Genomic DNA, 138,111 nt, shown 5'->3' with positions numbered 1-138,111 from the left:
AGGTCCCTCCCTCCCTGCCTTTCCATTCTCCCCAAATCATTTTCCATGTATTTTAGAAGCCTGCGCGTGATACGTCACCAAGGAGAGCTCCTAATCTGGCATCGCACGGCACGACTTGGGTGCAAATGAAAATAAAACAGGGCAAAAGCAAAAGAACCAAAGAGTCTCTTACCACATCGGTACTGAGCCACTCCTCAATGTCCTCCATGACAGAGGACTGTGGGACAGGAATCTAGGCAGGGCAGCGAGAGAGACAGAGAAGGAGGCAAAGACCAAAACACACCCAGAAGCATGGGCCCAGAATGAGGCAGAAAAGGAAGAAATAAAAGAAAGGGGGAGAGGGGGAAAACAAAGCAAAAACAAAACAAATATATGCCATGTAAGATGCATTGCGGTTGTAAAAGAAGTGCATTGTCGTTGTCATACAGGAATCGCAACGCACACAAATAAAGCCGTGGGAAACAAGGCAAAGGGGCTAGGAAAACCCAACATACAAAAGGTTATAATGAGTGAAATGGGGGTCTGGCGGCGTCCTACAAGCGAGGAGCAAAAGGGCTGTCTTCCGCTTCCTAACTGATACAGAAGGTGGGAACGCAGGGGGCCTCCTGAGAGACGAAGCTGATGCCCCGCAAGGGGCCAGAAATGCCGCGGAAGGCTTGGGACTCGTGCCAACGTGTGCGCTGGGTGAGGGAAACAGGCTGGGGGAGGCCCGGTCCACAAACCTCGGAGCTGCTACACGTGCACCCCCAAATCCCTCGGGACTTATTGCGATGGCTATGGACGCCTAGATTCCTTTCCCCTTCCACGCACACGAAGAACTGACTGCTGGCCGAATCTGGTCCGCGCAGGGCTAAGGCGCTTCCGAGTCACCCCCGCCGCCACTCATTCTGCCCGGTCTCCCAAGGCTCTGAACTGCAGATGGTGGCGGATATCAGGCCGCTAAGAGATGGTCTAAATCAGTATTGCCGCTGATTTAATCTGAATTCCATTTGTCAAGCTGGGTTCCTCTTGCCCAACTGACGCGCAACCGAAAGAGTAATTCAAACAGTGATTCTGTCATACGTCTCACTCTTCCAGCAGACTGCATAATATATAGGTCTAAAAGCATTGCATTCGTTCATTCACTGCTTGGTAAAGATGGTCAGCTAAAACATGTAAGTCTGCTCCAGGCGTAGGGAGATGTGGTGGGGGGCGGGAGGAGACATGGCTGACATTAACCAATCTGGGCTATGCAGAGCTGGCTTCTGCTTCAACCACATGTAACTAGATTTCCCTGAACTCAGGCCTGTACAGAACCTGCTTAAACAAAACACTTTAAAAGGCTATCAAATTATGCCCAAGCTTGAGACCCAAAACTGTATCTTGCAACTCCAGATATACAAGCAAACAACTGTTTGCTTTTCATTTCCCATTTGCCAAGCATCCTCCTTTCTCCAGCACCCAGCTCTCTGGAGCAGCAGCGGCAGCAGCAGCAGCAGCAGCCGCCAGAACCACAGCAGCCAGTTCAGGTATCACGCCAGGTCACAGCTGGCACAACCATGGCTGGGGCTGGTTTTTGTGCACTGGTCGGCTGCCCAAATGCAAGGAAGCTTCTCAAAGGTCACTTGGCTCAGTCCAAGCTACAAGGCACAAAACTGGGTGCCTGAACGGAACGGGCTAGCGATCAAAAACGAGACACATAAAAATATTGTCCGGAAAAGGGGATGAGCTTCAGGGTCTCTCTGACCCACTCCTCAAGTTGCTCCTTTAAACTCCCAGCCCTTTGCAAGGGACTCTTGGTGTGTCCTTGCGCTCCCTCTCGCTTGGCTGCTTGCACACTGGGGAAGGTCAATTCTATTATGTGCCTCGTGAACGGACATGGTTAAGAGCGCCACTACTGAGACAGAAACATGGTTATGGATTAGTCGGACAGAGGAGGCCAAACGTGTCCATGTTAAAAACAAACAAGGACAAGCAGCTTGTGGAGGACAGGCTGGGGAACAGCAGCCTGTCCAGTCCGGTATGGTTGTTATTCAGGGTTCCACAAAGGGAGCAGTATCCTTTTTCCAAGCCGAACAAACACAAGCGCGTAGGGCCAGAATATCGGAGGAGGAGCAGGATTTTCAGATCACAGCAGAGAATGGGGAGAGTCCCCCCGAGACACTGGAACAGTGGGAGGATTTGCTCCAGGGAAGAGTTTATCCCGGGGGATTTGAGAGGAAAAGGATGTCAGGAGTTGCATCATCAGTGAGAGAATGTCGACTGGCCTTCTCTGCCGCTGCCCCCTCCCTATGGATTACTCTCCCCCCAGAGGTGAGGCGGGCCCCTTCCCTCCCAATTTTTCAGAGGGAAGTGAAGACTTGGCTCTGCCAACTTGCCTGGGCCAAGGAAAGATACAATTGACCCTGGGGACGGCTGGCACCTTGACAATGTGCCCTGATTTTATTAACACCTAATCAACATCTGCTTCTTGGAAATATTACAAAGGAAGTGTGTTCTTAACAGATTTTAATTAATTAATATTTATTTATTTTAATCAATATTTATTCTGTTTTTACTGTAAACCGCCCAGAGTCACCCCACAGTGCAATGGGCGGTGACAAATTTGAAATATAAATAAATCAATAAAAAATCCTCTCCCTCACCACTCCAGCCCGGGCTAGCAGGAAAGGCAGGGGGGCCCCAGCGGTAGCCGCGTATTATTCACAAGCAGGACAGAAGGGGAGCCGCACCGCTGGCCCCAGCCCTGATGCCGCGCTCCTCCTCAGCTGTTCTGCCTCCCAACCTGAGCTCAGCTCAGAGATCCAAATGGAGAGAGTCACCTGGAAGTTGCTGGGCGTACGCGTCCTCGCGCTTGGTTGCAGCCAAGCTATCCGCAGGGCATGGTCAAAAAAGTCAGGACAGCAGCCATGATGGGGTGATCAAAGCTCCACCCACTTCTTATGGGTGTTGTGTGTGTGACCCTCTTAAAAAAACAGGTGGAGCAGTGACTGCAACATCTTGACTTTTTCAACCACTCCCTGCAGATCCCCTGGTTGCAGGGTTCCAGAACCACGGGCCGTTCCAGACTCATTGCACTTCAACTGCAATGTGCCACAGCCACTATGGCCACCACGCCCATAAGTGGGGATGCACCCACGGTCTGCGTTTGTGCAGATGCACGATCTTCTATTTCAATGGTTTTGGCTACAATGCCACATTTTCCAAAAAGCTAAAAATATCTCGCGCATCTTAGAAGTGGTCCAACCCCCCTGAAAATAAGTCACTCTGATGAAGATGGATGCCCCCTAAACAACTTGCACCCACTTTCATCAACCAAATTCCCCTCATCTTCACTGTTTTTCGAACAGGTTGTCTCCTGCAAGAATTCCGGGAGCTGCAGCTTGGGGGTGGCTGCTACTGAAATTCCTCTTTGAGGGTGCAATTTAACTGACTCTTGCACTTTCACACCCATATTTAGGATATCTCCTTCCTCTTGCTTGCTTTGCAGAAAACTGTTTGAAAGCAGCTGAGTCTTCAGGGCAAAGTTTACATCTAGAGCTCTGCGCAGTCCTGCAAGCTTATCGCACTGCTAGCTGTGTGTGTGTAGAGTAAGGCTATAAAACGCAGAGCGTGGAAGGAGAGAACTGTCTGCTGTTCTCACAGTTCTCTGCTCTTGTAGGACATGCCACTGTTCCTCTCCCCCTCCCCAGAACATTAGCAGAGAGAAAAAGGGTTGTCCAGATGAGCCTAGGGTGGCCCAGGTGTGCTGACCTTCAATTCTCTAGGCTGATTAGAGGAGGATGGGAGTTGGAGTCCAAAACATCTGAAGGCACCAGAGTGGAGGAGGCTGATCCAAGCAACTTTTATCTGAGTTTGGGTTGCTATTTTGTGCTATGAGTCCGGCTGGTTAAACGTTTTGCGAACCCCAAACATCCTTCCCATTCACTAAATACTTGTGTTTACCTTGGAGGGGAAAAAGTGGATACTGCAGGTATTAAAAAAAGGAAAAAGACAGTACAAGGAACTGGAGAGATCCATCCAAGGTTTGAAAACAAACCCAGCACCGCCGTAACAGCACGCCTCTTTCTCCCACTCTCTCCAGCTGGGAAAAGAAGTTTCCAGCTGATCGAGCCCCCACCAGCCCACCCTTCCATCTCCATGGATGGGTCTCCTCTCCTTTGACTGCCAAGTTTGTACTGTTTCAACAGGTTGAGTGACAGGTGAACAGAGGGTGGTGATGCTACTGAAAGGACACCGGGAGGAGTGGGGACAACATGACAGGAGGAGGGGGTGTCACTTGATGGCGAAATTCTCCTCACCATTCCTTGGGAGATGAGCCACTTGTCTATGGGCTCCATGGGTGAACTCCCACTTTTCCCTCTCCTCTGCGTGTTGAGAACAGAAAGCCTCATTACCATATATAAATCAAGTACCACATTCCCCGAAGGCAGACAACATGACTTCCGGCTGCAGACACCTGGAAGAGCTTTCGGCCTCCCACTCTCCCACCTGCAGAGCTCTTCACCTATGGTGACTAAAAATTGCTGGCAGGTGGCCGTGCCAAGAACTGAGGGCACGCTGGTAAACATCTCCCAGTGCAGGCTTTCTGAGACAAGAGAGTATTTAAGTGGGCAGAAAGTTTCTACGTCTTCATTTGCAAGGATCCCAACAAGCAACTCTTTGGATTCTGGCCAGCCAAGACTACTGTAAAGGGGCAGCGCTGAAGGGGGTCAATTTACGGGGGGGGGGCAGTTGGGAAGCAGCTTTCTCTGCACTCCTACCTGATCCAAAGAAGGCCCTCCTTTCTTGCAGAGACCATTCTTTTTGAGCACAGAAATTAGCTTTTGCATGAGGAAGAGGAAAGTCATGAAATCACATGTACAGAAAGATATTTCCCATATCTAAACTTATATCACCCCTGAAAAACAGCAACTCACTCTGTGTGTGTGTGTGTGTGTGTAGAGGGCTGTGCAGCAAACTGGATTTGGAAGGGAAAAGATGTCTTGAAGCCCAAGTGGGGGCTCATGTCACACCTCACAACAGCGCTTTCAAGAAGCAGCAGCTTTTCCTGGGATCAGACGTTTGCTTTTCTGAGGGGTGTGCACCACCTCCCCCTTTGTGCCACCTGGGATCATGCCGCTGATATTTAAAGGTGTTCAGAGTAATGCTGGGCACAAAATAATGAAAATAATTTTTAGGAATGCTCTTGGGGGATTCTGATTCCCCGCAAAGGAAAGCCAGAAGGCTCCGTTCTTCTCAGGAAGCATGTTTTCTCTGTTTCTGTTCCTAACGCGGCATATTCCAATCAACACAGCACACCGGCTGAGAATCGAAAGGATGGTGATTGCTACCAGATGCAAGGGACTGCCAATGCCTTTCAAGTCAGCTGGAGAGCAAAATACTTTGAGGACGACTTCACCTGTGGGCAAAGTCTCCGGGGTGGGGGCAGACACACCTTCAAATACTTTGACCCTACTCCAGGAGGCCCTTTGAACTGACAACACTCTAAGCCACCTGTCCCAAACCTGGCGCCCTCCAGACCTGTGGAACAGCAACTCCATTCTCCCCATCCAAACTCAGAGGTCTGATGCAGGCCTTAAATGGGACCAAAGGTTCCCCCTACCACAGAATGTCACTGGAGTGATCTGGATTCAAATCTTGGCCATAAAGCTAATTGGGCAAAGCCAAACCTCACATTCTAACTCATCTCACAGGATTGCTGTAAGGATAAAAATGGGGAGCGGGGAAGAGAACAGAACCACTTACGCTGCCTTGAACTCCTTGGAGGGAACAGGGATAACCCATTTGTTTTGATGAAATAAAAGTAATTAGAGGTGGACGGGGTCCTATCCTACCCACTGTGACCTCCTGGATCCTTCAAAGACCAAAATAAGGAAGGGGGGATCAGCTGGAGAAAGTATAAAACTTCAGAAGGGGGGGAAGCCCCCTCATGTAGGGAATGAGGTCAGCAAAATCAAGCCTCCATGCTTACAATTCAATCTGGACTGCAGGAAAAAAAGGAAACTTGAAAAGTGTCCCTCAGCCCCAAAGGAGCACCCTGTATTTCTCCAGACTGAGTCAAGGGCCCTTTTGGGCACAACTCAACATTCAGACGGATGAGATAGAAGCTGGATCTTTGGGCCGCCCTCAGGAGTTTCCCATTGACCCTTTGCCATTTAAATATCTGATCCCCAAACACGTCTAGACAAGACTGCTGAGCCCACCCAAACGACTGAGCAATGAGGTGACTCCAGCTTGCTCTGCCAGTTCCAGTCAGGTGCCCAAAAGCAGACAATCATACCCAAGATAATGCATTTGCCTTCAGTGTCCCCAGCTTGAGATGGGATACAGACACGGACACACACGCACACCCCTTTTGTAACACAGCAGAACAGAGCAACGACTTACCCCTCCGGAATTTGGTTTCCGGGTATCAGAGGCAGGTGCTGGTCCTTTAGTTGCCTGTGGCTCCTCCCTTGTCATGCTGGAAAAAAGGAAAGGAGAAAATTGTTGGAATGACCAGGAACTAATGACAGCAAAGGAAAATACATGATAGAGAGATGAAACCATGGCAATTTTACTTGTAAAAAGGAAGCAAAATAATGAGCACAGCCAGATGCAAGCACATTAACTGTTCCACCCAGAGGGGCAGGTTTTGCTACGGGAGCTGAATACATACACATAAAAAGTCGTACTTCACTACCTCCTCAATCTAGGAATTTCACATCTGCAAGAAGCCCCACAAGGCCAACACAATTAAGGCAGAGGGAGTTGACTGCATAAAAATCCCCCCTAAATCAGCCACAGGGTGGAGCCAATGAAACAAAGACAAGAACGCATCATTCATGCTTAAAGACCAAGGAGTCTCTGGGAGGTCTCTGGAGGCTGTAAATTCATCCAGCAAATCTCCAGAGAGCCAGGATGACTCCATTTTTAACAGCCCTGAAAGTGGGGACAATATTACCACCATGCCTTCCAAAGTAATGGATTGGTAAGGGCAAGGTGTTCCTGAGGTCCACAAAAACGTCTCATGCTGCATTTCTGACAGGCTATGGCTTCTCAATAAATTCGGATTGGCTCCGAGTAGCCTAGAATAGTCTGAAATACGATCTAACTGGGAATACTGAGCCATCAATATTTCCTCTCTCCAAGCCCTCGGGACAAGATTGGCTCTAATGGCGTATCTGAAAAAAGAGGAATGCATTTGCTGTAGCGCAGTGGCCATGAAATGAAGCCACTGGATAATTCACTGGCTCAGGATTTGGACCTGTGACCGAGAGGATGACCGCTGGCCTGGGGAGCTCCTTGGTCATTTGCAGAGGGACAGCGGAGTCCACGCCACTGCCACCTACGTCTTACGCGGATCTGGCAAGGAACTGCCTCTCGTTTGTGCAAACATGTCAAAGTCCTCACGGGGATTGCTGTGGGGGAGCGAGCTGAGGGTCCCACTCACGTTGTTGGTGCCCAAATCTGTGGAGAGACACAGAGAAAGAGAAGCTAGAAGCCTTGCCGTGGGTCAAGCAAACAGAGGGAGATGGGCACGTTTTGCTTTGAACAAAGAATCAGTACTCTGTCTTTTGATAAAGGTGAGTCCTAGTGCATATGCACGTTCCCTATCACCAGGCCTGAAGCCAGCCACATTTCCCTTCCTTCTTCCCTTCACATGGACAAAAGGGCCAAGGCTGCACCTTTCTGTCCTCATCTCCCTTTAGAGTCCATCACCAGGGCCGGAAAGATTAGCCTAGAGCTAAAACTCATCTTAGGGGAGATGGGGGGAAGAGGAAGGCAAGATTCAAGAGAAGAACAGACTGGAAAGGGAAAGGCGCAACATTCAGTTCTCCTCGCCTCGTTGCAGCACAAAACACTCTGTGCCAGAGAAGGGACCGCATAAATGAATTAAATGATACGCAGCTTGAATGTAATACGGGATGTAAATATGACTCTGAGAGCCCTACTGGGACAAACACAGATTTGCACACAGCATGGTTAAAGATTGTGCACCAGGTGATTAAAGGACGTGTCTCATCTCAGAGACTTACGGTGCACAAACTGTTATAAATGGAAAAAGGGGCCCTGCCTTTAAATGCAGAACTTTGGCTCCTAGGCGTTTGCCCCTACAGAGCCGCCACCATCGAACGCTGGCAGCTGCAGAAGCATAATGGGGGAGATTTCAAGGTTCAAAGGCTCTCACTGTGGACTCGCTTCTTGAGACGTCCTCCCCTAGAAACAATACTCACCAAGCCCAGCAAGCTGAGAAGAAAGGGTAGAGGCGGGGGCTGTGTTTCCAACCATGGGGCTGACCACTGCCGGGGAACCAGGGCCCAGGTCTATTAAGTTGTCCTCAGTCACCTCACTGAGAACCTGCAGGGACACACAGGGTAGCAGCAGAGGTCACGCAAGGGGACCGGCGTCCCTGCCGGATCACACGAGTCAGAGACAGCACTGGGTTGCTCTGTTGAACCCCAGGACGTTACAACCGGGCATGTGTGTGTATAGAGAAGCAAACACCCGCTTCCACCTCTCTTCAGATGTTTTTCCTTTCCCTGGTTACGGCATCTCAACTAAAACTGACAGAATTCTGCCAGTGCTGAGCCCTCTCTCCCAACACACAAGCAGATGAATCAGGACCAGTGACACCCATAAAAAACAGGCAGAGCTTTGACTGCACGACTGTGGCCACCATCTTGACTTTTTAAAATACGCTCTGATTAGGACTGTGGTGTTTGAAGTAGAGCTGGAGACAGTAGCAGGGGCTCCAGGAAGCAGAGGGTTGAATTTCCAACCTGGGGATTCTAAGATTTTCCCCTCCTGGTCAGCTTGAAACGGCCGGAAGCAGCATTAATGGCCTGGTCCTTCCAATCTGCAAGCAGATCCTCAGGTGTTGATCTGCCACTAAGGACACAACTAGTGAAGCTCGATATTCAGGATGAATATTAGGGATTCCTCTGGGAAGAGTACACTCTGGTGGCAAGGACAAGGGCAGAGCGTGGCTGTTAGGCTGGCCGGAAAGGCTGGCTGGCGGACTTACCCCATTACTTGCGTTCCGTGCAGATCGACCCAACCTGTAGCGTTCGAACCTGGAGGCAGACGAGAACCGAGAGAGATTAAAAGTGAGGACAGGGGGCAGTTTTGAACAAGTTGGGTCCTAACACAAAAGCAGGAACGGTGAGAAGGAATTATTGTGGAGCAAAAGGGTGGGGGGCTGATTCCAAGCAAGACATCCAGGAGGGGACCACAAGGCCCATCTGCCACATTCTTTTCCCATCTCCCGTTACCAGGGAGGGCAACACAAACAGCCCACAGGAAGTGGTGGTTTGCAAGGAAAGTATTTTTGGCCCTTGCCTGGAGATGGATTGTGCAGTAGCCCTTAACCAGAACTGGGCTTGATGTGTTTCTAGACAAACAAACACATCTCTTTTTGTGGTGTGTTCTGCAAGGCAAGGCCCGTATCTGGAATGCAAACATCCAGATAGCCACTAGAAGCATGAAACCAGAGAGTGTCTTTGGACGCCTGGCTAGCCTGCAGTATTATTCAGATGCCTTTGAGTCAGATGCTGTTTCCAGGATATTCTTTCTGGACATCTAGTGTCCAGCTTTACACATAACACCTAACACAGCCAGGCATCAATGTAGGCACATGGGTGTCAATGATCCACAGCTGAAAAGCAGACAAAGAACCAAAATGGCTTAACATAACTCTGACGTTTACACCTGTTATCTCCCCTGGCTTCTTGGGAAGGGGAGAGGATGAACTGAGAACTCTAGGAAATAGAGAAACGGCTGTGATTCAGGTTTCCGTGTAAAAGGAGAGAAGCAGAATACTTAAAGAGCCTGTGTCAGCCATGCCGAACAGCCAGCCTGAATCCACTCAGCAGAAAACAGGCAGCTGACTTTCAAATGCAGAATGAGAGCCGGTGAGTAGACCGGCTCTTCGTAATTCCTCTCCAGACAAGGAGAGGACTTGAGATCGTCCACAAGAGCTCTGCACAGCTGCTCCTTGCGAGGAGACTGCAAGACAGCAGTTGCTGGATGGCTGTAGAGCTCTAGGTGACGAGGGAATAGCCATCTTGCTCAAACTGCAGTTGGCGCCTTTAAAAGGACACTGGGTTCACGTACTTTCTTTTCTAATCACTTTCAGAAATTTATGGTTAACTGCTTTTCAGCTATTAGGAATCTTTGGATCTACAAGTCTGAAAACACTGGGTGAGTTTCCTTCAATCCTTAGCAAAAGAAATTTTAAATATAAGTTTAAGAACTTAAAAAATTTGGGGGGGGGGGAATAAACAGCAAAAGGGTGATTAGAACTTTGATTTTGGAAAGTTAGAAATGGACTAATGGTTCAGATGGATTTGAAATGAAATTTTGGAATTATAATAATTCTTACTGTGGGAAAATGCTGTTGTTTTGAATTCTTAAAAAAAAAGAGATAGAATGGGACTTTGAAGGTTGGACACTAGAGGGAACTAAAGATTACAATTAAAGGAGAAGGACACTTATATTTGATTTACTAATACAGAATGAAGCAAAATATTTTAACATGGGACATACTGAAGGATATTTTTGAACAATATGGACCCAGAAGTTAATTTTAAGAGTGTATCACATTATAGACAGACTGTGTTTAAAATATGTTATGAAAGAGGAACAAGTTTTGACTGATTTGAAAGTGAATTTAAAAATGACAGGCTACAAGAATGGTATGGGAAGAAATGCTACACTGGACATACAAAAGAAATGAACTGATGTCCTAATAATTAAAAGGGATATACAAATAACAAACCAAGAGAGTGACCTGGATAATTTTCCTATATTGGATTTACAAAAGAGGCTTGTTAAAGCTTTGAAGAATTTTCTGAAAAGGGACAAAGAAAAAATGGAACAAAATCAAGTCCTAGGAGATTATTTGAAGGGACTAAAGATCAAGATGGTTAAAAGTAAAAGGAAGGAATATAAAGTTGGTTTATTTGATCGAGGTTAAAATAGATATGTTGTATTTCTGGTAACCCTTAATGGACTTTTGCTGGACTCAATGATGAGTCTTTAAGGATTTGTTATAGATAAGAGATGGGATATGGGAAGACAAGATCATTTGTTGTATTTTAAGAGAAGGTGATTAGTTACGAAAATTGCTTATACTTGTTGTGATGAAAGGGGAAGTCATTTCTTTATAGATTTTTCTTTACTATATTCTTACTGTTTATTTCTTTTCTATATTTTTTCTTTTCTGCACCTTCTATTTTCTCTTTTTATTCTTTTATTTTTTTAGTATTAATTTTTATAATTGCAAATGTAATTTTTAATAACATTACTATTTTAAAAAAAGACTCTTGAATGCCCCCTGTTCTGGGGACACCCCATGATGATAGTGGCTGCCACTAGAGAGGGACAGCCTTCTGTTGCCGTGCCATTGTGCCAGAAGAACTAATTTCTCAAAGAAAAAAGAGAGGCTACCTCTCATATCTAAGGAAGACGTTATTCAAGTCATCGTTAGCATGAAGCAGCTCCTCCGTGACCTCTTCATTGGAGACCCTGGAGATCAGCTCCACAATCCGTTGCTGCATAGCTCGGCAAGTGCGGTTCAGCTCCTAGGAGAGGAGACAAGGAGATGTCTGAGGGCAAGGAACAGTCTCCATGGCTGGCACCACAAGCAGGGGCCAGAATGTTCACAGCTGGAAGGAGGTCCTGTGGCCTTTTGAGTGCATTTTTGCTTCCAGATCTGGGCAGAGATGTCACTAAGGGAGGCTGCGGCACACATCTGGCCTCTTTCATTTGCTTTGCTTGGCTCCTTCTGCAAAAGGGGCCCAGCCTATCCAGGTGACCCACCTCTGCCCACTGGACATCACTGTTCCGCCAAACAAGAGAAGCCCTTCACCAGCTTCCCCCCCTGTACTTTTCATGAGGGGTGACCTTTAAACAAAGGCTACCCTGAACCTGGATGCCTCCCCTGCCGGAGTGGAAAATCAGGAGAGCAGTGACAGCACACAACCTTTGAGAAGAATAAAGACCCGCACGGGCTTCCTCTGCCGAGACTGACATTCGGAGCATGGCATAAATCTCCACTCAAGGCTCTCCAGCTGCTGCAACAAGTTGAGGACCAGGTTTGCCAATGTCAGTTTTAATCTTGTCAGTTCAGAGCCAGACTGTGACATTTCAGAAGTCTGGACTCAGGTAGTGAAGACGGGCTGACAGAACCAGCTTGCACTGCATCAGGAAATGTCCTCTTACTTAACTGCTTAGTGGCTCTTTTGTTTTGTCTAAGAGGCAAGAGCCAGCCACACGTTTATCTCGCTTTCTTAAATCCAAGTAGCTAAGGGGACGTCCACAGAAGAAGGCAATGACTTGTTCTCGCTCAGGCAGGGCAGAAAATAATGGACTTAAGTTCCAGGAAGACAGATTCTGACTGAATTAGGACAAATTTCCTAACAGTAAGAGACACGTTAGGAGGAGAGCTGCGTTAATCCACAGTGGCCAAAAATCAGAAGGAATGGCTAAAGCTAAAATTTGCACCTGATGAAGTGAGCCATAGTTCACAAAACCTTCTGCCTTTCACTAACATTTGTCAGTTGGAAAAGGTGATTTCTGGCTAACCATAAGGGGAGTTGGGAATGGAAGAGAAGGGGTGGGGTGTCCTTTCATAGATGCGTATAAACAGAGGTTGGAAAACCATTTGTTGTGAATGCTGGAACCTGGATTCTTCACTGAGCAGGACATCGGTCTTCAATAACCGAATGACCCCTTCCAACTCTGTGGCTCCAGATTAAACGGCTTAAAGAGTTTCCCCAAACCGGGAAAGATAAGAGAAAAAAATACAGAAGACCTAAGAAAGTTGCCCTCTCATAGACTCACCTGCAGTAACTCAAGGTCTGATGAATCTTCTTGCCCAGGGATCATTTCTGTGAGCATCTCTGACATCACCTTTGTGTTGCCACGAACAACGTCCAATTCGCTGCGTAATCGTGCAATCTGGGAGGGGGGAGGATGAAAGGGCTTTTGATTTTAAAAGACAGCAAACTTCTCCTGAAGGAATGCGTGTGCCACAGCTGCCCCCCACGCTCGCACCCGCTCCTCCAGAGCTCTGCTCGCGCAATACCTGTTCTGTATTTGCTTTGATGGGGCCGGCCACATTCAGAGCGGGGGCCTGAGAACCCGGGAAAGTTGTAGGGGAGGTAGAGGAATAGGAGCTGGAGCTCATCTTTTGCTGAGACTGGGACTTGTGCATGTTGGCAGCCGGGTCAATTTCAGGAACACTCTAGCAAAGGAAATGGCAGTTGTTCAGAGAGGGACCCAGCCCACATTTAAATAAGCAGAGGGGAATCAGGGGAGATTCTGCCTGCAACAGTTACCTAAATGGTCTGGAGGCCCAAAGAGGGTAGAGTGCTATTGTTCAGCTTCCCATCCAAACAGCTAGTCCCTTGCCCTGGGAGATGGGATGCTAAAAGATCCTGCAAGGTTGTTCTGCTGCTCTTAAAGACAGATGCCTTTTCCAGCTCAATGAATAGTCTGTGGTTCATGATCATTTAACCCCCTCTCTTCCAGAAAGCTCCAGGGAATTCTTGTGGAGTTCCCATTCTGCTACGACATGGCCTTCTCCACTGCATGAAACATCAACCCAACAGGATCAGACCAAAGGCCAGTGGATCAACAGATACCGATGGGGTGACTGCAGCCTCCTCCTTTTCGCTGTCTGCCCACAACTGATGTTCTGTGGCACATGACCTCTGACTATGGCAAATCCCTGAGCTACTGTGGACTACCACAGTTCAGAGCAAGCTGCTCCCCAGCATCTTCTAAATCAGGGTTTCCCAAACTTGGCTACTTCCAGGTGGGTGGATTTCAGTTCCCAGAATTCCTCAGCCAGCATGACCATCGCTAAGAAATCTGGGCATATGCACCTCAGGAAATTGTCCAGGTTAGGAAGCACATCCTTTTCAAAAATATCTCAACCGGTGGTCATAGAGAAAATCTGAACTACCAATACCGCAATATAGCTTCACTTTCTCTTTTTTGCCTATTGTTGACTTAAAGATTAATAATTTAATTGTACAACATGACATGAATATATATGTAAAATTAGTTCTATAAGATGACTGTTGTATGTTTTTATGCGGGTTTTGATCTTGTTTCCTCTTTTTCCTTCCCAAAATAAAACAAAAATAGAATGGAATGGAGTGAATAAAATAACATACGACTAAAAAGAATACAGCTTTTAAAAGCTTTCTCTCTTATAATATGTAGTTCAGAGTCTACACAGTCTCGGGTAGGACCTTTTACTTTCAGTTCTGGTATACTTACTCTCTGTGGAGTGTGTATTGGCGACAGAGCATCCAGATCAGCCATGGGGAACTCTACCCCTTTCCTCTTCAGCTCTTCATAAATGTGCACAACCCCTGTAAGGTCAGGACTACTTCGAAAAGCATCAGCCCAAGCCTGGGGGGGGGAAAAACCCAGGGAGGATTGTTATGCTGTTTCTACACAACTCATGTTTCTTTCATTGGGGTATCTGGACTCTTGATTGGCTTTTCTTGGGTTCATTACAACTGTGCCAACCTGAGGGATCATGAAGCCCCTGCAACCTGAGGAGCGGGCCTCACCAGAGACCCTCCTGAAATTACTAATCAATAATAATATTTAGTGTGATGGAAAGAAAAGCTATGAAACAGACTAGGAACAGTCATTCATCCTGACCCTGTTACTTTTTGGCCTGTAGACCCTTATGTGCCATTCAAGAGCCAAAGGTGGACTTCAGACCCTCAAACATTGCGCAAGGGAACCAGGATGCTGCCCAAGAATCTTGAGAGTAGCAGTTCCAGAGATCTTTTGGCTATGCAGGAAGGCCAGCTACCAATTCTGTAACCAGGGTGATTGGCCAATCTGAAGTCCTCCAGGTGGGTTGAATGTCAACTCCCATAATCCCTAGCCAGTTCAGCCATTCACTGGAAATCATGAGAAGGCCGGGATATTCTGCCTAAGCTGTTCTGTTTGGTTCTTTACATCCTCTTTATTCCCGTGGGACTGAAAAAAAGTGAGTGACCTTATACACACAAAGAGAAAATATTATTCATAGAAAATGTATGTTTTGACAATCCAGTGGTAACTTTGATACAGAACTGCAGGGTTTGTGGCATTATATGCTCAGAGAGAGAGAAAGTATAATTAATTAAAGGCATCTTGACATACCTGAATCAGTGCAAGCACTTTATCTTGAACGATCGTGGGAGGATTATTCTTGGGTGAAATGATTTTAACCAGGACACCATCGATGAAATCTCTGTTTGCTACAAGGATATGGAAGCGGTGGCCGCAGTTCTTTACACACGTTTCCAGTACCTTTGTGTGAAAAACACATTTCAGGTGCAGAAGAGAGTCAATGCTCAGCATCCTAAAAAAGAGAGCTGCTTTTTCCAAGGGTCTACTTTGAGAAAGGACAGCGAGCTAAGGGCCGTGTGGTTTAACCAGGGGGACCCGTACATCTCCTTACAACGACCCCCATTCTCCCACTTCTAGTAAGCTGCCCTTCAAACCTTGGAGCGGGACACAGAGGGTCAAATCTCCTCTGGGACATTTCACCCTCTGTGTCTCACTCTGTGTCCTTCTTTTGGGTGCTACGTCCACTTCAAAAATGCAGCGCAAGCATGTCTTGCAATTATACTCAAGCACGACTTAAATGAAATGAGGGAACCCAGATTTACATCCTATGTGAACTTTATTAATAGCAGTTGAAATAAAGGTTGCAAAACGCTGGTACACAATATGGTATAGGGAGCTAGAGGAATGAGCCTGGCTTATCAAGTGAACTGAATTCATTAGCAACCCAAGAAATCCCTGATAAGGAAATGTTTATACAAAACTGGTCAGCATTTAAAAACGTTTGGAATAATACATTTTCGGACCACCTCATGTGATTGATGTATTTGTTACAGTTATGAGTGTGCTTTGATGACTCTATTTTTTCATTTACTCTCCATACTTAATGTACTACTGTACTGTTTTAAAAGAAAACTGACAAAAGAAGGGTGGTCCCAAAAACACGCTCTATCCCGCATCTCCTGCTTGGACCTAGAGGGGCAAGTGAAGCTCCTGTAATCTTCTGAGTACTTAAGTTAAGCATAGCAAGGGGAGGACTCCACAGCCTTTCTCAGCTTAGCTTGCAAAGACAGGCCAGACCTTGCTTGGACCCTGCTCTCCTACACAGCTTCATGTGCCTGAGAGCTTAAAAGGTGCAGGAATGACTTGTGCCTGGCTTTAGATGTAGAACTCAGGGAGGGAAAAGGACATTATAGACTGTCTCTTGTATCACACTGCATCCTGGATGGGTAGCAGGAAGATACCAGCTTTGAAGGAGGAGCAGAATGCTGATAAACCACAACCTTTTTCTTGGCCACAAAGCACGTCAAAAACACAGCCCCCGGGAACTGACCCTTTATCTTTTAACTGGGCCGCCAGTAAATTCTGGTGTTGCAAACACCTGCTTGGTACACCTTATTCACTGCTAGGATGGGTTCCAGGGTGACTGACCTGGCCCCCAAGTCTCCAACTCCTTATCAGCTGTACTTACCGTGAGAGCCAGCATTACTTCTCTGTAGTTTTTGTTTCCATTCAGTCTCTTCTTGAGAGCTCTAACAGCATCCTTTGGGCTGATGAGGGAAGGATGAGATGGCAATGAAGGCCTTAGGTGCTTCTCAAAGTACAGAAACACAGCAACCCCAGTTTTAAGCTGTTTATGCACACTTGTTTTGAACCTGGGTGCCAGGAGGCTTCAGTATTTGCTCAATTACAGCAGAGTATCTCAAAGGAGAATGTATTTCCCCAAGGGAACACACAAATAGTTTCAGCAGATAATGCAAAAAAAAAAAAAAAAAAAGCCAAGCCAGGAGCCAAGTAGATGCTGAAAAGAAGCCAGCAAAAAGATTTTGGTTCTGTGATGCTGGTGCCAAGGCAAGCCTTACCAGTGGGCAGAACAAGGTTGCAGAAGATTGGTCTACAATGCTGCCACGGCATTTAAACACACAGAGCAGCTTTGGACTAAAGTATTATTGAATGCGGCTTCTTCAGGCTTAGAATCAAACGCTGGGAGCTGAGGCCACATAGGAATTTGGCTCCTATAACTTCAAGCCACTGGTCCATTTAGCATCATCTTCCCTGCTTGGCTAGGTTTAAGGCAAGAAAGCACTATCTGCATTTATCAGGTGCTGAACATCAAAACTGCTGGCAGAGCCGATCTTGACAACAAGCAATTACCCTTCCCAGAAAGAGAGGCCCCAAAAATGCATGAAAAGCAATTTTGCCTTCAGCTAGCATGGCGCACACACACATACCCTTCTTCTGTCTCATTGATGATGTCACATATCTCCATGTTCAGCGTCCAGTCTTCGCTCTGTAGGGAGCCATCAGTGGCCTTTTCTGTAAGACAACCGAAAATGCTGCTCGTTTTCTCCAGGGTTTACAGCCAGTCCATTAGGCCAAACTGGTAAGCCTCACCTCCAGCTGGTAAGAATCACTTCATGACGTACAGAACAAGATATTCCACCAAGATTTTCCTCCTCCCAGGCAAATGAGGCACCACAAACTTGTTCAGATTTAAATGAAATATAGTGCCAACAGTGTCACAGTTTGCAAAAAGGGAACAACCCAAAGGGCTTTCAGTTTAGAAAATGACCCATAGAAGATACCAGGAAAAGGAAAAGAATTCAGAAGTAGGAAAGAAAATACTCTGAGACCAAGTTTGGAGTCTGCCGGCCTTCTGCCATATTATGCAGAATTTTATAGAGCTACCTCCTCCAGCCAACAGCACTAATCACCTGTGCTGTCCTTTCATCTTTTTCCTTTTTTGCACAAAAGCCTCTTTAAGGAGAAAAGCCTTTTGACGGGTGCCACTAAGAAACGCCCGGAAAAAATGAGAATCAGACTGCAGCTTAGGATGATGTACAAAAGAAACCTGGAATATAATTTTGCAATGTGGTATGCTCCTTTCTAAGCTTCCAGCCCCAGAACCATCCGCTCTTCTGGGAGATTCCACTCCATTCCCATTTTCCCTCCCTCCTTAGATCACAAATCCTTCTTCCTCAGGATTTTGTGATAGAGCATTTGGTGCCTACCCGAGCAGGCTCAAACCTCAGTTACTGGGGAGGCACTGACGTTTCGTCTCTGCTAAAATTTTTATTATTTTTAAACATGTACTTCATAAATGCTTAGTTGCTTGCCTATTTCCTCATATATTAAGCACCCACACAGCCAAGGCAGCATTCGCTACCAATGGGCAATGAACTGCACCCAGCCCGCCACTCTCTCTAGGCATTACACCTGTCAATTACTGTGTTAGGCTTAAGAACAGTCCTTATTTTTGCAGCTAGTTGTACTATGTATTAATCTTAGTCCTGAGAGATCCAGGAAAGTTCTGGGTTTATCAGCTAAAACTGATCAGGTACCCCTGTGCTATCTTGCAAAATAAAACAGACAAGAACGATCCATAACCCCTTGCTGGGTGGGTGGAGGCACAGTTATAGGCAAAGTCTAGGTCACGTTGTTTAACTTCTTTCAAGCCAAGAACTGAATTTTGAATGACATGCCAAAAAGGAGGAGATTATGCCTTGGACAAAAGCAAAAGATGATTTCATTTCAATTACACTTCATTAAAATATAATTAATATGGTAATGCACTAGTTACGTATTTTCTCTTGTTACATGAAAAATTACTGTTCAGCAACAACTTTTCAAAATCTCTGACTTTTGTAGAGAGATCTCAGGCTGCATATCTCCGATCTAGCTGAAAACTGACAAATTATAACTGGGTGCAATGTACGTTAGTATGTGTGTGTGTGTGTGTGTGTGTGTGTGTATAAAATAACCATTCACTTAAGTATTTCATATTAATAAGAGATAAAGGACCCAATACTCAATACTAAGTCAGCCAATCTATTACTTGTTATGTGTTTCTTTTGAAGATTTAATTTTCAGTTCCTGAGGATTTCCTTTTTGCAACATAATCCATTATCATGAAGGGAAGCTGATCTGAAATACGCTTATAGCAGTCTCAAAGCACTTTACAATATGGATGTGTTCTAGCGTGTGCTACGTTATTTGTCTGCAGGAATATTAGACCACCAAACTTCAAACATCAATCACATCCTGGTCTGAGGCCACTCCAGCACATTGTCAAGTTATTCACAGAAGCTAATTTTCATCAAGTAATACAGAGAGCCCTATTTCTATCATATATTACTGGTGAGCTTTTGAGTTTTGTGGTCTGAAGTGGAAAAATAATCACCCCGTCTTCTGTTTCAAGAAAATGGTTACTTGCCATTTAGAGTTACTGCAGTGGAATATGATCTCTGGCTTTTAAAGCCCGCGCACCTCTGGGTACTTTTGCCAACCTCATTTACTCCATCCTCTTAAGTCACTGTCTGGATGCTGTGATGGGTCAGTTGCGGACCAGTAAGTTAAGGTCCGATTCTAGCAAGACAGATTGATTGAACTAAACAATGGTTTATTGAATAAGCCCTAAGTGAAAGGATTGCTGGATGATGTTAAGTCAGAAGCCATGGTTCATGAACCACAATAACTACGTTCACATGATACTCACAGCTGAAACCCAAATAAATTCCATTTGGGCTTAGCTTGATGCGTGAACCAAGCCATTCTCTTGGTCAGCAGACAATCTAATTGGAAACAGTTGTGCACTGTGAGAACTGGAAGAGAATTGGTCTATTTTTTTTTTATGCTTTAAAGTGCTCACTTTACAGAATTATCGTTTTTATTCTTGTGCTACTGAGCAACGTTTGTGCCAAGCCATATTTTGTTTCTGTTAACAATACTGTTATGTCGCATTGATCCAGACCTGCTTGATTTTAAAAAAAATATTTGGAATCCTACACAGAACATAAACATTCTCATTCTTTTTTAAAAATTTGTGGTTCTTTTACTCTTTGCATTTTTGTGTTCAGGAATGTTTTTGCATTAGCATTTGCCTATTAACCATCAGATATGCCAGAAGCTAACATATAATTTCTCACTGTTCTTTGAACACCGGAGCAGGGAGGGGTTAGAGGATCCCAAGGAGGATTCTACGCTTAGATGAAAGGAACTGAAGCATATAATCAACAACAGTCACAACCCTGAAACTCACTGGATGACCTGTTGACAGTCGCCATCTTCTAACCTTTCAACTTTCAGGTAAGGTCTAAGAATAAAGAGGGAGAGGAGGGAGAGAATCTCTCTGAATTGCTTGGAGGAAGTGGACAATATCTAAACAATGTACCATCCATCTTCTGCAAAATGTTTCAAACCACAGTTTTAAACTGGGAAGCCATTATTATCACAGGTCTGGTTGCTGATGTCCAACAGTTTTTATGTTCAAATATTTCTCCTAATGTCTACCTGAAAGCCATGTCCAAATCACTAGTAGTCACTGGTTCTAGTCCTGCCCTCCAGAACAATGAAGACATGCCCCCTCTACTTTCTTTAGGGCAATCCTTTAGCTATTGGAAGACTGCTAGCGTATCTCCCCTTACATTTTTCTCTTCTTTGGGCCAAACACATTCAGTCTTTCAAGGATTCTTCGTAAGGTTTGGTTTCCAGATCTCTACCCAAGCCTATCATCCTATCGGTCAATTTCCTCCTTAAAATATGGCACCTAGGTATGGCCTACATGAAGACTAATCAGAATAGAGCTGCTACTTCACACAACCCAGGCCCTCTGCTTTTGTTACAGTGTCTATAACTATATTACCAGTGAGTAGCTACCTGAATTTAAAGTCCAAAAGAATCCCCAAGTTGAGAAAACGAAGAGAAGTCCCTTCTCCAGTATGAATCATTTTATATACTGTAGTGTGAGATTCTGTGGGTGCCTTCATCAGCTAACTCTCAGTCTCAGGGAACAAGTATTATGGTCTTCTCAGTGTTCAACACATCTCTGGGGGCCTACTTGGCCAACACTGTGCTTTTACAGAAATCCTCTCTAATCTTTCCTGGTGAAAAATTCTGCCAGAAGAACCTTCAACTATCACAAATACAACAAACATGTAGAGGGAAGTGCATCAGCAATGAATTAATAAAGATATTGCTCGTTAACCTTTTGAAAGTGTTATGTCTTACTGCTTAAACCTGTTTCTCAGCAGAGTTATTTACATTTTATAAACTGAGAAAGATAAGCCTCTGCTCTTCTCAAACGTTTCTTTGAGAGTGTTTGCTCATGTTTACCTAATGTCCTAGTGTGCTCACAATTAAATTTTCATGGGAATCAATGGCATTTCCTGGCAGAGAAAGTACAATGCTGATGCATTTCTAGCCCTAGATATTTTAGGAGGCCACCAGCTTTAACTGCAGAGGCCAAAGCTGTGATCAATCCAATATGCTTTAATGGGACTATTCTCCATCTTCCATAACATCAAAAGAGCCACCAATGAATGCAAAATGGCCAAATAATTGCATCTCATACATGAGCCAGGAAGAACCACAGAAACACTCAGCAAGCAAAACCCAGTGAATTTAGAACAACTTCAGCCAAGGTTATATAGTGGAGGGCAACTTTTTCCATCAAAGAGCTGCCTGCTTGTCCATCCCCATTCAAAGTAAAATGAAATCCTAACATACTTCTCTTGTTTTTAAGGCAACTCGCCCTATGCCACCAAAGGAGAACTTCTAATGCTGTACATGATTTGCAGATCTCTGAAATTCCATAATAAGATGGTAATAATGAAGAGACCACCTCTGGCTGTTTCCATTTTTTTCTTGATCACTTCAAGGAAAGGGTCAATGAATTAACATACCAACTATAAAGCCTTAGCAACAGCAGGCCCCAATTAATCTCTAACATTTTGTCTCATCCTAACCCATTAAAACTGTGCCAGTGTCTTGGCAAAACTCAGCATAGCCCCTCTCTCAGGGTTAGCGTTAGCATGAAATATTTCCTAGCACCATCAAAGGAAATAGAGGCACTACTTTTTCTTTTTCTTTTAATTTTTCCCAAATGGCAAGGCAACTCCTGGTTGAGCAAAGTTAAGTTCACTTAAATGCAAGATACTATTCTGGCTGTGGGAATTATGTTTTCTGATTTTGAACGTTTATGTCATTAAAGCTAATAGTGATTGGAAGAGCCCTTATGCAGACAAAAATCTCTGTTAATTGGGGCTTAGTGGTATGCTGTCTCTGAACAGGAAGGTTCAATGCAGTCATTATGGCAAAGGAGTATTTGATGACTTTTTTGCCTACACACAGGCCTTCTCGTATTAGCAGGCCTGCATTGGCTTTGCAAACAGACATAAGGGTATAAGTTGAATAATTTGAGTCCTCATGTTCCAGGGCAGCTGATGCAAAGCACTGAATACAGTACTGAGTTTCTCAGCCTTGGCAACTTTAAGATGAGTGGACTTCAACTCTCAGAATTCTGGCAGTTGAAGTCCACTCATCTTAAAGTTGCTAAGGCTGAGAAACACAGCTGTAACTCAAAGACATGACAACTTCAAGGTAGCAATACTCTGAGGAATGTATTCAGAATTTCAGGAGTCTCTTCAGAATCAGGACCACATAGAAACTGTTCCCTAACAAAACAAATTTTTTTAAAAAGAGAGAAACAATGTCCTGTTCTTATCTGTTTCTGAGATTTTTATGTTCTTCCCTCACAACTGGTGGAAAGCCTCAGGCCTTTCAACTTCATAGCATACCAATAAATTGCAACAATACATGTACTGTAAAGAAAATTCTTAGAATTGCAGTAATGTCTCCATTTAAATAAAGGGATGTTCCGAGTCACTTATTCAAGGTCTTGGTAAAGGTCAACGGAGTCAGGATGTAAATGACATCTCTTGGACTTTGGACAACACGTTCATTATGCAACGCTTCCTTGTCTGTGCTGGGAATCCATTTTCCATTGAATAAAATGTCACAGTTTGTTAGAAAAGGGCCAAAATCTATTTTTGATTCATCAAGGGCAAAATGAGAGGCACCCTATTAGACTGTTGCCCTTTCAAACAGGATCTATTATTTCATTCTCAGCAATTAGCATCTGCCACAAAGAAAAGTGGGCTCAAAGTAAACAGACTTTACCTGCTTTGTACCAAGCATCTCTGTGGCATTCACAAGACTATGCAAGAGTAAAGTGTGTGCAACAGCGTTTACTCTAATGATGCAGAAGCAATAATCTAACGAAGAGGCAACTTCTAGAATTTTATGAACTTTATAAATTTATCAAGATCCTTATCCATAAGAAAAGCTTACAGCCCACTTCCTAATTTTGACTAAAAGTCCTATTCAACTAGGTAGAAACCAACATAAATCTTTTATTTCACAATTCTTCCTTCCAATTGCCTGTACTAGATGTCTCAACACATGCACATCTTCTCCCCTGTATTTCTCAACCTTGCTCCCCAGCTTTGTCCTCTCCTTGTCCCATCTCCACAATGAGTTCAAGAAAATGATTCAATAGCCTCTGATCAGAAAGTCCACTAGCCAAAAAAATAAAATAAAAATGTTGAATTCTTTGGTTTTTTAAAAGCATTTTACATCTAGTGGCTCCCAACCTATCATATAGCAATTTCCTGACTTAAAACATGCATGCATTATGAAAAGCCTTGCTTCTTTAAAAAAAAATCCGGTACACATTGCAAGGCAGCAGCATCAAGGTCCCTGCATTCTGACACATGGCTTTTGTACAGCAATCAACCTTCCTATCCCTGCTTAGTCATTGTTTTTTAAGCCAAGAAAACCACAGCTTCTTGAGCCTTAGTGAAAAAGTTGCTGTAAATACCCACAAACAATTTAATCATCCTTTCCTGGATGCCACTGAGGAGATCTTTTTCAAGATTACAGGGCCTCTAAATCTGCACCTTGGCATGCTTCCAAGGTTCCTCCAAGTCAGTTTTCCCTCTCAGACATCCTGTTTCATTCCCTGCCAGCATTCCTGGCTCCAAGCTCATCCACAACATTCTAGGCTTCCCTAAACCCTCTCTCCTTCTCATGGTCCCTTCATTCACCCTCAGGCTGTGTCTTCCCAAAACATCTGCCTTCTATAGCCCGGACCTCCTGGCTTCCCAGCCTCTATGCCACAGATTCTCAGAAGGCCTTGTACCATTCCTATTCTCACACCAACTTTCGCATTTCAGGGCCTCCCACTATCGATTACAGATTGCTTAAAGGCTGAGTTGGCCAGACAACTGTCTTTTACTGTTGTTGTTCCCTCCAAAAACATCTGTCCCCTGCAAATATTATTTTAAAAATTGCTTGTTTTTTTAACTGAACGAAGCGTTCACAAATCGTAAGTCATCCTGCGGGCTGATCAAGCTTCGGGAGCTGCTGGGCTTGTCGCAGCTGGCTCGGCACTCCGTCCAGGGAAACAGACGGCCTTTGCAAGGACCCCCGCAAGAGGAATCCCCCCACCCCTGTGTATTCAGGGGGACTTCAGAGACCTCTGTACAGAGGGAGGAGGAGGAGGAGGAGGAGGAAGAAAGAAGAAGCAGGTGGTGAGCTGAAAAGGCGGGCGATGCTCACCCAGCACGGCGCCAACACTCACCTGAGAAGCAGCCCCCACCGGTTGTGGGGCGCATTCCAGCATCGCCACGCATCGAAAGACACCCCAAGCGCCACCCACGGGAACCCCAATTGGGCTGTCACGGCCCGGGGGGGCAGAGGGGAAAACACCGCCCGGGAAAGATGCTCCGCGGGGACCGAGGCGGGAGAAGCTGCCCCCCACGCTTTCTCAGCCAAGGGGGGGAGTAGCGCCTGCCAGGCGGGCCTGTTCCCAAAGCCCCAGGGGGCTCAGGGCGCCCCTTCGGGGAGGGGTCAGCCGGGGGGGCGCAGTGGTTCGTGGGGGGCCTGGGTCCCCCGCAGGCCCAGCCGCTCTGGCAGACGCGGGAGGTGGGCCCCTTCAGCCCCTGCCCACCGCCCAACGGGGCCCGGAGCAGGCCTAGGGGCGGGGGAGCCCCCCGCGGCCCAGCCTCCCACTTGGCCTGAGGCGCCTCGGCGGAGCTCCGGCCGGCCAGCGTTCTCCCCGACGGCGCTGCTCCGGCGGCCCCCGCGCCGGCTCCCGCTTACCAAGGCTCTGCCCCACCGGGGTGGCGAAGGGGTTCCCCAGCAGAAACTCCATCTTGAGATGACAACAAACGCGACCGGCCTCCCGGCCCGCTCCGCCTCGCGTCCCCTCTCCGCGCCTTCGCCCCGCCTCCCCGGCCTGAGCGACAGCGGTGGCAGCCAAGCGCGGCGGCGCTCGCGGCCGAGGAGGGCCCTGGCTCGCTTTCGACTGGGCGGCGTTCCCAGAGGGCGCTTTTCATTGGAGAAAGCGGACGCCCATCACTGTCAGGCCAGGCGACCAGACTTGAAAGCGGACGGCGTCTGAGAGACGACGACGAGGCGGGGACAGAGAGGATTCCGCGTTCCCCGCCTCACGATTGGAGAAGGCTAGATTAGAAGCCCGCAGACTATTGGGTAGCATTCGCAGATGATTCGCAGGCCGTGTGGCTCCTACAGCCAATCCCGAAAGGGAACGGCTGTTTATGCGGCTTCCCATTGAGCCACCAGCTCTGACGGACGTCCCCCAAAGCGAACGCGAATCGAGCTCGCTTGCCCACAACTCCGACGCGAGAAGAAAGCCGGGCGGGCTCGAGCGGCGGTCACGTGGCCTACCCTAGCAACAGACGCGGCTCCTGCAGCAACGCGGTCTTCCTCCGGCAGGTGTGAGGTCGGCGGGTCCCCGAGGTTGGATGCCCGGGCCCGGAGCCGCGAGGTGCGGATTCTGGCTCGGGATAAGCCGAGGGAGGCTTCCCTCTGCATCGGGGGAGGCCGCTGGGGGCCTTTGCTCGCCGGGTGTCGGGCGCCATTCAGCTCGCCTAAGCGACCAGTAGTTTGGACTTTTCCTCCCATCAGCCCTAGCCAGCTTGGCCAGCGGCAAGGAATTATGGGAGGCGTAGTCTTAACGGGAGGACCCCGAGTTGCGCGCCCCGGCCCAGCCCCAGTGGCTCGTTTCCAACGGGGGCCAGCCAAGAGCTGTCGGGAACGGGCGTCCAGCGGGTAAAAGAGCCGCTGCTGGGCAGGAAGCGAGGCTTGGACTACAACTCCCATCATTCCCAAATAGAAAGGCGGGGGGCAGGCTGGTGCCCCAACTCCTGAAGCTGAGAGGCGGCATCTTCCTTCTGGCTGGTCTCCGCAAGGGAAGAAGTTGCGGAAGATCCCAGCCCTGATAGGAGGGATCTCTGTGGATTTACCCCCCCAAAAGCGATCCCTGGGATCTATTTATTTATTTATTACATTTATATGCCGCCCGACTTCCAGAACCTCTGGGTGGTCTACCAGCAGTTAAAAACATTAAAAGAAGAAAACAGCCCAAAACGAAAAAGAACAAAGAGGGCAGAGATGACAAACCCAGATGAAAAAGGAAAGAAAGAGAAGAAAAGGGGGCTTCAAGCCCCTTTGCCAAGGGCCTGGGCGAAGAGCCAGGTCTTCAGGGCTCTTCGAAACACCAGTAGGGTGGGAGCCGTTTGAATTTTGGGGGGAACCTCATTCCAGAGGGCAGGCTTGGGACAGAGAAGGCACGCTTCCAGGTCCCGATCAATGGCATTGTTTAATTGAAGGAACCCAGAGTGTGCCAACCCTGCCAGATCAGATTGGCTGGGCAGATACTAGAGGTGACAGGTGGTCCCTCAAGTAACCAGGCCCCGTGCCATATTGGGCTTTATAGGTAGCAACTAGCACCTTGAATCGTACCTGGAAGAAGACTGGCAGGCAGTGCAGCTGGAGAACAGAAACGTTACATGGGCATACCGAGGCATCCCTGAGACGTGGCAAGATCCAGTGGTCGGTGGGTGCCAGAAACTCTTCGCCTCTGGGGCAGATCACAACGTTGGGTACCATATGTCCTTGCATTTCAGGGCCAGCAACGGAATCTGGTTGGTTTGTCTAACTTTGGCCTGGCTTTCCCTACCAAACATGAGCCGTTTCTACGACAGCATCGAGCCCAACGTGATTAATGAGGAGATGCTGCAGAAAGCAGTGGAGGAGCAGGGGCCTCAAGAAGATGCAGGCCACCTGGCCAAGAAGGAAGGCATCAATTTCAAAGACGTCAAAGCCCTGCAACTTGATTTTAGAAGTAAGGACCGGAGCGTGAAATAGAGCGGTTTCCAGAAGGGCCTGCCGGCTTTTCATTGCAAAGCCTTGCTGGTCTGAAAGTTGCCACATGAACAGCTAGTGGTTCCACTTGCTTTTTTAAGGGGGTTTTTGAAAAGGGCTGAGAGAAGCTGTTGTATGGAAGTGTTCTACTGTTTGGGCATAATCTGGAGTTATTTTGCTAACTCCATCTTAAGCTACGTCAGAGTGTTTAGAATGCTGTTTGGTTGGTATTGGAAGGCCTGAAAGACCAGGTTGGGGACAGATCCTCCTGGAGAAATTCCATCCATGTGATTGCTAAGAGTTGACACTGGCTTGATGGCACATAATCAGTCTGTGAGTGAGATCTTTTCCCCTTATCTTTTTATTCCACCCTTCTCTAATCTGTTGGCCTCCAGATGTGTTGAGATGCCCTCCAAGGTTGGTTGGCTAGGAGTTCTGGAAGTTGCAGTCGAAGAACATCTGGAGAGTGTCAGACTGGGGAAGTTTCCTCAAAACCCTCAAGCACATCCACGCACGGTCTTTGCATCTCTAGCTCCACCATTTGCAGCTATCCACCAATTCACTGTCCTTGCACACTTCCCTTTCTCACTTCCTGCCTCATATGCTTCCCTTAACACCTATGTGATGCTGCCACTCCTTCTTCCTTCAGATCCTCTCTTCCCTTGAAGCTTGTAGCACAGAAGCCTTTGAGGACCCATCTGTAGCAAAGCCCAAGTATGCAAGATAAATGTATCTTCTTCCCCATCTACCTTTGTCTCCTTGCTCCATTCTTCATTGCTTTCCATGTGTCAGATCATAAATTATTCCTTGGGCTAGAATCTGCCCTGTTGTTCTTTGTGAATGTTGTGCATGCTGACGCTGCTGTAATAATAAAAATGTGGCAAGATCTTTTAGGCGAGTGATCAGATACTATTGAAATGTGAGCGTTTGGCATTCAGGGCTGTGATTTGTCTTAAACTAGGTTAGTATCTACGCTGATATCACTAGTAGAACGGCTATGTTTTTTCCATCTTGAACTAAGTGGTTCTTATCCTTCTCCTGTGGTTTCAGATATCCTGAAGATCGACAATCTTTGGGAGTTTGTGAACCTCACAAAATTGCAGCTAGACAACAATATTATTGAAAAGATTGAGGCACTGGACTCTCTGGTTAATCTGGTTTGGTTAGGTAAGATCCTTGCAATGAGAGCCACAAATTTCTGGAAGTGCCACACTGCATGCAGCTTTCACAGCTAATGTTTCTACATGTAAATAAGAATTCCATCTAGCAATTGCACGTCATCTGAAATTGCGTCAAATGCTTTAGCAAACATAATCTTTGCTATTTTTTGGCTGCTTGCCCTGCCCTGCCCTGCCCTGCCCTGCCCTGCCCTGCCCTGCCCTGCCCTGCCCTGCCCATCTTGACAAGAACAGATAATATGTTTTATTTCTCTCTCCTGACCAGGATTTTGGTTTTCCCTGTTATGTAGAATTGGAATTAGTGCTATACTCCCATAACATAAAAGTTTTACCTTTCTGATCAGATGATGACCAGACTGAGGGGGACATCTGATGGGAGAAAGAGTTGATGATCAGGATAAAAGCGCTATTAATAATTTTATTTGCTTGTTTATTGCATTTATACCCTGCCCTATTCAATAGAATCTCAGGAGCTTATAGTGAATAAAACAAAGACAATTTAAACAAGTATGTAGGATACCAGCATAACTGACAATAAATAAAAGAGGTGCAAGAAATTAAGTTAGCAAGAGCGTGACAAGGCTGTCTAGAATAATCTGGCCATTCCAAACCAACAACCCTGCTGCAGAGAAACAATGCCATCTGGTCTTGGCTCTCCTCACCTCCCAGAAGTGCGGAATCACCAGCAGCTGTTCCCTACAAAATCTGGTAGGTTGGGCCAATATAGTTGGGAGTAGACAGTCCTGTAGATACTCGGGAGCCAAGCCATGAAGATCTTTACAGGTTAAAACCAGCACCTTAAAGTGTACTTGGAAACTTAACAGTAACCAAGCCAGGGCCCCTGGAATTGGTGTCATATGTTCCCAAAGCTGGGAGCTGGCAAGTACGCAGGCTGTTGCATTGTGGACCAGCTGTAGTTTCTGAATATTCTTCAAAGGCAGCCCCACGTAAAGCATGTTGCAACAACCCAGTCCCGTGGTCACAAGAGCATGAATGACTGTTGTTTTGTCCTCTTGCGCCAGGGAGGGCTGCAATTGGTGCACCAGCCAAAGCTAAGCAAAGCCCTAGCCACGGCCTCACCCGCTGTTCTCTCATGAGCTGTGAATCCTCTTCACCCCAGTACCTACAAATGGCTGTGTGAGTCTGCAGGTGTTGTCTGGGAGGAGTTTAATGGCTTCCTTTTGGGATGCATACATTCCAAACTTGTTCTGTTCCCACAGATTTGTCCTTCAATAATATTGAACTCATTGAAGGCTTAGACGCTTTGGTTAAATTGCAGGACCTTAGTCTGTACAATAACAGGATTTCCAAGATTGAGAATCTGGATACACTACAAGAACTCCAAGTCTTCTCTATAGGAAACAATAATATCCAGACTCTGGAAAATGTAAGATTTTGATTACAAAGCATTTAAGAATCTTCGGCACTAATTTTCTCTAGCATTTAGTCATTCTGAACTCAGAAGATATATTTTAGTTCATGCTGCTCCTCTTCTTTTTCTCCTTTATGTTAAGATGATAGATGGAGACAATGACACATCCATGGCTATACAATGAAACACTGGCTAAAGATGCTACTGTAGATGACCTTAATAATTAGGATTTATTTATTGCTAAATAAAGTTTGTATAGCACTTTATATAATCTATGTGATCTTTACAACATGTCTATGGGTTGACCCACTTGAGAAAGTGAAATCGCAATATATTGTGAATCTCAATATGTAAGAACATATCATTTTGTTGAACTTGTATTGGAAAAATTAAAAAATCTCAGAATAAAATACCAAGCGTGATACTAACTTTTCTAAACAGAAACTTACTGAACCAAAGGCCCAAACTTTTCTCCTTTTTTGTCTTTTGTAAATATTCCAAGCATTTCTATTAATCAATTATATAATCTATGTGATCTTTACAACATGTCTATGGGTTGTAGACTCCCCCAGCTTCTTGACTCCCTGGGTCTCTTGTGTCCCTCTGCCGCAGATGATATACCTCAGGAAGTTCAAAAACCTGCGCACTCTGAACCTCACTGGGAATCCAGTGTGTGACAATGAATTGTACTCCATGTACATCGCTGCTTACCTACCAGATCTTGTGTACCTGGATTTCAGACTGGTGGAGAGTAACATGGTAAGAATGTAAAGACATGTTCCTCTTATAAACCGATGCTATATCAAGATCCCGTCGCCACTCCCTGTCCCTCGGGAAGACTATGCTTGCATGACTTCAAAACCACTAATCTCAGCTGAGTGTCCTTCCTGTGTGTCCTTCCTGCCAGCGAGAGATGGCCTTGATAAAATACCAGTATGCCATAGAGGAGATGAAGCACGGGGAAACACTGGCCTTGACGAAGCAGAAGGAGAAAGAGGCCCGGGAAAAGGAGGTGGAATCCCATAAGGTATGTTAACGCTCACTGGCTGTGGGTCACGAGGCTGTGGGGAGAAGCTGCTGGATGCCTTCTGGCTCCCAAAGATTTAATGGGACCTTAAAAATCATTGAGTTAAAACCGAGTCAGAAACAGGCATCTATCTCGCTATTTGAAAGGAAAACACATCTACATGCCATTTGATTAGCCCTGGAATGTAATTCTTTGTGCTGAAATATAAAACCTGAAAAGTTTCAAGGGGAATGGCAACAGCTGGATTCACATGCCAAGCTGGCTGAACAAGCCATGAGATCCTGGATGGTTTGTAATGCTAAGCCCCAAATCCTAATTTACAAACCCTAATGCTAAATGTGCTAAAATCAGATCTCTGACACCACACCTTAGCATAACGTGAGTTTGCATTGAAGCATAAACTTTCCATGCAATTTGTATGTGGTCATTTATGTGCAGTCTGCTTTTTTTCATAGTTTTGCCCCTGAGGACTCCTAAAGCAGACACAGCCTTCCAGCCTTGAACAACTGGGACTCTCTGAGCTGCTTGTCCACCAGAATTATCCAGGGTTCAGGAAGGCAGGAAATGTGACAAGGGATATCTGATAGGGACATAATCATTGTGTGTGATATTTTTCACTTAGTGTGCTCATATAAGGGAGAGCAATCCAGAAAACTCTGTAGAGTTTTCTGAGGACTAATATTTAGAATTAAGGCATAAAGGTCCCTCTTTCACTAACTTTGTTCTTCTTTCCCCATGTTATTTCTCTCCCAAGTCTGCCTACGTAGAGTATCTGGATGGATCTTTTCTCTTTGATAGCATGTATGCCGAAGATCCTGAAGCGTCCAAGTTGATTTATCTTCCTGGAGTACCAGCGCTGTTAGAGACATATCCTTTCTGGTTTGGCATAGAATGAGGGACACATCTTGAAAATACGATTTGAGGGAATCCTCTGTTGTCATGAGGACTAGTGTTGCCCTTTAAACAAACAAAAAGCAAAACGAGCTATCTTGACCCGTAAGGGGGAAAAGATCCAAAATTTCTGTTGAAGTAGCATCTTTTCTGGGCAACTAAGCTGGTTCACTGCCTCCTGTTCCATGCCCCAGCTAGGTCTTCCTCAGCTGGGACCTTGAGGAAAGTGAATAACGTTGGAAGGGTTCCAGGCTGACTTAATACTTTATATGTATTTCAAACCCAAGAGGGTCCCCCGAAAGTCTACCTTGCATTGTTCTCTTCATTGTTCATCTATGCCCACCCGCCCGCCTTTTCCCAGGGAATTCCAGAAACTTAACATGGGAAATTGCTCCTGTGTCCATTATCATCCTTGGTGTCTCCTGCAATAGAGAACCATTTTAGACTTATCCCCTCAAGGCATGAGCTCCTCTTCCCTTTTCAACCAGAATTTCCCCAGGCAGGAAATCAGCATGTATGAAGCAGCCTTAATTTTTCTTTTTTTTTACTTCTTTGACTTCAACCACACATACAAGAATAAATTTGTAGACATTTGCAAAACTCTGTTTGAATATGGCCTGCAGCAGCACGAAAAGCGAGAGGCTGAGATTGGCATTTTCTTTGAGTGCCTTAATGAAGCCCTACAAGATAATCAAGAGGAGGGCACCAGAATTATTCAGGAGTTTGAGAAGAACAACCTCGGGGTAGGTAGATTTTTCACCAAGTGAATTTTGGTGAAAGTTAGCACCTTCCCACTCCAGCGCCCTCCCACGCCACCAATGTTGTTATTGATAACAGTCATGAGCATAATAAATCCTGGTTTGTGAAACAGGATAGTGGGATAAACCATTTTATCAAACCAGGGTTTAACCAGGAAGTCTCCTTTCAAACCAGGCATGAAAGAGAAGGGAAACACAAACATGTTATTCTGTTACCAGCAAGGATCTTGTGCAAGGCTCTTTTGAGAGTCTTTTTACTTGCTATTAAGTACATTTAGGATTGTAGCCATATTGAGGAACCTGCATATTCCAAAGATCCACAATTTGAAACCTCCCGTGGAAACAGTTCCAGTATTCAAATTTGATTGTGCCAGAAGCTTTTTTCTCCCTGTTGACAGAGGAAAGGGGTAAAGGAAAAATATTTTCTCTCTCATATTTTACAAGTAGATAGTCGATGCAATTCAGAGCCTCAGTGACACCCAGGTTGCTGAGTTAAGGCTGACAGAGTACAACGAAGAAATCACAAAGCTCTATGAAACGTTGATGACTCTGGAGATGCAGCTGGTTGACCAGTTAGAGGTAAGGCAGTGGACATTTTTGGGGAGCCCTCCCTTGAAGACACTGTTGGGATCTGCTAAACACTGGTTGGTAGACTGGGATCTACAGTACTGAAAACTGGTCTGTTTCTGCTAGACCATTCAATGCGGGCTGCGAATGTAAGACTGACAAGCATTTCTTATATTCTTAAACACAACAGCAAATGTCCAACATCCCCAGACACTCTGCCTTATGCTATAACCATCATTCCCCAATCTTTTCCCATCTAGGTATGTCAGCAAACCAGGAGAAATGTAGTTTGTAAGCCAATTGGAATGTGAAAAGTTGTGGAGTTGTTTTACTCAAACTCACTTCCTTTCATCTGTTTTTTTCTTTTTTCCCCAAGGAAGTTATAAAAGATTTTGAAAGGAACATCGCTGATCTTGTGTCAAACTTTATAGAGAACGAGCAAGGATTATATCCTTTTGAGTGCCTACTGTTAAGTGTGAAGGTGTCATAACTGAAGTAAACAAATGTTTCAAGCTGTGAGCAAGTTGGTTCATGTACACCATCCAGAGTGGCATAGGCCTGCACTGATTTGTTTTGGAAGTACTTCTCATGTCCATAAAACAAAGCTTTCCTCTGCTCTTTGTGCCAAATTTCACTCTGAAGATCAGCAAAGGCAGGACACGTAGATATCCCTCTTTCACTCTCTTGGGTCAGTAGTTAAGTTTTCCAAGAAGCCCACTTGGACTGAGTTTGTAACAGTTTGCTAAGCTACTGTAGAGGGTTAATTATCATACATCTGTCCTGGGTTTCAAACTCTGGGATTTGCAACCCCCCCATTGCCGTCCAGGGCAGGTGATTTAAAAAGAAATAGCAGCAAGGCAGCATCATGCAAGCTTGTTAACTATTCACCACAGCTTAGCATGTCATGGGGGTGTAGCCTTGGAGAAGAGAAAGGGGTATGGTGGAGCAGGGCTTCTACTCCTAGAATGAAATGAGCATGTGTGTTGCCCTCTACCCTTGTCATGGCTCACACGAGGGAAGAGTGAGTTACAGAGCCCTTTTGTAAAACAAGCGGCTGATCTCAGTGATCAAGAAAGGGCTGCTCCAAGGCCCTTTTCGAAGGAGGAAGAGCCCTTTACCCATGTCTTGATGGAGGATGTAGTGAATATTAGATAGTGCCAGTCTTCCTTTCAGCCGTTATCTCCATTCAAAATACGATCATCCCTTTAATTTAGTTACCGTCCAACAGCCTAGAACATGTGAACGAGGCTGCCCTGTTCTCTGTTTCTGAACATTCTGCTGCACAATGGCTCAGTGCCGGGATCTTGAAAACCATCATCACGAGAAGCTCTTGGAAATAGCCATCAACACGCTGGAGAAGATAGTGAAGAGCGAGTACGATGAGGAGATGCCAGATGATGTCCGCATGGTAAGCTCCTCCTACCACTCTCCCACCCACCCCTGCGACCAGAAGAGGTGGAATATTCTTGTTCTGAACCAGGCATAAGACACCACTCCCACCATCAGAGGCTTCTTAGAAATTTTTCTCAATGGCTTTTCTTCCCAGCTCTTTGTGGACAAAGACACCATTGTCAACGCAGTCAATGCCTCCCATGATATTCACCTCCTAAAGATTGACAACCGAGAAGATGAAATCATCACCAAAGCCAATAATAGGATTTACGGTCTGATTGAAAAGGTAAGCATATATCCTTTGCATTAGGTTTTTGTCAGGTCATTACTGAGAAAGGGAGAACTTCTAGTATATCATACTTAACGGCGCTCAGTAGAGCTGGCCATGAAGGAAGATACTAGGAAACATGTTCTCCTAGCTAGACTTTGGGAATTTAAAAAAGAGACATCATGAGGAAGAGTTGAAGCCCCTTCAGGGTTTCCATGTTCATTTTTCAATCCCTGAAGGTTCACAAGGATGAAATCCACCGAAACCGAAGCCGTGTGCTAGAAATCAATCAGTATATCGATCATATCCGCAGCGAACTGGACAACTTGGACATTCTGGAGCAGTAGCTGCTTTCAGTACTAAACTCTGCAAACTCCATTTTTGGGTTTAGATTCTGCAACTAGCAGTGAATCTGCGTGGCGGTCTCCTTCTGGTTGAATCTAATCCATTAAATACAAAGAATGCATCCCACTGCAGAGAATCCATTATCCCCAAAATGTTTAATGATCAACATTAGAATAAAACAGATACAGATATTTTCTTTTAAAAAGAGCAAAATGTATCAGCTTATTTTTGTCTGTCTTCAAGGCATACTTCCAAACAATGCACTCAGTTGTAATTACCGCCCATTTTTTATTTTCTAAGAAAACTTACGGGGCTAAGTTGGCACCTAAAGATGTTCTTCAAAATAAAGATGGCAGTGGATCCTGCCATTTTGATCTGCATTATGATCCCTCTTAAATTTAATGGGAAGGGGAGTAGAATCTTTGTGGTCATCAAAGGAGATGTTGGTGGCATGTTGGAGCCCTTGGCTCCTATGCTGGGGACTGTAGCTAGAGTGTCTTCAGTCTTAGTAGAGATGCTCAATTGCCGTGATATATTCCCACCTCTAACTGCCTCTAGTTACATGTCCTCCAGGACAGAGCATACGGCCCTCCACCCATTTTGGGAGGCTCACTGAGTATTCCAGCGCTCTGCTCCTGAAATCTGGCAGCCTGCCAGGCAAAATGCAGAACTTGTGATGCAGGGAAATCTCATCAGAGGTGACAAGCCCAGGTGGGCCAGACAGGAAGCAACTCCTAATAACCTCCTGGGAGGATCGACCTCCAAGGATATGGAAGAGAAGCGCTCCCCCTCATGCTTCAGCCTCCTAGTATCCGAGAAGCTGAGGATGCAGCCCAGCCATGCCAACAGCACCTCTCCACCATCCATTCAGCCTGAATCTTCTTCAGGTTCATTCACACTACCCACTCCCCCTTCTTCTGTATCCCAGTTCCTCAGTGCTGAAGCAGCTTGTGCTTGATGGTGGAATGTTCTAAGCAAAGGTGAACAAAAAGGGTGGCAGCAGCTGTGCGGGCCCTCAAGTCATACCTGTCGTAGTCATGGGCCCACTCCACATTCCCCCAGCGCTGAATCTAGAGCAAAAGAGAATAAAATTGCAACCCTTGCCTTCCACTGCAGTGCTCAGAGCTGACCATACGGGTCGTGCCTTGCCTCCCCACAACCAACCGGGTAGGCTCCAGAAGTTTGACTTTTCCATCCCTAGAAGAGGAACTGTTTACTTACAGCCTAGGGGACATTCCTTAACTAAAGCCTCCTTCAGCTTGGATGGATCACATTTGTTCCTGGCCTCCATTTTGGTCAAATAATGGCTCTGTTTACCAGGCACAGCAAGCCACAATTTCCTCAACCATGATTCCTTGAATAACCCTAACCCGATTTGCACAGGAGACAAAGTCATAAACCACAGCTTAGAAAACAAAACAAGGCAGGTTTCCATTACAGCTGAGCCAAAACCAAACAAACCACAATACTGCTGAGCACAGTGCCTGAACCCAGCCTACAGGAACGTACAGAACCTGTCATATTGTAAGGTTTACCTGATATTCTTCCTCCAGCCGAGATAGAAGGACAGCTTGCTCAACTGTTAGATGTTTGTCAACCAGGCTCATTGAAAGAATCAGAGACTTCAGCTGTGTTATCATGTACTCTATGCCTGTAATAATTATGTTAATAACTAATTAGGTTGATGTGTTAATAAAAGAAGGGGAACAATCATCACTTTCTCTTATAAAGTGCATTCTCCTACGCTCCAAGGTGAGGATAGTTGGCTAAAAAAATTCAGATCAAGGAATACAGAAATATCCTAATTACTCTCCCCCAGTGAGTTTAGGTTTTTAAATAACAGAACTCAAAGCTGAATATGAAATGCTGATTTCTGTGCCACTTGATTTTCCTCCTCTGTAATGAGAGATTAATTTGGTAGCAAAACCAACTGGGAAGGAGAATGTAACATTTTTAATATTCGGCACCCTCTGAAGGGCAAACATTTCCTCCTTTCTCATTGTGAAAGAATTTAGGCAATGGGGTTAGAACAGACAAAATTAAGTTACGCAACTTGCTACCGGGGATGTGATGAAGGTCCCCTGCATCAGATGTCTTTGAAAGGAGATTATAAAGGATAAGACCTTTAAAGGAGAGTTGGAGAGTTAAATAGAATCTCCACTTCCATTATGCCAGTTGCTGGGAACAAGCTGTCACCTTGATGCTTTGCTTGTGACTTCCTAGAGCATCTAGTACCTGCCTTCTTGAGGAACCAGATGTTGAGCTACATCCTCACAATTTAAAATTGGAAAGATCCCTTAATCTCCCCATCTCCTTCCCCAATCAGCACCACCATGTAGAAAGGAGTGAAGAATTTTTTAATCCAATGCAGTTTAAAATCCACCAGATCCCAGGATGTTGTGTGACGTACCTTGAAGGGCCCAGCTGTTGTATGAGGCGAGGTGGCTAGCGAAGGTGTCTTTTGTGCTTTGTGGGAGGCTATGGCCCATGATGCTCGTTGAGGAGCCAATCACAACGTTGTACCTGGAAAGGGAATAGAGTTTTGATACATCACTGTCTGAGCCCTTTCTGACTACTGCCTGTAACAACTCCCACCTACACACTTTCTATTTATAAGCAGGAATCCCCCGATTTCAAGTCACAAGACAAACTATCAATATGCCCCCTTTAAAATGTTCAATTAGATTATTTAAATATTTCCCACTTCATCTTTCCATTATTCAGATTCTCACTTTGATTCGCAGAGTGAAGGTGTCTGCAGTTCAACTCCTAAAAAGACAATCAGCCACCTCTCTTTACATATATAGAAGTTTACCTCCTGATAGGGTGGCCAGAACAGTTATTCAGGAAGGAAATGGGATCACTTCTGGGAGGCCGTATCATTTTGCTCTCTTACATACTTTAGAAAGACAACTGTGGAGTCTTTATGACAAGGTATGCCTCCAACTTTAAATGAGGGCACACAGAATTAAGTGAGTCACCGAATGCTTTGAAAGCACAAGTCTTCAGTGTGCCTTTGGAGGAAGTTGTTAGCAATCGCACTGGGACGCTGTAAGCTTTCTTCTTCCCCCAGCCCCTGGAACAAGACTTTTAAATGGCCAATTTCATTCCAATACATCATCATCTGCTTTGCTACTCTCTGTCAGCAAAGATTTAGTTTCATGTCCTACACCACGAGGGCTGGCAGAAAGGAGATGTGCATGTTTTCATCAGTACCACCTCTCCAGAATTGACTCGCTGCTTATACTTACCTTTTCTCAGCCCACTCAATTACTGGATCCCACTCGTTCTTCTGCAGTTCTACCAAGGCAGGTGGCTCCTCTACCCGGTAGCTAAGAATCCAGAAGTTTAAAAAAAAAACACACACTCACTTCTGCATCTAGTGCCAGCCTTCGATCTTCCCTTATTCTAAAGAAAAACATAGTTCTGCCACATAGAAAGGATATCTGGTTGGCTACGTTGTCCAAATTGTAGAAGTGCTTCCTTTACTTTATTGCCTAGTTCGAAAAATTTATTTTTTATTTGGTAAGATACATAGATCACTTTTCCTCCAGATATTCAAGGCAGTTTACATGGAAATCTTCCTTTGTTGTCTCCCACAAACAACATCCCTGTGAGGTGACTGGCCCAATTACCCATAGTTCCATGGCTAAGGGTGACCTAACCCTTCCACCACAAGGAAGCATTTAGACTTCCTACCTAGAATAGGCTGCAGAAGCCAAAATAGACTCCTACCAGATAGTATCTGTCTCCAAGAACTTCACAGCTGCCTGGATGAGCTGATCTTTGCTTCGCTGGGATGGGTTGTCCAAAGCTGTGTTGCACAATGTGGTCTAAAGAGCATAAAGTAGTTTTAGTGATCCAGACCTCATAGCTTAAAGTCTACATGACTGAAAAGCAAAGCAGTGAATTTCTTTTGCAAATGTTCCCTCTGCCATGATCAATGCAAATTTGCATCCTACTAGATGACTTTAGTACTTTAGAGATTCAGAATTTTAATTAAATTTTTGACTATAGACCTTTCATAATTTACATATTTGTCTTTACCAAAACAAATAGCCTCCTTGTAAATAGAAAAATTGCACAAAGTTGGGCAAAAGGGTTGGGGTTGCTTTCTTTCTTTCTGGTCTAATGTGCCAAGTTCTTTGTTTTTACTGGGTTTTTTTAACATGGTGAATGGGAGAGAGTAGTTCATTATTACCAAAAAATATATACCAAATCCTTCTTCAGCCTTTATAAATATGTCCCGCATTCTCCTAATGTAACTATAGTTTCAGTAACCTTGGCTTTATTTTACTTAGAGACCCAACTGACTGCAGTTCCAAATCTCCATTTGCTCAGCTGGCCCATTCCTTTCACACACCAGGTGCATCGTATAAAACTTGATAGTGTCCCGCTGAGAATCCCACTCAGTTGCCACAGCCAAAGCCAGGGTTTCACTGGGCACCGTGAAGAGCTTAGCTTGGGGAGTTTTCAGCTTCCGGTAGTCCAAGTTGATTTCAAAGCCACCTGAAGAGAAAGAAAAGACCATGACACTAAATACTGCCCTGATATAGCTTGCTTTTATATTGCTGTACCTCAGCTTCAAGAGGTGAACATTTGTCCTATTCCCGCCCCTCTCAGTAAAGGGGCAAGGATGAGTTTTGCAAGCCTTGCCATAAATTCAGTGAAACACAAGACTGCCTTTAATTATATAAGAAAACCTTCCCATACCGTAGTGGCCAGTCACATTCCTCTGAGAAGCTCACATCAGATATAAATCCCACCTTACTAAGCAACAGTGACATAATCTTAACAGGCCTCTAACTGTCCCTCGTGTTTCTCATAAATAGACATAAAGAGTCTTGAAATTTAACTAGCAGGGATCCTATTAAGCTTTCTCTTCAATTGTTGAGATTCTGCCACATATTACCAGCGCACAGTCTATTTCAGGACTAAGGTGCTGATGGTCTCCAATTCTAATTAGTTCCTCCTCCCAAAAGCGAGGGCGATTTATTTGATTGACATGAAAACCAAATTTTGCACAACGCTGAGTGTCAGAATCCTCACAATCAATCCATCGCCCTGCTAGCTTGCTTGGTTTCTGCCATTACAGTGATGGGGAGATAGGGAGGGAAGGTTGGGAGGTTAACATTTAGGTGCAGATGGACTGTTATTTGGCTCTCAGGAACGCCCAAGGTCATACCAGCATGAGACCCAGAGAGAGTCTTGGACATGTGCAAGAGGGACCCAAAGACGGAAGGGAGGCGTGAAATGGGAAAGGGGTAAAACTAAGTTTTGCCGCACACAGGACTCAGTTCCAGCAATGCTCTAGGGCTGTGCGCTGCTTTCCAATAAATGAACTTTTCTTCGAACCTGCATTGGTTTCAATGGGAGTTGCTTTCATTGGGAACTGAGTACCGCGGTTCTTACATATTGCTGAAACTCCATTTTTTGGATCCACATTCCACATTAAAGTAGATGTATGGGGTGACTGATGATGGAATTCATGTAGATTAAGAATATCTTACCATTAAAAACCAACAAAGAATGCTTTGACAATGACCGTGAGATATTACAAAAGTTTTCATAACTATGAAATTCTCTGGATAAGAATGGACAAAGCTGTGGTGTTTTTGTTTGTTTCTAACAGTGCAGCATCCTGCACTGCACATGGATTCCCAGCTCACCACAAAGATACCAGTGGGATTCTGGAAAAGTCTGACTTTGGATGAGCAAGGTGTAGATCCAGTTTCCCGTTCTGCTCCAAAACTCCCTTTTTTCCCTTAGCGCATCTCGAAGTAGAACAAAGGGGTCCAGATAAACAAATATAATAACAAGCATAAACTATAATGTAAAAAGTGCTTACTTTCTCCTTGGGAGATGCTAACCTTTTGGTAAAATCTTTTCCTTTCTGCAAGACAAAAATACACATGCATATATATATAATAATAAATAATCTATGTATCTAATGGACATCGTCCAAATAAACTGAAGCATAATTAGGCTCAGTGACATCAACAAACCTTACCTCCTGTTTTGGATCACACTCCTTTCCTTCTTCCCCAGTTCCTGAGTCTACAGTAACTTTATCTCTTCATGGATACTCAGCCTAAATCCAGCCACCAGCTACCTCAAGCAATCTTTATATAATCTTTCTCCCGTTCCTTTGGAACTGAAGTGCTAGCAGCCTCGCTTTCCTTGGTGTGAGCTGAAGTATCACAGATAACAGGAAAGGGAATTACTGTGCAGAAATCGCAAGAGCGACCAAACGGTCCTGCACTAGTGCAAGTGTTCATATCTTCCTTACGGCACAGACTCCAGAGCAGGAGGCAGTCCAGAGCAACTGAAGAACGGTTCCCTTTTTCCCCACTCCAAATTTTTCTGCTCCCCAACTAGATAGTGTCAGATCAAAGGCTTTGCCCAGCCCACATTCTCAGAGAGTTACTTATCCCATAGTTATGGTGACCGTATTTTCTCGGGAAAAAAATAAAGGGCAAATCTGAAAAAGGGGTGACTCTGAAAGAGATTCCTACGGCTAAAATTTTTTAATTGCTTACGTTTGTAACTTTGCCTTTCAAAGGAAAATTCAAGAGCAAAACCAAGAAAAGCTTTACAAAAACCCGCATCCTAATAAAAACATCTAAAATCAAACAGTATGCATATACTGATTTTAAGAAAGGCCTTTCGATTTCCATATTTTTCACATGAACGTGGAAAGGCTGTGCGTGAAATGGCACCATTTGTACGGGAAAATATAAGCGGCCCAAAGAAAGGACGAAAGCGAGTTTTTGAAAAATGAGTGAATCTAAAGGACAGCTTTCTGAAACAAAGGGCGTGTGGTCACAGTACCCACAGAGCTCACAATTCCCGCCTCACCTGCCTGGGCCGCGTAAGGCCGCCTGAAGGCCGTGGGGGAAGACTGAGGGCCGGGAGCGGGGCGAGCCGGCGCGAGGGGCCGCTTGGGAAGCAGCCGCCCGAGGCTCCCTCGCCACATCCCGGGGAGCAGCGAGGCTTTCCGCCGGTCGCCCAGGGGCCCCGAGCCCCTCCTGAGAAGGAAGTGGGCCCGGCCGAGGCTCCTCTCAGTCGGCTGTCCTCCTCTGAGGGAATCGACCCGCCCGTCTGGACGCCGCCATCTTGCCGAGGTCGGAGGTGGCCGCGCGGCCAATCGGCGTCACAAACGCGGTTTGTCCCCGCCGCCGTACGGTCGCCCCAGCGGAAGCGGCGTCCCCTCCCGCCGAGCACGTGACCCGGGCCGGCCAATGAGGGTCCCGCGTCGCCCCGCGGGCAGCCAATCGGGGGCGGAGAGGGGGGCGGGCAGGGGCCGAGGCGGACCGAGCCGCGTCCGGGCAGGCGGGCAGGCGGGCAGGCCGGCCGGGTGACGGAGGACAAGCGAGGCCCGCCCGCCCGCGTCGCGCTGGCGCCGGGCGACCCGGCCGAGATGCCGGTGCGGAGCTCCTGCCGCTGCCCGCCGGAGCCGGCCCCGGGAGCCGCCGCCGCCGCCCGCCTGGAGCCGCCGCCGCCCATCAACACGGCGCAGCCCGGCGTCAGCACCAGCCGCCTCTACAGCGGCGCCAAGTTCCGCGGGCAGCAGCGCTCCAAGGGCAACGCCTACGAGGTGGAAGTGGTCGTGCAGGTGAGCGGCCCCGGCCGGCGGGAACGCGGATCCCGTCCTCCCCGGCGGCGCTTCCCTGGCCTGGGCCGAGGAGCATGTGCTCTGGAGTCCCGGGAGGAAAGGGAGAGCGACGGACGGGTCTGAAGGAGCGGGAAGGGAGCCCCGCAGCTCCCCCCGTGGTATTAAGCGAAGGCTGCGGGGGGTCCTTTTCCCTTTCGGGGAGAAGGAGGGGGTTCGGGGGGCCCCAGGGAGGGATGGGGTTCCCCCAAAGCCCCAGAGAGATGCTGCCCGGCCCGCTTCCCCCCCGCACCTTCGTCCTTTTGCCCCCCCCCGCCCCTTTTGCTGTGATGTCTCCTCGCAGGAACGCGGGCTGTAACCCGCTCCGGAGTTGGGGGCTGCAAAGCGTCGAGGCCGTCGGGAAGCCGCGGGCCCTGGGACGTGGCTCCCTGGGGAGCTGCTGTGGGAAGGCAGATGTACCCTGCAGGTCCTGCTGTCAGTTTGCAGGTGCAGAAGAGGGGAGATGGAGGAGGGTGGGAGCCTATCCTACGAGCTTCAATGGGGCAGGCCCCTCCGGGCCCCCTCCCTCCCTTACATCTTGCCACCTGATGGGGCCTCGGAGGCGCCTCTTCTCGGTGGCCCCCCAGTCCTTTAGAACAACCTCTCTCCTGGGATCCGAGGCATCCCACCCTTTTAGGCTTCCGGCGGGCCGTGAAGACCTGGCTCTTCCCCGAGCATTGGGCTGGCATGGGGGCTGAGCTGCCAGGATGATTGGTTTGGCGCAGGGTGGAGAGGAGGGTACTTTTATTTCTACCTTCATCTTTATGGATTGTCGTGAGCCACCTAGAATCGTTATATGAGCAAGGGGGCCATATAGGTCCTGTACGTGAAATAAAATAAATAAATAAACATTGCATGGCGTCCCACCGAGAGAAAAGGAACAGAGCTCTGGAAAGCTTAACTTTCGGTAGATGAGTGGTTCCGTTCTTACTTAACTCTGAAATGAGCGTTTTGGGCACGGCAGCTGAGCATACCCTTTGGGGAAGAAAGGCAGCGAGCTTCTGACTGCGTCCAGAGCTTTAGATCTTTCAAATTCCTTCCATTTGGTCCGTTGCTGGCTTTCGGGGGGTCATTATAGCCTTCAGAGTGCCTTTGTGTCAGCAGTCAAACAGTAATAATTTCAGAGGTCTTTTTGGATGTGATTCCTGCAGTTGAGATCTTGGGGAGGACGTGGCCTAAACCTATTTCCACAAGTTTTATGTAACCAGGGTCTTGGTTCCAGCTGTCAGACCTCAAAGGAGCAAACCATTGTCTCCTGGCTTGTCTGTCTTGGAAATAAAATGCTAGCCTGCAGAGAACTCTAGTTAGCCCAGCAGAGTCCCTTCTATTCTTAGATCATCCATGGGCTGTATTTCCAAACAGCACAAAGGACTCACATGTTCTTGGACAGCCTTCTGTCCAACATCCAGGCAGTTTTTAGATCCAGACCTGCATTGTTTCCACCCTAGAACTGCTGTAACCTGACTTGCCCTATCAAAGCACAGACAAAGCCATGCCAGAGTCATAAAGGTCAGGAGCCACGAATAGCGTCCGCTGGTCGTTATTCTGCCTTTGCTTCCTGGGCTCTCTTTGACAACCTGGCAAGTGTGCTGGTGAGGATGTGTTTCCAGGCGGCTGGAGAAGTGTTGAAAAAGGAGATTCCCTCACCTGCAGTACTACACTGGAGCCCTTTGTTGAATTTCAGAGAAATGGCCTGAAGCTGTCTCCTCATCTCTAGCTACTTATATTGTCTCCTGAAATTCCTTCCAGGTGATCGGATGAAGAGACCTTTGAAATGAAAGAGAGAGGGTTGAGGTGCTTTTTCATTTCCAAGCTTTCTCAATGAGTTGTTTCTAAGCAGAGAAGCAGGCTAGTAAATCTGGAGGCTTTGTTTTCAAGACTACTTTGATAGATGGAAATGTTGAGGACTGGGGTTGTGTAATTGCTGGGCTAAGGAGGCTAGGAAAGGCAAAGAGGAAGCTGATGGTGCTTTGTGACTTGGACACAAGTTGCTGGGACCTGGGAGGATGAGGAGGCCCAAGGCAAGGAGAGTTGCAGGCTGGGTGGGAGAGGGCAGAATGCATAAATGGGTGCTGGCTCTTTTGTCCCCCTGTACTGTCTTAATGAGTGGTACTTGGTGGTCAGAATGTGGCTCAGGAGTTGGGAGAACAAGGCAGTTTTCAATGCTGCTATAGCTCCTTTGAAAGTTTGACTTTTCCTTTCATAAGAATGAAAGATCTAAGGACCTTCACAGAATGTAGCAAAGGAGGGGAGGGCGTGTTAACATTGTCTTAGGCGCCTTCTTATTTTAATTGAAGCTCAGAGCACCTTATTTGTTTCATAGCAGGAGGTGAGGATTCTCTTGGTTGTTTGATCTGTTTGTTCTAGCCTTAGGCCCTCAACTTTGGATGGTTTTCATTTTGTCTTCCAGCATGTTGACATGGATAACTCCTATCTCTGTGGATACTTGAAGATTAAAGGCCTTACTGAGGTAGGTGTCTGGAACAGGTTGTTGCTTTCTGGAGGGATTCTTAAATGTCCACTCGCAACTGCTTTATGAAAATAGGAGGAATAACCCTGGATTTCTTCTGTATGTTCATTGTGTTCCCACTTGATTCACTCGCAGGAGTATCCAACGCTTACTACTTTCTTTGAAGGAGAAATAATCAGTAAAAAGCATCCATTTTTAACCCGGAAGTGGGACGCAGATGAAGATGTGGATCGTAAACATTGGGTGAGTACCTTGCCCTTGGTTGCACCAAGATGGCAAGCCTGTCTGGGTTGTCCTCCCCGTGGGTATGGACCGAGAGGTCAAAGAGCCTTTTTACGTGGGAGGTGTTATGGGAGAATGATTCTAGTTGAGCCTTGCTAGCTTTCCATTGCAAGATCACATTTGGGGGATGAAGGAACATTTCTTGGGCATTTGTGGCATGGTGTCCCAACTCAGTGAGAACCTGTGAGCCTGGGATGATGTTTGTTCCGGGGGGGGGGTGCTCTTAAAATGGGCTGGGAATTGCAAGGGCACCAGTGATAAATCTCCCCTTTCCTTCTAGGGGAAGTTCCCGGCATTTTACCAGTTTGCAAAGACATTTAACTCTGATGATTTTGATTATGAGGATCTGAAGAATGATGACTTTGTCTTCATGAGGTGGAAGGTAAGACGTCTGGACACCTTTCTACAGGGTGCCTTGTGAAGGGCTTGGGTGGCAAGGGGTTAAACTGGGACTTAGGTATCAACAAAGATCCTGCACTCTCCCCTCCTCTTTATCTAGGAAAAGTAAAATTACTTCTATTTGCTCCTCCCAGCAACCTGTAGAGGATCGCTTTCCTACTAGACTGGAGCTGCTAGAGCAGCGTTTCTCAGCCTTGGCAACTTGAAGATGTGTGGACTTCAATTCCCAGAATTCCCCATGCTGGCTGGGGAGTTCTGGGAGTTGAAGTCCACGCATCTTAAAATTGCCAAGGTTGAGAAGCACTGCTCTAAACTGAGATTTGGTTCAGCATGTTTGTTTTATTTGTGTTTAATAAATAATATATCAAAGAATTTTAATTCCCCTAAAAGATTATCTTGTAAGTAAAAAAGATCACACTGAAATACTTGATTAGAAATTGAAGCACCTTTAGTGTGTCATAATCAAAGCTTTACTTAAAAGTTTTTAAAATTGGAACAGTTAACAATATTTTAGGGATTGTTCAGTACCATTATGTCTTTTATGTTCTTTAAAAAATAGAATACTGGAGATTCTTTAGCATACCTACTTCACAAAAGCTGTATTTTGTGTGTCTCTGTACACACTTTCTTCCTCTACCTTGCAGCCTGAAAGAAAACTCAGCCATGACTCTGCAACTAATGAAATGGTTGTTTTACCCATGCTGACATCTTGTGGAATAACACAATCTTACAGTGATAAAGTTTGCAAAGGAAAAGGTTGCTGCACAAAAGCCTCAGCAGGATGGCTGCTGTTAAAAGGAGACTCTGAATCAAAGTTCTCTACTAGCTTTCTCTGTCTCTGTGTGTTCATTTTTGTGCAGGAGCAGTTCCTAGTCCCAGATCACACCATTAAAGACATCAGTGGGGCATCCTTTGCTGGGTTTTATTACATATGCTTCCAGAAATCTGCAGCATCTATAGAGGGCTATTACTATCACAGGAGTTCAGAATGGTAAGACAAGGGCTGGCAGGAAATTGGCCCCTTCCTCACTGACTAGCCGAGCCAAGGTTGTAGAGACAGCATCCTGAATGTTTGGCTGTGCTTGGGTGACTGACGAGTTGAGATACGAATTACGTTATTTTGTCCCCCTACCCTTGCTGGTCCAGATCACTTCTGGGCTGAGTCCAACAGTCCACTGCCAAGAGCCAGCCGGGCCCTAACCTGGCCGCTCTGAGGCTACAGTTCCCAGATGTGGCAGCCTTTAAAAACTGCTGCTGTGCTGCGGAATCAGGGACGGTCATTCTGTTCAACCTGTTTTCCTTGCTCCCCCAGGTATCAATCTCTGAATTTGACTCACGTCCCTGAGTACAGCGCACCCATTTATGAATTCCGGTGACAGGGATGCCAAGAGCTTCACCAAGAGATGGCCAGTGAGGCCGGGGGGTGGGGAGAGAGAAAGCGAGTGCAAGGGCGCGTGTTCTATTCAGACAACGGGGATGTCTCAGGACAGAAGACACCAGGTTCCCCTCTTGTTGGGCAACTGGACTGGTCTGAAAGCATGAGCGGGAATCCACGGGACTGCCGGAACCTGATTCTTCTTCCAGCTGTGTGGCCAACTTGACCCTGTAGCCTGGTTTCAAAGCTGCCGTTCAGTGCCCTTTTCTTGCAGAGCTTGTCTCTCGTGATCACTGACAATCCTCTCCCTCCGCTCCTTTTGGGTGGAGGAAATGCTTGCGTCTCCCCGGATCTCCTTGGTATAGAAGAAAACATAAGCTGCTCCCTGCTTAGGTTGCTTCCTACTTGGCTCCGCGTAGGGGTTCATCCAGAGGGGGTCCTGTCTGGTCTGAGCACTACTTGAGGCTTGTGTCTGGCCCACAACTGCAGCGTTTGCTAAGGAAGCAGTTGACCGAAGGAAGGAGGGCTGGGGAAAAACTAAATCTGCTCCTGTGGGCTTGCAAGGCTGCCTTTCTCAGGAATGTTGGTCAGTCCCAGCAGCATGAGTTTAAAGCAACCTGCAGTGGTGGGAAATCTAATTATGCTGATGCAGAATTCACAACATGAAATGGAAAATGTTTAAGGACTTCTTTAAAGAGAGCTATTTTTATGGCCCACTTCCTCACCGCTGTCTCAAAGACTGTGTGGTATGTGCACAAATTATTCTTCATTATGTTTTACAATGGCTGCTTATTTTCTTTTTCTCCTCCTGGTGAAAATACGTGCAAGCTCACATTGGTTGATGATGGTGAGCTCTCTCTGTAATTACCTAGCAGTGTTGCCGCCCACTCATCACGGAGGAGGCGCTTAGCGGTGGTGTGAAAATTGAGCTTCTGACGTGCGCTCCGGGTTTACGCTGCAGAAAACAATTGATGTTTGCTAGGACTTTGTCAGACCAAAAAAACTCCCCCCAAATAAACTGGTCTCCCAAGACTTTAAAATGTTCAGTGACTTAAGGCTTCTGTGCCAAACTTTGTGCATGTGTGGTAATATAAAAGTTGCTGTCCTGTTTAACGTGGCCTTGAGAGGCTTCTGCAACCTGCTTGTCTGCATCATTGATGGAGGGGGGGGACCGTTCTGCCACTTGGGTTTGCAGGGCAAGAACATGATGCTCCCCTGCTTTCTTGCAGCAAAATGCCTAGCGCCCCCCCCCCCAAGATCTTTCTGTCTGCTTCCGCAGGTGCCTTGGACTTTGCAGTGTTTGGCAATGGAGGGGGGCAGAATGTCCCCAGTGGCCAAAGATTAGGTGGTGGGCGGGTTCTGTTTGGAGCTCAGCCTTCTGAGTGGCAGGATCAGAAGCATTTATAGTGGCTTGATTTTTGAAAACTGGCAGGTAATTGGGGCTGAGGAAGCATTTTTCTCTGTCTACAGCCCTGTGCGTGCCACAGTCTTGGGGGGGGGGAATAAAAAGTACAGGTTGTGCTATTGAGGTATGGAATTTGGTTCCCACTTTTAGCTTCCTTTGATGGTGGGGTTGAAAAGTGTTGTCACTTAAAAAGAAGAGAGGTCACTGAAAAAAGGACTGAAGTGGTTGAAAATCGTAGGTTGGGGCAGTGTTCTTCTCTGCAGCTCTTTGTTCTTCCTGATAGTGAGCAAAGCTGGAATAAATTATGCAAAAGATGATAAAATTGTGTACAGGCTGGCTCATTTGACATGTGGATTGCAGAATCCTGCCTTTCTTGATTCAGAATTTGGTCTGTTAAGACAGGGAATATTTAAAAGAATACCCACAGACCTACCCTAGATCCTTTAGCCCAAGGTAGCTGAGCATTTTAACGAGGGCCCTTGCCTTCCCTTTTCCACAGTGTAAACCAAGTTGCTAATTAACGAGTGCTGGGGTTTGGAGTTTGAGCTCCAACTTGTCCATTGCGGAGGACTAATGGTTTACTCGACAGGTGTGTGTGAATCTCAGCAAGAGCGTGCGTACTTCAGGCTGAGCGTTCCCATTAGTCATCTGAGAAACCCATTTAGCCTGCATGCAATATATTCACACCCAGTTAAAAAAGGTCAAGAGCACCCCGAGGAATCCCCAAAGTCCTTTCCTCTGTTGAATCACGGCTCCCTCCCTCACTCTATTTCTGGGCAAATAGGTGTCTTGCAGAGAAGTAGCTGTGCCTGTAATTGGATTGGCATTATACCTACCTTTCTCAGGTGTGTGAGTTACAACTTGCCTATAACCCAGTATTTCTCAACCGTAGCCACTTGAAGATGTGTGGACTTCAACTCCCAGAATTCCTTGCTGGCTGGGGAATTATGGGAGTTGAAGTCCACACATGTTCAAGTGGCCAAGGTTGAGAAACACTGCTATAACCTTTTGAGCACGGGAAAAAAAATGGTTGAAGGGTCACAGCTTGCCAGGGAAAGATGGCGCTTTCTTCAGCTTGAGTTAAAGGATTTTCTGGAGCCACTTCAGCCAGCGATGCTTAACAGCAAAGCTTAAAGAATTAAACTTATATGGCAGAGGCGGCTTCTGAAAGCGCTAACCAGGGAGAATTAATTTACAGGGAGGGCAGTAAGTTGCCTCTGTGCTTCAGCACTTCCCCTGTAATGTGCAGGAAGAAGCTGAACGTGAAAGTGAAGCTACTCCTGCCCATGCTGCACCAAACTGAGAAGCATTAGAGGGCAAACTTGGTCACGCTGCCTGCTTGGGCATCCTTTTTTTCCCAGTTCACTTTATTGCAATCTCAAAAGCCACCAGAAGTCATCAGGGTGATTCTGCCAGAAGTGGAATGTCTAGTTTCACATAACCTGGAGAGCTTTGGGGTGGTGTCAGGCACAGTTTTTTATGGTTTACAGTATGTGAAAACGGTTTTTCAGCTAAGAGGGAGTAAAATCCAACTTTGTACTAATGGAATTGGTAGAGGGGAATGAGTTCTCAGAGTCCCACCGGAGGGAAACATACAGGTCTTCAGCTGGACTTGAAGTTAGTTTGAGTCAAGGATTGTATAACATTCTCTCTAACTTCAGGTTGGGGTATATTTTGAAATCTAATCTCTCTCAAATCTTAGAAATATGTATTTCTAGGTTTACCCACTGAAAAAACAAGGGCCTTTGCACTAATGCCCAAGCTGCTTCATGAGGTTCTTTATTTTGCAAATGGGACATTTCGTAGCAGGAATTTATCAGATTTCTATCCTCCACTTGGGGGATTTGAAATACTTGGAGCAAACAAGCCAGAATCAGATTGGAGGCAACAGAATTTCCAGTCTTACTGCCATTGATGTGACATTCAGAAAGGACTCTGATCATTTTTGGCATATTGCCCTGATTTGGTGCATGCCTCTATATACTTGCTAACAGATGCTTGCACTTGAGATAAAATAGGTGGGAATTAAGTGGGTGTGTGGGGAGCAACTTTTCTTTAGAATATAGCGTCTCCCCTTCAAGGCTTGTCTTTAATTCTCTCCCTCTCCATTAAACTGAAGGGCTGTTGCCTCTGGGGTTGTTGAGAAAACCGGGCGAAGCTTGTCAAAGAGTGGCGTCAAAGGTGGGATCTTCCAAAATGTATGGAAAGGATTTTATAAAGCTAATCAGAGTATTAAAGAGTATTTATAGATGAATTGCAGAAAAGAGACTGTGGTTTTTTTTCCAGAGTTATCAGTGTCCCAAATAAAAGAAATGTGTATTTAAAGAGTCTGTGTGCGCTCTTTTCCTTCCTTTATCCCTGCACCACAGGTTGCCGAAATGCACGAAGCTCAAAACTCATCAGCAGGCTGGTGGTTTCAAAAAGGCTCGGAACCTGCACCTGTTTTGCCAGTCATTCTTGCCTAACTTGTTACTGAACAGGACTGCAAGACCTCGCAGGTGACTGTGACGCGCATGGTGCATCATGGAGTCCATCTCACCAGCTATTAGCACAGGGGCCTACAGGAGGAGAAAGCGCAGAGGAAACCCCTCTCCCCTTAGAGGTGGTTGGGGAAAAGCAAGTCCTTTCGGCACGGGCCTACGAATGCCCGGAGTTGGGCCTGGACTTTAGATGTGCGTGTCTTGGAAGATGGTATCGTGGGGTGATGGCTGCTCTGGATATTGGATATTTATCTGTTTATTAAATTTATGTGCCACCCCTCTCCCCCAGAGGGTGACTCTGGGCGGCTCACAGTTAAAATCAAACATCAAAAACAGTAAAATATATAAATATCCACATTAAGTTAACTAAAAAAACATACTGTATAAACATAAAACTATACTGGGCCTTTATTTTTAATGACAATTGTCTTTAAGGCCTTGTGAGCCGCCCAGGGCCGCCCTGGTGAGCAGGCGCCACGTCAATTGATTCAATGAGCGAAGGGGGCCGCGGGGGGGCTCCCTTTTTTGCGCGGCCCCCCGCCTTTCCCGGCCCTCCCCAGCAGGGGCAGAAAGAAACATCGCCGGTCCCGGTTGCTGGGCGGAAGTCTCGGCGCGACGGACCTGCTCGGAAAGTACTTCCGGGGCAGCTCGCCCCGCATCCTGGCTCGCCCGGTCCGCCACGATGGGGATCCTGGAGAAGATCGCGGAGATCGAGAAGGAGATCGCCCGGACCCAGAAGAACAAAGGTGAGGCGGGTGGCCCGGCAGGCGGGAGTTCCGCAGGGGAAGCGCCGGAGGGGAGGCTCCCCCTGTTGGGGGGCTGCGGGCGGCGCAGGAGATGCCTCGCTCCGCGTCTTTAGGCGCAGTTCGGGAAAACGCAGCCGGCTGCTTATTGGCCTGTCCTTGCGCCGGGGGGGCACCTCGTACAAAGCAGGACTGAATAATTTTCTAAAACCCTGACCCTGACCCAGAGGCGTGGCTCGCTGCCCAGAGTTAGGCCCTCCTGTGCATTTTCTAAATAAAGGGCTGCCCGAGCGAACGGGCGAGGGGGAGATGCGGCCCCCAACGCTTCGCCCGAGAAGCTCGCGGCACGCGAGGCGGGGCGGGGCGGTCCCGAAGCTTCCCCTGCCCCCCCGCCCCATCCTCCTCCTCCTCCTCCTCCTGCCGGCCTCCGGAAGCGGCGGACTGTCACTCCCGTCGCCCGCTCCCATCGTCCCCGCCCCGCCCGGCCACAGGGGTGCCAAGGGTGGGAGCAGGGGGCCGCACAGCGTGCGCGTGGCGCCTGTCAAATACGACCACACCTGAACCCCAGGCCTGGGAGCAAAGCCAGGTTTTAAGGGCTGTGGGGAGCCCCAGGAGAGAGGGGGCCACCCGTAACTCTGGGGGTGCTGGTCGAGAGGGTGGGGGCCACGACAGAGAAGACACGCTTCCCTGGTCCCACAAGATGGCAGCGCGGAATGGAGGGGACCTGGAGCACCCCGTTCTGCCAGAATGTACCGGCACGTCATGCGTCGCCCTGTGCAAATCAAGCGAAACAGATAATCAGTCTGGCGCCTTCGTCATCTGCGTGTTCTGCCTCCATTTGTACCCCAGCTACGGAGTACCACCTGGGCCTGCTGAAGGCCAAGCTTGCCAAGTACAGAGCTCAGCTTCTGGAGCCTTCCAAATCAGCTGCGGCCAAAGGGGAAGGCTTCGATGTGATGAAGTCGGGGGATGCCCGGGTGGCGCTGATCGGTTTTCCTTCTGTGGGTAAGGTCAGTGCTGAGCGGAGACAAGGACGCTTTGGGGGATCGCTTTGGTCCTCCTCAAGGAGAGCCTTCGACGAGCTTTATCCCGAGGTCTTAACTGGGCGGGGAGGAGGGATAAGATGGAGGGGAAGGGTCCGTGAGAGCCAAAATGAGGGCCAAAGTAGCCTTTTAAACCCAACATTGGAAAGGCCTGGATGAGGGGGCGGAAACAGAATTAACTGTGTTTGTAACTGCTGCAAAGAAGATCAGAAGTCACTTCTCTAAATTTTTTTCTTTTTTTCTTTCTCTTTTCTCAATCTATAGCTTTTAACTTTGTAAAAAAAAATTTCTTCAATGTATGTATGTGTAAATACATAGATAGATAAATAGATAGCCTAGTTGAAGGCTAGGAAATACACAATTCTATTTTTAAAAATTTATTTGGTATTTCAGTTTTGAGGCCGCACACTCCTTGGCGACTCTGGACAACTTACAGATAAAAATTAGAAGAAAACAAAATGCACTGAAAGGAAAAGAGAAGACAGCTCACTGGAACCAAAAGTCAACAAACCAAACAGCCAGTAATTAACTAAAGAGGCTGTTGTCCATTTTAGCCCAGGGCCTGGGAGTTTTTGGTTTTCTATGAGATGGTTTATCCATTTATCTAAGGATAGGTTAATTGCTCTGTCTGTCAGAATGGTATACACAATCCACCTTCCCTTAAGCTCTCAGAGCAAGAGGTATGGACGTTATGCTACTTCATGACCCCATGTATAAAGTTTTACAGGACTTCCTCTTGTCATCTTAGAGGTGGGAGAGAAATGTATCTGTTTTTACCCAGTGTATGTCCTGTGTGGTGCTTTTAACTGTTTTAATGTTAAGTGTTTTTAACTATTCTATGTATTTTTACGCAGTTTATAGGCAAATTTTTTTCTTCAGTAAAGTTTTTTTTTACATTTTTTTAAAGTCCCTAGTTCACCCTCTTTGCATATGTGTAGCATTTCCCTCCCTTGAAAATAAGTCCTGCTGCTTGCTAAATCTTTGTCTTCTCTTTCAGTCCACATTTCTAAGTTTAATGACTTCCACGGCTAGTGAAGCAGCTTCTTATGAATTCACCACATTGACCTGCATTCCTGGAGTCATAGAGGTAAATGCAATTCCAATGGGTCGCCCTTTGCTGGATAGCAATTAACCCAAAGTAGATACTGTTGTTTCTATGAACCTAAGGCTCACAGACTGCTGTGCTGTTAATTAGGATTGGCACTCAAATTCATGTGAGATGGTTTAGTAGTGGATTGCTCTGACCCCTTCCTGCCTCTTCTGATTTTTCTTAATTTCTATGCAGTACAAAGGAGCCAATATCCAGCTTCTAGATCTTCCAGGGATCATTGAAGGAGCTGCTCAAGGTTGGGATTTCCTTCTGCTTTTTAACAGTTAATACAGGTAGTCCTTGCTTAACAACGCTAACTGGGACTGGAAATTCCATTATTAAGTGGCACAGTCGAAAAACCACATGGCCACACCACTTAGTGATGGCAGTTCTGGTTGCTGTTGTTAAGTGAGGACTGCGCAGGTCTTTAAGCAAGGACTTCACGTGACCATGACTTACAACTTCCTGCTGGCTTCCCCATGGACTTTGCTTGTCGGAAGCCAGCAGGGAAGGTCACAAATCATGATCATGTGACCTTAGAGAGACTGCAGTGGCTGTAAGCACAAGAACCAGTTGTAACTACCACTCATTCAGCACTGTCGCAAGTTTGAATGGTTGCTGAACAAGTGGTCATTAAGTGAGGACCACCTGTTTTTATGTTGGTAGTTTTAGAATGCAGTGAGTTCCAGATTCAATAAATGTGTGCTTCATAGTGGTCTTTCACCCCAGGTCTGTTTTATTCTAAACATGCATTCAAGTAACACTGAGGGAGCACGAGAGGGAAGGACCTAGTATCTATTCATCCTGGAGAAAGTGAGGAAATGTCTGTATATTGAAGAAAGAAAGGCCTGTGGTACTCCAGGGACAGGAGAGGCCTAGAAGCACATAGACAACCTGTGAAACCCCTGTCTGAGTTTGTTCACAGCTTGTTTGAGAGACACATGCTCTCCCTCTCCACCTTAGATGGTGAAACAACTTCTAACCCTGGAGAGTTGCTCCAGGGATGAGGCAAAAGCAGCCGGGGAAGGTGCTCCAGGACAGTCAGTGGACTGGTGTGTGTGTGTGTTGAAAGTAACCACAAGCTGCAAAGAAGCTGTTGAGGGTGGGGGTGGGGGGAAGAAAGGTATCCTTGAACTATGTTAGGAGAAAGCAGTGTTTATGTCAACTTTCAGAGAGGAGGTTATGTTTAGATCAAGGGACAGGAAAAAATGAACAAGATCCCACCCTCTTGTAAATGTGCTGTGGTTCTTTGTAGCTTCTCTGTGAGAGTAATTTCTTCTGGGTTTTTAGGGAAGGGCCGAGGACGCCAAGTGATTGCTGTGGCCCGGACCGCAGATGTTGTCATCATGATGCTGGACGCCACCAAGGGCGAAGTGCAGAGGTCAGCAGACAGAAAGATGGGGCCTCTGAGGGGCAGAATAGTGTGGGAAGAGCTCTGTCACTTGGGGGTTCTCCTTTGTCAGCCACCTTAGAAGGTGGCATCAATATGTTTTCAATGCATGTGCAAAATGTAAGCATTGCTGTTTATAGCCAGGCTGCGGGGCATGCTCCTGATTTGGGCAAAAGCTTGACCGCGCGTTGTGATTCCTGTCGCCTCCTGCAGAGCTCTCTTGGAAAGGGAACTAGAAACGGTGGGCATTAGGCTGAATAAAAAGAAACCCAACATCTACTTCAAGGTGAGAAACAGGAAAATCCTGATGCTGACTTGCCCTATGGGAGGGAGCTAGGCTGGTCTCCTGGCACCTCCAGCTGAAGGAGGAATGGGGAGGCTTGGGCTCTCCAGATGGTTGGACTCCAATTCCCATCAGCCCAGCACTATGCATCATCAAAAATGGTCCATGTTGTCATCCCAGACAATTGCAGAGGGTCAGTTTGGGGAAAAGTGGGATCAGGCGTCGCTCCAGGCTTTTATTTGCATTCCCACAAGCTTAGACCCATCTGTTTTTAAAAAGCAAGCTGGATTAGGCCCTTCTTTCGTCTTGAATTGATTCAGGCCAGGGAAATATCAGACCAGTCTGATGACGGACCCAAGAGTTGTTTGCCTGTGGTGGGTCCTACAGTGAGGGATGCTCCAGCACCCTCCTAACAGCCCCTCTGTCCTCCCCTCCAGCCCAAGAAGGGAGGTGGTATCTCTTTCAACTCCACCGTGACGTTGACCCAGTGCTCGGAGAAGCTGGTGCAACTCATCCTCCATGAATACAGTATCCTTTCTCAGGGTCCTCCTGGCGGCTGCACTGTTGGAGCCAGCTGCTCGGGGGGTGGCTGCAGCCATAGCTTTGTGACGCTCAGGATACAGGGCTGGGACTGTATGTACTTTTCAGGCAGAAGGTTTGGGGTTGGGCTTTCTTCAGTTGAGAGAATCTTGGGATTAAAGTGGAATCCCCATTTAATTGGCCAGCAGACAGAAACTTCTTTCAAAGCTGCAGGTAGTCCTCGCTATCTGACCACCATAAGGACAGGAATTTCAAACACTAAGCTATTTGGTTGGTTGGAGCTGATTTTATGACCTTTTTACAACAGTTGTTAAGCAAATCATGTCATTAAGCGAATCCAGCTTCCCAATGGACAGTTTTGCCAGAATTCGCTTAACGATCACGTGATTTGCTTAATGGGTGTAGTGATTCGCTTAACAATTGTTGTAAAAAAGATTGCAAATCACAATCACATGACAGCAGAGGTCGTAAAGCACTTTTCCCAAGGCCGTTGTAATTCTGGACCATCGTTAAATGAACAGTCGTTAAGCGAGGACTACCTGTATTTGGATGTAAACAACTGATGCTGGAAAAAAGAACATAGCTTTCTGGCATTGTTGTTTTTCTCTCCTTTTAGAAGTACTACTCTATGAACTAAATTTCCTCAAACGCATAAATCATTTCATGTAAGATTTTTTGTTTAATGGGACGTAGCCCTGTGAAGTCTGAGAGAATGGAACAGGACTGCAGAAGCTACCCTAACAAGGAATCAGTGAGATGACGGGGCCCAGCCACGCTTGAGGCTGTTGGCATCTATTTGGCCTTTCTCCAAAATGAAAGGATGATGGGAGTTAACATCCAGGTTTCAGGAAATCTGAGGCCACTTAAAAGATAAATGGTAGCCTGGGGCCGGAAAGGAAAAGGAACAAATTAAATTACGTGCTATTCACCTTTTCTTCAAGGCCTTTGGGCATCGCCTATTATTCTCCCCAAGGGCCCCACCCCAGTATTTTAAGGGAGGCTCAATAAAGAGGCTGACAAGCTCATACTCACCCAGCGAGTTGGGATTTGAATCTTGGCTGCGCTCTGCTAATGTGGCCGTAAGCGCCACGAGACACGAGTTCCTAAGAAAGGTGATGTGCCTTACCTCTGCCATCCTAAGAAATCTTCAATGCCGAGGTTCTGTTCAGGGAAGACTGTACTGCGGATGAATTCATCGACGTCATTGTTGGCAATCGAGTGTACATGCCCTGCCTTTACGTGAGTACCGCGTGAGAAGTTTTCTTCTGTAACAAAATGGGATGGAGTAATTGTTGCACGATTCTAATGAAGCAGAAACTTCCCTTTGGTCCTTCCACTTCCAGTTTGCCATGCATCCAGATGGCTACGTTTGGGGACGAGAATATCGTTTTGGTCTGAAGCAATAAAGTTCCCAGCACTTACATTGATGAAAAATGGTGCACCTGATTGTTTTTCTTCCAAAATAAAATGAGTTGTCCCGGGGCATTTCTCTGCCTAGAATGGGGGCTTATAATTCTATTTTAAAAAGTTGGTGTGAGGGACGTGAGTGGAATCGACACTGTCGTGCAATGTGAATCTTTCTCTCCCTTCTGTGCATCTTAATTTAGGTTTATAACAAAATTGATCAGATCTCCATGGAAGAGGTTGACCGCCTGGCTCGGAGGTCCCATAGCGTAGTGATTAGGTAAGGGAACCCCCACTTCCTGCACAAAACACCAGGTATCGCTGCGTTCGTTGACAGTTGTGTCTTCCTAGCTGTGGAATGAAGCTGAATTTGGACTACCTGCTGGAGATGCTGTGGGAATACCTGGCTCTCACCTGCATCTACACAAAGAAAAGAGGCCGTAAGTAACAAGCTGCAAATGGCCGAGAAAACTAGATCTTGAACGAGGATTGGGGGGAGGTAAGAAGGGTCAGTGTTGGTAGTGTGCTGGGAACCGAGTATTTCCTTCTTTCTCTCCTTCCTTCTCTCCAACTATCCTCACCCAAAAATCCTCGTTCCGTGCAGAGAGACCAGATTTTTCAGATGCCATCATTCTGCGAAAAGGGGCCTCAGTACAGCACGTGGTAAGCCCTTCAAGTTCATCTAATCCTCGGGCTGGAGCAGTCGCTGTTGGGAATCTCATTCAGTCTTAGGCTCACTTCCCACATTCGACTATGTCTCCCCAGATCCAGACCTCCTCCAGGGAGATGGATCTCAACTCCCAGCAACCTCAGCAAGGACCGCATTGGCTGGATATTCTGGGAGTTGAAATCCACCCATCTGAAGGGTGCCCCAAGTGGAGGCAGCTGGGCTAAGCCATTGGGTGGTGTGGGAACTCAGCTGTTGGGATGCATGAATCTCACGCTACGGCTTTGTTGCTGTGGGATGCTTTGAATCGAGAATTCACGAGGCCCCCATCTCGCCCACCTGGCCTTTTCCTCTTTGCAGTGCCATCGAATTCACCGGACATTAGCTGATCAATTCAAGTACGCCCTTGTGTGGGTAAGTGTGTGCTGAAGAAGTGGGGAGTCTTGCCTTTCCCTTGTGGCAGTCCCACTGCGAGGTCTTTGGATTCAAGCCTGGCCCTGGAGCAGAACCACCTGGGACACAGTGATGCTTCCGTGCTCCCTGCAGGTGGAAATCCAGCACAGCAAGGACAAGCTTTCCGTCCCGTCTCGCTCCTGAGGCTCCCCCGTTTTGATTGGCTGTGAACTGCTTGGCCCAGGAGGACATTCAGAAACGGTGTCCTCATCCCCTCTGTATTCTGCCTGGTGTTTCAGAGATAAAGTTCCAGAGAACGACTGGAGAAATGAGGCTGGGTTACAGCACGGCACGTGCTTTTCTGCCCATGTTCAGCTAGACCAGGCCGCCAGACCAGCTGTTGTCCTTTTGCTGATGGTCTGGGAGAGCCTTCTGCCTGACTGGCGAGCCTGGTTGGACCCTGGGATTGGGTCCAGCAGGGTTTTCCTCACAGGCACGTACAGATCAAATAAATAAAGGCAGCAAGAGCAGACCTTTAGCGACCCCTGGCAAAAGGGCCTTGAAATATGCAAACAGGGATCCACCACCAGGAGAGTAAGCCGAGGCTGTTACGACCTGGCCAAGCTTAATGTAGCTCATCGATGGCTGCTTCAGTCCCTGCAGCATCTCGTATAAGGACCCCAGCCTTCAAAATCTGCCACCACTACGTGCCCTTTGGCTGGGTCAGGACTGTAACCCCACCCATGCAGAGCTAGCCTTTATGGTCTGTTTGATAGAAATGTGTTTTCTGCATCCTTTGGCCTGGGTCTCCTAAAATTCTCTCTTTGCCTTTCCAGGGAACCAGCACCAAGTACAGCCCTCAGCGAGTGGGGCTCAGCCACTTGGTGGAGCACGAAGACGTCATCCAGGTGGTCAAGAAGTAATTGCCAGGACCTTGCTCCGCCCCGCAGAGTTTCCATGCAGCTTAACTGTAAAGTGTGTGAAAACTGAACTCCCTGCTGCCCCACCCTGGTCAAAGGAGACGGCGGGGGACATTTTTCTCCAGTTCCAGGAAGGAGAGAGGACACAGATGAATAATGAAAAAGCTTTCCCATTCAGGACACAGAAGGAGAAGGATTTTCTCCCAAGTGGGAGGCTCGTTTTGATGGCAGCCTTTATAAAACCTGTTGCTGAGTGCCTTTCGAGCATTTGACAGGAGTTGATTTGGGACCGAATGATTGCGACATCCTTGCTACCTGAACAGCCACCTCTGATTTGTGAACTGGCGGCCTCAAAGTGGGGTGTTGGATCCGGAACGAAGAACCTGCCATTCCCTATTCAAAACTCAGCCTGGCCACCTCTTCTCTGCAGACAGGAGGCTCCTGGGTGGACCCACAAAGGAGGGATCTGCCTGTGGGTGGGAGCCTGGGTTAGCAAGGCCTCTCCCCTCCTCCCTCCCCGTTTCAGAGGACAGCTGAGAAGCAGGACATCTCCTGGTTCCACAGCCCACCCCCGACTTCTCCTTCGTCTCCAGATGGTTCACCCCCTTCTCCCTTGACCTTCCGCTGAAATAAAGAATGGTCCTCACTTCTCTTTGGAACTTCTAAATGTCGACGTAGCACTTCAGTAGATTGCTCTAAACACCTCCTGTACCCTCGGGTGCCCTTCTGAAGTCTTGAGCCACGGGGCTCTTAGTCGTTGGCTGCTCTGGCTGGGGATGATGGGTATTCCAGTACACTAAAAGCATCAGGTTGGGGGTTCCCTGTGATTGTTTGGGTCTCTTGTTCCTTAAGCGGTCCTTCACTCTTATCATCGCACCAGAGCGAGTTTTGCTAAGCTCGGGAGCTTGTTTTGACTACTTTGGTTTCCTGTTTCTGCTTTCCTTAACTGAAATGTTGGTGCTACAACTTGGGTCAGGAATGGGAAGCTGCTGGCTCTCCAGATGTTGACAAACTGGCATGCCTGAATCGTAATTCAGCCCATTGGCGAGTTCCTCTGAGCAGTGTGTTGTTCCTTTCCCTGTTGGTCTCACGCCAGCTGGAACTCGGTTGCCGTTCACAATGGGAGAGCAAGAATTTGGTTTTGGAGCTGAGGGGGCGGAGAGAGGGGAGTGGGGTGCTTGTTCCCCCAACCAAAATTAGTCTCTGGATTCTCCTGTGGGTGAGAACATCCAAACGTCTCTGTCTTTTAGTAGGTGTGGAACGTGAACAGATGAAGCAAGCGATTCCCCTGCTTCATCTCTTCTCTCTCTGCCTGGAAAAACTTTATTTGCTGTCCAAGGAACAGGAACCGGGGCCGGTCGAAAGAGTTGAGGCTCTTCCACTCCTCTGAGGCGTCGCGTGGCAGGGTTAGTTGGGGCTTAGCACGTGAGGCAAACGCAGCCTGTTTGGGGGGCATCTGCTTTCCCCCAGCCTGTCTTGCCTTTCTCCAGGCAAGGGGGTTCTTATTGTAGCCCCCGGTGTGGCCTCAGGGCGAAGACCCCCAAATCGTTCTTTCACTTCCGCTTCCATTTTTCCAGCTGGGAGGAGCTGAACGCGTGAGCTCCAACCTTCCTCTGTTTCTCTGCTTGTCGTTTATCGGCTGCTTTGTGGGTGTTTAAAGTGACATCGATTAATTTCTCTCCCCTCTTTCAGCCCCCCCCAAAGGGCTTCCTGGTTAAGCTTGTGTAAATTAATGTTTTTAATGTTGTGTAAATTATGCGTTTTAATGGTGAAAAACACTGTTAAAACACATAAAAGGAAGTAAGTGGGCGGCAGTTACAACTCACCTTGACAGCAGCACCCTGCGTTTTCCTCTCACGATGGCCTTGTAAGGTCGGTCCAACCGAGACAGTGGCCAGCCCCAAACTCCCCCCAGAGTGTTGTGGTTTGCAGGTGCAGAAAGTGAAGTGGGCCCCCATTCCTGGGTATTGAGGTGCATCCATGCGTCCCCCCACCTTGTCCTGCCCCTTTGCAAATGCTTCCTCCCCAGAGGGAGGGACACCCCCCCAACTCTTTCTGTCCAGTGACTGCCGGGAAGAATAGCTGCCATCAAATATGCATGGAGCAGGCAGATGTCTGGCAGCCAGGCGCCGCACAGTGCAGGCGGTCGCTTGGGTGAAGACGCTGCCCGGCCCAGGCCCGGCCCCTTCGTCTGAAAGGCAAGGCAATGGAGTCACCTGCGCCCCCGAGGGCTTAGCCCACTGCCAGCCCAAAGGGGAGGAAGGGGGGAGCGGGCAGCCCCAGCCCAGGTAAGTGGGGCGCGTTCCTCGTTGCAACCTCCAATCTCTTAGGAGCATCCAAAGAAGTTTTGGTTCTCGCTGCCATTTAATCCAGAGTGCAAAATGGGCATCAGCTGCTTGATACATATTTATTAGGTTTTGAGTTAGCGGATAGAGCGAGGCTTTGCTCCTGTAAGAGTGAGGGGTGGGTTGAGTTTTATCCCCTCCTCTGAAATCCTCACCACAACCTTGGGAGGTAGGTTAGCTCGAAGGAGGTATCATCTGCTGGGGGAACGAAGGCTCGGTTTTCTTATCGGAGGCTTTGCAGAGCTGGGGTTGGACCGCAAGGATGGGCTGCAATGACATATTTTGCTTCTTCCTATGAGTAGTAGTCCCTGTATTCCAGCCTAGCCCACCTCATTAGGTTGTTGTGAATGTCATAAACATAGGTCCTAGCATCCCATTTGCAAGGGTAAAGCCGGGGAAGCCGAATTCTCTGATTCTCACTCTGAAGAAACCTGCTTTGAAATTGAAGACAGATTTCAGAAACCTTCAAAGCTCAAAAGATGGAAGAGTGAAGCATGGATTTAAACTTGAAGACTCACAGGATTTCAGGACACTGCTAAAACTGAGTTTCCTCATTCTCTGCAATAAATCTCATCTCTAGCCCTTTGTCTGCTTTAAAAGTAGAGTGGGGAAAGAATTTAATCTTGCACACCTTGTACAAAATTATAACACCACCGTAAGAACTTCTATCCATAAGTTTGTATGGTGGTAAGATTGCTTACAGTTGCAAACTCTCCTTAATTTAAAGGAGACAGTAAAGAATATTGTCGGATACAAAAATATCCTTTCCTTTAAATAATTACAGGCGTCCGGGAGTATGTCTGGGTGGGGTGGGGGTAACTTGTTTTGAGGGCTTTGTCCCCTGCTTTCTGATGCCACCTTTAACCTACCTAAAAAGTTACTTCTCCTCCATAAGATATGAATGTAAAATTACAGCAGTCTATCATGTCTCATTTTCAAGAGGCAGGCAGGTTTCTTGCAGGGGTTGGTACACATGAAGAAAGGCAGCTCCTTACAATTTGCTATAAGGAATTGCAGAAAGAGAGCCGTGTTAGTCCGTGGTAGCCAAAAACCAGGAGGAGTCTGGTAACTCAGACCAACGCATTGCATTAAAAGGCAGAAGTTTTCGTGAACTGCAGTTCCCTTCATCAGATTTCTAGGGTAGGAAGTATCACCGGTGTGTGAAATAGGAGGATGATAGAATTGGCATCTGCGCATTTGGGGGCACGCATTTATGCAAGATGCGAGTAACGAGGGGGTTGATATTTGTTGGGGGGCACAAGAAGGCAGTAGGGCGAGCAATGACAGAAATATGATCTGGTTCGTATTTTCTAAGTCTGTTTTAAGATTTACAGTCCCGTTTTTGTTTCCCATCTCCTGCGAGGGTTCAGTGGTGCCATCCAAATGGAACGGCGTGGCTGCCAAAAAGTGGGGGCAATGCCGGTTTGCCAATCCCATTTCCTTGCACTGAAGATGCACCGGTGGGCGCCCTGCCCCATAACCTAATTGGTAGCAGACTTTGGAGGGCGCTGAACCCCCACCTAGGGGCCCAACCAGCATCCCACTCTAAGCCAGTGGGATTTTTCTTTAAAAAGAGGCAAAACCCCCAAGTCCACACGCCTGTCTTCCTCCTGACTGCGGGCAGATTGAGAGGAGAAGGAACGTGAGCTTCTCCCCGCCGGCTGCCAAGCACGGGGGCCGGTGCCCTTCTGTTGTCACTCTGATTTACTGCTCTGGGCCCTGACGTCAGAGGCCTGCCCGGGTGGGAGCGCAACTCCCCTGTGGGGGAAGCAACAGTTGTCAAGGCTCTTGGTTGGTGATGGCAACCTCCTGCCAGTGGGGGGTGGCAGAAGATTGTGGCAGTGGGATGCTGATGGCACCGGACATCTTGAGGTCGCTTTGTGTGGGTCTTCCGATCTTTCGGACACCCTTGCCTCGGCCGAGCCTTGCCATCTCATGTCAGACCCAGGGCGCCCAAGGGCTCGGGACTGACCCCTGCTTTGGGTAACGTCCAGGTGGCAGCCCCTGATGGTGCACGTTCTGAAAGGTAAGCCCTGTGGCCGGCTATTTGGGTTCCGTGGGTCTCTCGCCTCTCGCCTCTCCTCCTCCCGTCTGGTTCTGACCTGCGAAGCCAGGTAGATTGCAGAGAGCCAGAGGTACAAAGCTGCACGTTCAGATTTCGGCAGGACACCACTGAGATCAACACCTCTCTTCTCAGTCTCCCAGCTTCCCCGTCCTTGCCAGTTTCTCATCCTTCATGAATATGAATATGAATGAATATTAAGTTAATATTCACTTACCTGTAAAAGTGTTTACCAGGGAACAGAACCGGTCAAGCTTTCTGCCCTTGAGTCCTGCTTGTCACTTCCAGCAAATGGCAATTCAAATATAGTCCTCCCTGCTAGTGTCCATTTTTAGCAACAACTCAACAAAAAGGGGAGCAAATTCATTTGGGGTCTTAGTGTTCCTGGGGCGACCTTTCAAGCTTGCATCGTCTATGTGATTGGTTCCTAGCAAGGAATAATATTTAGGAATGAAGGTGAAGAATTGCTTGGAAATTCACCCGCAAGGCTTAAAGTTTCGCTGTTCTTCATCTTTGCGTCATGCCTTTCCCCCCGCTTGTGTCCAGGTCAGTCACACTGAGGGGCGAAAGAATGACTCCTCCCCGTTCTGTAAGGAAGGTGTCCCCAGGATGTGCTCCAAAAGAGTCAAAGATGGTGGGCCATGACGGTGGGTTCGAAGCTCCACCAATTTTGTGTGTGCGACACTTCGATCACACCATTGTGAATGCCATCTTGACCTTTTTGACCATACTCTGCAAACACCCCTGTTCCCCCCCCCCCTTTGATCGCTTGCCATTCATCACTCCGAGCCACAATCTGACGTTGCTTTGCGCAGCTGTTTTTCTCAATCTCCCAAGACCTGTTGCAAGGACAAGCTTCACTAAGAAAGCGTCCCCGTGTGCGCACCCCCCCTCCTGCTGCTCGCCTGCCAGGTGTGTAATTGCACCCCCTTTCCTTCAGCTTATCTTGCAGCTTGGCAGTCTCTTTCCCAGACATCTCGGTATTCTAATATCTCCTGAAGCGCAACGAGGAGATAAGGTGTCTCCTGGCAGAATCCATTTTTCCCCCTGAAGCAATTGCATTTAAACGGTGGCTGCAGACATAACCTCCCTCCATCCCCCCGCCTCCCCCCGCTCACAAAGAACCCAGAAGGGCCATTCTTGCAATGTCTTCATCAAGCACAGCTGCATTTTTCAGAAGGAGGTGGGAGCTCCTTTCACCGCCACCCCCCACCCCCATAAAAATAAAAAGGAAGACAGAGAAGTGATTTTTTTTCCTTGGGATCCAGCCGAGCAGTCCGGATGATTATTCCACGTTCTGATTTTTAGTCCTGCAGGTTCTGTATGTTAAGACAGCATTTAAGCCAAGGTGGCGAAAAAGAGCTGGGTTGGCAAAAGGGGGCTCATCCTTTCCTTCCTTCCTTCCTTCCTTCCTTCCTTCCTTCTGTCCTCCTCACTTCTCCTTTGGAGGACTCTCCGTCTGGAGGTGGAATGGTCCGTTTACATTATTCATACGGATGAGAGCCCAAGGGATACGGTTACATTGTAAGCTCACCGTCGAGGGCTATACCTTCACTTTACTCCCAGCATCTTGTAGGAAACGCACTGGGGGAGAGTGGGGGAAGAGCTTCCAGCCAGCCCTGAAGGGAGGACCATTGCGTGCAAGATCACCCTTCAACGCAATCTCTGCTGGGCCCGGACAGAGTCTCCCAAGTTCTTAAGCTTTTGAGGAAGACTACTGAGGTCTACCATACAGTAGCTGAAGCCAAGGAGAGATGTCTGAAGACCCACAAGAGCTTTATCCAGCTTACTCAAAAGGTAAATAAAACAGAGTCTTCTCTCTACATAACTCTGAAATGAGTAATTGCCAACAACCGGACAAGTGAAGGGGAAAAAGAGGCTTTTTTGCTCCAGAGATACAGAGGCTGGTTTTCAGTTTCAAGAGATACCATGTAAGCGTTGCCCTGAAATCTTGTTGCTTCTTCATCCTGTTTTCTTCCTCCTCCTCTTCTCTGTTCCCGCATGGAACAAGTTTTATTGAGCTCTCCCCAGAGGGGACGCGACCAAGGAGAGCATGAATATCCTTGACCTCCAGGGAAATGGCTAAGAAAGGAAAAGAGGGCAAAGCAGGCAAAGGGAAGGATGTCAGAAAGGGGAAAAAGGAACTTGTCACTCAGTTGGACGATGGGTCAGATGCTGACTTGGCAAAGAGCAACACCGAAGACAGCGAGATGGGCAGCGAGCTGGTTGAGGAAGAGGAGGATGAGAATGAAGATGACCCTAAGAAGAAGGGGAAGGACAAGAAAGGAGTGGTCAAAGGGGCCAAGAAGGGAGGCCCAGGGAGGAGAGGGCAGCTGGAAGAAAAGGAGGATAAGGAAGTTCCTGCCAAGACAAAGAGGCAGCTGAAAGGTGCCTCCAAGCTGGTCATGGGCCTGGCAGCAGATGATGCCAAGAAGAAGCAAGTGGCCAAGAAGGAACATGCCAAAGCCCAGCTGAAGGGAGCCACGAAGGCAATGGTCATGGCCAAAAAAGAGCCAGCAGTCCTGCCCAAGAAGAGGCGGAGCTTGAAAAGCACATCCAAACTCTTCATGGGTGTAAAAGGGATGAGGCAGCAGAAGGACACCAAGAAGAGCCATTTCAAGAACACCTCACGCTTCTTCTGGGGACTGAAGAAGTACAGCACAAAGAAGAAGAAGAAGAAGAACAAGGGGGTGCTGAAGTCCACCTCCAACCTGATGATGCACTTCAAATCCCTTGGGAGGAAGAAAAAGAAGAAAGAGACAGCAGCTGGCAAGGAGACAAAGAAGCCATCGTTCATACTGATCCGGCTGGGAGGTGGGAAATCCGAAGATCACCGAAGTAAAGGAGGGGGGTTTTTTGGCAGCCTGTTCCGGCGGAAGAAGGCAAATCCGAATTTCAAGCCCCAGGCCCAGATGGTCAGCAAAGTGGCCGCTATCACCAACTGGCTGACCCGGAAATTCTTGAGTAAACGTGGTGGATATAGATATGACAAAGGAGTGACTGACGAATCTTGGCTAGCCAAGATTGGAGCCAAGAAACTCCCTTTCCCTTCAGAAGATGAAGTTTTGAGACACCGAGCAAATATGAGAAGAGTTCCTGGAGTCAATACATGTTATGGCCAATACCAGGACAAATTTGGCTACTGGGACAACCAGGATTCCGCCACACCACAAGATTACTTTGACAACTATGAAGAAGAACATGGTTGTTATGATGTATGCTCTCCTTTTAAGTATGGCTTTTCTAATTATAACCAGGAGTGTTATGGGAGGCATCCAGTGGGAGAAGAATATGAGCCTTATGATGAAGCAGTGGACTACAGTGAGCAAGACCCTTATGACTACCACAGTGACAATCAAAAATGCGGACCCTCTTTCAATTACCCACCTTATGAATCTTATGATGACTTCAGCAGTGATTATGAAGTAGAAGGTGGTCCATATTGGTTCCCTTATGGAAGGACAGGAGAACTGGAACACCCCGATGAGGAGGAGGATGGTTACTATCAGCAGGAAGTTAATGACAGTGAGCAAGATTGGATCGCCCAGGCACAGTCTTCATACAACCCATATGCCTGTCTGTGGGAGGACGTTGCTGGGATGGAAGAAGCAGACAGAGTTGAGGCTGAGCCAGAAGATGATCCCATCGCTTTATCCCATTCTTCTGTTTTTGAACAAGGAACAGGAGAAAAGATGGCTGCAAGGTCGCCTTTGAACAGAAAGTTCCGACTTTTCCCAAGGCCCCAAGTGAAATTGTTTGGCAAGGAGAAGCTTGATGTCCCACTTCCTCCTTCCCCACAGATTTCTCTGGCTTATTTGGATCCTGAGGAAGAAGGCACCAATGATGAGGAAGAACAGGAGCCTCTAATTTCTCCTTTTGCCCAGTCTGATGGTCAATATCTAGACCCTCCCGGGTCTCAGGGCATTTTTTCAAAGTTGTTCCCAGGCTGTTTTGTGAGCAAGCTTCAGAGGCCCCTCAATAGCAACTTAACTAGAAGGAACTGGATTTGGGATCCAGGTCACACTAAGCCTCATCTTTCTCCAAGAGACTGTGGGAGCCCTCTGGGGCAGTTCCTGCAACAATCCATCTGTCAGCCAAGGCCTATTCTAAAGCACCATGGGGACTGGGGAAGGACCCAACCATGCACGCCCAAGCCAAACAGAAGAACTCTGTCTCCACGGTTTGGGAAGAATAGTCCACTGAGGCCATCTTCTCCTCAGCTCCCAAGGAGGACTTTTGAAAACCCAAGTTCCACCTTCCCCCCAAGCTCTATCAGGAAGCTTAGGGATCCAGGGAAACACAACCCTATTCTCTCACCTTCTCACACCGCAGTAGTACTACGAGGTGCTCTTCATGAAGAGTTGCAAAGCACTCTTCCGTTTATCCGGTCGGCTTCCAATAAAAAGTCACACCGAGACCTCAGCTTCACTAGGAGGGAATCCCGTCAAGCAGTTGCTAATGACGCCGAGTCCCAAAAGCACAGCTCCCCTCGGCTTTCTGACAGATATCCCTCACCCTCTTCTCTAAAACAAACCATGAGATCATTTGACTCAAACCAGCCCCGCATGGACATTCACATTCCTGAAATAATGAATCCCTTTCATCAATCATCTGATGACCTGAGGTTTTCACAGAGGAACACCTCATGGTCCACAACTGGGCATAAAAGTCCTTGCGTCAAGGGGAGGAGTCCACATGCTTCCATGGCCTCTCCTTTTCAGCGAACAGCTGCCGCACCAGCCAAAGAAAACCCAGTTTCATCATGGGGACGCAGGACAGCCACTGTGGAAAACTCATCAAAAGACTCCACCTTCCAGCCACCTCCTTCACCTTGCCTGTCAGCACAGAAGCATTTGGGGAGTCAACGCAACCTCTCGTCTTCTAGTTTAGCATCAGTTAAGAGCCTGATAGACATCCCTTTCAGTCGATCATTGTTTCACATCTCCAGCAGTCCAGAGTTTCAAGATTTTGCCAGAAACAGGACCTCTGGAAGATTTGTCCCAAGAGAATTCCGCAATCCCACCAACAGGAGTTTGAAAGCTCCTCCATCACCTCAACCATCCCTTAGGCATTTTGGATCCCCTCCTGTACCAGGTCACCTGCGGCCAACGAGGACAGTTAATCAGGTATCTATGGATGCCTCAGGGAACTTGCCTCAGGCTTGGAACAGGCAGGCTGAACCCCCAACCAAAGCAGTGAAACCATTAATGAGAAACCAGCATATGAGGCAGTTTGGCCATCGGTCCCCAGTTTTATCTGCTAGGAGTTCTCCTCACATGCTGACTCGTCAAGGAAGCCACAGAACCAGCATCAGAGAGTCACCGCGAGGGTCATCTCCTTATGCCCAGCCTCCCTTTGAAACTGGTAGACCAAAGGAAGCTCCGTCGCAGCCCCAGCCAAGGTGGCATTGCACCTCAGAAGAGGGAATAGCCACACCTTGGAATTCCTCACCCAACATGGAAGCTACTAGAAGTTTGAGAAATGTTTTTGATTTGCCCCAACCACCACATCAGGGTCCAAGCTCCCGGAAGAACTTCATTCAGCGCATAGGTCACCCCCTAGCTGGAATGGCTCAGGCCGCTTCTTCCGTTCAATTCCTTCCTGCAGAAACAACAGGACATTTGGAGGATGGGAATCCATATCTTGCGGAGTTGGGTCAATCTCCAGAAGAGTCACAAGCTTTCTCAAGGCAGCAATTTTCCCAATATTCTCCAGCTGCTGTTGCATCAATGAAGCAGAAGGCAGAGGCCATTCCTCCTAGGTCTTCTACTCCAAAAGTGGGACATAAGCTCTTGGGTGGGCATTTGTCTTGCACCATCCCTGGTGATAATCCTGGCAGTTTGAGGAGGCCCAATCTCAGCCCCTCATCCCAAAGAATGGTTTCGTTCAAAAGCCCCCACTCTGTGGAAAAAGACGGTTCCTCTTTGGCCAGACCGCCATCTTTTTACATCCAGTATCACAAGCTGAGAAGACCGAATTCTGCCCACAGGCCTACTGAGCTGCTAGAACATGAAATGGAAGGCAGCATAGGGAGATACGCAGTGGTGATGCCCCAAGTCCAACGGATGGGTTCTTCTCCTTGGAGAAGGTCCCAGAGGCAAAACCAACCCCGGTCTGAGTACCACACAGTGAACGTGCATGAGATGCCAAATGAATGGACTTCAGAGAAGCTCTTCCAACACCCTCCAGCAGAGAGTTTTAAGGCACAGGCAGCTTACCATGGAGGAGGGAGGGGGACAGGGAGGGGGAGAGGCAGTAGTGTGTTCTGGTACCTGACACGGGGAACATCTGTGTCCAACAATGAATATGGAGAGACCAACAGGGACCATCAATGCAAGGTAATTGAAAACGTCTCAACCTGCTGGGAGCTGAAGAGGGGCAGGGGGAACCAGAGACCATAGCAGTAGAAGGCAGAACTGGTAGGAGGGGTGAGAACTGGAGGAGGCGCCACTGAGTTGAATTTCTCTTGAGCATCTGAGTCATCCACTGGGCTGTACACGCATTAAGGGATATCAACCTAGCCAAGCTAATCAGTGGGCTTGTCCAGTACGGCTGAGGGGCTGGTATGGACACAGAGCAAGACCAAATGTCTCCTGGGTGAGAGGCTCTGACCAGACACCATGCCCTGCTCCCCCACCTCTGCACTTCCAGAGTGGCCCCCAAACCCATTCCAGCACTTAACCTCCAACTGTGTTGTTTAATGAGATAGAAAGGAGGGACAATGATGACGTTCATAGAAAATAATTGACTTTCATTGAATTTCATTGAGTTCAGATTAAATCAGATGGAGCTTTTAGCCTTGTCTGTGCACTACTTAGGGGAGTAGAGCGATTGGCAAGTCCCTCAGATTTCCAGCAGTTTCTCCAGGACAAGATTACCCATTAGTGGTGACAGAAGCACCGTGGTGCAAAACGTTCCCTCCTGAGGTCTCCTCTTGGTCTGATGGAAGCCAGGGAGGCCGCAGACTGTGGGAAGGCAGGCATGTTTTTCTCCATCTGTCTCTCCCACAGATAGTCATGCGTTCTCTTCTCCAACCTTCTCTTCTCTCTTGAAAGAATCTCAAAGGCCAACTCGCTTTTGTCAGATGAAAGGTGAGCTGGCAGGGGAAACATGCGAGGGAGTCTCTCTGCTCTGCCTCGGTGATCCATGCAACGCCTTAGATCAAAGAAACACAATATGGCCGGGGTGCATAATATCCCATTGTAACCAAAGAACGGTATGCAAATGGGAGGACGCTGAGCGGAGTTGGAACTGGAGGATAGAATTAATTAGAGAAGCGAGCTACCCGATTCCTCGTCTCCTCCGTAATGGAGTGAGTCACTGTTTAATATCCAGCCCACCATGAAATCCAATTGATGTGTGTTTGCTTACTGTCAAGACGTGGCCTTTAGAGATGCAGACTGATAGCCAGGCACCACTTGCAAACCCATAATCTTTTCCTAGGTGGAAGGAATAGAAAGGTGGACAGGAAAAACAGACTGGTAGGAAGGGCTGGTTTCAGCCTAAGTCAGATCCCTGTGGTGCCCCAAAATGCATTTCATGACACTGAGCTACCGCCAGCTCTCAGCTGAATCTACCTTTCAGGGTTGTGGGGAGGTTAAAAGGGGTCAGGGACACTTTGGAGGCCTACCCTGACCTTTTCTTGGTCTTTCTACCAACTTCCAGATGCATTCCGTTCACAACTTGCAATCTGCAGCCAACCCAGGAGGGCCAAGCAATGACAATGTGGATGACTTGACCCAACTGGAGTAAGTATTGCAGGATGGTTTCTAATCTGAGATCAAGTGGTGCAGTCCACACCTGAAAGATGTAGAGCAGTGTTTTTCAACCTTGCCAACTTGAAGAGGGGTCGACTTCAAGGAGTTGAAGTCCACCCGTCTTCAAGTTGCCAAGGTTGAGAAAAACTGATGTAGGGGATCCCAGAGAAATGCAAATCCAGAACCTCAGAAATTACTCTGGTTCAAACTTCCCCAGCCAGCTGTCCTCCAGATGTGTTGTGTTTCATCTCCCAGAATCCCTAGCTAACTCCAGCTGAGGATTCTGGGAATTGCAATGGGAACAGCACCGTGTGGTAGAAAGCAGCCGTGGCCAGTATTGGTAGCGCCTTCATATGATGGGTGATATTTCCTTGTGTATGATGGTAAATTGGAGAAATGCCCGGTGAACAAATATGGTTTTGGCAAACTCATGGAATTCCCTTCCTCTCCTATAGTGAACATCAGAAGTTATGGAGGCTTCTAGGTTTTCTCTCCTGCCTTGGTCTTGGGATTTTGTGCAGAGAGGGGTGGCTTCCATTGGACCCCTCCTTTTTTCATCTCCATCACTTCTTCAATTTTTCTCTTTCTGTGGACATTTGGTTAAAAATGGAAGCTGACACAGTTGCAGGACTTTTGTTCATAAACTTGGCCTCCTGCTTTTCATTCCAATCGTTATAACCTTCCACAGGGGATAGCTGAAGCTAGGGCCAGCCTATGTGCATCGTAACGGATGTTCTTTTTACAGCTCAGCTCTTCTTGTAGTATTTTGGGGTGGGGCAAAATTGAATAAAGAGTTTATGAATGGGAAGGAAAACCACTTATGAGAACATCTTCCACATTGGGGCAATTTAGTCCTTCTTACTAACCTTTCTCTGTTCAGGTGTAGAGTCCAGCCTTTTCCTCACCTGAACCATGGGAGCTTGGAGCCCTGCTACCTACAGGCTTCAGGGAGCAAAGTTTCCTTGTTCTTGTGCCTTTTTGCTCCATTCATTTATCAGGTTTGCCCCCTGGAATTGCTCATGGCAAGATTTATTATCCCTTCTTAAAGTTGCCCCATGCTCAGCAACGTTTGTTCTTTATGCCACAGAGAACTTCAAGAAAGTGTGGTCCTTCAAAACATCAAAAGGAGGTTTGAACGGGGACTGATCTATGTAAGTTGGTTTTCATTTTTGTTTCCTGGGCTTCGAAACCATTGGGAAAAACACCCAGAGTGGTGGGGAGGTCTAGCTTCAAACCCCAGCTAAGCCACAAAGTGTACAAGGAGGACCTGGCTTAGTCTTCCTCACACCTTTATAGTGATGATACAGCTGGAATGGAGGGTAGAAAATTCTGCACATTACTGGAGACCTTTTTCTGCAAGAAGAGGAGACTCAAAATTTATTCTCTTGTTATGCAGGAAGTAAGGAAGATGACCTTGACAGAGATATGCAAAGATCAGTTCGCCCTGGCATATTTACGACAAGGTCCTCTTCCTTACTCCCTACTTGTTACTAACAAATGCAAGCTTAAACAAAATATGGGTGCTAAACAGAAAGGTTCTGGAAGGTTTTGAAATGTTTGCTCAGTCTTGGTAAGTTCTCACCTTATTCTTGGCAATGCCTGTTCATAAAGCATAGGAATTGCCTATGTCAGAGTAAACCAGGGGAAGCTAAGGGGTTTATTCTTATGTGTTTAACATGAAGTCATCGTGTTTGGATTCACACAGAGCACTAGGTCCTGCAGGCATCCATGTCTTTTTTCTTTCCCTAACATGTGCTCTCGCTCACACACACACAATGCGCTCCTCTTTCTCTCTGCCAGACGTACATAGGTAGCATCTTGGTGTCCGTGAACCCTTACAAAACATTCAACATCTACGGAACTGACCACGTCCTGAAGTATGAAGGCAAAGCACTGGGAGAGAACCCACCGTAAGTCTGCTGCTGGCTGTTGGTTTGATCTGGAGGGATGAGGGATGTGTTTCACTCAGTCCTGCAGAAATGGGTAAAGTTTTATTATCCTGGGCTGTTTTGAAAAAGCAGAGTCTTAGCCCTAGTGGCCATAAGCATGTTCTTGAAACTCTGCGCATGTGGAAAGGGTGACAGTGAAATCTCTGGTTGAATAACATCCCGACTGCCACTGGGCCTTCTCACCCAACCAACTAGAGTCTTCCAGATGATTTGCAACTACAATTCCCATCATTCTGGTTCTCTGCTTTTATTGGTTAGGGCTGGGAGTCCAAAACAGCTGGAAAGCATCAACAGGCAGGTGGTCTTCCCCCATATATTTTTACTTTAATTGGCAGTGATTCTCTAGGATTGAAACTAGATAGAACTCCTTCTCAGTTGAGGTAAGGGAATCAGGGAGAGGAGGACAGAATAGAAACTATTCTGTTGGTGTTTCTAGAACTGGTTCCTTCCATGTGCTTCTAAATATTGTCACAGGCTTGTGGGAATGCTAGCTAGGACACCGTTCTTGACTTGAGAGCAACCTATCCCACATTTTTAAGACAGCTTGAAACTTACGATCCTTCCTTCCTTCCTTCCTTCCTTTCTTTGGCAGACACCTTTTTGCAATCACTAACGTTGCCTACAGCAAGTTGAGAGATGCCAAACTCAACCAATGTATCATTATCAGGTGAGCTTGGGGTGTTCCCTTGGACAGTAAGCCCTCAAACAAGCTACGGTTCCCTGGAAAGAGACCCTTGTCTTCTTTCAGGTTCAGTCACTTAACCTGTTGACATATTTCAGTGGAGTCAGGTGTTCTTGCTCCCCTTACACGCCACCCCTCTGGTTGCTTTTAGTGGAGAAAGCGGCTCCGGGAAGACAGAGGCCACCAAACTGATTCTTCGTTATCTGGCAGCTATAAACCAGAAACACACTGCGACTCAGCAGGTAGGACAGGACGAGCAAAGGCAGCGAGGCTCAGCCAGAGCCTTGGTGCTCACCTGTAGCACAGTTGAGGTCAACGGACGGGTGGCTGAATGGGGAACTGCCCTGAGCCTTTGAAGACCCTGACATTGCTTCCTCCCTTCCACTGCCATGCTGCTCATGATGCTTCCCTAGATAAAGGTATGGAGCAGCTGTGTGCTGTGCCAGTGTTTCAGCATCAGTTAATGCCATGGTACAAGCGTGGACTCAACTGCGTATGGATTAGTTCATCTCTGTCTCCTTTTCCCACTTGTCTTGGAGCATCAGGGCTTCCCTCTGAGCAGTTAGTCCATCTCCATTCCTTTAGGGACTGACTTAATGACCTGAATTGCAGGTTCATCCACATTTGAGTAATTAAACATCAGCCCTGGCCTTTCCTACAGGATTCAGACCCAGGTGACTGATACACCTGGCTACCTTTCCTACGGCTGAATGCAGTATGCAGAACGCCTTGATACAAGAATCTAGTTGTTGCTCAGAGGTCAAGCTACCACAAATAAATGTTCTGGCTTGTTGACTTTCACACTTTCACACCAGCCTTTTTCTCCGCCCTCCCCCTCTTAGCTTCCCCCCCCCCTTCTTATGGGGCATTCAGGGAACATTTTTGTCCATCCCCCGCACTGCAGTGTTTTCTGCATTGCTCTCTGGTGCTTTGGCAGGCTGGATGTTGGAAATTAAATAAAAACCAGACTAATGTAATAGCCTGGACATTTTGAGGTTTAGAGACCTTTCCTTGTCTTGATTTGATGGAATCCTATTCTTAGATCCTTTCTATTTTATTGTTTCCAACGGGGATTTGTGACAAATTGCCCCTTAATTGCCCCTTGCAGTCAGTTTTGGTTTCTATGGGAGAAAAGAACTGAGTAATTTATTTCTCCCCATTATGGATTTCCTCTTCCTTTTTTCAAACACCACAATCAGGCTCTTTTGTGATGAAAAAAATGAAGGATCAAAAGCGACAGGAAGAAACTAATCATTTAACTTCCTCCAGCACAGGAACCGAAAGGACAAAGAGAGCTAACCCAAGGAGAGGTCTGATCTTGCATCCATCATCTGTGGTGCCCGTGGGTGTGAAGGTTTTAATATATATTCACGCCTTCATTAGTGCTTTGATTTCTTTATACATATATTGCTTTTGTATTTTATCCACTTGAATCAGATTCTCGAGGCGACTCCTCTGCTGGAATCTTTTGGAAATGCCAAGACTGTGCGGAATGACAACTCCAGCAGGTTTGGGAAATTTGTGGAAATCTTTCTGGAGGAGTAAGTAAACATATGCCTGCACCTTCCTATAATTTTCTCCCTAACTTACAGCCTCTCTGCTTATTCCCATACAATCCTGTCTTCAGAGGCCCTGCTTAATAGTAGAATGGGTGCTTTGCACTCAGAAAGTTGCATGTTCAAGCTCCTGGTTTCTCTTGGTAGCCTGGAAAGAGCCTCACCTGAGCTCTTGGAGATAGACTCCATCACATGGACCACTCTGCTCTATGTGGGCCACTGGCGTGACTCTCTACAAAGCAACCAGGAGCCATTTCCCAGGACTAGACTTAGGGGCAGGTGAAGCAACTTTCTACCTGGGATGCTGGGCTTGGGCCATCTTTTCTGGGAGCTCCTGCCTCCAGAGCGAGGTCAGAAGTCACCAAGGAAAGACTCTTTCCAGTTATGGCATCAAAAGCTCTCCTGATATGGCTCACCTAATACCATGCCTCTTGTTTCTCCAGGACCGTCCTATATTTCCCCCATCTTTTATTATATACACTACAAAGTTGTTGCTTGTTTCATTCTGAGATGCTGGTTCCACCATGTTCTACATTGTTTTATTTATTGAGTGCATGAACTCTATTTTGCCCTTTAGCATCATTGAATCATCTCTGTTGGGGTGCAAAGAAAGTAGAGGAGATGCGAAAGGACTAGATCAGCCCAACTTATGCTGGGCTTGTTTTTGTAATAACATCCCATGGGTTGGTTTTATCAGAAAGTGGCTTTTGGATATATTTGGGTTGAGTATGGCTGCTTACAAGCTGAGGTCCCAACATTTCCTCTTTTTGGGTGGAATCTATCAGAAGAAATATCTCCTGGAAGATTCTTCCATGGCCTTTCACCTAAAATTGCTGTCCCCTTTCCTTGATTGCATTAAATTATTGTGTATCCTTGTGCAGAGAGGTTGGGTGGAAAAAGGATGTTTTGTTTCTGCAGTAACGGATTGATCTGTGGTGCCATCACCTCCCAGTACCTTCTGGAGAAATCAAGAGTCATCTTTCAGGTGAAGCTTTCTTCTCCTCTCCTGTTGACATAGTAATTGCAAGCAATTGTGACTCTGGTAAAGCAGGTTGGGAACTGCAAACGAAGGATCAACACGTTTCTTTTTAAGGATTGCAAATAAGGCATTTGGAAGAAAATAAGTGGTTGGCAGTACCACCAGCCTTTGTTGTGAGCTAGTTTGGAAAGGGCATCTCTCTAGCTTGAATGCGTTATGAATAATGGAGTGGATTAAGCTGGTTACTTTGATCCTTTAAAATTAGCCAAATGGTACTGCTGGTTGCACAGTTCTGTCCAAACGGTGATGATTGTCTGGAAAGGAATGAGACGTGGATTAAATTTGAACAGCAATTGACCATTTATTAAATAACAGAAGTGGAATATTTTCTGACAATGAGGACAATTGAAAAGATCATTCTAGCATTATGAGCTAATGGCACTTTTTTGAACGAGTTCTCCAAGAGTGGCTTGGAAATACCAAGCCAAGTGTAAGTCCACTCTGTTTTTTCATTCTATTTTTCTTTACTTTCATTGAATTCTGGATTTTTGCACGTGGGATTAAAATATCTCCTGTTTCTCGCTCATATTTATCCTGGTATTCACATCCATCAATCTTGTCTGACTCATTCCGTAGGCCAAAAATGAACGAAACTACCACATCTTTTACGAGATGCTAGCTGGCCTCCCCACACAGCAAAAGCAGACATTTTGTCTTCAAGGTGCAGAAACGTACTATTATCTGAACCAGGTATGGAACCGAATGACAACTCCTCAGGGTTATTTCTCCATTATTATGACTTGGTCCCCGTTTCTTCCATTTCTCAGATACATAAGGTCCCCAAAGTGGCTCAGATTAGATTCTAAAAAAACCCAAATATCTTCTCAGAAACTTCTCACAGACTAGAAATACAAGATGCAAATGGGAAAGAAATAGAGAAAGTTGAATTCTTAAAATCCAGGACAAAGGAGTGAGCTAAAAAACGTGGGCCTAGATCTAGTTTGGGCCAAGCTGATACTCCTTTATTGGGGAAACTCAGCCCCGGTCTCCTCCCTCCAGTTGCTGGGGGAAGCCTGGCTGTGCTTCCTTTCAGCTCTTTGGTCTCAGGACATTTAAGCAGAAGAAGCGGATGGCTCAGTTTGGAAGAGACGTTTGCTCTGAATTCTCCTGCCATTAAAATGCAGTAGGCACCTGCCATCAGGAGGCAAATGTTTTCCTGCTGTCTTCTCCAGGGAGGCAACTGTGAGATTCCTGGCAAAACAGACCTAGAGGACTTTCATCGGCTGCTTGACACCATGGAGGTTCTGAATTTCAGTCTCCGAGACCAGGACAGCATCTTCCGAATCCTGTCTTCCATCCTTCACTTGGGGAACGTCTACTTTGAAAAGTATGAGGTAAGAGGCAGCTCCCTGGGGAATGTTGGGGAGAGGATTCCTCATTCCAAGGCGAGCTGTTTGAGCTTGATTTGGTACCTTGCAGACTGACTGCCAGGAAGTGGCCACGGTGCTGAGCGCTAAGGAGATCCGGGTGGTGGCCGAGCTGTTGCAGATCTCTCCTGAGGGCTTGCAAAAGGCTATCACCTACAAAGTGACGGTGAGGGAGCCAAAATCCAGATGTGCACGATGAACTCATGGAGAGAATTAGGGCATGGCAAAGAGCAGGAACAGGATTATCAGCATGCAGGCCCCATTATCCCCAACCCAGCGGGTGCTTAAGGATGATAGGAGTAAGAACTCAAGGTAGGGAGTCTGGGGCTTTAGAAGAAGGGCTCTAGGGATGTGGTGGTGATCCTTGCTAGCAGTTCCCTCCTTGTTTGAGCCCCACAGCACTAATGGGTCAAAATGCAGAGAACATCTGGAAACAGCATGCTGGAATGGACCAGTCTTAGTTAGGGGAGTGGAGTCAGAACATGGGGTTGGAACAAGCCTTGAGATGGTCCACAGCATTGTTGAGTCAGCCGGGAAGACTGGAGTCTATTAAGCAGGACTCATCAGGTCTTACCAAGGAAAGTAGATCCATCCGTGCATTGAGACTCTGGCTACCACAACCCCTGACTTCTGGTTACACATTTGGAGCACACAGAGAAGTTTGGAAGGTCCCATAATTAGCCAGGGGCCATTTTTTTGTCCACCCCAAAGCTCCAGTTCCCATTTCCAACTTTTGTAACTCACAATCACGGGCCTCTTATAAGCAGAATAAGAGTGCACTTAGATATTCTGAACTAAATGTCCCCTCTTTAGACAGCTATGAAAATACCATCTTTAACTATTCTACAATAGGGAAACTCCGCAAGCCCCATCCAATGGTACCACTGTGGACAATGGTTTAGGGAGGCTGGTGGGGGCAGGGAAGAGAAGGCAGCCATCTTGGTTCTTTCTTTGCTTTCTTGACAGGAAACAATGAGGGAGAAGATTTTCACGCCACTCACCATAGAAAGCGCTGTGGATGCCAGGTAAAGAGAGGATGGTGGAAGGATAAAGGGAGCTACGCTGCTCAGCTTGGTGCCCTCAGATGAAGACCCCCATCCTTAAACCAACATCAGCCGCCTGCATGTGTTCTCCCTGTCCTGATACTCTGCCTTGTGGATGGCCTTCCCTTGATTTACCTTCCTCTTTTCAGAGATGCCATTGCCAAGATCCTTTACTCGCTGCTCTTCAGCTGGCTCATGGACAGGATCAACAAGCAAATGTACCCCAAGCAAAACACCCTATCGATTGCCATCTTGGATATCTACGGCTTTGAGGTGAGGAAGGGAGAGTTAAGCTAAGGATGTGCCTTGGGGTGCTCTGACGTGCACAACAAGCAAAGGGAGAGGAGGAGAAAGCAGCCACGAGGTCTTTCCGCAGCTTCCACTTAGGCGTTAGGTGTCTTGTGCCGGCAAGCCCTCAAGGTGGATTTCTAGAAAACTTATGGATTGTCATCCTGAGCCATTCTTTTGCAAGTTTTGGGCCTTTTCTTAGGTCATTCCAGCTTGGTAATGAAAGTCAACAATTCTGCTTGGGTGCCGGTCAATTTCTGTTGGTGATTCCTTGCAGCTAATATCTGGTCTGATTAAGCACATTGGTTGGTAGGTTGATTTGTCTGTTCGATATATGGCTGTCGAAGGACTGACTCCTGAGGGTTTATAGGACTGAATAAAAAGCATGCAACAGAATTCTAAAAACAGTCAAAACAATCCACGTTGGATGAATGGAGCTTCTGAATTCCCTTTTCTCCCTCCCTCCCTCCCTCCCCGCTTTTCCAAAAGGATCTCGGTTTCAACAGTTTTGAGCAGCTGTGTATTAATTACGCCAATGAATATCTCCAATACTTCTTTAACAAGATCGTCTTTAAGGAAGAACAGGTAAGACCAGGAGGACCCAAAGCCCTTGAGATTTTAAAGGCGGTGGCTGAACCAGACCCACCACCAGCGGGTGCAGAGGAATCTAAAATGGAGCTGGCATTTTACTTTGCGGCTTTCTGCTGTGTGTGAGAAGCCAGGTGGCCCCCTTTGAAAATGTTCCACACGGCAGCATGCAAATAGTGTGGAAAACAGTATCTTCCCTGTTCATGGTCAAGAGGTAACCCAAGACTTTGCAGGTTACTTTGCGTGCTGAAGGGACAAGTCCGTCCCCGAAGCTCCTAGCACTTCAGGAAAAACTCTTCTGGGAAAAGATTCTGCCTTAGAGGGTAAACCAGACTGGGCTAGCTGGACCCATGCTCTGATTAAAGCCGTTCCTTGCTCTCCCTTTTCATGAAGGTGGCTAGCAAAAGGGCGGCCGCCATTTTTTCAATGGTGCATCTGCTGCTGCTCTTAAGGAGAGCATGAGCCTCACTCCTCTTGTGTTGTGTTCAGGAGGAATATATCCGTGAGCAGATTGAATGGAGGGAGATTGCCTTCACTGACAACCAGCCGTGCATTGAGCTGATTTCCCAAAGGCCTCACGGGGTTTTGAAGATCCTGAATGACCAAAGCAGTTTCCCCCAGGTGAGGTGGCCTCCACTGGGTTGGTACAAGGCAGACTTCAGGAATTAATGAGAAGAAATGTTTCCTGCCTATGTAAAGCCTTCTGCCCAGGCTCAGATGAACTTTACTCAGAAATCCCTTAAATAGTCTCTGTGTCCCAAAACCTAGTCATAAGTCCTGGGCAGGAGAGAAGTCTTCTCCTTACAAGAAGCATGTTCTTTCTGAACCTGGAGACAAGTCAGCTGACTGTGTTCTGGGCATGACATTAGCTGTTCTTCTGTATCTCTGTGTCTTAGTAGTTAGATCATTCAAGGCTTCTGAACACAAAAACACAGCAAGATACAGCTTGCCTTTAAAGGAGTCTGCCTGATGCCTCTCTGGGTGACTTGGTTAGAGGACACCCCAATCAAGAGTGGCCAGCTCTTATTTTTTTACGCTTTCAAAGGTTGTCCCTCTTGCTTGAGGGATGGAAACCATAGATTTTAAAAGGAGTCTATAGTGAAGGTAAGTCTGAATTGTTGGGGGTGACTTGATTATTCCTCCATCTTTCTAGGCCACTGACCATACATTCCTTCAGAAATGCCACTATCATCACAGCTCCAACCCCCTGTATTCCAAGCCAAAAATGCCACTGCCGGAATTCTCTATCAAGCACTATGCAGGCAAAGTAACCTACCAGGTGAGACTGAAGTCAGGGAAGAAGGAGAAGGAGAAGGAGAAGGAGAAGGAGAAGGAGAAGGAGAAGGAGAAGGAGAAGGAGAAGGAGAAGGAGAAGGAGAAGGAGAAGGAGAAGGAGAAGGAGAAGGAGAAGGAGAAGGAGAAGGAGAAGCTTAAAAAGGGCACAACAACATATCTGCACCATCAAGAGGCCAGGAAGGGGGGGAATCTTGATTTGTGGGATCCCAGCAACCAGTTCTGGTGCCATCAGCTGTTTGCATTACAAGCTGAGAGGCTGAGCACTCAACTTTCTGTGTTGAGCCATCTGGGTTGAACTCTCATCCTGCATAATGTGTTCCATCATAGCTGCCTGAGGAAAATGGAGCTGGAAGCCAACATTCATGGACAGCATCAAGTTGAGAAATGAACCATGGTTTGTTCAGCCTTCCTCAATCAGGGCACCACCCAGAGAATTAGACTTAAGCTCCTAGAATTCTCGGCCATGGCCCTGCTTGTTGGGGAATTCTGGGAGTTGAAATCTACGCCTGGGGGTGGCTCCTGTTGGAGAAGACTGCCCACTGCCACATGCAAGCTGAACCATTGATTGCCACGCTCACTTGATCCTGATCCGGAACACCACAGCCTCTTACCCCATCGCTGTAATGACCGCAGCAAGGGACTGCGCCATTTTGTTCCTTGGAGGTGCACCTCTACTCATTTCAGCACATGGTACAGAATGCATTTTCTCTCTTTACTTCCTCCTAGGTACATAAATTCTTGGATAAAAACTATGATCAAGTTCGCCAGGATGTTCTGGATCTTTTTGTCAACAGTAAAATCAAAGTAGGTGCCTGGGCTGACCTCTCAGTTGGCCCTGATTCTTCCAGAGGCTTAAAAGTTTGCAAAAGAATTTTAGTTGCAGTATTTGGAAAAGGGATAAGGATTCAGAGGGAGTAGAGTGAGAAATAAAGAGATACAGTAAAGGTATGGGGGGGGGGTTATAGGACACACAAGGCAGCTTATAGTCTAACATAAAATAGAAATAATTGGAGAGCAATAAACCCACCACTATTATTAATCATGGTTTGCCTAAATATGATAAAGATGATGGCAATTCTGATTTGTCCAGCAGCTGAAGTTCTCTAGCAAATTCCTTCTAGATTACTAAAGGATCTTGGTTTAATCCTTCTCTCCCAGCTTAGCCCACCTCCCCAAATCCCTGGAGAATAAAATAAATGGGGGAAGAGGGAAATCCACCTATACTGTATGGTGTCCCAAGGTTTTTGGAAGAGGCTGAGATCCCAGTAGGCATGAGTGAATAAGCGTGTGGTTGAGCCATTTCTTCCTCCCTGTCTGCTCTGCGCTTGGCTCAGATGGTGGCCAGCCTTTTTTTCAGTCACGCTCAGCAGAAGACCATGATGGGGAAAAGCAGCACCAGCAGACGGAAGTATAAGCCCCAAACTGTGGCTGCAAAGTTCCAGCAGTCGCTTCTGGACCTCGTGGAGAAGATGGAGAGGTACGTAGAACAGACGCCAGCCTTTGGTCAATTAGGATACGCAACTTGGACTTGAACCACACACGTCACGGCCTGGGCCGCTGCAAAGTCTAGCTAAGGGTCCTCTGAGGGCCAGAACAGGATTTCATCCCGGAGGAGCCCTTGGAGGAGCACAGGCTGAAATCCATCCCACTGCCAAGAACGGACCAGCTCATTAGCCGAAATGAACTCAAAGCCCAGAGAAGATAAAGTTAAGGGGAGAGAGGCGATTGCTCTGTTTAAGCCTTTCAAATGCAGAAACACAGCAAAACTGTTCTCTGCGGCTGCAGAAGGAGGACCTAGATGTGGAAATCTGGAACGGGCAGATTGGGAGGAACCAGTGGAAATATCCTAAAGATGAGCTAGTGCTAAGCATTTTAAAATTTCACTTGCTTTCCCGATAGAAAACTCAGGCCCCTCTGTTTTCTTTTTCAAGGGGTTCCCCTTTATCCTCAAAGAAATTGACCTCAGGAATTTATCTTTCTCTCTCTGCAGGTGTAACCCTTTCTTTGTCCGCTGCATCAAGCCCAACAGTAAGAAGGTACGTGTGGCTCTCCAGCCTGTCTCTCCCCTGCTCCACCTTTCCCAGATCAGTCAGTTCATATCCTGAACTGTGAAGACTGCCCCTCTCACAGAGCATGCGCCGTGCTCCATCCTGTCCCCCGATTGCATCTGAACTCACACATCCTGGCTGCCCTCTGTCCTTGGCTGCTCTTTCGGGGACGCAGCCACAAGTAGATTGCCATGTGGTAAAATTGCAGGACCGTGCTTTCAGTTTTATTGGCTGATGAGGGAGCTGCACGCGGTCTAAGCAGGGGAAATCAAGTGGGTGTGTGCTGAAAACGATCACACTAAGCCTCAATTTAAAGCACCATTTCGAAGGAAGGGGTCTCTGTTAAGTCGCAGCGGCTGTTAAATCCAACTTACTTAACGGATGTCCTTTGCATCGTCGGTGGGCCTGGGTATTGGGAGGCCAGGGACATCATGTCTATCGTGACATCGCCCAGAGGATGCCACTTAAATAATTTGCATGATTTTTGCAATGACAACGTGATGCATATGATGCCATCGTGGCTTGCGTCAGACACCTATGGTAGTAAGCGTTATGAAATTGACTCCAGAAAGTGGAAGATGCTTGGAACAACTTTTCCCAGGCTGGGCCTTTTCAGATGTCTTGAATTACAGTTCCCACCAAACCTGTGTTGCAGCAACACAGTTACCCAGGTTAGTGGGAGTTCAGCATCTGCACTTGCATGCTGCAAAAAACTTAGGGTTCACCATGGTTAGTTTTCCATGAGCTAGCTCATTTAGTTAGTGTTGGGCTCAGTGTATTGTGTGAGCCCCGAAGATGGGTTAAGGTTAATGTGTTGGGTGAATGTACCTTGGCATTCATTTTGTTTGCCATTCTAGCAAACACCCTTGTTTCTTCCTTCTCCTCCTCCTCCATCTCACATCCAGGAGCCAGGACTGTTTGAGGCCGATACAGTCAGCCACCAGCTACGATCCTCGGGGATCCTGGAGACCATCCGAATCCGCAAAGAGGGCTTTCCTGTCCGCATCCCCTTCCAAATCTTCATTGACAGGTACAGACAAGCCCTCTGACACCCTTAGATCAAAGCTATTCCAGGCCTCAGATACAGAGCTCCCGCACCCCCAGAGCCGAGGAGCAGAGCTGAGGAACCCACCTTCAAATCCTTCAAATCCTTGCGGACTATTTTGCTTTATTTGACCTTGTTCTGCCTTTTGTTATGTCGGATCTCTGGCAGAAGCCCAGTTCCACCTTCAGCTTCTAACTGAGGGGTTCACACATCCCTCTGAGACATGATTTGCATCATGGCTGGTTCTGCGTAGGACACTCATTTCATTCGATTGTAGGAACTCCATTCCATTGTTCTGCCGCTTTCCTTTCCACAAGGAACGTTTTTGGAAACTTTGAGCATTTGAACTACAGTTGCCACCTGACTAAACCATAGACAGTGGCTGAGGTGCCATGCCACCATCGCAGCACGGCAAAAAAAAGTCCACCATATGACAGCTTAGCACAACATCCCAGCCCAGTCTATGTCTCCTCAGGTACCGCTGCCTCGTCAATATTCGTACTGACATCATCCCGGATGGGTGGAACTCTGCGGGGGTGCTGAAGAAGCTGTGCCCGGTCACCCCAGAGATGTACTGCATTGGCACTACCAAGGTAAAACCACCATTTTTGATGGTAGTTTAATTACAAGAAGTTATAGAGCAAATAGTAGATGGACGCTGCACAGCCTGGTCTTTAGTGAAGGGCTTGATGGATCCTTCTCAGCCGAATCTGCTCATGGTCTCTGGCTGCTATTTAGGTTCTCCTACGCCAGGTTTTCTCCGTCACCCGCTGTTCCACCTGGTCACTGTGAAATGGTCATGTAACAACAGGAACAAGGCGCCGTTACCTGAATGGTCTTATTTTGCTTTTCCCTCCCCTTCCTGTCTTTTCCTCATTGTGCATCCTGCCATTTAGCTCGTTACAAAACGCCAACAATGCCAAGTGCCTAGGCAAAAAAGTTATAATACCCGTGCCATCGACAAATGACGATGATGGACCATTGAACCTTGGGTTTCTGCTTCTCCTCACCCCTCCTTCCTCTTCCTCCTTTAGCTCTTCATGAAGGAAAGCGTCTACCAGCAACTGGAGGCCAAGCGGGAACAGATCGTTCACATGGCGGTGGTGACCCTGCAACGTTACATCCGTGGCTTCTTGATCAAGAAACGCTTCTACGCCTTACGCTGCAAGATTATCCTCTTCCAAGCCCGGGCACGGGGTTATCTTGTCAGGTGCTGAGTTTGACTCTCCTTGAAAGAGATCGTCTTGTGGGCATGTGAGCAGGCAGAAGGGCTTAGATGTGGCCTTTGTCACGCCTGGCCCAACCTGTCATCCCTGTATGTTGTGTTCCCTCGTTCCTGTCTTGTGACAAGCTTTGGAGCAGAGTCGCTCTCATAAAGATGTCATCTCCTACATGGGGCTAGATCTTACAAGGAGGAAGAAGAGAGAACAAACGGGACAGTAGAAGCAAGTTGCAGCCCTGAGTATTTTATAAGATAGCTTCTAGTATTTGAAGGGAGAAGATTTCTTCTCTTTTCCTCCAGAAAGTAAGGCTAGAACTCAGATAAAGAGACAGATTTCAGCTGAACTTTAGGAAAAGTTGTTATGAGTTAACGCACAGCAGAACAAGCTGCTTCTGAAAACGGTGGTCTCTCCTTTCTCTGTCCAAGCAGAAACAAGATGGTGACTTCTTGGGGATAAGAAGCTGCATCTTGTACTGAGCAAGGGGTAGGCTGGAGGCTGGAAGACTGGCTCTTTTTCAGCATTAACATTCTGTTTCAACAATTCAGAATAAAGTCTAATTCTATCCCCAGTCACCAAATATTCTCTGAAAAACACTTATATCATCTTCTGAGTCCCTCCCTTCTTTGGGGTTAATTACTAGGGATCTCAGAAAACTGTTAGAAGCAGTCCAAAATGAATTCCCAGCTCAGTTCTGAACAGATTCATCCATCCATTTCACTCACGTTCATCTAAAGGAGAATGCCCTTTTTATTCCCTCACTTTAGCTTCTTAACAACCTTGTGAGGTAGGTTCCTCTGAGTGACAGATTCAAGGGCCACTCAAGTGGACTTTCTTAACTTAGTAGGAATTTTGTGGACTTCCCCAAGCTGGTATTCTCCGAACATGCTGGAGTGCCCCTCCCACAATTGCCAACCAGGATCCCAGTAGCCTTGCTGGCTGGGGTTACATGATGAATCTCCAAAACATCTGCAAGAGGTCAGGTGGGCAAATGTTACTCCAACTGGCCCACCTTCTCCCTCTGATGAAGATGCTTGCCATCCTTGGTCTGGTCTGTCTGTCCATTACTGTGTTTTGTTTTGATTTTTTACCCTGGGTAGGAGAAAATGTTGTTGAGACTTGGGGTGATCTTTCCCACCTCCATCCCGGGGGTTTCCCGTCCTGCAGGCAAAAATATTGGAGGCTGCGTCAGACGCTCATCAAATTCAGATGCCTGGTACGCATCTATATGAACCGCAGGAGATACCTCAAGGTGAGTCCCTGGTGATCTGACTGCAAATCGGGGATGCAGGAAGAGGGTTTGGGAGAGAGGAATTTTGTATCAGGCACCACATAATAAATTGCCTTGGTGAATTCTCTGTATGGTGGACTACAAGTCCCATCATCCTGATGGATGGAGGTAACTGAGATAAAAGGTGGCTGGTGTCTAGCAGATAAAGCAATCATAGGAGTCCCCACCCAACCAGCTATTGTTGAGAAATGTGTAGAGTCAAGGTCAGACGGTCAACTGAATTGTTTGAAGCCACCTTGATTCACAAAGATATCCAGGTGTCCCCAGATGAATAATTGCAAAGTCTGTCTGGCAGGAGATTCTGAAAGCTTGCTATAGTCCTGCCCCACCCTTGTGCTGAGCCAGGGAAGAAAGAAAGGTGGGTCCCTCTCATGGCCGTCATACAATGAGGATGGAGAGATTCAATGTGGGTATTAAAAGGATGTCAGTAGCAGGGGGGAAGTGAAGACATGCATGTCACAATATTGTCGATGTAATCATACCATTTGCACCACAACATGATGGCATTCATGACACCAATGTAGCTTGTATCAGATGCCTGGCAGCATGACATACTGTACAATGCCCAGAAGGGAGTCTTCTTCACAACGTGGAGTTTGGCGATAGCTCCTTTCATATCAAGGTGGAAGATGGCCCAATGCGATTAAGAGAGGCCAGAATTGAATAAGGAGTTTTCCTTTGTGGGCTGCTGTCCGAAATGTATGGAAGTGATAACTTTCAGAAACTGCACAGTTCTTGGGGCAAACAATGGCTGGGGAATGTAAAGCCCACAGCTGGTTGAGGCAGAAATAGGAAAGAGGTAGCAGGGTTGGTTTAAGAGTAGATAGTCACTACTGTAGATCAGGAATGGGTGGTTGAGGAGACAAACACACAGCAGGCAGACATCAATACGGAGGCCTCCTTCCACCATCTATGAACACCTACTTGAATCCACTTTCCCACGCTCTGACAAGCTGTGCATCCCTTTTCAGAACCTATTTGAATTGGAACTGTATTTATTTAATGCAGCATCCACCGAAGAGGACTTTGTCCACCAAAGCACATTGCCATAATCCATCTGTTAGTTTTTTAAAGTGCCAGGACACCGGGGGGGGGGGGGGGCTCCATATGCCACAGTGGGATTCCTTAAGACATACAGAACGCATCTCTTTGGACCACTCAGTCTCAGATTTTTGTGGTAGGAGATTCCACCCGCTGGGGAAGAATCCGACCTCAGCGTCCCTTCCTCTAAAGAAGCTGGGGCTGAGTTCGCTTCTCTCACGCTGTCCGTGGGCAGAGCAGCACACGAGGAGCGTGAAGTGACTGTTCCTTGTTCGGGAAGCTACCCTTTAAATGTGGCAAAGAGGAGAGGTGCTGGAAGAGCCCGTTGCAATGGGCTGATTTGCAAAGCCACAGCAGGCTCTCTCCAGAGGCAAGAAAGTTGCTGCAAAGGAAGGGTTAAAGCCTGGTTCAGCCCAGTCCATCAGCCCACAGTGGTAACCTGAGCAGCTGCCTGGCAAGATCATCTTCCGCAGACATTGGCCCCAAACGGACACCACCATGAAGACTGTCCGGTTCCAGCTGGATGGGGCCAGAGAGGCAGTGAGTAACAGCCGGGCTGGGGTTGGGTGCAGAGCAGGATGAGTTTCTATGAACAGGAGCCACGGAAGGCCTTTCGTTCATTGTTGCAGGTTGGGGAGCAGGAGTTTTGACAGGTCAGTTTCGATGCTCATTCTTTGTTAAGAGAGACCTTAGGAAATAGCTCGCAGAGACACACCCTTTGAAGCTTAGTGTCCGCCTGGGGAGGAATCCTGGGTCTTTGTGGAGCCGCAGAGAACTTCCCAGACTTTGGCAGTGAGATGGGAAAAGATTGCAATGCCATCAGCCCTTCCTTTCTGAGAGGAAGGTGCCATTTTTGATCCCTGGCTTCTTCAGGAAGAGCTGCTGGACGCCTCAGAGCAGTGGCCAAACAGAGCAGATGGGGAAGCCAGCATCTGGCTTGGTAAACGCCAAAGCTCTGCTCCCTTGTTCCTGCCTACTGATATGGAAGTTCCTTCTTCTCTCAGGCCAACAATGCCAGCCCAGCCACTGCAGACTTCCCAGCACTCAGACCCACCCAGTTTAAACAAGGAGGGACATGCAGTTTGATTCCGTTTGATTTTCCTCTGAGGAGAGCAACTTGGACCTCAGTATTTGTAGCCTTCACCAACCTGGTATTCTCCAGATCAGATGGGCTTCTATTGCCAAGTCTCCCAGCCTGAAGACAATGGAAGCTAACCTGTCCGATGTCTGGAGGGTCCTAGATTCAACAGCCACAGAAACGTGTACCTGTCAGGGGTCTAAACACTCTAAATTATGGCCGTGATATTGACGCACCCAAGAATGGGCCAGTGGTCATTCCTCCTTCTCCACACCTGCCCCATTCTGCTATTGGTAACCCAAAATGGGTTGGGGCCTTTTCCATCAAAACCATTTGCTCTGTCCTGCCCTCAGGGGCTCTGGAATAACATATTCGATTGCCTTCTGAACAGTCAGGAGTCCAAGTCAGTGCTCCTGTTTGGTGCATGAACATCTTCATTGTACCTGGAGATGTTGGGAATTGGTCTCTGGCATGCAGAGATCCAAACCCGCTTGGGGTCTCTTGGAAGCAGGTTTTTGAAAGGAATGGATGTTTCACGGTGACAGCATTTGCCCTGAAGCAGATGTCTTAAGGTTCACGGTGTAGTTTTCCTTAAAGCTGCCAAGAAAACAACATGGATGCCATGTCTAAGAGTCAGCCTTCACTCAAAGGTGTCTTTGAACATGCTGCATTTTCTCTTTTGTCGTAATATGTGGGCTTTCTGATTCAGGATTGGAGCAAAGTATCCTGGATCATCTTTGAGACAGAATTCTGTTGATGGGGTGCAAAGCTTCTCTGACTGTGGAAATCTCACTCTGCTTTCAGAGGAAGGACGAGGAGCGTCAAATTGCAGAACAGGAGAAGAGAGAGGCTGAGCAGGTAATTCTCTGGGGCTTTGGGGTGGCCTGGGTGGGTGGTCAGGTTGAAGAAGATCCTGAACTTGCATACACTCCCAAGGCAAACCCACACAGTTTAAATACTTTTAGGGAGAACTTGCGCTGCAGAAAAAATGACTTTGGTAACTTGCATATGCAAATGGAGCAACTTTGCATAACGCATCACAGCTGAGCTGCTGGAGAAAGAGCAGGGAACTTTGCAAAATTGTGGAATTGTTCTTCAGTTTCAATCTGGTTTTTAAAATTCTGATCGCTTTTCAAAGGAGTGCCTTCAAGCACTTTGCCAGATGGATGATTGATAGATAGAGGTAGGTAGGTAGGAAGGTAGGTAGATTTTCTTTGGTATCCATAAGGTCTAGTGGTGGTGGTGTTTTTAAGAGAAAGCCAGGTTGTCAGGAAGCTGTATCCTAAGACAGGAAGAGTTTGGGGATGGAATGCTTCAGTTAATTTAGAAGGTTTTCTTAGGGGTTCATCTGTCGTGGGTACAGAAGAATTCCAAGTGGTGTCATTTGGATAGTAGTTCCATGATCACAGCTCTCATGGAGTTCCCATGGAGTCCTGCAGAGAGGGAATGAAAATGAAATTGGTGTCCAGAGTGTCCAGTTCCAGACATATCCTGGAGATATGGAGTCCCTGTAATCCTAGCAAGATGAATTTGAGTAACGGACTAGAAAGGAGACCGTCATTATGATAATTAGAGGTGACCCATTTCTCTGGGTTCCACTAGGAACTGAGTCAGCGAGAAGTGATGAAAGTCTCACACTTGGAAATCCCTGCCGAACTGGTTGGACTCTTAAACACAGTGGCTGGTAGGTCATGATCCACTGGGAATCCTCTCTGAGGGAATTTCTGGCCTTTAATCATCTCCAAGGATTTTAGGAACCAGATCTTTGAGGTCCCCCTATGATGACGTTTTCAATAAGGAAGTTAATTCCTCATCTGTACCACCAGTGGCAAGCATGAGTGGACACCAACATCTTGGCAGTCAGAAGGCACCAGATGTTGAACTGTTTGCTTATGGCTGTAGCCCTTTCCTGTTGGACTATACCTGCGTGCTCGGCAAGGTATGGTGCTCTATAGGCACTGCTTCAAAAGGCGAAAAAAGAATGTGCCTCGTTGGAGCTGCCGCTTGGATTCTGGGTCCCAGAAAGGAAATACTAGATTTGGCATTAAACAGAACCTATTGCCCATTTGACCTGGTCCAGCCAAAGTTCTCTTGCATTCTCATGAGTGAACGCAAGTGGTTAGGATGGGGGACCCCTCCTTTGCCCTCTGCACTGGCTGCTCCTTTCCTGTTCCTTGTAGTTCACAAGCAAGTGAATGAGGACTGTGTCATTCCTGTCCCTCCACCCAAGATGCAGGCCAGATTCCAGCTCACTCTGCCTCTTGACATCAACAATTACCCCATGGCCAAGTACGTGCAGCTCCATTTCAAGGTAAGTGTAACAAGCAGGGAATCCAGTGCTGGGCTGTATGATGTGAAGGTGCTTCACTCACACCATCGTTGGGAGGTAGACCAAAAGCTGACATTTTGGGTTGAGTTTACACACTGCATTTAGCCATGGATTGTGTTTAAAACATGGCTTATTCAGCAAGCCACTAGGCCCCTTTGGAAATCAAAGTTGACTAGAAGCACACAACATATTAAGCCATGTACACTGGTTTACGAGCCACCATGACTAGATTCATGCTTCCTTACATACTTACTTTGTTTAACAATTGGTATGATTCAGTCACCAGAATAATGAACGATTGATTGATTGATTGATTGATTGATTGATTGATTATATGCCATATGTCAGTGTCAACTCTTATTGACCATATATAGACATTCTCCAGGATGATCTCTCCCCAACCTGGTCCTTCAGGTCTTCCAACAGTGCACCCATAGGCATTGTAATAGAGTCCACCCACCTTGCTGCTGGTTGTCTTCTTCTTCTGTTTCCTTCCACCTTTCCCAGAATCTTCTAGAGAGAGCTGGATGTTGATATAGTGCCTCCAAAATATAATTTCAGCTTGGTTGTTTATGCCTCAAGAGAGAACTCTGGACTGATTTGTTTGATGATCCATAAAGTAATTGTACGCTGAACTGAACCCAAATCGTATTTGTGGGGTTGTGTGACTTTTGAAACCTTCATCTTTCTTGCTATGGGTAGGACCTCCACCATCTGTCTTTGCCAGAAAGGTTGTGTGAATGGACAGTCACCTCTCTGTCATCCCACAGGAGCCATTTTTTGGGATGCTCACAAGGACCCTGTCATCCCCCCTGACTCAGTTAGATGAGAGTCTGGCCCCTGAAGCACTTAGTCTCTTCAAGCTGGTAGGTGAAGGTGAACTTACTCCTCCTGCTGGTCAAAGGATGGCCATCAACATGGCGTTAGGGGTGGGGGGGGGTTTTGGTCACTCTCTGCATTTTCTCTGTGGCAGATCCTTCGCTTTATGGGTGATGCCCAGCTCAATGGCATCCAGGAGAACCTGTTTGGGAACTATATTGTACAGAAGGGGCTCTCCATGCCAAACCTGCAGGATGAGATCCTGGCCCAGATTGCTAATCAAGTGTGGCGGAACACCAATGTCCACAATGAAGAACGGGGGTGGCTCCTGTTGGCCTCGTGCGTCAGCGCTTTTGTGCCTTCCCCTCAGCTGGATAAGTACCTGCTGAAGTGAGTGAGGTCAGGTGTACCTCCAAAGGAGACACAAAGTGGGTGGCTGCTTTCTGGAGCACCACTTCAACCCAGGAGTCTGAGCACATGATTCCATGTGGCAAGTGCCCCAGCAAAGGAGCCCCTGTTCCCTGAAGGGACTGGGGCAGTGGGAAAGGAACACAATTGCTTCACTTTGGCTCAGATGAATCCTTAAAACAATTTGGTTCAGCAGGTTTAACAAAGCAACTGTCAAAGTAGCCAAAAAACCTGAAACCCACCCATTCCCCTAGCAGCTTCAGCACCAAAAGGCCAACATAAGTGTGTGACATCACATCAATGCCACCTTTATGCACTTGTGATTCAATGTCTGATGCTGGCATGTCATGGTGGAGTTTGGGAGATGTTGTCATCATGCATTTGTCATTCGCTCCTCCTTTGCCCTACCACGAGCCCCCTCATCTCTGCACAACCATTTCCAAAGCCAAATATTTCATTCCTGCTGAAATATTTTAAAAGAATATAACATGGAATATTACATACAAAATTCAGGACACCATTGTATAATATCATCTCTCAATAATGAACCATTGCGGGTTGCAAGGCCATGCAAGTTCCCTTCCTGCTAAAATTCAGGGTGCCAAATCCTCATTATTTGACCCTGCCTTTCTCCCACTGGCCTGGAGAACTTAGCTGGGGATGATGGTGGCCGTGGAAGATGGCAGGAGCACTGGGTGATGGTAGCCGGGCTTTTCATCTTCCTCCTAGGGCCACATGGAGAATTTTAAAAAGAGCTCCACCATTTGGCCTGAAGCTCCTGGCCAGGAGAGAGATTAACACAGCTCAGCTGAACCTCACTCATCTATTCTGAGAGTGAGTGCCAAGCTTGCTCCATGGCTGGCATCTTCTTTTATTCACTGTCTCCCTCTGCACCCCTCCCCCACAGGTTTGTTTCCGACTATGCCTTTGATGGCTATAAACCTGTCTGCCAACACAAGGTCATGCAAGCAATGGCCATGGGTCAGGATGGCACAGAGGCCGCCCGAGCCTATCCACCCACCCTACTGGAGTGGATTGCCAGCCGTGACCGTGTGAACATGGCCCTCGATGTCTACTGCTTCAATGGTGAGTTAAGAGAAACAAATGGGCGGGTTGGGAATCAATAGGCAGATGTTCCAAGCTGTGCCGGGAGCGTGCTAGAGAAAGACCCACAGCAGGAAGAGGAAGGCCCAAAGCTGTATTGCTAAGGAATTAGTTTTCCACTTGCAGGAAACTGAGTTCAGATCCATAAGGCACCAGGAGGAGCATCCATCAGAGCAAATGACTTGAATTTTGTTTCAACAGGAGATCATTTTTCTTGCCCTGTCCATTCCTGGACCACAGGGGAAGGCCTTGCTGAAAGCGTATTGAAATACAGGTAGAAGAGATGGGGAGTGGGGGACATAGGTGGTGGGAGGAGGGATGGGGGTGGGCTGCATTTCAGTGCCCCTTTCCAGCTCTCCAAGCCAGGTGGGGAAGCTGCCCATCAGCACTGGAAGTCAGGCAAGGAGCTGTTCGGAAGCTCCCTGGAGATGTTGTCTCAGCCACCTCCAGCCCGAAACAGAGTCCTGCTTCCCAGTGTGGGCCTCCTCTCCTCCCAAGAGAACCCACAGGGGCTAAGCTCCAGTGCTCCTTTCCAGGGGTCTTACAGATGGATGGCGAGGCTGGTCTGTCACCATGAAGGACAGCACCCAGTGGGCCGAGCTGGCTGGCCACGACTATGTCTTGGATCTGATTTCTGACCTGGAGCTGATCCGAGGCTTCCCCAAGCAGAAATCGTATTTCATCCTTGCCTCTGAAGATCCAGAGAAAAAGGCTGATGGCAAATTGTAGGTAGCCTGCTGGCTCTTCCTCCAAATAGTTTTGGGGGGGAGGGTTCAATAGCTTTCAATGGTTCAGGGGGGGTTAAACAGCTTACCAAGGAAGAAGAAGGCAGCCAGAGTGTGGGGTGGTGTTACCCCCAGCAATGGGACCACCTAAGTCCTGGAGTCAGGATGGTTTTGGAATCTAATTTCTTCTATGGTCTTGACCCTGGATGTGACATTGTTTTCTCCTGCTTGAGTGAAAGATATCATGGATCCAGGCCTGTTCTGGACAACCCCCATTTAAAGCTTGGGTTTGGTCCTTTCTCCATTTTCTTCTGCTGCTCTCCTCCTTTGGCTTCTTAGGGTATTCCAACGTGGCCTGGATTCAGATGGGAGAGTTCCCCCTCCACCGCTTATGAAGGCCCCCACCGTAGCCTCTGCCAATCTGCCAGACTCCGAGGGATATTGCAGCCACGGTGAGGACTAGGATGTAGTTTATGGTTTGTGCCCAAGCATGAGATCTGCCTTTGCGAGATCTGGGATGGCCGTGTCGCTGAGCCCACGTAGATGTGAAGGCTGGCGTGTCTGTTAAAATCTGCATGGGGTGCACCCCCAAAAATGTATTTCCCTGTTTTATTGTGTCTGGGGGTTCGCATTAGAGCAGTGTTTTTCAACCTTGGCCGCTTTAAGATGGGTGGACTTCAACTCCCAGAATTCCCCAGCCAGGCTGGGGAATTCTGGGGGTTGAAGTCCACCCATCTTAAAGCGGCCAAGGTTGAAAAACACGGTGTTAAAGAAGGCACATTTCTCACTGCTCTGTTGGTTGCATTCACACAAAACAGTTAAGGACTGTTCTTGCAATGTGTCACCCATTAGGCTGTTGATGCGGAACTGTATGTTTTTAAAAATACCTTCTTCCACCAACAATCCAAACTGCAAGAATGTCATTTTCTATCTGCAATTGATCTTATTTCTGTTCGTTTGTTTTTTTTTAACCTGGGAACAGATTCAGACACCTTCAGTGAACCCCGGAGCCAAAAAGGGCTGGATCACTATCTGGATAGCCTCTTTGATCCTGTGCTGTCCTATGGGAAAGGGGTAAGACCCACGTCCTTCTCTCCCACACCCCCTAGATTCAAAAAAGGCCACCCCAGAGTATCTTGCATCTTATTTCCCATAGAAATCTGTTTTCCAAAAGCTAGTTCACCCCCCGAACCTTGGAAAAGAGATCGGACCGTGCATTGTGTCCCACAAAAAGGGAAAAATCAGGAAAAAATATCCGAAGCAGATGGGATTGTCATTTCTAACAACCAGTCTTGACTGAAGTATTATTGTACACTAACATTCCCAGGTTGTTTCCCAGAAAGGGTCCTTGAAACCTTAATGGAACTAAAAACTGCAGCTATGAAGTTGTTTAATGACTACACGGCATTTCTTTAGCATTCATTTAGCTAGGAATGCCTTTCCCCAGGATCCTCTTACTTGAAAATAAATTGGCCATGCACCCCTTGTCCACAGAAAGCCCCGTCAGAGCAGGAGCAGACTAATTCAAGGGAAGGTCAGAATGTTTCTGCCACGCTGAACAGGAACTAATTGAAAACATCATAGAATCATAGAATTAGAAGGGAGCCCAAGAACCATCAAGTCAAATTGCTTGAGGTGTGCAGAAAAACCTTTTAAACCATCCTTGAACGTAGGAGTGTCCACAGGGGAGGTCATTGCAAGTCAAGATGGCAACCATGATTGCCCAAAGTCCAAGAAATGCGATGCAGGTAAAAAAAGTGGTGGGACTTTGATCACACAGTCATGGCCCCATCTTGACACCCCTGCGTAAAAGTGGCTCTCCAGCCTCTTGCTAGAACCCTCAGGAGATGGAGAACCCACCACTTTTGGTAGGCAGACTTTGGTGGACTGAACTTACCAGCAGGAAGTTTTTCTTAATTAAATGAAATCTAGATAGCTGCAGTTTGTACCCATTATTTCTGTGGCCACAAAAAAACCTTTCTTGACCATCTTCCCTGTAATTTCCCTTTAGGACCTCAAAGACAGCTATCAGGTCTCCCTTCAGCGCTCTTTCCTTCAGCCTCTCTTCCTCATAAATTGCAGGAAGGAAACTATTAATTAACACGGCAATAGTCATGAAAAGCCAGACAAATGCATTGCCGACATATTGAAGGGAAACCAGATTGGTTAAGAACATATAAAGGAGCTCAGCTCAAAGCATTTTTTCACCCCATGTCAGTTCAGGCCTTGGGGGTCCTGAAGTGGAAGAGGTGCCTGTAGGGCTGCTTTGATTTGATTTCTGCCCTGCCTAGGAACTAGAGAAGCCAGCTGCCATCTCACGCAGGATGAAAGGGGGTGGCCGCGTTGGACAAGGTGACAATGGTGATGGTGTGACTCCTGTGGTCCCCCAGACCTCTGGTGAGTACAAACCGGGCTGCCTTATTCTGTATATTTGTTGAACAAAAATTTCTCTGCAAGCTTTTAGGGTGTACTAGTCTTCCCAGGGCACTTTACGAACATTTAGAAGTGCAAAACACAACAGTAACAATAATACCCATGACCAAACCCTACCATTGCCATCACCAGTGCTGAAATAAGGCATAGTAGGTCCAAATCAACTCAAGCAGGGATTAGAATAGAAATGGTTTGTACGAAGGCTGTCAGTGACTGAGAAGGAAATTCCAAAGACCAGGGGCCACCCCACCAAGAAGCCCTTGGCTAGATCTTACGGTTGGTGGTTCTGCTAGGGATGAAATCCATGAATTTCTGAATGCCAAGCGTTGGCTTGGCCAGGAAGGTCTGTTCTTTTTCACAAGCATCCGGCATCCTTTGGCTAACTCCTGCAATGCTATTTTCATCACCCCCATCACCACCACAGGAAAGGATGAGGAGACCCTGTTGACACAGCTGGCTTGCAACAAGCAGCAGGAGTCAGTGCTGGCTAGCGAAGGCAGGAACTGTCCGGTTGAACAAAAGGTACTTTACCGAAGTGGTGCTGAGAGAGCTGTGGATTTCTGAAAAGAATGACAGTATCCTGTACTGATTTAATTCCCTCCTGCTTTCCGTGTCAGGAGAGCAACCAGGATAACCTGGTCCCAAACGAGACCGGTTCCTACTCTTTCCTGGGATCAGTCCACCCGGCCAAGAGATGGATGCAGGCACTCTTAGTGCTTCCTGCCTGAGCGCAGGCACCAGCCAATGTCTTTGGACCAGGGTGCGCAAGGGTGTCCCTTGGCTCAAGGCCCACACCGCAAAGGGTGACAAGGCTACATTTCAAGACCGGGCAGGGCCTGAACGCCAATGTCAGACGGCGTTTCAGGTTCTGAAGGGATGCGGTGGTGCATTCGCCTCGGCAAATATTAAGGCACGCATTTTGCCCCCCAAAATCTCTCAACCTTCCTCCCTCACTCAATCGGGGCAAATACTTTGGCCCTCCCTACTCTGGAGGGTCTCCAGAGGCCACACAGGAGGTGTTGGTGGTTTGTAGGAGGCCCACAGACTACATTTTTTGCACCCCTGTTTCAGGATCACCAACTTTTCATCTGGGAAGGCTCTCATGGCTTGAGCAACGTCGTGTTTGTACGACCAGAAGGGCGCATGGCTAATACTAACCCCAGCCCTTCCTTCCTGTGGCAGGTTCATCAGACATCACCACTGGTCTCTACAGTTTGGGGGCGGCAGCAGCAGCAGGCAGCTAGGGGCACAGCGGCCGGTGCATCCTCCCCCAGTGGATTCAGGAACGCTAACCCCGGATCCCCCAGATGCAGAAGTCCTTCCAGGACCCAGAGGATGGGCCACTCGGCTTCCAGTTCTCCCACAGATCTACCTCTCCAGGTGAGACCATTAACCATGGTTATGCTAGGAAACAGAGGAGGCTGCAGAGGAAATGAAAGCGTGCCCACCTCTCTGGTTTCCCTGTTTTTGCCCTGAGCCCCGAGAAAAGAGGTCCACCCTCTCCTTAATAGGGGGAAGGCATCAGACGGGCTTCTCTTCCACCTGCAGGCCAAAGTTCACCACCACCTTTGTGACTTGGGTGATCAAAAGCAAACCTTGTAGTAAAAACAAGCCCCTCTCCCAAATTGTTCCAGGGGCACAAAGCCCCATCGCTGCCAGATCCCCCAGGAGGTCCAACAAACATATTTTTGCAGCATCCCTGGAGGGGCTGAAGCAGGAAGAGCTGCTGAGCACAAAAGGAGGTGGTTTGGGGTCTATGGTGGGGTGTGGATTCTAGCCAGTCCCTAGCCACCAGGGGTTCAGACCAGGTTAGAAAACTCTCCCTCTCCACTCCTCATTCCCAGGCAGACCCACTGGATAATGTAGAAAGTCAAGAGGGTGACTTTGGTGGTGATAAGCCAGATCCATTTCCAGAATGACGAGGCGAGGAGCTCGTCAGAAAGCTATCTAAGGGGAAGGGAAACAGCCCAGACAGACACCTTTTCAGTTTCACGGGGTGGGGGGCAGAAGTGAGGCACAATCAGACTTGCCAGCCCCCAAACAACCCCTGCCAGCTGGGCCCATGGCGAGGATGCCAGGAGCGGCTTGTGGTGGCATCTGGGCATCCACAGAGGCTGCGTCCACGAGCCGATCCCTTCTCCTTTTCTGCCAACTCTGTGCCTTTGTGCCCTTCTGGGCTGACCCAAGGCTGGCCGACATTGGATACCTGCCTCCCAAGTGGCCTCTGTATCCATTTCACTCATCTTGCAGGCTGGCATAGGCAAGTGCCGCCACTCTGGATCTTTTTCCGCTGCGTGTCCTCCAGGCAAGGACGGGCTTTCGATCCGCCAATCGGCCCTGGAGTGATGGCCCAGGTCTGGGGAACTGTGGGTGGAGGGGGAAGCAGCTTTACAGGGGGGTCTTCTTTGGCTCCCCGGATTAGTCGAATGCAAGTTGGTAAGAGTGGGCTGGGGTTCCGGGAGGGGCCCTGGGTTGGACGAGACAGGCCGAGATCCCTGCCCCGGGGCCACAGCGCCTGGCAGAAGCATGATTCCCAAGAGTAAGCGATTCTACCACCATCACCATCTCTTTGGCAGAGGGAAGCTGGGAGAAGGCTCGTGGATGGATCTGCATCATCTTTAGACGATGTCCAGAGGAGAACCATCTTTCAGAGACCGGGTAAGGAAGAATCAGAGGACTTGCCAGCTGCAGAATAAATGGTGCAGAAGATGAGATTAGTTTCAATGTTGCGTGCTTCATTTGAAAATTAACACTCATCGGTGGCAGACATTCCACAAGCAAGGCACAGACGTCTGCTGACACGCACAGAGGCTGTATTGACACAGCAGGCTAAAAGGGGTTGAGTAGTTGTGCTCCAACTTTTGAGGGATCTCAGAACAAGGCCTTTTGGATAAGCCATCATACGGTGGATCTGTTTGGCTACAGCATGTCATGGAACCCGGCAGTTGTGGCTTGTTCATCTGGGTTTAAGATTAAGCCTGTTGTGTGATTCACCCAATGTGTGCAACTCCTTTTATAAGGTCAGTTGTTGCAAGTTAGAGAAGATCGACTCTTATCAAGCTAATACAGTTGGTTTGCTTTGGGCCCAGCATGATGTGGAAGCCCGGTTGTTGTGGCTTGCAAACATAGTTTGTGGCGTGACGCAATGTCTGGGATCGGGTCTTGAAGCTTCTCGGGCACACAAGCTTTTCAGCTTGAAACCCTCTGTGTCCTCCGACGATGTGTGAATGCAGCCCTTGGTCAACCCCAGCGAAACCTTCGTTCCAAGAATCGGCCACCGACTTACGCTGGTTTCTCTCCCTCCTCCGTGCGTAGGGTCTGGCTCCCGGTTCCAGGCTGGTGAGCTCGTCCGCCATTCGAAGCTGAATTCTGAGCACAACCCAGAGCCTACGCAGAATATCCGGAACATTATCAGGCAGTCCCAGCGACCTTTGCGAGTTCCAGAGCCAGTCAGGTCAGACCCGGTCCTCCAACAGCCTTCCGCCTCTTTCCCCCCAATCAATCCATTTGAAAAGGGGGTTGATGCCCACTCCTTCCACGTTTAGAGGCAGCGTATCTCTAAACGTCAGCGCTTAGGGAATGCTTCCAGGCCATCAGTTCTGTTTCTTAGAGTTCTACTTCGGGGCTTTGTTGGGAAAGGACACAACGGTTGTCAGCTGATTGATTGATTGGATTTGTACACCCCCGTTTGCCTCTGCCTGTCTTTTCAGAAAGGAAGGGGGGAAGGTCTTTGTGAAGAAAATGGATCCCCACGAAGAAGCCTTGATGATTCTGAAGAGACAGATGGCCCCAACAGGAGTACCTGTGCAACCCCTTCAGGTGCGGCCAGATGGCTGGCCTAGCAGACCCACTTGTTGGAGCCTCCCCAGCAAAACTGGCTTCGTCCATGAGCAGATGGTGCTTTCTGAAACCCAGCTAACCTGGTGGTTCTGCTGCTGGTAGGAAAATCGAGGCGGGTGAGACAGGACGGCCCAGATTCTCACGCCAGAAGAAGCCACTTCATAAACCAGGATTAAATGTAGAGAACTTTAAGCTGAGAAGAGAGCAGCCAAAAGTCTGCTAACTCAAAAATGCAGAGCTGAGATGAAGCCTCGGTAGCTGGTCCCTGAGCCTCCTGCTGTTCCTTTCATTTTTTTGCTGCCTCTGCTTGCTCACTGGCCCTCTTCGGCCACTGTAAAGAGTGGTGAGAGGGAGAAATTGGAGCATTTCCTTTGGGGTAGCTGCGCCAACTGATGCCAGAGAAAGAGCAAACGAAGGGGCAATGCTAGTGTGGAAATTGGAACCCTTAGAATGGAGGCGGGTACTTGAAAATCATCTTGGCCAAGGACCCCTGAAACTTAGGGCTGGCCCTGAGTAAGAAGGCAAGGTAAAAATGCAACCAGGTAACCAGGCTGAGCATCAGCAAAGGGCAGTGCTGATTCCCCCTTGGGTAATGTGTGAAATCCGTTCTTTGCAGGCCGTCCAAGAAACAGCACCAAGGGAGATCATTGCCATGGTGAGGCCAGTGGCTAGTGCCAAGGTAGCTGAGCCCCCTGCCATGGCCCAGCCTTTCCCTGATGCCTCTTCAGGTAAGAAAATACACCCTGCTCTCTGTCAGTTGGATTCCTGGCCTGGGAGAACCAATTTTTTGATGTGTGGCTCCCCCTGCCACACCAGACTCCTGTTTTTTCCCCCCTGCACTGAGTAGGATGATTAAAACCATGGAAAACAGATATTGTGAGGACCACGATTGCTTTTCGGGGGTAGGTTGACACACCTGCCACATGGGTACTTTTGCCCTTGAGAAGGATGAGAACGAACAGTTGACTTTTCTCTTGGGCAGCCTCTGTCTCGCGAGAGTTGGCATCTGAGGGCGAGCAGGTCCAGACGAGACTTCACCGTCGAAACAGTGAGGAGTTTTATGGGTACCACAACGTCTCTTGGAAGATCTATCTCAGGAAAGAGGTAGGTGTTCATGGACCCTCTCTCTTTTGGGGAGAAAAGGGAAACAGACATTTCTTCTGCACCGTTTGCTGCTTTAAATATTAGAAAACAGCCCCCACAACACAGACTCAGGGCAGTCAACGAAAGGGCACCACACACATCTCACAACGGAACTCCTCATGCGACAGGAGGAGGAGGAGGAAGAGGAAGAGAGGTCTATGAATGGCCAGTAGGCTCTGATGGCTAGGCCTCCATATTCAGTAGCACTTTACCTTTGAGTTGCAGACAAACGTTCTGGAGAAAGCTGTTGCAGAGGTGCCCCGATTGTGGGCTGCCGTGCTGAAAACAAGATGCTGGACTGGATGCCAGACTGCTTTTTTACTGGCAGTCCCCAAAATCAGAAGGTCCTATCTTCCTTTTTCCTTTCCTTGCAGGTTTTTTACCCAAAGGAGAATATCAACAGCCCTCTTCTGCTAGACCTCCTTTTTCGGCAGGTGGGTGGCCTCTGGCATGTAGCTTTGCAACTGATGCTCCTCTAACACTGGTCACCTGAGAAGGTGTGTTCCAGGGTCCCTGGGCCCTCAGATGCCTCCCTGGGCAGGATTTTCAAGGCTGAATTTTTCTCTTGGGGAGGTGCAATGCTATTGCCACGTTTTTGTCAGGCCTAGCCCAAAGAACTCCTGGAGACCATGCAGGTTCAATCAGCAAGGTTTATTTGCCAGCACCTGTTTACAGAAATCTTCTCAGACTGACCAGCAGTTCCCAGGCACAAGTCTCTACTATCTTCTGGAATGTTCAGGGATGCGCCAGCTTTCTCTGCTTATCTCCAGAGTGTTGCTCTGGAGACGAGAGCACCGTTTTCACCCCCCTTCCTCCATTCCAGTCCATCACAGTTTTAATATGTTTGTGTTTATTTACTAAGCTTTCTATACCACCAAGACTACGGAGTCTCCTGGCAGTTTATGGTCAAATATAAAGCTACAATTGAAACTATTTTCGACAAGTAAAAGTGTGTTGAGTTCTTGGTCTTCTCCGAGCTTGGTTGTTCCCCTGCAAATGTTTCATTACCAGGCTAGGTAACATCCTCAAGGCATGGGGGAGTGGGGTTAAACCACACTCCAGTCTAGACTGCCAGCAAACTCTACTCCTCCGCGCACTGAGGATATTCCCTAGCTGTTGATGAACCATCTGCCAGAAAATCACCAAGCTTAGAGACCACCGAGAACGAAACAGTTCAACTTGGAGCCATGCATATTCTCTACTATTGTCAGGCCTAGCCCAAGTAACTCCAAGAGACAATGCAAAATCAGTTCAGCTATGTTTATTAGCTACAACCTCTAGCAAGAATCTTCCCAGACTGAAACCCCAGGTCCCAAGTCAGCCAGCCACAACAGTGTGAATTCCTCAGGGAGGTGCCAGTCTCATCCTCTTGTAGTTCCCACACTCCTGCGGTGATCTAAGAAAATGCTTATCTCCCTGAGCCTGGCGTTCATAATTCCATTCCATCACAACTATTGAGAATCAAAGGCCTTTTTGAGAGCTATCAAAGACTCTCCTTCCCATCTTGTGTGAATCTCTTTACAGATCTTCAATGATACTCTGTCGGACGCCTGCATTCGTATCACGGAGGGGGAGAAGCTACGCATGAAAGCTCTTTTCGGTAACCTTCTTTGAGAGGAAGGGAGGATGGAAGACCTTCAGATGTTATCATGTTAGGTTAGAAAAGCATCCAGGGGTAAAACATACGAGTGGCTGGAGCACTTTTCTGCACTTATTCATGGAGAATAAGTGTCCATATCAGCCAGCAGCCATACTGGAAGCTCCAGGCAAAAGAGCAGTCTAACTTCTGGGCACCGGTTGCCAGAAGAGAGGAAAATATTGTCGTCCTTGTCCTTCTTGCTGGGAGTCCTTCTTATTTCCAAAAACACCAAGCTGGCCATTGTGGGAAGGAGATTCTCTCTGCAAAAGCTGGATCTATTCCTGCTGGTTCAATATGTAGCTTTAATCATAGCTTTTCAACTCACAAATCTTTCAAAGAAATCAGGACAAGAGAGGGGTTGGGTGCCAGTTTTTCCCCCTCGGAGACATTCTGAGGACACCAGTGTGGTTTCTCCCCGCAGCGGAAAGCAAGCTGGACTCCTTCAGTCCGGTAGCCGATGAAAGCATCAAGAAGGAAATTATCCGCATGGGCCGGGAAGATTGGGAGGTATATTTCTCCCGCCTTTTTCCTGCTACGGTAAGAGGATTCCCCCACCCCACACAGCCATGAGATTAACTGAAACCGGCTGTGGTCAAAACATCAAGATGGCTTCTGCAATGGTACAGCCAAAGCTCCATCAGTTTTTTATGGGCATTGGTTGCACCATTGCAGCTGTCACTGTGACTTTTTTGACCATGCCCCATGGCTACACTTGACTTAAACTGAAGTCTGCATCACACAGTATTTGCTGCTATAGCCAAAGTTGAAAGAAGACAGCAAACTCTGCCCTATGGATTAGACTGGTGTTTCTCAACCTTGGTGGCTTTCAGATGGGTGGACCTCAACTCCCACAATTCCCCAGCCAGCTGGCTGGGGAATTCTGGGAGTTGAAGTCCACCCATCTGAAAGCCACCAAGGTTGAGAAACACTGGATTAGACTGAGTCCAGTTCCTGCAACTTTGGTGGCTAAAGCACCCAGCCCATTGGCATGCTACACCTTCTGCCCTCAGCTGGAGACTTCATTTGCCAGCTGCGGCTTCATTTGCTCCAAAATTCAGAGATTTCCTCCCATAGCTTTCCAAACCATTGATATCCCCCACTGTTATATTTTAATTTTAAAAACAGCTCTCCTTCCGATGGTGTGAACTCATGAGCTGAAGAAAGCTCTCCTCCTGGGCTTCCCTGAAGCTCCAGGTGCTAGGCCCAGCCTGGCAAAACCATCTCTCTCACCCTTCAGGGCAGCGTTGGCACCGGAGTGCAAATCTTGGCGGTGTCCGACACGGGGATTAAACTTCTGCGACTGGTCAAAGGAGCCAATCTTCCTAGGGAGCAGGTCCGGGTGTTGCGAGGCTATAGGTAAGGCCAGTGCACACCTGTCCAGAGGGAAAATGAAAAGACTGAACGGGGGGGATGGATATTTAGGAAGGAATGGCCTTTTTTACCTGGCAGAGAACTTCTTCTCTCTCAGCCTTTGTTGGTGCTTTTCACATTGCTTGAGTCTGAGCAGGTTTTACACATTTTCCACAAAAGTTCTGCCTCGACTCACAGAGAGGGAGTAGATGAGAAAGGCGTCCCATCTAAATTCTTCTATGGATCTTAGTTAACCAACTACCCATACAAAGTTGAAAGCAAAAAAGAAGAGAAAGAGTCAAAAATGCATAAGGATGCTCCTGTTCAAAAGAACATGCCAACAAAATGAAAAACTTCAGGGGAAATTGCTTGGGGAAGGACGTAGAGAAATCCGTTTCATGTAGGTGTTTTGCAAGTTGGGGCAGCTGAGACCATTAGATGATCTAGAAATGCAGCCTGACCGAACTGATGGTCAGTAACAGGTCAAGCATAAAAGGAAATTGGCAGAGCTGCTGAACTGGATTCACGGATGGCTGCTGGCCAGCTCACACCTGAGGCTGGAAGTGGTGGCCCTTTTAATCACCCTTAGGATGGCCACAGTTCCCACCTTCCTCAGAATTCAAGATTCCTTAGAAGACCTTTTTATCTGGGTTCCAAGATGGGAGAGGTTGTATAGCCTATCTCAATGACCAGGAGGTCTTCTGTGTACCTCTTTTGGACTAAATCCTGGCTTAGCAATTAATCAAGGAACCCCTTTTTTCTCTCCGCACCCTCCGTCCCCAGCTATAGCGAGCTCCTGTTTGTCACCATCCCCTCAAAGAACATGCTGGAATTCAACCTGGTCAATGAGAAGCTGATCCTCTTCTCCCCCAAAGCTGTCCAGGTAAAGGCCTTGATCGACCACTTTATCACGGAGCTGAAGAAGGTAAGACCTCAGACGGTGGATTTGGTTGGGGAAGGTAGCTGGTTTTTTTTCTTGTGAGCCAGGTTGGATGGAGCAAAAGACAATGTGTTAGATCAGTGCTGGCTGGCTGTTGTGCATGGCTGGCTGGGGAATTCTGGGTGTTGAAGTCCACACATCCTAAAGTTGTCAAGGTTGAAAAACACTAGGTTAGATTTTAAAATAAGATGAAATCTTTTAAAATAAGTAATGAATACTATTGTTGCTCTCCAGCTGGTTGGTTAAACTGGGGTTCTGCTGCCTCTCTCAGACTGCAGTATGCAGGAGGGGGGCTAAATGTTGCTTCCTGAGTTGTTCAGGGGTCTTCTTTGCAGGGCTGGGCGGCCAGCTGGGCAGTGTTCTTGGTCCAGCATTTTGAACCAGACACTCATGGCTTTTTCTCTGATTTAGGACTCACAATATATGGTTGCCATTAAGGACCATATCACAAATGCTGAAAAGTTTCTGAGTTTTCACAAGGGAGACATCATCTGCCTGCGACCCCTGGAGGGCTTGGAACCAGGTGAGCAACATAATAGGAGAAGAATTTTAGCAGAAATGTATTGCAGCAGCAGCAGCAGCAGCTGTGATAAATGTTTGCAGAAGTATGTGCAGGGTGGAGAAAGCATTGCTTCAGCTTATCTTTGCAGCCACAAGAATTAGGAAGTTTCTCAAGGTGATCAGTTTCATTCATCTCACAAATATTCCACTTTGCTGAGAGCTGGAAAATCCACCTATGGCATACAGAGTTGAACCCACCCACCACTTTCTTCCTCAAAAGACGCACAGGTGTCCAACAGATGCAAACGAATGTTTGTTGAATTAATCATCATTTAAATTGTACAGAAATGTGTCCTCCAGATGCCATGATGTCCTTCCATTGATATTCATGGCCCAGATGCTCCCTTTCTTCTGATATTCTTGAGCATCTGATTTGGTGTATCCTAACAATCATTTATAAATATAGGCCTATCAATGAACAAAGAACATGTTTAATCCACTAATACCAGAGGGGGTTCTGAAGGACAGTTAGCCCATATCTAAACATCAAAAAATCTTTATCTGGGGTAACAATTCAAGTTCCTCAAACAGCAAAAAATCATCCTCTGCTCCTTTCTTCTTCACATGCAGCCCTGATCCTTGCCTTGCTATCTGCAAGTTGAATTCCCTCCCATAATCATCAGGGTTTGCTCACCATCTTGTTAGCTAATAGAGCATGAATGGAAATTCCATATTTTCCAACATGCTATTGACTTGAACACCCTCCAGCTTGGAAGGTGTGCCAAACAGATGAATTCCAATATAGCCTATGAAGGAGAAACATAAAGAATTAATGCAATTCTCCTCTAATACATAAGAGGAGAGCTAAAACCTATAGATGGAGGTTAAATGAGACTTTGCTATAAAAGGAATTAGTAATGGAGGACTGTAAAAAGAAATTGAAACCATTTTTTGAGGATAATCTTAATAAAGGCACAGGCATAAAGATAGTATGGGATGCTAGTAAAGCCTTTATGAGAAGGCGATTTATATAGCAAAATAGTAAATTGAAAAGGCAAAGACAAGAGAAGATGCAAAAGATTTTAACGGAGATAGAGAAGAAGGAGGGAGGTTATTAATGAGGCCTCCAGGAAGGAAAAATGTTTTACAGCAGATTAAACTTTTACAATGCGAGCGTCTATGTTAATGGTAAGAGAAACGGAAATAAAAATGAATTTTGCAAAAGAATTAATGCGAAGTTTAGCATCATCACTGCAAATGCAAGAGGGGAGGATTTCTGATGGACCCGAGTTGTCCACTCTATGTGGAAGCGTTTCTGGGATCCCTCTGATGTCCCTGTGCTTCTCCCACCCACAGACCACTATTATGGCTGCGTGGTGAGGAAGAAAGTGATGCTCCTGGAAGAGGTCAAAAAAGGCACCTTGGATTTTGGTGGGTGGCTTCTGTGTGGTGTGCTCTGCTCTGCTCTCTTCCAGGCCCCTATTCTTTGACAACTTTCACCTTTCAGTTGCATGCTGGTTTTTTGCCCCTTGAGCAAACTCATTCCCTGGTTGGAAATGTTTAGAGCTTCCTAGGTCCAGATAGATCACAATGTTTAATCAACAGGACCTGGAGAGTCCCCTCTCTGCCCAATCTTACAGCAAACTTCAAACTAAACAAAATGGAAATGTGAAGTTCGACAAAGTGATTGTGACAGATTCACTAAAATAAGATGGATGGGTTGGCCCATCCAAACCTATGATTCTTGAGGTTGCTGGATCCTGACCCAAAGGGGGAAAAGCAAAAGCAGTTTTCCTCAACCACCGAGCAATGTGGGATGCTGTTCTTCTTCCTGCCTTGTCTTTCACTCGGCTATAGTAGAAAAAAGCTACCCATGAGAGCCAATATGGTGAAGGTGTTAGACTATGATTGGGGAAAGCCAGGTTCAAGTCTCCCTTAGCCATGGAAGGTCATTGTCAGGCTTTCAAGATTGATGCCAGTCCTTCAAGGCAGGTCAGGTTGGGGAAAAGACAACGCAAGGGCGACTGGAATTCGACTTTAGTGTAATAGAGTATAATAACAGAATCTTGAAAGTCGGACAGCAACTCGCAAGGAGCCTTTGGACCACTTCCTCTCTCTCAGCCCAACCTACTTCACAGGTTTTTGCTGGGGGAAAATGGAGGAAAAATGCCGCCTTGATCTCCTAGAGGAAAGGTGGGGTAGAAATCTATCAGGCAAACAAGCAAACCTCTGGGTAACCCACTCTTCTTCCTTGGGGGAAGGTATTTGGAGGAGCATAAAGAGGGAAGATCTCTTGACAACTGTTCTGGGGTTCTCTTATTCCTGGGATAGGGTGGACATTTGGTGCCATCTATGGGAACTCGGGGCTGTTCCCCGCCAGTTGCGTCCAACCAGTGGCTGCCCCAGATTTCACGCACCTGCCCACAGAGAAGAAGGAGGACCCCAACAACAGGCAGGCCAAGGTGGCTGGCCCAACCTCGGTGGCTGTGGCTGTCGCATCAGCGGCTGTGGCTCAGGAGCTGGACAGGAAGGTTCGGACAAGTTGGTTGTGGAGGTGTGAATGTCCTTGTATGGCAGGGAGGCAGGATTCAAGAGGAAACAGGCAGGAGCAGGCATATGGGGCCCGTTGTTCCCTCGCTGAACATTTTAACTCATTGCTGGGGATGAAAAATATTGTCCTCTTTCATTGGGTCACCTAGGATCCATACCTGAGTAGCATTCCAACCTCAGCCCTCATTGTAAGTGTGTGTGTTGGGGGAGGGTTTCACCCCACGCGCCTGCACAACCCATGCCCTGGGTTGGCACAAGAGTGCTGTGCAAAGGGATCTGCTGCATCTTTGAGGATCTGCTACATCCACCCCTACAGGTTTCCCCAGGGGGCGAAGAGTACTTGGAGAGCTGGGAGGAATTCAAGCACGCCCCACAGAACAGGCCACAAGGAGGCCCTTTCACCATGCTGGAGTTCGCCAAGAACTATTTCCGAGAAGGGCAGCGGGCAAAGACGTGAGTGAGTGTGTGCAGATGGCAGAGTTGGGAGCGAGTTGTCCTTGAGGAAGGAAAAAGAAGAAGCTGAATGGGTCAGCAGCCTGCGAGGGAACAAAGGCATTCCAGGAGGCCACCACCTCCCACGCTAGCTTGGAACACCAGATATTTATGAAATCCCCGGTATTGTTTAGGAGGGCCCTGGGAGGACAAGAGCTAAGTCAAGAGTGGGGGTGTGGGAGAAGCAGGCAAGGTGAGAGAGAGAGAGAACCTTTCATAACCAGAAGTAGTGTACAGATACAACAAAGATCTAAAGAATTCACCAGGGCATGGGAAAAAGAAGATTTTTATTTTATTTCCAATTAAGACTTTGGTTGGAGCTGGTCACCCTACAGGTGGAATGCGCCCTGTCTCCCAACACACATGGCATTCATATTTTAATGATTTATTTACTTTATTATTTATGATTCAGGGACAAGCAGAAATTGAAGAAGGGTGTCGAATCCAAGAGTGTGGCAGATATTCTGAAATACACCAAGGTAACAACGATTGTTTCCCTCGGGAGCACAGATCACCTGGTCTGCTGGCTTATGTTGTATCCTCACTTTTCCAACTGCTTCTTTGAACGAGCATTGTGTGCACAACAGAGCTACGGTCTTGGCAGTTTCCTCTTCGAACCAGGACCACGTGCTCTTGCCCATTTATGTGCACACGTGACTTCCTCCAATGAGTGTGATTCCCACACTCCGCTTATCATCCCACGTTTTCTCCCTTCCCGGCCCTCCAGTGCCCCATCCAGGAGTCGCTCATTGGATTCACCAACAGCAGCCTGAACAAAACAGCAGCAGAATCCTTTCAGGGTGAGTCCTTCTCCTGTAACCAGGCGCCCACTCCTCCTAGGAAGAAATTTGCCCTCTGCGCCATGAGTTCAGAGGGGAGAAAGCTGTCATAATTGGAGAGTTCTGAGACCAGGGTTTTGTGGTCGCTGCGTTTCAGTAAATGTGTACCATTTTTTCCTCTCTCGTCAGCTTCCAAAGGTCAGTTCTACGAGCTTGGCAGCCATGACAGTTTGGCAAGGACTGGTTGGCTAATGATAGCATGAGCTATCCAGGCTTTGGCACAGGTTGCTTTCGCCCAAATGCTTTGCACGTAAAAACACGATAAGTGATTCAAGTGCTATGATTTATTTGGTTAGGTTTATTATTTTCATATGCAAAGCTTTGGAGGGAAAAAAAATAGTTCCAGTGCCGCTCCAAAGATCAGCAGCCTTGGAAAAGTCTGCTGTCCCTCCTCCAGCACGTCCATGCTTGGAGAAGTCAGCCAGTTATCAACAGCTGCTTTGCTGCTGAGTAGATTTCTGGTGTAAGTTAGGAAGATGAGCTCATTCAGCAGGCAAGGAACTACTCTAATGCTTCACAATGTACATTAATGTTCACACATAATGCTAATCACACAGTATGATGGACAAACAACAATGGCTGACTCACTCATGCCAAGTCAAAACCAAACAAGCTAGATTATATTATGGCATATGAACCCAACCAAAGCATGGGTAGTTGAAGGGACAATCCCAATTGATAGGGATTGTCCCTTCAAAGTGGTGTTTGTGTGTTTTTTTTCTTTGTTCCCCTAGCTGTGATGAAGTTCATGGGTGACCTTCCACTCAAAGGACAGTCTGAGCTGGACATGGTCTATACTTTGTTGAAGGTAACCCTCTTTCCAGCGTTGGCTTGTATCAGACCTCATGGAGCAGATGTTGGAATGAGCTTCCATGGAACAAGAGGCTGGTTGTTTCCATCTCCATGTCAGTCCACTTGGTGGTTGCAGAATTGGGTTGCCTTGTCACTCCCAAGGTGGCCCTCCTCCTCCTCCTTGCTATTTTAATCCTTTACAGCAACCCACTCAACCTCTTACCGCATGCACAGAGTTCCACTCCCATCATCCCCGGGGCCATGGCTTCACTTTATTCTAGAGCAGGGGAAGGTGTCCTTTTTTGTAAAGGTTTAAAAGAGCAGGAGGCCAGGGGGTCTTGGCAGCAATGCCCATGAAAGGCATGATGGACACATTCAGGGTTTTTGTTACGTGCTTTTTTAGTTGAGGGGGTACAGTTAAAAGCCAGTTGACAGGTGAAGGTACTTTAAGCCAAGTGAAGGCTGGCCCTAAATCTTCTAGTCTTTGGGTCTTTTTTGAATTCCAGTTAAAAATTACATCACTGAAAACCAGTGTTTTGCTGCCAAATTTCCATGCTACTGTTTTGGGGAGTTCAGAGGCCTACAAAAATAGGAGTAGGGAGTTCATGTGACACCAACCAGGGATGGTTTGTCCCTTCTGTAGAAGAGGTCTTCTGGATTTGCAGAAGTGTTGGATTCTGTGTGGTCTCAGTGGGCTCTTACTGACCAAACCTTCCTAGGTGAGAAGGTCTTTGGGGGAAGCAGTGGGTGACCAATTAGGACAGAGAGGAGAGCAAGGAATTACAATCTCTGATGATCTCCCTCCTCCCATGCTCTTTTCCTGCCTCTTCTCCAGCTCTGTGGAGACCATGAAGTCATCCGGGATGAAGTTTTTTGCCAGATCCTCAAACAGATCACAGACAACGTCAGCAGCAAGATGTAAGCCAGTCCCTCAATCTTTCATGCTCTTGGCTTTCAGGAATCCAGTGTTCCCCTTCCTAGAGTCCTCCAAGTGAATTGTATTTCAACTCTCACAGCTGCCAGGTCTGCTGGCCCAGGAGTATGGGAGTTGAAGTAGCACATATCCCAAGGACATCATGTTGGAGAAAGCTGCAGTAGATAATAGTCAAGTGTGGACATGCCCTACTCATATAACTCACCTTTAATCCTTGGGCAGTCAAGGGATGGAGCACCACACTTCTCAACCCAAAGGAGTTGGGAGATAGAGCTGTTTTAGGGCAAGCTTCCCATAGCTGGGGCTTCTCAGAAGGAGGAGAACCCAACCCGTGTCTTCTCTCCCTCCTAATGTTCCAAGTCACTGGCTGAAGGAAGATGCCAGTGAAGCCTTGCTTTAGCTCTGTGGTCCCAAGATAGGCCAGGACAGCCATTGCCTGAGTCAGCTCCTGCTCCTACCTCTAGCTCTGTGTAGATGCTCACCAGATGCAGCGGAACTCTCACATGGGTGCCTTTGGCACAGGGACAGCTGTCTGAAAGGATGGAGGCTTCTGTATATCCTGAGTGCCTACTACAGATGCTCTGAGGTGTTCAAGCCCTACCTTCTACAGTTCCTCCAGGAGGTCTGTGGCCATCCTGGCTTGCATTTCCAAGGTGAGCTGCGCTGGAACTTTTCACTAAAAGATGCACGATCTGGCCCAAGATCATTCCACCCTCGAACCTGTCCCTACTCAATCTAGGCTAGCCAATTTTTGGCATTATACAGGTGGCAAAAGCGTGACATTTCAAGACGGGCCAGAGCAAGCCTGGAGTTCTTCCTGCTTTGTAAGAGGGGGGCAAATCAGCTAGTAGCCTTGCATTGGACGGGCTGCCTGCTTATCTTTGCAAATTTATGGGGATTTCAGTTGGGCTTCCACATTTGCGCTTTGAGGCCCGTCGTTTGCCGTAATAGTAGCGGTGGCCTCTCCTGCTCTTGTCCACCTAAAACATCCTCTCCACGGGGATGTAAAGTCAATTAAATGCTTCAGATTTCTGGGACAAGGGAGGTGTTGGAATCTAGCTGTACGAGGGAGAAAACTGACAGAGCTTGGGCCAAAATTCATCCATCAAACAGCCCACTCAAGGAAACCTACGTGCTGCTACCTCTCCAGTCGTTAAAACTTGGAGATGAATCCATCTGCTCTGTGTACTGCTGGAAGAAAGCCTCTTAGGTCACATCACAACCCATGGTTATTTTCTCATTAAAAACCGTCCAGAGGGATGTATGTTATTGGCAAAGATGGATTACCCCTCGCTCGACTTCCAGCTGGGCGATGATTTCAGCCCATCAGCGCATCTTTTCTGTTGGAGACAACCGTTGCTGCTATTGGAGAAAATCTGGAGCTTGGGAAGTCTGGACCGTGAAAAGCTAGGGAATGAACCAGACAGGAGGACTGCCACCCACCAGGTGGCACGCAATCCTGCCTTTCAAGGCTCAGCAGCCTGCCCAAATCTAAATTCAGCAGAGGGTAGCAAATGTGTTCCACCCAGGCTGGAGTAGGACTTAGTCCCGAGAGCGGGATTTCTCCATGGCAGATTGAGAAATGAGCCCTTCCACCATCTTCTTCAGGGTGTTTATCTCTCTGCTTCCCTTCATTATGCTCCATCAGGCATTGCCAAGGCCTGTGAGCAGAACTTGCAGAAGACTTTCAAGTTTGGTGGCCGCTGTGAGTTTCCCAGTAACGTGGAGCTCAGAGCCATGGTGGTGAGTACTTGATGAGCAATTCCTGGAGAACCCGGAAGGAAGGAGAACCCATTGGCTGGGAAGGGGGCACCCAGAGGGGCTCTGGAGGGTTGACGGCTTTGCTGTGGTCTGGAAGGGGACGAAGAGAGAGGGATGGGCAAGCAAGGTGTCTTCAAGCCTCCACAGCACACAGTTTCCCCCTGTTTATGTCGCTAATAATTTGGCTTTTCGCCGTGCTGTTCCTCCTCCAAAGGTTGGAAGAAGTTCAAAGCGTCAGCTATTCCTCCTTCCAGGAGGAATCGAAAGGCACCTGAAAATCAAGACTTGCTCGGTGAGTGCAAGGAATCACCTTCCCTCCCCTTGATGCTTGCTGATCTGACAGAACCAATGAATACAGGGGGGAATATTTTGTTAACAAAACTCCAAAGATTTGGGTGGCATGTTTCAGGTGTCAGAAATGCAAGGCATTTTGCACCAGCCCGCCCAACATTCTCGTTCAACGAAAACTTGCAGAATATATATCTTTTCTCTGGGTGCATATTAGTTTGTTTCCAGAGTTTACTCCAGGACAGAAAAACACACATATCTTTTCAAGAAGCAAACTCCATTCCACTTAAAACTTCTTATGCTCAAAATGTTTTTTCAGCCAAAATGTGCTGAGTCAACTGGTTACTTTCTGAAAGTCAGATCCTACTCCATCTCTTTCCACAAAGTCAGGTTAACAACATTTATCCCTCCTCTCAACATTTCTCCTTACAAGCCTCCTCTACAAATACATCGATTTAACATTCATCTGGCAGAAGAGTTCTGTGTAGTTCTGAAATCTGTACACTCCACATTATGATCTGTGAAGAGGCTTTTACAATTCTCAGTGGTGCAACTTCCTGCCCCCTCATTCACTTTTCTAGGTTGCCCAGGATATCATAGAAGAGATCTGCTTCGAAATGGGTCTGCACCAGCCTGAAGCCTTCAGAGAATACATCATTTTTGCTGTCTCTAGTAGAAGTGAGTTGATGAGGCTAGAAGGGAGATAATTTCCTTTATCTAGGCATTTAGAAATAATCACCTTCCTTTCTGTGGACTGGTTCATCTTTCAGATGTCCAGCTGTACCCATGCTACAAAGCCAACCAGCTAGTGAGCCCAGATTCCCATTATGGGGATCTGTTGGGCAGAACATTCATTGGAGCTGTTGACAAGTTTTTGTCTGTTTGAGCGATCCACCTTAATTAACATTGAATATTGCAAATGGGAATGCATGGGTTTTAAGCCAAGAGATGTGTCTCTCTTTCTCTTGGTCCAAGCAGAAGAAAAGTAGATGTTCCCTTGGCCAGATGCTTGGTCTTGTGTGTGGAGTGGCAGAGAGCCAGCTGGCAAATGGGACCTTCCCACTTTGGGTCACCCAGCTGTGTAGGCTGCTTCAAAAAACAGAGTGTCTCAATTTCCCCATCCCAGATCAGAATGTCCGGCCTCTGGACCGGCGGGAGTACATCCTTGATGTCACCATGGAAATGGAGAGTGTGGACAGCAGCTACATGTTCTGGTACCGGCGTGTGATTTGGACCCAGCCGCTGAAATTTGACAATGAACTCTACGTCACCATGCATTACAATCAGGTGAAATCTTTTCAGGAAGCATTCGGAGTTAAGATTCAGGGCAAGCGAGGACCTTGTTCTGCTTTGGAAAGACTCAAGCACCCCTCCTTAAGTTAACTTGATTTCATTAGTTAAACTATACTGCCTGTCCTAGCCACATTTGAATGCAGTGAACATCCAACTAATACCACACAATCAAGCAAAACAATACAGTATGAAAAGACTTTAAAATACATTGAGCAATCTGGTCAGGCTTCATCTCCTGTCATACCCCCTGAATTCACCTGGCAGGTATCAAGTTGGGTTAAGGCTGCTAAATGACAGTTATTATGTCACTCTGGGCTTTTCCTGGTGTCTCTCCAACAGGTACTCCCTGACTATCTGAAAGGTCTCTTCAACATCTCGTCTTCTGCGAAGCTGAGTGAACAACAGCTCCAGCAAGTCTCCAAACTGGCAGCTCTGCAGCTCTGGGTGAAGGGCCTGGCCACCTTGTAGGTGCCTTGGGAATATGGTGGCGTTTGGAGAAGGCTAATGGTGGAGGCAAGAGGGTGGCTGTCTCCTGGGGGTCAACACTGGGCAGGCAGATGCTGGGTGGGGTGGTCATCTCTTCACATTCTGGGTATGAGGCCACAGCACTCCCTTTGGGTAGTTATCCTCCATCCCCTTGGCTTGGAAGAGAGGAGGCTTGGTGGAGGCCCCTTTATGGAAGCTTTAGCCCCTGTTTCCTCCTCTGTCTGTGACTTCTCACCCTGTGCTCCTGTTCCCCCTCCAAGACGGGAAATTCAGGATTACATCCCACCCCAGTTCTACCCTCTGCAGAAGACTCAGGTGTGGCTGGACATGGTCGCCCCCTACATGCAGCAAATACAGGCCTTGAGTGCCCACCAGGCTCGGGCACAGTTCTTAGGTAAGGCCTTCTCTTAACAAAGGGGCCAGGAAGGGAGGGCAGACCAGCCAAAGTTCTGGGATTAAGCTGCAAGAATGCTGGCTGGCAAAAAGATATGCCTCCTGTGGAACTTAGTCCTGTGTTTATTGTTACAAGAGTTCTTGGTTGTTAATCACCTGGATTCTCTGGCAGCTGTACAATAAACATACAAGTAGGGTTGGATAAGGGTTAGAACAGAAAGAGTCCTGCTCATCTGTCTAGATTCAATGGTCCCATGATTGTTTTGGAAAGCAGTGACCAGAGATTTCCAGGAGATGGACTTATGGGAGAAATAATTCTCTCCTGCGATGAATATCAAGCACATGAGCATGATATTCGTTCACTAAGAAATCCTTGATTTCTTATTCATGATTTAAGGAATGCGGTCCTCTAGTAACTCTAATTTCTTCTAAACGACTAACCCTCACACCACTGAGGGTTGTGAATTCCCCAGGTTTGCAAATCTTGGTTCAAGGAAGAGCTTTCCACAAGCACGTTCAGAACCATCTTTTACGTGGTTCTATTCTTTTTCTTCACTGGGCAAGGAGCTCCTTGGCCTCCTGTTTCAGGTCCCCTTCTTTGTGCTGACACTTGACCTCCATTCATTTCAGGGCTCCTGAGCGCTTTCCCCATGTTCGGCTCTTCCTTCTTCTACATCCAAAGCTGTAGCAATAATACCATCATTTCCCCGTGTATCCTGGCTGTGAACCAGAATGGGCTGAATTTTCTCAACAAGGAAACTCACGTAGGCGTTGCATGTTCATTCCTTTGACATTTCAAGATGCTTTCTTGGTCGTAATGCCTCTCTGTGGGCATCAGGGAAACCCTGCAAGTGGCTTGCCAGCAGAAGATCCCACAAGATGATAAAAATGATGGCCCCTCTGCTGCAAAATATGAAGGATCTCATACGCAGCATCAGAACATGGACAGGGAAGCTCCCATGGAACAAGCCAGGAATATAACTGACCATTTACTAACTACTTTAGAGTATATTCTGCAAGGGCGTGCACACACACACACACACGTATCTCCATTCAGATTCACACAATATATGTACCAAAAAGGAAGAAAAGTAGAGAGGGAGAGGGAGTCCTCCAGGGGCCAACTGGACAGAAGGGAGTTGGGAGGCTCCAAAGAGCTGCTTTGTGGGAGAATCTCTGCAGGAACATTCTTGTCTTCATGCAAGACTTGAGGGTGATGGGCACGGGCAGTAATTGACTACATACAGGATGTGTGGGGTGGAAAAAAATAGCTTGGGGCCTCTGATTCTTAGCAGCAGTGGTCAGGGAAGGTCTGGGGGGGACATAAGCAGCCTTCTGGTTGAAGGTTGTCTACCCTCCTAATACGTTTCTCCTCCACTGCTCTAGGAACCCATTGTAACGTTCTCTCTGAAGGAGATCCACTCTACTCGCACCCAGCGACCCTCGGCTAGATCCAGCTACCCCTACGTGGAGATTATGCTGGGAGACTTGATGTCTCATAGGGTCACCCAGCTGCAGCTTAAGCAGGTATGGGGGGGAAATGCAGGTTTCCCAGGACAGCAGAGTAATTTCTCCTTGGCAGGTCCAGGTGCAAGGAGGTGGTTGATTTAGGGCTGTCATTCAAATTACTGAGTTAAAAAAAAAAAATTAAGGAATTGCTTCCCAGGCAAATTGTTGGGGAAGCTAGAGGGGGTTTTCTTAGACTTCAGCTGACCTCTGTGCACATTCCCATAAATGTTGAGCGAAATATTCAAAAATTCCGAGTGCTCTTTCTCAGACCAAACGCTTGCCAAATTTCAAGGCAAGTAAAAAAAAAAATCAAAAAAAATCTGAAAGACAAGCAAGATGAGAAAGATGCAGAGGAAACACATTATTTGAACAGAACCATAGATTTGATCTGATTCTGCAGCCAGATTTTTTTTTTTTAATTTAGAACTGCCTTATTGTTAAGAATGCAGCAGGTTTGGCCCATCTTTTCAGAATATAGGCTCCGTGATATGATTGTTAGACGTATTTTGACTTTGTTGGAAATATGTTGAAACTCTGTGAAATAAGCTTAACTCATTTTCCTCCTTTCTCTTTCTGTCTCTTTCTGTCTCTTTCTGTCTCCTCCCACTGGCTTTGTGAAGCTTAACCTTCAGATGGTAGGTGGTTTTCTCATAATACTGTAATACTGATAAGGTATTGGAGTATAGCATTTGAAATGTTCCAGATGCTTCACCTGTTTATTTTGCTATCCTTACCCCACACCTGCAAAGTAGGGCAAGATGGCTGTCCACGTTTTATTGGAGGGACAGGGAGTGGTGGGTGTTGCTCTAGGATCCACTTGTGAGTTTAGGGTGGGATAGCATTCGAACTGCTGAAATTCTGCATTGCTCTTCAGTCTCTGAGTTGCAATCCTGGCTCATAAACAGACTCTATTTGTATCTCAGAAGAATCATTCACAAGTCGAGTTAACTCATAGTTTCTGGACTTTCCACCCCTAAATCGAGGTTTTGTATGCTATAATTCAAAGGCTTTCAATTCAGGACCAAAACTGATCAACTAAGAAAAGTTGCAAGAATCTTTATTAGCCTCCTGTAACCTGGGGCTTTCCAGATGTCCTGGGATCATCACTCCCACATGGCCTTCAGATTCCACATATCTGGAAAGTGGCAGGTTGAGGAAGCTAACGTAGGTAGGTCTTTTTGGCCACAACCATTAAAGGAGCACAATTTTTACCAATTAGTTCAGTCTTGCTATTTTTATTTTGTTTTACCTTTTTGTATAGCACCAAGAAGTTGGAGCTCCTGCCATTATTATTAGTAATATTAGAATTAATGTTAAGGGCTAAGCTATTCTATTGCTTATGAAAACTTTGATCATATTATTTACGCAGCACCCTTGATATGCATCATTCCTTAAATGAGGTTGTTCCCAGTGCCGGTAGGCTAATGATTTAAAAGTCAGGCTTAAATATATCCCATCATATGAACTTGGGCTTTCTTACAGTAGAAGAGACCAAGGGCTTGGTGGAAAAGTGACTTTTGTGGGCAGATCTGGAAGAGGTGACACTCACAGATATCCGAGGGCAGGAGGAAAGAAACATGAAAGAACGGGATCTCTTTGCTGAGGTTGATGGAACTGGAGAACCAGAGAGAGGTGGAGCTCCAGAACCAATAGGCTGATGGACAGCCTACCGTGGCAGATCACACAGCTTTTAAAGCAGGGAATCAACCCTTGAGAGGCACGTTCTGACTTCTGTTGTGCCCTCTTTCTCCCCACAGGGCCTGGAACTGTGTCGTGTCATTGCCACCCACGTGGAGAGCCTGCTGCATGCTCGTGAAAAGCGGCTGACGCTGCCCCCAAGTGAGATTACTTTGTTGTGACTGGATCTGCTGTTCTGCGTCTCTCTCTCTCTTCCAGATTCCAGAACAGATCCTGGCCCTACTCTGAACCAGCCTGAAAGATACATCTGAGCTGTCAACAGCTCTTCCTTTAGGGCTCAATGACATCCCCATTGTCATCTCCAGATTGAGGGGTGGGAATGCATGGATGTGAGCGAGTGACCTCAGGGCATCTCACCCTGCCCATTTCCCTCCAGGTCCAATCCACCCAGGACTAGTGAAGCAAGTGGAGAAAGGCAATACTTTTGCTTAGCTTTTAGCATACTTACTAAAGGATGGGCTACAAGTAGCAGGCAGGAGGCTTGGAGGGACCACTGCTGATCCCAGCGCCAGCCCTGCAACCAGCGGGAAGAAACACAGAACTTTTTTCGTTTCTTTCGTGGTGTCATTGCATTTCCATTTATTACCACACCATCAGATTTTATTAGATGCCTTCATTAAATTTATATTCCCTTTCCTCCAGGACCAAAAGAGGGTGCACCTGTTCCCCCCACCAGCCCCATACATGCACACAAACACAACATTTTCTGCCATGTTTATGGTTAGTACACCAGGCCAAGATCTTGTGGCTTGTCCAAGCTCAGACAGCATCTCTGCTGAGCAACGACTGAAACGAGGGTCTCTCCAACCTCAATCTCGTACTCTAGCCACTCACTTGACACCTTAGCTTCAAAGAGCACAGCTGCAGCCAGTGGCCGCATTCTTAACACAGATGTGGAATGGATGCTTTGCATTTTAGTGCCCTCAAAATCAGTGACTTGGGGAAGCGCAAGAAAGTTGGAGTTTTTATACCAAGACTAGGTTCTCAAGAACATTAACACTGCCAATAGAGATGGATAATACACATTACTATCCTGTCTGAACCTGAAATTGGGTATTCAAACCTGAGCGTGTGCAAGCGGCGATAGTTCCCAGCAAATTGTAATAATGCTGGTTTTCCCAGCAACTTTCAGATGCTGTATTGGAACAGGAATCACCTATTGCTGGCAATTCCAGCTGGCTCCTAGCAGCATCCTCTATATTTTTAATACGGACTAGAAGCATCTCTCATACAGACTATCCTATGTTAGCAGGTTTACTCGGCCAGCAAGATGTCAGCCAGACACCAAATTCTCCTTTGCTGTGCTGGACCAGGCCAAGTTTGCGCCTGGCTCAATATTCCATTTCCAACAGCTGTTGGCCAGATGTTGTGTAGAAACGTCTGAGCAAAATACGATGAAGATTCATCTATTGTTTGTATCCAGACTCTGTTTATATTCAAAAAAAGGTTTTTAGAATTTTTTTTTAATAATTATTCTCCTCTTATTTCGTGGTATGTCTCCCCAAACCGTAGCTTATTCATTAATAAAAGCAGTCGATCTATCTTTAGAAGAAATGATATACTGTATATGCCATTGTCTCAAATAAATGTTCCACCATCTATATTTTATAATACTTGTACATCCCAATTATATTATTCATGGGTTACTGTTCATAATTCAAACCAAATTAATAGTGTCCTTTTATTTCTGTGTCCAAATTAGAGAAAATCTCAAATATGGGCACTAACAAAATCAAGTAATATGCTAATGAGTGAAAGCAATCGTGTGCTCCTACCATAAATTGTAAGCCTCTATGCATCACATAGGAGGATAAAGTTTTTTTTTAAAAAAAGTCTCATATGGTTGCTGCCTGTCACTTGAAACCTCTAGATCTGAGAAATAATTTTCTGGCTGCATTTGTATAATATGCTTGGATAATTTTCACCATGGTTTGTTATATTAGCCCAGTTGACTGGGTTCCCACAACACAAAAATCCACAGCCAGTTTTGCTCATGCTATGATAAAGTGTGTTGGCCAGTTTATGGTTCAAAGTATCATGGTAATATATCCTTTCTCTAGGTCCACAGAACTCAAATTAGGTTTTCTACCAAGGAGCAAATCTTTCTTTGGTTTGGTTGCCCAGCTAGCTCCAAATTATTCCAAATTTCCTAACAGCCACTGGGTTACCAAATTTTCCTCTCTGTGGTGGCTTTGGGGTGTCATTTGAGTTCTTGTTACTAGGCAACAGAGGACAGGGAAGGAGATGGGAGGCAGGAAAAGTGAGCAAGGATGGATGAAAAGCAGCAGTACTGTACTTTAGTTTCATGTTAAGGTAGGATCTGGCAGCTGTACAAAATAGTGGGTTTGGAGCTGTGACACCAGATACCGACATTCTTCATAGCACGAGTTAAGTAGAATCTGCTCCGTTTCCTAGTTGATTAGGACTTGCAGCAGGACGGCTGTTACTCATGGTTCCTGTTTCAAGGACAGGGATCCCAGAGCGAAGGGCAAGACCGGGTCAGGGAGCTTCAGCGCACTTCCTCTCCCGCTTCCTAATGTCTGGCCTCCTGGGGGGTTTTCTGAAATTAATGTGACCTGCGAGGCCGATGGGCGGGAAGTCAGCCTTCCAAAAGCAGATCTTTCTGCAGCTGCGACGGCGGGTGGTCCGCAGCCTTGAGCGTGCAAGACGACCGGCATCTTTTCTTCTGTCTCCCCGCAGCCAGAAAAGCAGAGTTTGGGTGTGGCTCCTCCTCGCCTCACCCTTGCTCTAAGCTTGGCCCCCGAAAGCGATGCTTCGCTTGAGCAGGGCCCGCTCCTGGCGACTTGTGCTGAGCAGCAGTATGGAAGGGGGCTCCCATGTCTGTCTTCTGTGGTTGCACGGTCCCGGGTGCCGCTGAGATTTCCTAGTGGTCTCCCATCCACAGGCACCTGCACTCCCCCGAGCTAAAAGTGGGGGTCATGTGGGCAACACTTCAGCAGCCCCTTCAATGCTGCTTTTCAGCTTGCTCGGTGGGCACAGCCAGGACGCCCTCAGCCAAGGGAGGCAGGCAGAGGCTCTTTCTGCTCTCTGTATTGCAACCAGCCCCTTTAGGAGGCCTTTTAGGGACTGCAAGCGTGCTCCCAAGAGCTGGCTGGGGATGATGGGCCTGGGAGTCCAAGCAGTCCCGCCTGCAGCCCGCCTGGAAGCCTCTGGGAAAGGAGTTTCCCATAATGCTTCAGGGTTGGCCAGAGTCGCCCCGCAAGGCATCACGGGAGGCGCTCTAAAGCGACACCAACTTCTTCGCTCGGAGTCAACTTCGCAGATTCTCCCGCGCGCGGATTTCACTCCGGCGAATCAGCGGGCAGCCTTTTCAGGTGGCCCCGCCCGGCAGGGGAAGCGTGGCCAATCGGCGCCAAGGTGGTCCCGCCCCCATCCTCGCGTCAAAGTCCCCGGCGTGAGCCCCGCCCAGCTCATTTCCAGCGCCTGGCGAGAGGCTGCGTCGGCCTGCAGAAGCGGCGAGGCTTTGCGCGCCTGCGCCCTTCTCCGGCAGAGCATGCGCAATGTGGCACCTTCGAGGCCCTCAAGCCGCCTCTTCACACGTGAATTTTACAGGTTCGCTTGATTTCCGGCTGCCGTAGGAAAATACCCGTTGCATAACATTCACGGAAGGGAGGGGCGTTATGCAAGCAGCCGGAAACGCCTGCAGTTTTCTTCCTGATTTCCATTTTCTTCCCTCAGAAAAGGGCGGGGGGGCGCAAAAAGTCTCCCGCGGAAGCACCCTGAACCAGAAGACCCGCGTTCCGCTCTAGCCACCCACTCGTTGGTGGCGAGCCGAGCGCCGTCCTCGGGCGCAGGCGCAGAGCCTGCCCGGGCTGGAGCCCGCTTCCTTTCGGAGCGCGGCCGGGGGCGGGGCTTGGCTGCGGCTGCGCAGTGACGGGCGCCGGCGCCTGCGCCTGCGCGGGAGGCGCGGCTTGCGCTCTGAGGAGGAGGAGGAGGAGGAGGAGGAGGATGCCCTGAAGTTATTTATAATGTCGGGCCGGCCGCGGGTGACGTAGCGAGCCGTCCGGGCAGTGGGAGCCGCAGCGGCCGCCTTGTCCCCTCGTTCGCCGGGCCTGCGCCGCCATGGAGGGAGCCGGGCCGGCGCTGCGGCTGGAGCCGGACTCGGGCGGCGCGTGGTGAGGGCGGGCGAGCCGGCCAGAGCGCGGTGAGTCCGGCCGGACAGGGCCCCGGCGCCGCTTCCTGCCCGCCCCCGTCGCAGGGGCCCCTCGGCCTCGGCGGGCCTCTCCCCTCCGGGGGCGGGGGCGGCTGCTCCTCGCGCCCCCTCGCTCTGCCCGGGGTCCCAGCCTGCCCCTGCAGCAACCGGGTGTCCCGGGGGCGGCAGGTTGGGGGGCCGCCGGCTTCCCCCCGGGGTGGAGGGCACCCCCTCGATTCCTTGGGGAGCACGTGGCAGGCGGGGGCGGAGGGAGCCGGCGGGGCTGCTCCAGAGGCCGGAGTGGGCGGCGGGGTTCCCCCCGGGGGGCCTTGGGGCGCCCCCCAGGAGGGGCGTCCCCCGCTGGAGAGCCGGCCGGAGAGGCGGGGGCAGCGCCGCTCCTGTCTTCGGCCCCTCCATGGGGCAGCCCATGTCCTCTCCCCGGGGGCCCGATGAGAAGCAGAAAGCGAAGCCCGGGGGGCCGCTGGAGAAGGGCTCGGCTGCGCCAGGAGGAGCTGCCTCGTCCTGTCCTGTTCGTGGGCGCCGGCGGGAGCTTCCCCCAGGCTCGCCTGTCTGAGTCACTTTCCTCCACCTTTCCCCATCGGAGGATACGGGGCCGGGGATGCTGCACTCTCCCGTTGGGGTCATCGCAGGCGCCTGCTGCTCGAAGCCTGCCTTGCCTAGAGGTTGAAAAGGAGTCAGGTGTGGCGTAAGCGCATCATGTGCGCTGGGAAGCTGCCTGGCTGGCTTTCCTCGGTCAGTAAGGACGGCAAAGCACAGCTGAAGTGGGAGGCTGTCGCCTTCTCCCTCCTCCTTCCGTTCTGGTCAGCACTTCCTAACTTTTCCCCCTGGCTAGAATGGGACCCGCAGCTCATCGTCAAAGGGAGAGCTCGTTTGCCCCGTGCCTGGGCAAAGGCTGCTGCGGCAGGCTTCCAGGGGAGATGTGGGTGAGGTGGCGCATAAGGACTGTGTTATGCCAGAACTTTTTCTCAGCATTCTGACCGTCTTCTGTCACTTTTTTTCTCCCTGCAGACAAGATCTCCGTTGTCTTGGCACGCATTGGGGAAATACGACTGGTTCTGCTGCAGGTGGAAATGCTGGGCTCAACGCCCGTCTCGTTTCAGGGCTTGGGCTGAAACCGAATACACAGCTTTCTCACAAGACTCTGGGTCCCCTTGCCCCTGCTCTGGGGGCAAGGGGAAACTCTTGAAAGCGGGGAGCATCCTCCCCATCTGAAAGGGCCCTTGATTGGGTGGAAGCCAAGCTATAGGCTTTTTTCTTTCTTTTCTCCTGGAGATTGTTCTGCAACGACAGACAATGCCGTGAACATTAGCAGTGCTTCCCGCTCACCAGCCCTTCAAACCGCACCTCAGGGAATTTAATAGAGAGGGCAGCGGCCACCAGGGGACTTGCCATGGCTGGGAGTGGATATACAGACCTAAGAGAAAAGCTCAAATCGATGATGCCTTACCGGGACAGCTACAAGAGCAGCAGCAGCGGCGGCAGGCGGGATCCTGCAGAATCCCCCTACGGGGCTGGGGGGGCAGCTGCCGAGCGCAAGCGCAAGCACCATGACGACTCCGACTCCGAGCCCACCGACTCTGAAGAGCCCCAGAGGGAGGAGGAAGAGGAGGAAGAGGCCCAGAAAGTCAAAAGCGGCATCAGGCAGTTGCGCCTGTTCAGCCCTGAGGAATGTGTCAAGATTGAAGCGCGTATCGACGAAGTGGTCTCCAGGGCTGAGAAGGGCCTCTATAAAGATCACACAGTGGATAGGGCCCCGCTCCGGAATAAATACTTCTTTGGGGAGGGTTACACGTACGGGTCTCAGCTGCAGAGGCGAGGCCCTGGCCAGGAGCGGCTGTACCCGCGCGGGGAAGTGGATACCATTCCTGAGTGGGTTCACGACCTTGTCATTCGCAAGCTGGTGGAACACCGGGTCATCCCTGAGGGCTTTGTGAACAGTGCGGTGATCAATGACTACCAGCCTGGAGGCTGCATAGTCTCCCACGTGGACCCCATCCACATCTTTGAGAGGCCAATTGTGTCTGTGTCGTTCTTCAGTGACTCAGCACTCTGCTTTGGCTGCAAGTTCCAGTTCAAGCCAATCAGGGTCTCTGAGCCAGTCTTCTTCCTGCCTGTGAGAAGGGGGAGTGTCACTGTACTCAGGTAAGGAAATGCCACCCAGGAGGCTCTCTGGAGCTTTGAATCTGTTTCAGCTCACTGCCCAGTGACTTTGTTTGGGGAGTTTGGAGGGCTCAAGGTTCTCTGAGCCCTGTTCATCTTTATAAAAGCCATTTTTTTCCATCTGCAGCTTAGGGAGAGCAGCCTGAAAGGGAGTGATTGGCTTCAGTGTTGGGTGTAGAGATTCCTTGATGAGCCACCAAGGACTTTGTTGGTTCAGTCTGCCTTTGTATAAGTGGTTCTTGATTATTGAAAGACTTATTTTCAAGCTGTCTTCTGGGAACTTTCAGAGTCTTTTAAGTGAGGCTCAGTTCACAAGGTCTATAGCGATGAACCAGCATCAATATTTGGTTTTAGCTTTCTCAGTAATATGCTCTGGTGCACATAGAAGTTATATCATGGCACATTCTCAGATTCGTGTAAGGTAAGACTAAAGCCTGGTTGGTGGGATGAACTAAATGTGCAGTTTAGATGGCAACTGGCAGTACATTTGAGTTCCTTACTTGACAAACTTGATGTGGAGTGACTTCGCAGAAAGCAGTCAGTCTGAAAACCATAGAAGCAGGAGGAAGCTTGACATGAGCAACACACGAGTTCACTTTAAGATGACTGCAGCACAGTGTTGGTGTGTCCAGAATAAGAGTTATTAGGGCCTTCTATGTTAGACGAAAGAGCAGTGCGGGGAGAAAACCCCAGAAGATTGCACTGTAGACATCAGGAACCCACGCAGAAGGCAGAAGAAGGGATATTCTGCTCTGGTTCATGCACTCTCAGCGAAGGGTTGTATGAGTTTGCACCTCTGCAGAAATTGTTTTGACTCCCGGGTGCACCTTCCAGCTGAATTCAAGCCTAATGATTAGTGTTTGCATTCAGAATGCAAATTGGAGAGCTATATGGCTGCAATCAGTTCTCCATGGCAGCATTTTTAAAATCAAAAGACAACCTCTACAGTGTACGGTAGGGCAGCGGAAGCAAATTAAGACTGGCGTGCTAGACCTTGAGGGTCTGTTCTTGAGTTAGCAGTTGACCTCTGACTTTGACCCCTTGGGAGGGCATGGTGAGCATTTGTCTACCACGCTCATAAATGAGGGGTGAGGCTTGTGCTTTCGGATCAGGTGGATTCTGCAGAAGCACTTAGTTCTCTAAAACATACCTCTTTTTTTCCGGAGGAGCATATGATAATTCAGCGATCCTATCCAGGGCAGCTTCTGTTAAAGCTGTAACGCTGTGGCTGGAACCTGCAATCCTTAGCTCTTATTTTTTTCTGTACGTCCCACTGCTTTCTGGCTCTGATTCTTTTTCTGTAAAACTGAGGTTGAAGATAATCATAGAGAATAAAGAGATAGTATTGCCTGTGACAATTAGCACCTGGTGAAGGTGCTGCTACTTCACAAGCACTGAGTGTGAAAGAGTACAAAATGCTGGGTCAGGGCAAACTCGTGACAAACCTTATTTATAGGCTTGTAAGCCAAAACCAGTTTTCTGCCAGGATGAGTCAAACCTCCCTAATGATTCAGGGTTGCCATGGTAAATGGAGGGCAACCAATATTTTTGGGGTCTGAGGATTGAACATTTCTGCCACTTGGAAATGCTGCTTGAGAGGTAAGGTGATCCCCTGCTTGCCTCAGTAAGCTGATCTCCACACGAGTCTGGAAGGAAAATCTCTCCTTAGCGTAAGCATGGTCTTGCACAATAGCCCAGGTGCATTAAAAATAAAGAGAAGGAAAAACTAAGTATTATCTCCAGGGTGCCTTGCACACATTAACTAAGGTTCATGTGGTGTCAATTCTCAGGAAGAGGCTAAGCTGCTACACAGAAAAATGAACTGAAAATCTGAGGTGCTTTGGTAACAAGGGAATACTTTGATCACTTCTGACTTGTACATGTAGCAAAAAACTATTCTTGTTTAGTTGGCCAGCTTGTAGTTTGGTTTTTGCATTACTGTACAGGCAGCATGTGATTTAAACTCTTCATTCATCTGTCTGTAGCTTTTTCCAGCTCTGGTGATGCAGCTAAGTTGTGCAACACTATCAAAATAACTGGGGTCACATACTAACATTAAATTATATTTTTGGCTTAGGAGGTTGTGTGAATTCGACCGTTGTGTTTCATGTTTTATAGCCAAATGCAGAGGGGCTATGTTTGAGGAGTTGAGAGCTGCAGTGCTGCCACCTGACTGCCTGAAGGGCTTCAGTGGCTTATCTGATGATGCTGTCATGTCACCAAAAGCACCAGTGCTGAATTTTTTGGTCTTCGGGTGGGTTAAAGGTGAGGATGAGAAAGGGAGGCCTCCCAGAACAACCCACTCCCATGCTTCCTCTTAAAAACACGAAACCCTGAAAAATAGACTATCCTTCTGAAATGGGGACATTTTTCCCCTGAATTTTAGCTGCATGATCTTGGTGTGATAGGTTGTCCACCTCTGGTTTACTTAAATATGTGTTCAATCATTCAACAGACGTGGCTAAAACAAGTTGAGCTTTAACACCAGATGAACCCAAGCAGCAGACATTGCATTTGGTATGTACTTACCGCCTCTGCTGATACAGTAGACTCCATTCAGCCCTGCCCAGCCAAAGGAGGTTTCTGATTCACGTCTTTATATCTGCATGGCACAGCCAAATCCCCAAAAGTACCAGGACTTAGCCAGTTGACCCAAGCTTTATTTGTTCACCAAGAGGGGATTCTTATTAACACAGACAGCTGAGCAAATGTTACTTGGCATTCTAAGAGCTGCTTCTTCAGAAAGGCAGGTGTCCCTGTATTTGGACCTTTTCTTTGTTAATTCTGGCTGGGAATCACTGTGGCTCTCTGGCCATTTTCACCTGCGTCCTATGTCAAGCAGGGCCTTATTTATAAGAAGATGGATGCTTCTTTCTGACAGTTATAAAGCCCACCTGGGTTTCTGATTTCCCAAGTTGAGGGGAATAGGATTCTGGCTGATCTGCCTGGGGGAAAATTTTGGTGAGCAGATTTACAAAACCACCTGTATGTAGCGCTGCTTGACTATTCAAGGGAACCTCGGTTGCCTCTGCCAGTTCTCCAAGGCAACCAGTGTCTTTTTTTCTAGGAGCAGAAACCTTCTAAGGTTACAACAGGGCCAGGGCACCATGCAGCGCCTTGGCATTCATTTTCTGGCAGGCTGGTTTCCAGGGTAAGGTGCAGACATCTTGCCATTAAATGCTCTTTAAACAAGGAGTTTACTTCAGTCTGAGAGCGTAGCTACAGAGTTCTCAAGCATTAACTTAAAGGCATCCTGCCAAGGAAGATTTCACCTGGGCTGAAAGTTTTGCTGGTTCAGTAAGGGGACGACATCCACTTCTTTCAGGTTTTCTTGAAACTACCAGAAGAGTCTTCAAATCCAGAGGATGTGCTGAATCCGAACACTTAGTCAAACAGGAAGTAGGTGCTTCTAGACACAGCTGACTTTGAAGGGCTCCTAGAGAAGAGTGTGGGTGGACAGTGACAAGTTCTTAAACAGAGGCCTCTATTGGCAAGGCGGCATTCCACAGAAGTTACGAGAAACAGTCTCTCCTCTTTACAGAACTTCCGTGTGGAATGTTGATTTCTGTTGGGTTCCCACATTTTCTAGTGTTTAATAAGGCAGCTTCTCAAAACCCAGCTCTTGGTTCTTCAGCAGGGGACTGCTAGGCTGTACTTTCTAATATACACAGTGGCAAGCTCGTTCCTGCATTTGTGTTGCTTGGTGTAGGAAAGGATGAGGGTTCCTCAAGTTACACTTCAGGTGTTACAAAGAAGTGTGGAAAAGGGAAAGAGAGTCAGCATTGATGTGTCCTGTTCTCCCCCGCCATACATTTGTAATGCTTCTCTGGAAGCCATGTCTCCTCATGCTGGTTTGGAAGATGATTCTATCTCCAGACTAAATATTGCTCCACAAAGGTCTGTTTAGTGGGAGAAGTACACCATACAGCGTGATAGGTATGAATGCTACACATAGCCTTTGCAACGGTGATTACGATCAAGTTGGAATGTTTTCTTTCTCTTAAAAGGTAGCAAAGGGTTTTTGTATTAAAGACAAATTACAACAATTCAGTTTCTTTTCCCATCCAGTTCTTGGCAAAGCCAGATGTGGGCGCTAAGTTAACCTTCCATGTCTGATGAAATTATTGAGAACGTAGCCATATGGTGACACTGTTGAAATAGCTGAGAGAGTTCATATTGGAAGACTACAATGTATTTGACATATGTTTCCACTGCAAGCCAAAGTTGGATTAATAGCCATGGCTGTTCCAGTGAATCCTGGAAGTGAAACCAGAGTCCTAACTACAGCTTTATAGGGAAGTTACCAGGCTGTAAATAAAAGCTTCCACTCTCCGTAGGAGCTAACCTGAGTGTCCTGCCTCCCAAGCTGTAGCACCTGGTTGTAAGAGAGAAGATGACCCCCACATTGACATTTCTGGAAAGTGTCTTCTCCTGGAGACCCCAGCCCAAAATCCTGTTTACTGGCCCAGTCTTTTAAAGTTTCTAATCTCGCAATTTGTGCTCATGTGCTTTGCCTCAAATTGGTTTCATTCTGTTTTTATTTTACACATTAATGTTCCTTAAAAAACATCCTGCGATACATAGCCTTGGTATTTTCCAGCATCCAGGGATGCGATAGATAGTTCTAGGAAGTGTGTGCCAGTTAGTGCCAGTGAAGGAGTACCAGTTAGTATTGACCAGATAACTTTCAGAACAAGAATTAGAATTTGGTCTTGGAACATCTTCTTGGAACCGGCGTTAGCCCTGCAAAGCTTTATGCCTTATCTCAATGCATTTCCTTAGGACTTTGGTAGCTGGCTGAAGAATACCAGTGAACTTGTGCAACATCACCTGTCTTGGCCCCTTGAACTTCTGAGGGCCTGTCTTCTAGAGCATGTATACTTGGTTACACTAGCTGTGGGCAGCAAACTGTTCCTGAGTTGAGCACTTTATCAAACTGACTGAGAATGTCTGAAGAGTGTTGTTTTTTCACAGGAGGATCAGGCATTGGCCTGGTATCTAGCAAAAGGTAGACTTTCCTATCTTGGCTAGCTTATTGGGGTCTTAATGATGCTGTTATGTAAATCCTGCCTGCCAAGGAATTTCAAAGGCACTTGAATTTTTGAGCTGCAGCCCCAGTAGATCCATGAGAACTGTTAGGTTATGTTGTCTTCCATCTTCTCCACTGTAGCATTATGCTTGTCAGAGTAGATGCTTATCTGATCTTCTGTCAGAAAGGGATCAGAGTGGAATATCAGGATACAGAAAGAGGCTAGGAAAATTCAGAGCAAGTGGATTGGAGACCTGGAGCACACTAGTGGATGCAACACGTTGGGCCTATATTTGTGGCTCAGAGTAGGGGTTTGGGGAGGCAGTGGAGTGCTACAAGTAGTATTGAGAAAGTGGGCAGCCCCTTGGGCTACAGGGCCCCACATAACTCTTTCTGCAAGGCCTGCTCAGTCGCTTTAAAAGAGGCACAATATTTAGTAAGCCTTCGGGGGGTGGGGGGCAGCTGTGGCTGTAGACTAGCCGAGAAGAGTGCCCAAAGTAAACTCGTTTGCTCTAAAATCCCTTTTGGTACATTTTTGTTTCATACAGTGGCTACGCAGCTGACGAAATTACGCACTGCATTCGACCACAGGATATCAAGGAGAGGAGAGCAGTGATCATCCTTCGGAAGTAAGTGGCAGAATTCCTTTGAAGAGAAGGTTATTTGTCTGTTGGTCTAAAAAAATTGAAGCCAGCCACTTTCACTGGTTTCTGATGCCAGATTTGAATTGGTACAACTGATTCTGACTCAGGCAGATTGTCCTCACCCCTGTGCGCGCGTGCGCTCTCTCTCTCTCTCTCTCTCTCTCTCAGTGCTTCTGAGATGCTGACTCTTGAAACATTTATTTAACGAGAGGGCAGACTTCTTGGATCCTTTCTGTAGCAGCATCTGATGAACCACTGAACTATGGGAAGCTGAGGATGGGGGGAGGCTGAGGAAGGACCTTCCTAATACACAAATGCCCTTATTTTTTAAGAGCTTGAAACTGGGGAGGTTGGAAGCGCACTAGATCGATCACACTAAAGGTCTACTTTCCCCCTTTTCGCTTCTCTCTTGTACATCTTGTGCCCCAGTGCCCCAGTAGAAGGCAGGGGCTCTGTTTGGCAGGTCTTAGTTGTGTTTGAACACTTTAATGCTTCAGCAGTTTTGCGCACAAGGAGAACCTGAATTAAACTGAACCTTGTGGTTCTACTACAGCAGCATGCTGTCATCCTGAAAGTGAAGGTGGTTGTATGCAGTTAGCCCAGGATATGTGCATATTGCTATCAAACTCTCTTGCAGGCTGGAAATAGATTAATTACTTCTGTAGTCGAGAGGGAAGCGGTGGTGTCATCTTATTTTTGTTAACCTTTGAGATTAGTGTCTCCAGTAATCTGTATCAGGAAAGCTGTTGGAAGAGAGTGCAGGGGCTTCAAGGCTTACACTGTAATAATTACCTTATTTTATATCTCAATTATTATGCTCCTATAAGCCTTCGAGATAGTTTACAACAATACTGTAAAACAAAACCCAGAATGTGAACTAAAATGATAACATCCAAAACTAAAGCATGCAAATCAGCAGTTAAAAGCATGTTCTGGGAGAGTGGGGCCCAAATGCACCTCCCTGGAGAGAGCATTCCAGAGCCTGGGAGCCCCCCAGGGAAGACACTTTCCTGCGCACCATAGCCACACCCCTGACAGCCGGGGGAATTTCTAAAGGGCCTCACTTGGTGATCTCAAATACCTGGGCAGGTTCATGGTGGGAGAGGCGGTCCTTTAGAGCTTCAGGACTTCAGAAGTCAACCCCAGTATCTTAATTTGTGTGTGTGAAGTGTCTGGCTGCCAGCATAGATCTTCCAGTGCTATCACATGCTCCTGTACCTTGCGCCAGTTAGCAGCTGGCCCCTGCATTTATCCAGCAGTGCAGCGTAAAGCTCTGTGCCAAGATTTTTGCACACATTTTATTCCTGCAGTCCTGGAGACCCAGCCCTTGCCAGAAAAGAGAGCACATCGCGGGGAATGATCTGGCGCTGGTTTGGCTTGAGTGGAATTTCCCTTAGGCTGCCTGGTTACTGGTGTGGTCATAAACACTTCAGGGCAGCTAAAGTGTGTATTTATGGGATCTTTTGTAGGCCAGGAAAGTAGTTGATGAACTTGGAACTTGAGCAGATGGAACAAAGGGGGGGAAAACGTGCTTGGTTTGTAGGGTAAGTGCAGGGAAAAAACACTGTAGTCCAGCTTGGTTCTCAGCAGATTTTACGAATGATAGTGAGAATTTTCCACTGTCCTCTTACTGTGTGGCAGACTTTGGAGCCTGTTTGAATTTTAGGATCAGTAACGAAATATCAAAGGGCATCTCAGTTCCTTGGCCATTGGCTGAGGCTGTGCTTTTGGGCTTCTGATGTTTCATACTTTTAAAAAGTCTTGAGGTAAATATCTTAGCATGGAATGGTCAGGTTCTTTAAAACATAAGGAAATGTGAATGAAAGCAAATTGAAAATGAATTATTAAAAATGTTAAAAGTATTTTTAAGCTACTAACAACAAAGGGCAACGTTACCGTTTTAAAAGCAGTTACTCTAAACTGGAATAGGCCAGTTCTCATCTTCACGCTTCCCAGAATACTTGACTATTTAATCAGCTGATCGGCATAACAATCTTAATTTCAAACTTGGATGTTTTTCTTTCACTCTTATGGAATGATTTTTTTTTTTTAATTCAATGAGAGAATAGTTTTGCATCCATGTAATAACTGCTCTGCTTGAATCATGTGGGACGGTGGAGGGTGCACTTATATAGTTCGTAGACTGCAGACTGATTTTGTAATACGGTTATGACAGAAGTTTGGCGGGGGGGTGTAGAGTCCAGCTGTCCTAGTAAGATTGGCATCTTCATGTCCCTTTTTACTTCTAGAACACTGAGGATATCTTAAAGTCCAGCCTGAAAAATAAAATGGATAATTTGGCAGATTGTGATAAAAGGAAAGACCTTTGATAGAGTATTTTGAGGCCTGCAGTGTTTTTAACTGTAATTTTCTTTAAAAACAAACAAACAAAGAAACTGGTGTACCAGGATTCAGTCTAAAAAAGGTTACCATTTCCTCATATTGAAATGAATAGCAGCTGAGGAGGAGATAAATCCATTGGGGGATGAAGGAGGCACTCGTTCCTGCTTGTGGCATTGGAGGGTTGGTGCGTGGTAGGCTTTCCCAGTCATACTTCAGTTCCCAAAATTCTCCAGGGATGCTCGGCATTGGAAGACTGTTGCCACGTCCTCCAGCTCCCAGGCGTTAGAAGTGACTGCGTGAGTGTTAGATACAAGGTGTTGTGTGATGAGTTGCGCCCGGGAACAGAGATGATACTGTCTTGTCTTAATACTTCCAGAACCAGACTAGATGCTCCCCGGCTGGAGACACGATCCCTGAGTAGCTCTGTGTTGGTACCTGGCTACGCTTCGGACCGTCTGTCGGGGAGCAATAGGGACCCCATCCTGAAGCCAAAGAGGTCCCACCGCAAAGCAGACCCTGATGCAGCTCATCGGTAAGAGACTCCTTGTGAGACAGGCTGGGGCTGCCGATTGTGCGTTGGGGAAGGGGGAAGCAAGAGAGTGGTTGAGTAGAATCTTGGCCACACTTAATAGCCCATGGATGCAGATCTTTTCACTTAAGTTCTGGGCTCCAGAATGAAACATGTAGGCTAGAACCCCCCAAGTGGTTTCTAGTTGCAAGATAAAGTTGGCCTTTGGAGTCGGTGGGAGTGCTGATAAAAGAGGCGTGTCATCTCTGGCTTCATCTGAACCTGGGCTTATAATGCAGGATAGCTTTCTCTCAATCATAAGTGTGGTTGGGTCTGCAACTTGCAGAACTCTGTCTTGGAATTATGGGAGCTGTAGTCCCTGCACATCTGGTGGGAGCTGGTGAGCTTGCAGTCCCAAACTTCAAGGATGTGCAGTCACTACGTTTGCACAACATGCTAGACTCACTGAAGTGTGTTTGGATAGTGCGTGGCTCAGCATTTTGTGGGAACCCAGCCACTGTCTTAGCATGTTCAGTAAACCAAGCGGTCCTGGTGTTTGGGCATAACGGAGTTACTGTGTTTTATTAACCCAGGTTTCAGGTTTTGTGTGAACACAGCCATCCTTTTCTGCATGGCAGTGCCTGGGTAGAAAAAGAAAAAGGGCATTTGAGAGGGAGCTTGTAAGAAGGCATTGGGAGTCATTAACAGAATCTTACAAGTCTGAAAGTACAGATCTCCCGTCGTCTCCTTTACAGTTTGGAAAGCTAGGGAGGGTCCCTTCTGAGCCTCTTTCTCCACCCATTATACAGCTGTGGGCTATGCTCTCTCTTATCTGACCATTTCCTAGGCAGCGCCTCTTCGCCCCGTTTCCCAAGGTCTTTCCCACATACCATTACACCCAAGCTGCTAGACATCCCTTGAACTCTCCCAGCCACTCTACTTGTCTCTTTCTTTCCACAGACCTCGAATTTTAGAAATGGATAAAGAGGAGAACAGGCGCTCAGTCCTCTTGCCGAAACACCGGAGGCGGAGTCATTTCAGCTCTGAGAACTATTGGCGAAAGTCTTACGAGTACACAGAAGACTTTGATGAAGAGGAGGAGGAGGACGGGAGTCCAGCACGGAAAGTGAAAATGAGGCGGCATTGAGGAATTCTTTTACACCCCCCCTCCTTCCCCAGTCTTAGAGGTGATGAGACTGGCCTTCAGGCTGTGAAATTGGATCTTTCCCCTCCTCTTCCTCCTCTTGCCCCTTTCTTGGTTATTTCTTGTTTAGCTTCAAGTTTATATTGCCCCTCCTCTTCCTGTTTTATCTTGAAAAAGAGCTGAAACAAATCTTCCTTCCTTCCTTCCTTCCTTCCTTCCTTCCTTCCTTCCTTCCTTCCTTCCTTCCTTCCTTCCTTCCTTCCTTCCTTCCTTCCTTCCTTCCTTCCTTCCTTCCTTCCTTCCTTCCTTCCTTCCTTCCTTCCTTCCTTCCTTCCTTCCTTCCTTCCTTCCTTCCTTCCTTCCTTCCTTCCTTCCTTCCTTCCCCATGCTGACTAGGATGTATGTGGTACCACCTGCCTGCTTTCTCCGGGCAGGTGGCTGTGCCTCATAGCAGAGGCAGCTTTTTTTTTCTTAAGAGGAAAAAAGCTACGTTGTTCCATCAGGCGTTGGGCTGGAGCAGATTTTGAAGATGCCAAAAAGTGATGTGTTTGAGTTTGCTGAGGGGTTGGAGATTTCCCTCTGCTCTGATGCTGCCGCTGCTTCTTCGGAAGGCTCCCAACGCAGCACTTTCACACCGCCATGGACGTGGCAAAGTCCCTCTCCTTTGCCCCCCTGCTCCGTCTTGCACCAAAGGGCTCCAGAGAGTTTCCAATGCTGACTCTTGTGTGAATTTTTCTCCTGCGGTGTTGAAAAGCTGCTTTCCTCCAGCCACTGGAAGTCCGAGCCTCGCCAGCTCCTCTTGACGACACCGGGTGGCAAAGCGCATAGGACATGTTGCACTTTAGTGTCAGGGTTTGTTCCCCTCCCCCCGTTTTCTGTGTCCTGTTCAATGCCATATTGTTTCCCTGCCCCTGACTTGCTTGGGCTAGCAAGCACCTGTGTTTTCCTGCGCTGCTGCTAAGAGTTTAGTCTGTTTTCTTTCTGTGAAGGATACTCAGCAGTTCCCCCTTTGGGCTGCTGCTCGAGGGCTCACTGAGGGAGGGGGGCGCTTGGCCAGAAACCCCAGGTTCTGCTGAACTCTTCACCCTGACAGCACCGGACGCAATGCACGGGCCGGAATTCCAGCGTCTGTCTTGCCTGCGTGCAAACCTCTCAATCACAGAGGTTGCTCTGCAGATCTTCTCTTCGTGCATTGAGCCCAGTAGAGTGACCTGCTGAGTTTGGTCTCTTCCCCGTCCTCATGGCCATATTTTAGCAAAGAATTTTACTATTACCGCTGTTGCTTCTGAGACTGGAAGGTCAACCTTAGGCTGCTATTCTTAAAGGCAGGTGGCCAGGTATTACAGAGCATTGATATCTCAGAGGTGGCAGGGATCCTTGGTGGAGTGATTCTCAGCCGTTGGCTCTGTTGCGTTGGGCTGTTTCCTGGTGAAGAAGGCTGGAGTGGCCAGTTAGCACCGTGCTGGAAACAGGAAGGCTCCTCTGCCCCAGGCGGGAGTAGAGGTTAAGTGGCATCATCAGCCCTGTTTTTGCTCCTCTCACTGATAGTCCTCATGTCTGAGCCTGCCCACCCCACCTCCCCTCTCAACGTTCAGTGATTTTTATTGCCTGTTTTACCTGCATGATAAGGTAATGTTGCCGCCAAAAAGTTAAACATCTGGCCTTGCTTAGCCTCAGACTGATGGAGTTGTCAGTTGGGAAATTAGGCCAGAACAGCATTCTTGCTCTTAAGGAGCAACTTTGATTATTGTTGCCCTGTTCTGCTCCAGAAGTAGAGATAGCTTTCATTTTCCTTTCTTTTTCTTTTTTTATATGATCTAAATACCTGCTGATAAATATTCTGATACACTCATGAGACGTGAGGAGGTTCTCCTCCTGCTTTCTGTCTCCTGGGCAGATAGCAAAGTTTGTCCCACTGGGGAGCAGCTGTGGTTGCAGCAGTGCCACGACGTGGGACTACAGGTGGTTTTAAGCAGCCCGTGTGCCTCCTCCTGTTAATTGCATGGCCAGCGCTATTTGCCAGGGAGCCGGGGAAGCTGTTGGGAGCAGGGATTCAACCTTCTCCTCCTGGGTACCTGTATAGGGAAGTGGAGCAGAACACCTCCTCACCCACCGCTGGCAGGTCCTGAAATAGCCTGATCGGCAGCTTATGGCCGGTGTAGGATTTGGTATCCCAGAATACATTCAGCTATTTACACTTTTGTAGTTGCAGAGGGCATGGAATGGCCAGTTTGGAGTTTGGAGTAAAGGTTTGGCCTTTCAGTGTTTTGGACCACCGGGGCTTTAATAAATGGGGAGGTGCTGTGAAGCATCACGCGGCTCCCGTCTCTGTCGAGCAGCCTCAGCCAACCCTGCACCTTTTGGTGGTTCTGGCCCAGCATCTCCTAGGTCCCAACCAGCATGCAATCCCAGCCCCTCCAGTAAAAGCGAAAGCTCTCTGTGTGTCCCTCTGCGCTGGGGATTGTTTGCTTGGTGGCAAGGTTGACTGGATCTGTGCCCCCACCTGTTTTTGTGTTGCTTTTTTAATGTTTTGCTTGAGGGTTTCTCATGGCCAGGGCAAGGTCAGCTGGTGCCAGGCAAGTGTAACAGACTGGATAGCCTTTGCTGAGAAAGCCTGTGGCAGAAGAAGCGTGTTAGCCTGCTGCTTTATTTTTATTTGATTTTATTTTTTCTGCCTCCCCCTTAAGCCTTTCCTGCCAGGAAAAAAAAATGCGTAGGTTGCTTTTCCAAGCATCTGGTGGACTGTGATAGATCTGTTGCCTTA

The 138,111-nt window shown here is 47.6% G+C and overlaps 7 protein-coding genes across 10 annotated transcripts in view; 5 read left to right on the top strand and 2 right to left on the bottom strand.

Annotated features, from left to right (window-relative positions):
• Nucleotides 1–25,130, bottom strand: part of TOM1L2 (target of myb1 like 2 membrane trafficking protein) — a 29,669-nt gene extending 4,539 nt beyond the window's left edge. Inside the window, exons 1-14 of one of the 3 annotated variants that reach the window (XM_088147924.1) lie at nt 24,985–25,129; nt 17,277–17,361; nt 16,517–16,595; nt 15,139–15,288; nt 14,254–14,388; nt 13,052–13,210; nt 12,808–12,924; nt 11,413–11,546; nt 8,990–9,038; nt 8,199–8,322; nt 7,314–7,431; nt 6,370–6,445; nt 4,281–4,346; nt 173–232 (exon numbers count right to left, since the gene is read on the bottom strand). In XM_088147924.1, the coding sequence (XP_088004050.1) occupies nt 173–232; nt 4,281–4,346; nt 6,370–6,445; nt 7,314–7,431; nt 8,199–8,322; nt 8,990–9,038; nt 11,413–11,546; nt 12,808–12,924; nt 13,052–13,210; nt 14,254–14,388; nt 15,139–15,288; nt 16,517–16,595; nt 17,277–17,361; nt 24,985–25,036 (1,404 nt within the window). In that variant the 5' untranslated portion in view covers nt 25,037–25,129. Of the gene's footprint in view, nt 1–172; nt 233–4,280; nt 4,347–6,369; nt 6,446–7,313; nt 7,432–8,198; nt 8,323–8,989; nt 9,039–11,412; nt 11,547–12,807; nt 12,925–13,051; nt 13,211–14,253; nt 14,389–15,138; nt 15,289–16,516; nt 16,596–17,276; nt 17,362–24,984 lie in introns of all 3 variants that reach the window. The other 2 variants (XM_088147925.1, XM_088147926.1) reach the window with 2 other exon arrangements.
• Nucleotides 25,131–25,535: 405 nt separating this feature from the next.
• On the top strand, nt 25,536–34,927 carry DRC3 (dynein regulatory complex subunit 3). Its single transcript, XM_007425060.3, has 13 exons — nt 25,536–25,672; nt 26,814–27,031; nt 28,102–28,218; nt 29,450–29,616; nt 30,214–30,360; nt 30,509–30,628; nt 31,383–31,495; nt 32,088–32,262; nt 32,725–32,856; nt 33,221–33,291; nt 34,129–34,252; nt 34,391–34,522; nt 34,744–34,927. Exons 1-13 carry the CDS (start codon nt 25,650–25,652, stop codon nt 34,849–34,851), a joined length of 1,647 nt encoding a protein of 548 aa, XP_007425122.2. The 5' UTR covers nt 25,536–25,649; the 3' UTR covers nt 34,852–34,927.
• A 58-nt stretch (nt 34,928–34,985) lies between these two features.
• On the bottom strand, nt 34,986–42,002 carry ATPAF2 (ATP synthase mitochondrial F1 complex assembly factor 2). 2 transcript variants are annotated; one of them, XM_007425072.2, is made up of 8 exons: nt 41,708–41,998; nt 40,698–40,742; nt 39,213–39,358; nt 38,585–38,682; nt 38,101–38,181; nt 37,260–37,372; nt 36,385–36,500; nt 34,986–35,919 (listed from the first exon to the last, which is right to left on the bottom strand). In XM_007425072.2, exons 1-8 carry the CDS (start codon nt 41,823–41,825, stop codon nt 35,782–35,784), a joined length of 855 nt encoding a protein of 284 aa, XP_007425134.2. In that variant the 5' UTR covers nt 41,826–41,998; the 3' UTR covers nt 34,986–35,781. The 2 variants fall into 2 exon arrangements, with proteins under 2 accessions (XP_007425134.2, XP_088004048.1); XM_088147922.1 differs by lacking the exon at nt 39,213–39,358 and having other exon boundaries at nt 40,720–40,742; nt 41,708–42,002.
• Nucleotides 42,003–42,129: 127 nt separating this feature from the next.
• On the top strand, nt 42,130–50,111 carry GID4 (GID complex subunit 4 homolog). Its single transcript, XM_088147923.1, has 6 exons — nt 42,130–42,464; nt 44,911–44,970; nt 45,106–45,213; nt 45,533–45,634; nt 46,512–46,642; nt 46,964–50,111. Exons 1-6 carry the CDS (start codon nt 42,270–42,272, stop codon nt 47,025–47,027), a joined length of 660 nt encoding a protein of 219 aa, XP_088004049.1. The 5' UTR covers nt 42,130–42,269; the 3' UTR covers nt 47,028–50,111.
• Nucleotides 50,112–51,517: 1,406 nt separating this feature from the next.
• Nucleotides 51,518–60,030, top strand: DRG2 (developmentally regulated GTP binding protein 2). Its single transcript, XM_025164671.2, has 13 exons — nt 51,518–51,657; nt 52,504–52,664; nt 53,695–53,784; nt 53,983–54,043; nt 55,078–55,168; nt 55,391–55,463; nt 55,898–55,988; nt 57,142–57,239; nt 57,608–57,684; nt 57,756–57,844; nt 58,009–58,067; nt 58,432–58,485; nt 59,301–60,030. Exons 1-13 carry the CDS (start codon nt 51,594–51,596, stop codon nt 59,385–59,387), a joined length of 1,095 nt encoding a protein of 364 aa, XP_025020439.2. The 5' UTR covers nt 51,518–51,593; the 3' UTR covers nt 59,388–60,030.
• A 15,368-nt stretch (nt 60,031–75,398) lies between these two features.
• MYO15A (myosin XVA) lies at nt 75,399–121,276 on the top strand. The gene is made up of 59 exons (XM_088147763.1): nt 75,399–75,521; nt 75,617–75,720; nt 76,654–76,720; nt 77,351–77,464; nt 77,947–78,108; nt 78,194–78,307; nt 79,108–79,166; nt 79,334–79,457; nt 79,962–80,057; nt 80,550–80,681; nt 81,214–81,339; nt 82,083–82,160; nt 82,691–82,833; nt 83,347–83,392; nt 84,310–84,434; nt 84,925–85,042; nt 85,484–85,659; nt 86,837–86,921; nt 89,884–89,937; nt 90,682–90,763; nt 91,260–91,390; nt 92,179–92,274; nt 92,382–92,617; nt 93,543–93,721; nt 93,941–94,013; nt 94,276–94,464; nt 94,804–94,916; nt 95,447–95,538; nt 96,756–96,861; nt 97,322–97,419; nt 98,080–98,277; nt 99,474–99,555; nt 100,213–100,351; nt 100,608–100,716; nt 101,354–101,465; nt 101,720–101,841; nt 102,255–102,314; nt 103,405–103,480; nt 103,941–104,056; nt 104,757–104,875; nt 105,653–105,794; nt 106,221–106,332; nt 108,642–108,841; nt 109,177–109,313; nt 109,765–109,831; nt 110,080–110,152; nt 110,926–110,999; nt 111,819–111,901; nt 112,440–112,570; nt 113,566–113,660; nt 113,893–113,970; nt 114,548–114,644; nt 115,093–115,253; nt 115,599–115,723; nt 116,006–116,139; nt 116,769–116,902; nt 117,525–117,665; nt 118,268–118,282; nt 119,405–121,276. Exons 1-59 carry the CDS (start codon nt 75,399–75,401, stop codon nt 119,504–119,506), a joined length of 6,675 nt encoding a protein of 2,224 aa, XP_088003889.1. The 3' UTR covers nt 119,507–121,276.
• Nucleotides 121,277–123,284: 2,008 nt separating this feature from the next.
• ALKBH5 (alkB homolog 5, RNA demethylase) lies at nt 123,285–135,644 on the top strand. The gene is made up of 5 exons (XM_088147921.1): nt 123,285–123,510; nt 124,528–125,661; nt 131,257–131,337; nt 134,072–134,227; nt 135,164–135,644. Exons 2-5 carry the CDS (start codon nt 124,910–124,912, stop codon nt 135,348–135,350), a joined length of 1,176 nt encoding a protein of 391 aa, XP_088004047.1. The 5' UTR covers nt 123,285–123,510; nt 124,528–124,909; the 3' UTR covers nt 135,351–135,644.
• Nucleotides 135,645–138,111: the final 2,467 nt, after the last annotated feature.

This window comes from Python bivittatus, unplaced genomic scaffold (genome assembly GCF_059951505.1).
Source record: "Python bivittatus isolate LINGU-HERP-01145 unplaced genomic scaffold, Pbiv_v1 ctg000560_np1212, whole genome shotgun sequence".
Lineage (NCBI taxonomy): Eukaryota > Metazoa > Chordata > Lepidosauria > Squamata > Pythonidae > Python > Python bivittatus.
This window is presented reverse-complemented; position numbering and strand designations above follow the sequence as displayed.

What these genes read in the sequence shown, in the direction of transcription:
- DRG2 (XM_025164671.2), top strand. Translation starts at nt 51,594, where the DNA reads ATGGGGATCCTGGAGAAGATCGCGGAGATCGAGAAGGAGATCGCCCGG. An exon ending in GCATTCCTGGAGTCATAGAG is followed by an intron (nt 53,785 to 53,982) that starts GTAAATGCAATT and finishes ATTTCTATGCAG; the next exon opens with TACAAAGGAGCCAATATCCA. An exon ending in TCAAGTACGCCCTTGTGTGG is followed by an intron (nt 58,486 to 59,300) that starts GTAAGTGTGTGC and finishes TTGCCTTTCCAG; the next exon opens with GGAACCAGCACCAAGTACAG.
- MYO15A (XM_088147763.1), top strand. Translation starts at nt 75,399, where the DNA reads ATGAAGGATCAAAAGCGACAGGAAGAAACTAATCATTTAACTTCCTCC. An exon ending in TCAAGCCCAACAGTAAGAAG is followed by an intron (nt 83,393 to 84,309) that starts GTACGTGTGGCT and finishes TCTCACATCCAG; the next exon opens with GAGCCAGGACTGTTTGAGGC. An exon ending in ACGTGCAGCTCCATTTCAAG is followed by an intron (nt 91,391 to 92,178) that starts GTAAGTGTAACA and finishes GTCATCCCACAG; the next exon opens with GAGCCATTTTTTGGGATGCT.
- DRC3 (XM_007425060.3), top strand. Translation starts at nt 25,650, where the DNA reads ATGCCCGGGCCCGGAGCCGCGAG. An exon ending in CCTGCAACTTGATTTTAGAA is followed by an intron (nt 27,032 to 28,101) that starts GTAAGGACCGGA and finishes CTGTGGTTTCAG; the next exon opens with ATATCCTGAAGATCGACAAT. An exon ending in TTGAGAAGAACAACCTCGGG is followed by an intron (nt 32,263 to 32,724) that starts GTAGGTAGATTT and finishes TTTTACAAGTAG; the next exon opens with ATAGTCGATGCAATTCAGAG.
- ATPAF2 (XM_007425072.2), bottom strand. Translation starts at nt 41,825, where the DNA reads ATGTGGCGAGGGAGCCTCGGGCGGCTGCTTCCCAAGCGGCCCCTCGCG. An exon ending in TTGGAGACAGATACTATCTG is followed by an intron (nt 38,182 to 38,584) that starts GTAGGAGTCTAT and finishes CTGGATTCTTAG; the next exon opens with CTACCGGGTAGAGGAGCCAC. An exon ending in CAACAGCTGGGCCCTTCAAG is followed by an intron (nt 36,501 to 37,259) that starts GTACGTCACACA and finishes TAATTATTACAG; the next exon opens with GCATAGAGTACATGATAACA.
- GID4 (XM_088147923.1), top strand. Translation starts at nt 42,270, where the DNA reads ATGCCGGTGCGGAGCTCCTGCCGCTGCCCGCCGGAGCCGGCCCCGGGA. An exon ending in AGGTGGAAGTGGTCGTGCAG is followed by an intron (nt 42,465 to 44,910) that starts GTGAGCGGCCCC and finishes TTTGTCTTCCAG; the next exon opens with CATGTTGACATGGATAACTC. An exon ending in TTGTCTTCATGAGGTGGAAG is followed by an intron (nt 45,635 to 46,511) that starts GTAAGACGTCTG and finishes ATTTTTGTGCAG; the next exon opens with GAGCAGTTCCTAGTCCCAGA.
- ALKBH5 (XM_088147921.1), top strand. Translation starts at nt 124,910, where the DNA reads ATGGCTGGGAGTGGATATACAGACCTAAGAGAAAAGCTCAAATCGATG. An exon ending in GGGAGTGTCACTGTACTCAG is followed by an intron (nt 125,662 to 131,256) that starts GTAAGGAAATGC and finishes TGTTTCATACAG; the next exon opens with TGGCTACGCAGCTGACGAAA. An exon ending in GACCCTGATGCAGCTCATCG is followed by an intron (nt 134,228 to 135,163) that starts GTAAGAGACTCC and finishes TTCTTTCCACAG; the next exon opens with ACCTCGAATTTTAGAAATGG.